This window comes from Callorhinchus milii, unplaced genomic scaffold (assembly GCF_018977255.1).
Source record: "Callorhinchus milii isolate IMCB2004 unplaced genomic scaffold, IMCB_Cmil_1.0 Scaffold17, whole genome shotgun sequence".
Taxonomy (NCBI): Eukaryota; Metazoa; Chordata; class Chondrichthyes; order Chimaeriformes; family Callorhinchidae; genus Callorhinchus; species Callorhinchus milii.
In genome coordinates, this window is record NW_024704758.1 from 11,790,724 (window position 1) to 11,902,030 (window position 111,307).

At 37.7% G+C, this 111,307-nt stretch overlaps 1 protein-coding gene across 1 annotated transcript; it reads right to left on the reverse strand.

The window, feature by feature from the left end:
* Positions 1–35,982: 35,982 nt before the first annotated feature.
* On the reverse strand, positions 35,983–103,530 carry luzp2 (leucine zipper protein 2). Its single transcript, XM_007887861.2, has 13 exons — positions 103,436–103,530; positions 102,883–102,972; positions 76,344–76,461; positions 72,441–72,511; positions 70,039–70,120; positions 69,782–69,844; positions 65,689–65,751; positions 65,515–65,577; positions 60,743–60,817; positions 57,518–57,685; positions 48,573–48,668; positions 41,814–41,894; positions 35,983–36,875 (listed from the first exon to the last, which is right to left on the reverse strand). The coding sequence occupies exons 1-13, from the start codon at positions 103,528–103,530 to the stop codon at positions 36,798–36,800; spliced, it is 1,143 nt and encodes a 380-aa protein (XP_007886052.1). The 3' UTR covers positions 35,983–36,797.
* Between the last annotated feature and the right edge of the window lie 7,777 nt (positions 103,531–111,307).

The following is a 111,307-nucleotide window of genomic DNA, read 5'->3' on the forward strand; positions in this document are numbered from 1 at the left end:
GAATGCTAACCGTGATCTGTCTCAAATGGTCAAAGTTGATCTGGGAAGGAAATGAACAATTATCAGCGGATATCACAGGTAAACCCGTTATCTCCTGAGTGTAGTTGTCTATCTTTGCTGTATATTTATAGTTGGCTACATCGCAATAGCTGAGTTCAAACTCAGCTAATCAGAATTCTAGGTGAGCGATGCAATGACTAAATAATTAAAAAGCCTTCATTAACAATGCAAATTGTGCTGTAGATAGTGAGCTAAACAGAGTAACGTGAGAGAAAGAGAACAATTAAACAGTCTTAAATTGAATCCATGCTATTTGGTTTCCATGTGGATTACCACAAAAGGTCTTGATCAACCTAAAATGCAACCAAAAATGTAATCAGCTATAATAGTGGCATTGAAAAATTTATATATAATGCTCCAACGTGAATGAACAGAATGTGTGGTTCACAATGTAAATTTTGTATTAATTTAGCCACTGCGCCCTGTGGAACATTCTTCCTCAATCTCCCTGCCTTGCCCCTCTCTCCCCTTTTTCAATTCCCGCCTGAAAACCTTCCTTTTTGACCGTGTTTACAGTCACCTCCCACTGCTCCCCCCACTACACCCCCACCGCCCCCCACACCCCCCACCCCCCCCCACCCCCCAGCTCGGAGTCAGGCTCCGCCACTTTTAAGCACTCTGAGACGCTACCCTATATAAGTGCAAGTTGTTGTAATAATTCAATCCACCCCTTGGAAAGCCGAAGCCTTTTTAATGATGAATATTGATGTGTTTGTACAACTTAGTTTGACAGATCTTAAGCAACATCTTCTGATCCTTTTATGGAGAATTATTATTTGCCATTATTCAATTGTGATTAATTCTGGTAGGTCAAGAGCAGTAATCATGTTTAGTGTATTAGCTGATATACATTTTCTTGACATTATGTTTAAAAGATTTATAAAATATTAATTATCTATAAATACACTCACATTTCATAAATTATTATGTCGGTTGAGCAAAAACATATTTGAAAATATTTCAATGGGACAACTTCTGAGCATTTTAATGAGGGGTTTGAAGTTGCAAGGTGCAAATTGTACTGCGTAGTTTCAGTGACAATTATAAAGTACAGTTTACCTAACCAAAAAGTCAGGTTCGTTAAAACATTGATGTTATGCATAGTATTTTGTTTGCAACTAATCGTGGACAGATTATGTTACTAAAAAAATCTGCTACAGAACACATATTATAAGCAAAATAAGAATTACAGCATCGTTAACTTATTGATTCCTCCACCTTTGCTGACATTGTCTGCACTAGATTTTAGAGGACTGAAGCCGAAAAATAGGCAACTGTTGAAACTGTCCAAATATTTGTTGCGTGAATTACTTAATTTATGGAGTAAAATGCTGCAATATATGTTAAAATGCTAGTGAATTGCCTTACTGTTGAATAGTTTAGAGAGGAGATTTGGATCTCAATTAGCAAGTGGAAAATTTTCTTAATTTTAATTTTTAGTGCTGGATTGTACTGATGGGTGGAAGTTAAAGATTCCATGGCATTATTCAGAAATAGAAGGGAGTTTCTAATCGTGTTCTGGCCAACAAACCCCAGATAAACTTGGTCATTCACTTTATGGCTGTTTGTGCAACATTGCTGAGTGCAAATTGGCTGCTGTGTTGCCTTGAAATACACAGTCACTGAAAAGTAATAAAAATCTGTGAAGCTCTTTGTCTTGACAACATGGTGAAGGTGAAGCACTATATCAAACGGGAAAATTATTAATATTTTATTTATTATGTCATGATTCCTTTTGATTTGAACCAGAAAATAGAATATTTATGATTAAAAAAAACTTCTTAATATCAGTACAGAAACCTTTTCTTAAATCAACAATTTCAACAATATTTTAAAGCACACCATAAGAGGCAAAACCTGTCCTGATGATTTGCGAGTGTATATAAATAAAAATACTGCAAAGAGTTTTTGATTGATGTTCAGAGCATCCAGTTTGAATACTTTGTGCGCAATCTCAAAGATTAGTGTAGTTGAGCTTTCATTTTTGTATTCGATTAGTTTACAATAAATTTGATGGACTGGTTCATTTTAATGTGCATTGAAAGATGTTTTCAAAACAGTTATATTCGTTTCTTAGGGTAGTTTTTGTGGCTCTGTACGCTACAATAATGTTAAAGAACTATAGCATAGCTGTGACAAGACAGAGAAGGGTTCAGGAACTATATTCTCTGTAACGGTTTTGCAATGAGAAACGATAACTCACCCGTCACTTTCCCTGTTTAGATATTCATTGACTTCATATAAGACTGTCTGCAGTTAAGGGTCCCATTGCATTCTCTCAGTGATTTACTCAGTGTTGATGTTAACAGGATTCAGCAGCAGTAACAGTTTGGCAAATAAACTGTCCTACGAGAAAGGCAGTTTTATGGCTCTCTCCATTGTGGATTTGTACACAGAAATACCAGCACTCTGTACACCCAGCCTGCAGATACCTGCCTGACTATCTAATTGAGTGAAACTGTGTTTAAACTGTCCAGTCTCTGATGGAACTGGACGTCTAGAGTTATCTCCTGAGACTTTTGTCAACGCTTGCTCCAATATATTCTAACCTTGACCACCACAGCCATCAACCCTCATCATTTCCAGACCCCTTGGACTCCCATGCTTTTTTGCAGACAGACTCTGACTCTGCCTATAAACTTTCAAGCAACTGAGCAGGTACAGTAACAGAAGATAAACAGTAATTCGTCATCTAGAGAAAGAACTTTCAATCCTTATCGTTCACTTAAAGGTTGGAGCACAATTTTATAAGAATTCTTCACCAATAATTGCTTGCCTGGAAAGGATAAATTTGTTAAATATGCAACAGGCTTAGGTCCCACATTGAACTTATGTATTCAATATAACCCACCCTGTAAATTAGATGGAGTGCAGGATCCAGTTGCGGAACATCAGAACAGAGTCAATAAGTTCAAGTTAATTTGCACCCAGTGTTCAACCTGGTTTGATAGGATAGACCCAGAGACAGGGACGGAGACAAATGGACCAAAGGCATGTGAGTACGTGTGTGGGGAAGTGAACGAAAGCTGAACATACATATACCATTTGAAGCATGACAAATGTCACTCTTCCTACAATTAGCTGATTGATACTGAGTTCATACTGATTTATATTTCCTTCTCTGTCCTTGCAGTGCAAACGATAGTGATAATTAATACAGCAACAGTGAAGCAGGAGCAGGATTGGTAACAATGTATCTTGAGACCACCAAACATTTACCCACAAAATATAGTCAATCCACTTTGCAATATATTCTGTGAAGCGCTTTGAGATGCCTTAACGACGTGATAAGGCGCTATGTCAAATGCATGGATTATTATTATCATTATTATTATAACGTGAGACTACCAAAAGCCTTCTTCGAATTGTCTTGTTGACATAATGATGGAAGTTAATATTCAGTTGAGTTTCACATTCCTAAGATAGCACATTGTAAAATTGTGGTATAAATACTGGTCCCATTGCAACAAGCTACAGACAAGAGTATAATATTCCCATCATCTCACATCCTGTGACTCAGATAGTTTCTGAGAAGCATTGTTGACCTTGGTAAATCATACCACCCCATGTGATTGGAGAAATAAGCAGAGTTTATTAACTCAAAGTGAGACAGTGCATCTTTAAAGAGCGGCAGCTACAAGCAACCTCATAGACTGCTCCCTCTCTCTCCCTGGAGAAAGACAAAACCAAACCAAAAGCCAAGTGGCACCAACATCTTTGCTGGCCTATTGTGTTCTAAAGTTTGGAGTAAATGCAGAAATATCTTAAAAATGTACATCATGTAGTATATCCAGATATATAAGCAAGCTTAAATATTAAAATGTCCAGGCTATAACTTGCTGAAGAAAGCTAAATGAATATCTAACAGGTTGCAATTATCTTTCCAAAGTGATAATACACATATTCCTAGATTCTAATCTTTACGAGGCTCAAAATTAAAATGGGCAGCTTCATTATGTTTTAGTCAATGTTCTTTATGCATTGAATTGTATTGTCTAATTTGCCTTAATATTGTTTTGTGTTGATTATTACATTCTCTCTATATGCTGCAGTATACTTTTTCCGTTCTGCATGGAACATTTGCTGCTAATGTTTCTCGCATTTTATTGGTTACTTAAATTCCTTCCCAGTCAATTTCATTCAGCGGATTACAAACAGGATAAGATATGCCTGGTATTGAGTTACAAGCTAGAGTAATTCTAATGGCTAGTTCCGATGACATCAAAAAACGTGAGAGCAGCCAGCAACAGAACCACGCAATTGAATTACATGCTCTTTAATTTAATATAGGATTCTGCTTTTGGGTTTCGAAGCGATCACCAAAAAGATAGCAACGTTACACTTAAGGGCAAAGACCTGGAACTTCACGAGACGCGCACTGTTTTAATGCTAATTGATTTTCAAAAGCATTTCTGAAAGAATTTGCCACAGAGTATAGAATAACACTTAATACTGTATCAGGAAATTCACTTATGTTTCTGTACCAAGTAAAACTACTTAGAGAAATAGAAAGGAGCATCATTAGAAAGTAGCTATATATAGATAAAGTGCATTCTTTGTTCAAAACTATGCTAAAGGCCTTGGTGCTAACTCATTATATTAGGGCACATCGAAAGCACTATTTGAAAGCTAATATTCCACATGGGATTATCCTCGAAATAGAAAATAGCCAGAATACTCCATGTGGGCATCTCAATAAAATTCTCCGCAATTTTTTTTCACTCCTGACAAGGCCAAGCAATGGTAGCAGCAATAAAATAAAACACGTGTGGTACTTGTATCAAATCACTCTTGTGATTTGTCTTCATGAAATTTGATTCCAATGCTATTATGACTTGGGTGGTGGTGCCCAAGTCTCTGTTCACACCTTTGGAATAGAAACTTTGCAACATCACATGGTTAAAAGGCTGGAACAACAGCTCTTCTAGCTATTGGTATGAAACCCCAAACTGCAGCAATGAAGACAGACTGGGAGACAAGAGTGCGCAAGGGTTCATTCACAACCTTGCCTGTATTATCTACGAGTCTGCTTTTAGCACAGTTGATGGCTGAGATTTGCAAACTCGTGAACAATCAAGTTGTACTGAATGAAGTGTTCATGGGGTCAATCAGAAGGTTGCTGGGGGCAGAGTGGCTGAAGGCCAGTCCGCCAATGGTGGGGCAGGCAAGACGGGGGATGCCAAGCAGGGCGGAGCCCGCTGAATGGAGGTAGCAGGCAGGATGGTAGATTAAGAGGTCGCAGAGATGGGGGGGGAGCAAGGCCAGGAGGGCTTTGAAAGTGAGGATTGTAAGTTTAAGATCGTAAATGTAAAAAAAAATTAAATCACTCAAACATTTACCCTGTTTAATATTCACCCTCTCAACCATGTGAGGTGGCACACTGAACACTGAATGGAAGTACAGGCAGAGTTCACACCTGTAGTTGTTAATTGATTCATTAGCCACTTTACTAGGTGCTGTTGAACAAGCTGAGCCAAGGATGGAAAGTTGTTGAAGTTGTATTCATGCTTGTATGAATTAAATACCACCTGGTAATTGTTCTTTCATTCAGTTGCATCAGGGCTGTGTTCCAGCTAACCAAAGATGAATACTTTAGTTGAAAGAAAAGGAAAGTGTGTTTAATTCTTCATACCTGCTCCTTTTTGGTTTCGATACTTTTAGTGGTTAATTGCTTTCCTACTTCCTTTGTAAACTCTTTACAAGACAAAGCCTTTGTTGTTTTATGATTCATATCCTCTGGCTGGAGTTCAAGTAATTAAGTATGGAGAGGTGACTGAATGCCAATGTAGGTGAGTTTAAATGAAGTTTGTACAATTGTTTGTCTGATCTTACATTACTAACTCTTAAGCTGTTTTCCCTCTGCCATTGCCACACATCTGACTCCACGTTTTGTGAGCTTGCAGAGAAAACAATTTGTCCTCAAGCTACCAATGCTTCTCCACCGCAAGATTTAAGTCATGGTTGGAAATTTTGTGGAGGAGATGTTTTTGTCCCTTAGTACTTACCCCAAGTTCTCATGACTTTTTAGGAATGGGATAAAAATTGTGAATTGTGATGTGTTTATCAACACAACATAAGTTGCATTTTGTGCCCATTCCACCTGTTCATCTTATGTCATATCTAAAGATCTATATGAGTGAATTACTTTCACAGTGTGCAGCAATGCAATCGGAAACACTTCACAATAAAATCCTGTGAGACATTTTGATGACGTAATAAATACAAGGATCATTATTAATATAACAAGTGATCACTATCCCTCAAACAGCTACAGTTGCACTTGTAGAAATGTATTTTATTATCTTTTTAAAAAAAAAAGTGATTGCAATGAACTTGGGACATAGATTCAGAGTATTGTAGCGTAAACATTATCATTACCAAAGGTGGGATGTGGAACTTTATTTGAAGCAAACTGAACACTTGCCTCATGTTCATAGAGAGGGTATTTTCTCCAGCATTTGAGTGAGAGATTTTTAAAATGTGTGTTTTGTATAAACTTGTCAACCATTTTATGCAGGTCATGTTGTGTTGTTAAGTTACTGTTTTGGTTTTACTTTTGAGAGTCTGAGTGTTGCATGTCTTTTCTGTGTTGCTCTGGTAATTCAGTGAGTAGCTCAGCCATACAGACTAGCAAAGTCCCAGACTGATGTAACAGATATCGGCCGAGATGGTGGGAAGGGGGTAAAATCCATGACTAATTGTGGGACACTGCTGTGTGCAATTGGCTGCCGAGTTTCGCCCACACAAGATACAGTCAATTCACTTTACAGTATATTCTGTGAAGCGCTTTGAGATGTCTCAAAGACATAAGGCCTTATATTAAACGCAAGGATTGTTATTATATTCCTGATCACTGTCCACTGGACTTCTGTTTATTGAAGTTGTGTTGATATCTAATTCATGCAGGTTGTCAAGGCATTGCTATGTATCTAACATTTTCGATTTTAATTTGAATGTGCAAGGCTGAGAGATGTAGTAAGTTAAAACCAGACTGACATCTCTCTACTCAATGATGTTATGCATCCTCTGCATGCTATCTATGGTAACGGAGTTGAAGCATTCTGGCATGATCACACACAGCTTGATCCCAATTAATACCTGGACACATCGTCTCAAGCTGCCTTGAATCGTGGCAGTGTAAAGGCTCATTAAAAATAGGAGTTCATAAATTCTAATAATTTTCCATGGATTGCTATTGCAACATCTTGTTTGATATTGAATTGTTATAGGTCATAACACAATCAGTGATTAGAAATACCGTAAAGCTTTCAGAAATAATGTCCAAGTCTAAACTCTGTTTGCATCACAGAGCTAAGGCTGGTCTGTTTTTTTTATCACTAAATTGTTTATTGGCTTCAATGGAGTGTACAGGAGACTTTTACACTTTTGTGTAGCCATAAATCCTATTTATAATTGTGTGAGAGTTGCCAACAGAATTGTTTACAGCTAATGTGGTGCCCCAAGGGAAGTGGTTGCTCAAAAGAACCCTTATCAATATAATAGATGCTGTCTTACAAGGAAATGATACTTTCCTTTAACGTGAAGACGAGCATTGTTGGCCTTAGTTCTGTTCTGCAACCCCTGTCAAAGCCAACGGACAATTGGGTGAATATAATCAAGCCAACATCAGTTTTTTGGTGGAAACAGGATTTGGATTTGGGCATTATTTCTGAAACATCCAAAGGATGGCACTTCCAACAATGGAGCACTCCGACAGCATTGTACTGAGGTGTCAGTCTAGACTGTGAGTTCAAAGTCTTGACATGTGGCTTCAATTCAAGGTGACGCAAAGGTGCCAACTGGGCCAAGCTGACACCGTGTCACTTTGACATCCTATCGACAAAAAGTGCAGCGTGATCTGTAATTCTGAAATGTGTAATTCTGAAATTGAGACAAATGGGTACAACTATGAGCTTGTACATAAAACTTCTCCTTATACCTTATTAGTCGAATCATCAGGTTTGCTTTTCTGCCATGAAACATTTCCCATCTAAATATTCATGGTAATTCATAAAGTCCTTTGGAATTTAATAGTTATTCTGCTTTGCCCATTAATGATACAAAGCACGAGAGATGAATGTTTTTCACATTCATGGGATATTATGTTTTTTCTATACAGTACTTCAATTTTCAATTGGAATTTCGAAATTTGCCATTTTAATATCAATTAAACTAAAACTATGAAAAAAAATGTTTTTTTTTCCAGGCAATGTTCTTTTTTTGGCCTGATATTTTAAATTGTTTGAATAAAAAAATACGAACTGATGGTGCATTAAAAACAGATGATTTAAATGACCCCGGTATTTGAATTGTTAATTGCTGGTAACGCTCAAGAGTCAGTTTCTTCTGATACTTTAGTGACACCTACTGTCAGTCTTGGCACATTGCTAAAATGCAAACCACAGTGCATTTTATTATTGACCACGAGATGGCATTTCCCCTTAGTGTTGCACACTCACTGTGAATAGCTGCAAGACTGGGTTGCTCTTTCCTAATGTTATTTTGGTGTCAAGCTGCTCAGTTGGTAGCGCTCTCATCCCTGAGTTAGAAGGTTTAGGGGTTCAAGCCCCAAGTCGGGAATTCAACTCACATAATCCATCCTGACACTGAGGGGTTTGCATTAGTGGAGGTGCCATCCTTTGGCTGAGATGTTAAACTGAGGCTGTTCAGAAAACTCTGCCTGGCGTTACTCAAGAAACAAGAAAGGAGTTTCTCCCAGTGTCCTGGCCAACAATTCCATCAAATGTAATTTGTTTCATGGGTGTTTGTGGGACCCTGCTGTGAGCAAAAGGGCTGCCTTTTCAGCCACAAATACACAGTCACTACACTTCCCAGTAAACCCTGTGAAGCCCTTTGAGAAATCCTCCTGACTTGAAAGGCATTATACCAAGTACACTGCTGACATCACTTTGCAAAATGAATTGACATCAGCGGTAACCCAATGACACCTCGAGGAACTTTATTGCATTGACTTTGACTACATTTGACTGTAAATGACAGGTTCTAAGAACTTATGAAGGTGATACAGAACAAGTTAAAACTGAAATGCTTCAAGCTGGTGAAAATGTAATTGAAGTAAGTGCTTTGATATGATAGTCTGCTCTGGATCACTCTTCAGTAATTAGTGGCACACTCTGAGATTAATGACAGTTGTTATAAACCATCAAATAAATCATAATTGTAATAATTGTATCTCTTAACTTTTTAAATTCTATCTTTTTGAAATCCCATTTCAACAATGGCAGTTAATCACTGCAGAACAAATGCTTTCTGAGGAAAAATGAAACAGAAGTGTCTTTTCCAAATTCCTAATCCCAGCTCACAATCTGCATTAAAATATTTGTGTATTAGCATTTGGGAGTTCTTTCGTCTTCACATTGCAATGGATGAATCATTAAACCTTGATCTCTTCAATGTCCTGTGAAAGAGCAATGAAAATTATGTTTACAAATTCTCAAGGACACAGTTTCTTAATGTCTCTTGCAAGTCAGACCGACTGCTATCAAATCTTGCCCTTGATGTCTGTGCCTTCGATGGAAGTCTCTTAATTATTCTGTCCCTCATGCAAGTATATCATCCCTCGTACTCTTGTCCTTCATTCTTCCCTCACTGTGTTGCATGACTTTCCATCTGATTTGTGCCAGAGTAAAAAAAGAGAACTTCTAACTGTTGCAAGTGCATCACTCTGCCCCCTGGTTAACTCTTTATTTCATTGGATGTCAAATTAGTGACTGACATTCCATCCTTTCCTCCTATAATCTGTTGGCTTTCAGAACCGCAAGTTTGGCATCACCTAAGCTTTTTCTTTTTGAATTAATCTTGTTTTTACTGCTTCTCTTTTTAACTTTAAGCTGTTGGAACGTGGAATGGATCTGAGGCTGAACTTCTGAATGTTTGTCCTTAACTCTTAAGGACGTCCTCCCAACATGATAGGCCTATACAAATATAATCTTGTTGTTGTCTATTCAGGGTTAAACGCAGGAGACAGTCCCAGACAGGATGCTATGAGCATCCTAAAGCAAGTTTTTAAACTCAGTTATGGTGATCCTTTTTCATGGTATAAAAATGACATTACCAACAACGTGATTGACACATAAGATGGAACATCAATTAGGAAAACTGAACGTTCAATGCTACTGAGTTCACTGCTTCTTACCGGAGAAGAGAATGTGAAAGGATTGTGGACTGTAAGACTAATGTCCTTGTAGAGGACAATTCCCAGGTTTAAAGTGTAATTTATGTTACATTCAATTCATTGAAACTGAATGCCTGGAGGGAGCGGCGATGACTTGCTCCTCCACTTGATCAAAATCTTAATGGGGCTGAAGAGAATGCAGACATTGCATAGAGAGTTTAGAAAAATATTAAATATATTTTAGTTATCAATCTGATCGGATCAAAGAATCATATTAAAATCTGCATAATGTTGCTTAGTCAGGACACTGGTTTATTTGCATGAGACACAGCACTTTTTGAGTATTAGATATTTTATGTTACTGACACAAATGCAGTAGAAGCAGTATTCAAGGCAGTTCATTTTTAACTGAAAAAGTAGGTCGAAATTATTCTATACAAGCCAGCAGGGAGCCCATCAATACCATGGGCTACCTACTCCAGTCAATGAGCTATGGCATCTTCAATCTCCCTAATCTCTCTTTGCCTTTTGTAATGACAAGTTATGTTCCTCCCGAGTCTCCGGACGGGGGCATATTTTGCTCGCGTGAGGGGTTGTCTTCAAATGCTAGAATTATTTTTGGTCTCAGTTGGATTAATAATTAAATTTCCATTTCAAAAGTAAATAGCAGAATAAAGTGGATTCCCTCCACTGTAGTAGCTTACCTAATAACCATACTCCCCCCTCTCTTATTGTTAGTCTGAAGCAGAGCTAAGTAAACTGCTCTTTCCTTCACATTTTCATTGTTTTGAGGATTAAATGACACAAATTCCGCATCTAATTTCTTCATTGAAAACCACAAGTTTCCCCTTGAGTGATGTTTCACCTGAACTGCATTTCTCTAATGATGTTGGGGATATCATTTATTAGAAATTGTTTGATTTATTCTTATGACTTGCAGTGTGCATTTTGAAAGTACCAAAGAACTTGCAATATTCACGTAACTTTATAATTCTGGTGGATTTATACAACTTGATGAAAGTTAATGTGAAGGTTAGTCTTAATATTCCATGACATCTTTTTGCTCTCTGGAAATAAAATCACTGATGTCCCTGCTTCTAGCTTATTCACTTCCAATTATCTGTATCTGTAATGATTTTGATTCAGTCAGTCATACCTTGCAAAAGAGTCTGAATAATTCAAATTTTCCACAAAAAGAGAACTTTGAAGGTAGATATATCAGCATTCTGTAGTTGATTTTAACTACTATACGTGGAATATAATCCCAGGATGAATATATTTAAGTGATTCTGAATCAAATTGATACAAATAATTATCCTTCAATCTGTTTCAATGGGTACATTCATTTGATAATTTATTTTTCACGGAAAACCTAGTTGAAAGGTAAGGCATGTAGCGCAAGATACAATCAGAGTTGAAAAGAGTGATTTAGAAGAGAAAAGGTAAGCCAAGTATACTGTTTTTTAGAACTCAAAGCCAGTATAAAACAACAAATTACAGTATAGCTCCAGTTGTCCTGATATTTTGGTAAAGAACGAGATAATGTAGGAAGCAACTTGATGAATATTTGATTACAAAATGGGAGGGAACGATTGAGGAGGAAGTGTTTGTGGGACAATATATGTTGAGCTTTGAAAGGAACAGGAGAAAAGGTCATGGAAGCAAATGACCATAGCAGTATTTTTTTAAGAATTCAATGGATATTAGATGTGGGAGAGGGAGGGGGATATTGTCCAAGGCAAGAAACCAAACATCTACCAGATGATTGATCTCTCTAAAGCTTTGGGGATAAGGATCTGAAAATTCCAGATATTCACAATATCCCAAAAGGTTTGGATGAAGACACTTTGGCCTGTTTGATCTCATCCTTCCAAAACACCCACCTCTCTGTCATGCCATTACAGCATCAAGTTGTTTCTTAAATGAGTCCAGTGTACGACTGGCCTCAATCACCCTTCTTGATATCGCATTCCATTCCATTTATGCTCTGGTAAAGAAATACTTCCTGATGTTTGTCCTGAAATTGCTCTTTTCAACTCTAAACCTATGCCTTTGCATGTTGTTGTCAACGCAAAGTAGCTTACATAAACAATGAGGACTAAAGTTTGAGTGGAAATTGAAAGGGCCACTGGATCCAGCAGATGGCATCATCCTCTTCTTTCCAATACTGAACAAAGAAAAGTTTTACATTTGATATACTCACTTTGTACTACATAAAATGCATTTTTTTTATTGTTGTTTGAATTGACAAATTGACATTTGTTTATGTCAGGAGTGACTTCAGAGTTATTGTTAATTAAAGCTCTGTTTGACTGCTGTTCTTCAAACTTAAAATAATTCTAAATTCTTAGACTTTAAGGGGCAATCTGTGGTTATGGTATCACAGACCCCAAACGTTGCTTGCTCTTTCTTGTTCCCTCCCCTCCTCCCCTCATTCTTGGATTTTTTTTTTTAAAAATCACAAAGTAATCACTTAATAATAATAATAATCCTTGCATTTAATATAGCGCTTTTCACATCTTCTAGACGTATCAAAGGGCTTCACAGAATATGCTGTAAAGTGAATTGACTGTATATTTGTGGGCGAAACTCAGCAGCCAATTGTTCACAGCAGTGTCCCACAAACAGTCGTGGATTGAAAATGACCAATTTATTATTGTTTTTTGGAGGGATTATTATTAGGTGTGTGGAGTAAGGAAACTTGCCCAAGGTTTCGCCCTCTGCCCGGAATTGAACCCAGGTCTCTCGCTTGCAAGGCGAGTGCTCTAACCACTGAGCTTCAGGGCTCCACACTTCAGCCCTAGTTGGCATTCTTGAAGCTTGTCAGCAAGTACGAGCGATGGTGTGTTGATTCCGAGGCCCTCAATTGTGATGTGCATTCAATCAATGCTGCTGTTGCCTTCTGGACAATGAATTTTCTGGTACTGAAACAGAATTGTCAAATTATCTTAATAAGAATCTGCACATTGTACTGCGCCTAACAAACCTGCCAGTCTCATTTACTTCCCTTTAATCCAACAAGGTAGAGCATGCTCATTAAATTTAAATCTTATTGTGTTCTTCAATCAATAATGCAATTGTGATCTTTAAGCTAAAGGATTATTTTCCAAAGGGAATAATGGGTGCAATGAACAAGTGTGCTAATTTCAAATTCTTAATCGGAGAAGGCACTATAATTTAATGTTTTGAATGTCAATCTAATTAACATTATAACAATAAAGGAGTATCCTGATGGCCAACAGAAGTTTGAAGAGCCATTAACTCTTAATTGTGAATCCATCTTTAGAATACATTAGCTATCAGGCAACCAGATCAACGTTCAGCTCTCAGGTGACCAGAACAATGCTTTTATTTAATTGAGGATATTCTCTTCCCAATGAGCTGTGTTTCTGTGATGGCGTCCTCATTTCTCCTGTGGAAGCAATAAACTAGTCCAAGTGTGGCTTTCATCAAAAGGCAGTGCTCAACCTGCATCATTACCTGAACTTTAAAGGACATGAACTCCCAGATGGGCAAACATCTCTTTGATGGTTATACTCTCACTTTTGTGTAATGCAGTGTTACTTCTATAAAACAAAAAATATGTAAGCAGTTTCAAAATCGCCACACTCCCCTCTCTCTTGCAATCCCATTTCTAATGCTCAGAATACATTTTAGGTAATTCAGTATGTGCTGGACATGTATCCAGGTCTGTTATTTATCTCTTACTAATTTGCTTATGAGCCAAAGTAGATATGAGGAATACTGAAGCTCAACACACCTTCTTGGTTGTACTTTGTGTTCTACAACCACATCCGTTTGACTTCTGAGATTAAACACTTCATGGAATTGCATGTCCAAGCTATACTACCAATTTATAGTGTGCTCCAGTATCTATCATCGCTCTTCAATGCCAATACTCAGATTCTCTCCTTAGGACAACAGGTCCAATGTTTGTGAAATATTGATGTGTGCAAAGTGGCTTCTGTGTTGCCTATAAAATACACAGTAACTTTGCAGTAAAATCTTGTGAAGCTATTTGAAGCATTATGAAAGGCACTAAATCAAATGCAAGGATTATTATTAATTTTACTGCTTTAATTGGGACATTGCTCCATCTGCATTGCATTTAATTGTATACTAACCTATTTGACCATGAAGATCAAATGTGATTATGCATAACCATCTGAGTGCAGAATTTCTGCATGGACTGTGGAGAAAAGTTTAAATCAATAAATAAGCTTACCAAAACTCAATTATTCAAGAAGCCAAGGCAATTACTGTTTATCCAGGATGTAAATAATAAATGCACGATTCTGAACCATTATCAAGAAAATAAAATAAAGATCTTAGTGCATGGTTTTTAATGTCGAACTGCATGAACATATCAAAATAATTGGTTTAACATCTTTTGTGCAACTTGCTGTTCAGTTGGAGTTGATGTTAGATCGCGTGCTGAATATCAAGTGGAAACTTCTCCCCATTGGGTTAGCAAGTTTGTCTCCAGCTTTGATCCCTGCTCTGTGCTGATCTCAGCTTGCATTTTACTGGAGGATATACAATTGGTCTCAGTGCACAGGTAAGGGAGCGAGGGGAAATTGCCCTAGGGTTCCTACTATTATTGACAACTTACTGAGGATGATCCATGGGTTCTAACCCTTTGCACATCCTTTATAGATTCTTGTTCCTTTCAAGAAGAAGCTAACCTATAGGGTTACCTGGAACAGAGCGTCGACTGGGGGCTTCAATGTGAGGCTGGAACGGGCAGGGGTATATCGTGAGGGGTGAACATCTTACTGCAGAATGAGTGACCATATGATTTTACAGATCTATTATGGTGGGTCCTGTCCTTGCTCCAACAGTGTACCCAGTGATGGCTAATTTCCGTGTACTCGTGAGGTATGTTTTTCTGATGTCCTGGAAGTCAGTTGTTTGTAGTCCGGAGATCTAATGAAGATTGGGTGGGCAGATAACTCATGGCAGATAATATGCTTTAATCATATAATATGAAGTGTATATATAAAATGCTTTATTGCTCAGTTCTGGACCCACTGCAGCCTCTTGATTTGGGGTTGAATCACAGTGCACCACACTATGTGGCCAAACTGCAGGGATGGATGTTATCCTGTGGGCTATCCAGTGATATCTGCCAACACTTAGCTCATTCATGAATAATTATCACTTGGTTGAACTAGCCAGAGGATTGCCAATATCCACGCTTCAGCTGCAAGAATGGGAGTCACAACATGGGAGAGAATGGGAGGAAAATGGTGAGAAGAACAAACTATACCCTGCTGATGTTTTCTACAGCACTAAATAAGTTATTGATTTGTGGATGTGAATTTACTAGTAAACCGTAGATAATCACCTCAGAATAGATTGTTTAAATGCCAAGAATGCACTCAATCTTGGAACCAGTAATAGTTTCCACAAGTTGTCCAAAATGATAACCATGTTTGTTTCTCTGCAACAGTTCCTAAACTCCCAATAGATTACAGCAGTATCATTGCCATTCAGCAGGTATGGACCTCTCTGCTCTCTGATTTGTACATTGAACAATCTGTAGGGGAATTACAAGGGAGCAAACCTGCACAACATGCAAAAGAAAACTAGGACATTTTTCCAGTTTAAAAAAAACACTGAAACAATATTGATAAAGCACCATGAAAATGCAATAAGGATAGCAGTATTCTGAGGAATATTTTTGAGAACATAGATGTTTCAGAGGAGATTTTGGTTAAAAAGAATTACAATTGCACGTAGTGTTCAAGATATACAAAAATGAAAATTAACCCACGTTCAGCTTGACTCGTACATAATTCAGGTTGGAAACACAATTTGGATTACTTCCAGAAAGCCGTTGACAATAGATAGTAACCCGGTGGTTGTAAAAACCTGCAACTTCCAAATTATAAGTCATAAATTCCACTGACATCCCTACTTGCCAGGCTTTGTTGGGTCATTTTCATTAATTCACACCCTGTAGATCACTGGAAAGGAACTGAACACTTTCAGATATCTGCAAGGGAAATCAGCCTTTACTGCAAAGATATCTTTTAGCGTAAGAATACACAAATGCCAAATGGAGTTTAAAATTAGTAGGAACAAGCATACTGATTGAATAGTATATCTTCGTACAATGTATAAGTTTGTGTTTAACAGGTACAAAAACTGGTCTCTTTTGTCTGAAGCTTTATCACATGAATGCCGAGCAAATTGAGCATTAAATAATTAAAAAAACAGGATATTCCATTCATAAAGTCAATTGAGAAATGCTTAAAAGAAAGACATGGATGTCACTTTCTGTAATAGTATTGGGTCATGTTAAAATTTCCAACAAATAGATATAAAACAACCCAAAAGTGAATTGATCTGAGAGCATAATGTCAGGAGACTCTATTAATGGGATGTTTCCTAGGAAACCCACAGCATCGAGATACCTTAGTTCACAATTGGATTAGTTTCTACTAACCATTAGTTAGATTGGATTGATAGTTCTCAGGCACCTGTACAGAATAAAAAGCTGTTCTTTTCAATCTTCAGTTCAGGAAAACTTCCTCTAAAATGAATTTATTGAAAAATTTCCAAATTTAGATAAGCCTAGAATGTGTCTTGTGGTTTTTTGAATTTTTTAATTATGTTGTAATCTTGTTGTAGCTGAGGCTGGCTTCATTTTGTAAAGCTCCCAGAGGCAGACCAGAATTGTGTGTCGGATATGTTTTCTGATCATAGATTATTTTAGAGCATCAAACATAATTGTAACCCCATTATTTCAGCAGCTTGTTGTGAATTCTGTTATTTTGGTGCCTCTGGCTGCAGGGAGAGTGCGGTGGAAAAGTTGAATGAGCCACAATGAGTAAACTATACAGTCCATTTGTTTGCTAAGATGACCAAAGACAAACATAACTGCAGGCAGGCAATGGAAACTTTTCATGTGCTTCAAATACTATAAGGATCAAAATTGGAAGGGGACAAAATTCAGACCGAGTACAATACATTTGTTACTACTTGTTAGATTGGTTGCGTAGGTACGGAAGCAAGATGTATCTGTCTGTTTCTGCTCAACTTAATCATTATAAAGCTTTTAGCAGCTATTAGGCATTACTAAGACATGTACTATATCCTACGGATCAATATGCAGTTGCATTTTGCAATTAATTTAAGGTCATTTCCTGAAAATGATTAAATCCATTTACTTGGTATCTTCCTTTTCAATGGAAGAGCAATTTCAACCACTAAATTCATGGCAACGTATACAGATGTGTAAGGTTTTGAAGTCATAAATCTAGGACACCAAGAGTTTTTTCATAATTGGATGGATACATTGGCTATCTCAGTGCAAATAAACTATCCTGCAATGTCTTTTGAAATCTAAAGTAAAGTGAAATGCTGGAAATTCGCAATAGGTAAATGATCTAGAAGAGGATTTGGTTGAGAGCATAACCCTTCACCAAGGCTAATTGATCTCCTATGAATTTCTGTTTGTTTCAGATCTCAATATCTAAAGGTTTTATTTTCTTTGTGTAGAAGATCGGAGAACTTTTTCTATTCTGAGCTTGTCGAGACCCCTTTGATGGATACTAAGTAAGGGGGCACTTCTTCTATGTTGTACATTAGTCATTCATGCAAAAGGTCTATTCTGTGCCATACAGATAGAGACTACATTGCTGTCTCTGCAGTTCTGTTCATCTTCTCAGTAAATCAGAAATTAATTGTGCATCTTTGATACTATTTACATTAGCCGTTTCTCACGTAGCGCCAAATAGTTTTAAAATAAGATCGATGACCGCAATCATCTGCAACTGATTTTATAAAGCAACTCTGAAGTGTCTGATAAGGATAGAGAATCCTCTTGAATCAGCAGCACTATTTATTTTACTCCAAAGGTATTTTAAAAAATTCTGAGCATTTTTGTTTCTGATACTAAAAGTGCTGTACTTGATACCAGTGTTTTCAATATCCATATTGATATTAATCGGTTTCACACACAGTATATTCTTTGAAGCGCTTTGAGATGGCTTGGAGATGTGATAAGGCACTATATCAAATGCAAGGATTATTATTATTATTTATTATCATTTATTTTCTTGTAAAATATAATTAGTGTACTGTATAGAGTCGTATTTATTATCTGTAGTTATGAGTCCATCGCATATGACTCGTTCTGTTTGCTTCCCAACGAGGAAGGACTTGCTGCAAGTACCAGATGAATTGACTTGTAATTGTCTTTTAGACTTGAATAAGAAACATGATGTGTCCTCAGACGACACCAATTTACATTTATATAATGCTTTTCGTGTCAGGAGGAGATCTTAAAGTCCTTCACAGCTGCCCTGTGTCCCAGATGTATCTTGCCCATATGCTAATCAAAACCTTCAACATTAAAAGCATTTCATTTATTCACCCTTCTCTAAACTGTTACATTAAAACAGCTTTCTCTTGAGCTATTTTTTTAAAGTTTAACCCCATTGCTCCGCTGACCCGATTTCACTGTCACATCACATTTCGTCTTTCTAATTTGGACACTAATTATAGCTTTGTCTTTCCAAGAATTTGTGATGTGACTGAGACTCGGTACTTGAGATTTAAATTTTCTGTCATAAGGGATTCCAAAAACTATCACCAACCCATTAACTCAAGTGAGTGGGTAATGTGTAGAATATAAACTACTTGTTTGAATATTTCCATTCTCATCATTTCTATATTGATAGACCCATTTGACAGAAGCTCAAAAAAAAAGGTTAACATCTTCCCAAAAGCTAACGAACAGCATTTCTCTGGGTCCAGAAGTAACAACGTAAAATTATTAAGAACTGACCTCACACCTCTCTGCACTATATTTGCAGAGGGAATTACGGATGTCCTTATTCTATAATAGATTATGGTGAAAAAAGGTTATTGATTACATAATGAAGGGATCTGTAATTCTGCCCATGCACGTGTTTACACATGATGCAAAATAGGCCCCTCTTTTCTCCGAGAATGTCTGCAGAGAATATTAAAAACTAATCCAGCCATACCTTAGTTATTTGCCAAATTGATTTCTAATGCATGCAGACAGAATAGATTAGGAAACCTGATATAATTTGCACCTTAGCTATAGGAGTCGCCTGCAATTGACTTGTGACTTTGTTACTTGTGACTTATCCAATCCCTCATTTGTAGATGCCAATTACATCTGCTGAGTCTCAATGCTTTATCATTCTCACTTTCTTCATTTCTGAGGAATCCAAGATCGCTTATGGATGATTGAAACATTTTCATCCATGTAGCTTAGCAATTATCACATGTCATATGTACCTTTCCTCAAGTTTGGTCGCTGTAAGATTGGTAACCACTACATGGTAAGATTGGCAACCACTTAGAGGAAAAGATTTTCTTTTACCCTTGTGTTTTTGCCAGTCAATTTTATGCTCAATTCTCTTAGTTCTGAACTTTTATTCTGCATTCAATAGGCAGCTGGAATTTTGCATCCACATTGTCTGTGCCTCTCAACATTTTGCTCTCACCCCTCAATAACAATAATAATAATTCTTGCATTTGATATAGCGACTTATCATGTCTTCGAGATTATCAAAGCGCATCATAAAATATACTGTAAAATGAATTCACTGTATATTTTGTGGGCGAAATCGCTTAGTCTTGCAGTAAAGTGAATGGTTACTCTCCCCATTCTCCCAATCAGATTAGTAAATCTTCCTTTTATTTTCTTCTTAAACTTCAACTCCCTGTATGAAAGAAATTAATTATGTCTGCATGTTACGTAAAGCGTGATTGGTATTATTTGTTTTCCTTAACCAAGGTACTTGTTTGCTATGTAAAAGCTTCTGAAACGTATCCCTTGAAAAGAATTGAGTTTAGACAACCTTTGAGACTCATATTCAGACTTGGGTCTTCTGAATGAAACTTTTGTCACTTTAGCTCCAGATTTAAATGTATTAAATAAATAAATTACATTTATAGGATTAAAATTAAGCACATTAAACATAAAATTAAAATGGTTATGAGTCTGTAAACGCATGGTGCAGTGAATGTATCATTAATCTGTATTCTTTGGATGACGTTCATCCTGTTCCCTGGTCCATTGATTTGTAAACCTCCAAATTCGAGTTGCAATATTGCATCCTCATTGTGCAAAAGAGCATTTTTTTCCAGTTTGTTCTTTCACATCATTTTAATTAAACCTAATAACTTCCCTAATTATAAGTGAAAGGTGAAGCATAATGATCCATGAATTAAACTGTGACCATCCAATTGTGGAGGTTTCCATTTATAGATCCAATCGGAGATAGAACATGCTTTTTCTTTTCATGGGTTCAGCTGTTGTATGGTTTGGTCCTGCATAATAGCTTATCCAATGCTGCATGAAAAATGATCAACACAGATGGAAATATTGCAAAAAGGGTTGTATAAGAGTCATCAAAGAAACGAGGCAGCATTGCTTGAAATAACCTTCCAGTCTGATAAATCTGCTGAATCAGCTCAGGAAAAGGTTGAAACTTCACACGAAATGAATCTCTTGCTTGCAGACCAAGCAGTAAAAGGAGGATCAAAGAGAATTCTGCCAATATTAAAAGATGGATGGCAACAGCAGAATGGTGGGAAGGTACTTCAAGCTAACTGCAGCATTGCACCAGGATGAATAGCTGTGGAAGTTAATCAGAAAGAAGTGAGAGATGTTGATGGAACCAATTTTCATTCTGCCCCTGAAATGAGAGATTTTTATAGAAGCCCTGAACCATATTCAATCCACCAGTTAGAACAATGAGGTGCTGCTAAGCGAATTCAGAAGAAACTTGCTTTCCGAAATCGAACTTTTAAATCTTTCATTACCGTGCTTTCAAAGCATTCTAATTTAAGTGTAAAACTACTGAGCCTTGCATTCTGTTCGGTCATTAATAACTGTCTGTAAAAGGGTTTTACCTTGATTAATGGGCTCCTGGATTCTCAGTGAGAGAGAAGGTGGAGGAATAGCCAACAGAGCTTTACATGTCAGGAAATCACAAAGACGATTGTTAAAATTAAAAGAAGTGATAGCATAAGCCACGCAATAACGTACGACCGCAAAAGGATCAGTTTAATATGAGTGATCGGGCATGTAAAGTTCAATGTTTGCCAGGATGCTGGAACAAGCGGGCAATGCTAAAGAGCATCTGTTTGTCCCCAACTGTCACTGCTTTACAGGCAAGGAAACAAAATGACCTCCTTCTCTTGATAAAAGCAAACACCCTATAGGCTTGCTGACATCAAAGCCTGACAGATGCCTGCAGTTGGTCCTGCTGGGGCTAAACAAAATGGAAGTGCACGAGTAAATAAATGCACTTACATCGCAAATTTCTTGGCAACTTGACATTCCAAGTGTCACTGAAGAACGTCTTTTTTTAATTCTTTCAAAAAATAATAATAATAATTTGGTCACTCAATCCACGAATGTTTGTGGGGACGCTGCTGTGCACAATTGGCTGCTGTGTTTCGCCCACAAAATATACAGTCAATTCACTTTACAATATATTTTGTGAAGAGCTTTGAGACATCTCGATCCTATCACACGGGAAGATCCCCCTAGCAGCCATAAAATGAAAGGCCAATTAATAAAACAATAAATTACATTTACACAGCGTCTTTCATGTCGGGAGGAAGTCCCAAGGCACTGGACAGTCAAGGATTTCCCAGTACTGCATTGGAGCATCAACCAGGACTAAGGCCCAACAAAGAGCTTGAACCCCACAGCCATCTAACCGAAGACAAGAGAGCTGACACCTGAGCATTTCTGACACCGCAAAAGCTAATTTATAAATTGGAAACAAAGAACTTTAAATTCTGTTGCCATTTAAGAGTAAATAACATTTTTGGGAGTAGGACTGTAGCTTCAGTGCACATATTGTGGCATGGTCTAGGTTGTTCTGGGATTTTCTTTTTTGTCTTTCGAATGAAACCTGAGCCAAGCTAAAATCTCAGATAATATAGCTGCTTCACACACTGCAGTATGGTTACAAAGATGTAGAAATAATGAACTGCGCAGCCATAAGTCATTTTATAGCTTCAATTAAAGTACAATGTGTTAAAAGAGATAAGACTAACTTGGAAGTGAGTGCAATGTTTTTAAAATGGGTTGGTAAGAGAAAGGATGGAACTTAAAATGGCTGAAAGCTTTTTAGTCTTGTGCTTAATCTTCAGAGAGGAAGAATTGGGAGCAACAGAAACACATGGCTAAGGATATGCAAACCTTCATTTAATTTTCCAGCTTCAATAGATGTAGTATTATTATTTGATCTATGCCATTGCCTTGAAGGGGATTACAGAATATATTCAATGTGTTCATAGAACTTACAGTCAATTGTATTGATTGCAGTGCTCAGCTTCTATAGTGCTGGTACATCTTATAATATAAATAATCCTTGCAGTTGATACAGCGCTTTCTATATCAGGAGGATGTCTCAAAGCATTTCACACATTATTATAAATGAATGACTCTGTAATATGTGGGCAAACACCAATTGGTGCACAGCAATATCCCACAACGGCCACGTAAGGAATGATCAATTTTATCTGGGGATTGCTGGTCAGACACCGGGAGAACCTCCATTCTTTAAGGGATCTCGAACGTCTACCTGAATAGGCCAGATGGGACCTCAATTTAATGTTTTGTCATAAGGATGGCACCTACCAACAATGCAGCCACCCCAGCATTGCATTGGAATGTCAGGCTAGACTTGTGAGTTCAAGGTCTGGATGTGGGGCTTGAACCCACAGCTTTCTGATTGCGAGGTGAGAGTGTCCCACATCTTCTGATTATGTCCAGTGCATATATTTTTGTAAATTGCTTAAAAATGTGGATTGTGCAATATTATCTATAAAATGTTGTCCTATTGAGAACTGCTTCCAGACTAATCAACTGGCTTTGTACAAATACACCAATCCTTGACTGCAGATCACACCACAATTCTGACCATTTGCCACTCAGTAACAAACTGCAGCCTCGTTAAATTTATCTTCTTGACAATTCAGAGCTATTAAGCGCATTTGCACTGATAACTGCAATGTTTCATTACCATAATTCTGAACGTTTAGGTTGACTGTGATGTCTGTAATCAAGACTGATGACCACATACTCTGACATTTCTCCTAAATCAATGAAATGTGAAGCGTTAACAGACCATGGGGATAGCAGAATTGAATTTTCAGACTGTTCCAAAGTTCATTTAGCTGNTTTTTTTCCAAATAAATCAATTTTAAACGTTTTCTTCACAAACAAATGGATAGAACTTGCAACTGGACTGTGTGTGTGATAATGCAGGTACAAGCCTCATTTCTGAGTGTCGATTCGCTGGTTAAAATCCAATCCCCCGAGGTCAACAACAACAACTCGCATTTATATAGCGCTTAACAGGGGTGGAGCCTGACTCCAAGCCGGGGGGAGGGAGGAAGTGACCTTAAACAATCAACTAATGAGTGAGTCAGAACGCTTTGCTGTGAATCTAGATTGGTCAACAAACCTGCAACACTCCCCCAGAAGCTGTTTCCGTACATTCTTGTGCTCCCATATAAAGTACTGTGCTACTTTTGAAGGTTCTGCGACTGGTCCCGATCAATCACACAAAGTCTTTACTGGATTTGTACTTTCCTATGTTCCCAACGCAAGCTCAAAACCAGCTCAATGTATGCTCCAGAGAAGGATCAGAAGTGCTCGCCCCAAGTCCCAAAACATCTGTTTTGGACACATTTCTTCCTTCTGCATCACGACATGTGTTGCTTAGGATTACAGGAGCAATATTTCAAAGGTGTATTTTCAAGAGATCAGGAAACACCACACACCGTATTTCAGTAGCATATTTCACTGAAATGCATTTCAGCAGAAAAATGTTGACTTCGAAGATTTCTTGAAAGAGTATGAAACTGAAATTATTGAAGGCACATTCAACCTATCCCTATTTTACCAAACCTGCCTTATATTCTAGTTCTGTTTTCGTTCATCAAGAATCATATTTGTATGACTAGCGTGACTAATTGAAATCTCTGGCTAGACATTATGTTATCTTTCATGTCAATGAAATCTGAATAGATGCATTAAACATTTACAAAAATAGGTACTGATCAAATATGAATTGAAATGAAGATTGTTAGCATTGGACATATGCAAATGTTGATAAAGTAAAAAAAAATTAAACTAGTCTTTTACACTGGAATGAAAATATAATCTTTATATGTGATATAAAGCCTGAGAGGTAATCTCAACGATCTTCACAGGATTGACTGTAAAGTGTAGTGACTGTTTTTGTAGCAAACGTGGATATTTTTACAGAGGAACTCATTGAAGGAATGCACAATCCTAGCCCTACTTGAACAAACATTCCTTATAATGATGAACTCTGTTCTCTTCGTTAATATTTCTAACGCCAGTGTGTATTTGCAACAATGTTAACCCATTTTGTAGAAAAATAATTAACGACTTTCTCTCCACCACCCGCCCCCCCATTCCCCTTACCAGTATATTTAATGTAATTCACCAATAATTTGTGGGTGGAAATTCTGTTAACCACAATAGAATTATGTCACCGTCTCATTAAAAAACGTGTACTTTTAAGATAAAGGTTCAGTGATTCCAAAGTGAATTTCACCATCGGTGACTTGTGACCCGATTCTATCATTCAGTGTTACGGGTAAAGATTTCCTGAGTTGACTTCGCTTCAGGGGAATCTTTATCAACCGTTAACAGCTGGAATTCGTGACACATCAGGCAAGCTTGTTTCAGAAAAGAGCTGAAAAGCAGAAAGTATTATGCGTATTCTTTCCTGCTTGTTACATTTATAGAAGTTGGCAACACAAAGGTATTGGATGGGTCAGCCCAGTTAAAAACATCCATTGCCAAACTTGGTTCACTTCAGAAAAGAAGTTCCACGGTTTCATTTTGCAACTTAATAAAAATGTTTTTTTTCAAATACAAGAAGGAAACTCAAGTCAATTTATTTATTTTAACCCAGAGACTCGATTAGAATGCTTTCTTAGTTTCAACAAGCACGCATTTCATAGAAAAAGAGATTCAGTTTTCAGTCTCATTGCCTACTGTACCCAAACAATATAAAAATTCCCATTGAGGTCTTAATGTGGTAACTGTAAAGGGAATTTCTAAGTGTATAATCCAGTATACACCTACATGCATGTCAAGCCAAATTAGCCCTATCACTGGTATAATTTCTGTCCATTGTGGTCGGCTGAAGAAGATTGCCAGCAAGATACTAGCTGAGATTTGTGTCCAAGCAAAGTTCAAGCAGGTTGCCGTGAGAACTATCTACAACATGCAGGGTCCTAGGTTTAGAAACGCTCTTCCATACCCTCGCATGCTAGACCCCAATATTCATCTGTTAATTGACTAGTAAGCACAGTGAAAACAATATTGTATATGATAATGCAAAGTATTTTGGAAATAGTTTAACCAAATTGCTTTACTAGGGGTAGGGGAAAGGGCAGGTAAATGGCTGATCTTTCAAAAAAAAGCCAGCACAGGCACGTTGGGTCAAATGGCCTTCTTCTGTGCTGCAACTTTCTATGGTTCTAAATAATGAAAGGTAGAGGAAGAGTTAACAGGATTAGCTGTAGAAGGATCGCCAGAACCCCTTGTGCAGTAAATTGAGGAACAATGGGATATGCTCCAGGGAATCTTATTATATAAACTGTATTGTCAGGTATACTTTCAATTAAGAAGCAATAACTTGCAGGAAACAAATTGAGAAGGAGTTGACTTCAGCGATTGTTGAGCACTGCTTTTATTGTTGCTGTAATGTGAAATGTTGCGAATGGTCGCTTTCTGAAGTTGTGAAAAGCAAAGTGCAATGTACTGTCATTTAAAAAAACGAGTTCCTATGTGTTCTTTGACTGCTTATACTATTGGTTACTGCTGCTTTTAAGAATTATGAAAGATATAATACTTCAATAGTTTGCACATGAAAATTAACACGCATCCAATTGGAATTACGTGTTCTATATGTATATTAAAAAAGTTGCATTATTGTCCCCATCTCCTGCAGTATCCATCTATTTGTATTGGCCACAAATACTGGAATCAACTTGTGGTGTTCTGCAGTTAACAAAGGGATACCTGAATAGTTTAACAGCCAAAGGAATATGTCTCCCACAGTGCAGCATCTGCTACCCCTCCACTGATATCAGCATTAGAGAGCTCAACATCTCAGTGTGGCTTGAAATCTATCCTTCTAATCAGGAGACTGGAATATGTTTAGAATGCGACATCTAACTATGCATGAATTCTTTTAAAGAAAGTATTGAAATATGTGCTTTAGCATAGATCCGTTTGTATCCACCAGTACGTCTTTTATAATTGGATATCTGATCATGTTTCATTTTGTCACCATGCATTTGCTACACAAGTTGGCACGAGCAGAGAAAAAGATTAAAGAACTGTCATTCAAATCTGTAGAACCTAATTAATTTATCGGTAAAAATGATTGAAGTACCCCAATTATAATGTACCCATATTTGAGGTCTATGAAATATGTCTGTTTGCATTGGGATTCAGTAATCAGAACTTGGATGCTAACTGGAATTTCAGCAGGTAACTGATCGTATATTATTGCTGACTCATTGGAGCAGTTGAATTGGAGGTTACAAAATTAATTTGGATGAAGAATGGCCCTTCATCTCATGTGATCTGATCTTTCAAGAATACTCAGCCCCACCATCCTCCCATCACAGCATCAAACTATTTTTTACACAGTTCCAGTGTCCTGGCCTTAATCCACCCCTGTGAATTAATCATGATATGTCGTTGGTTTCCAACAGGATTCCCTGTTGGCGAGTCCCACGTGAATATCAATGCATCCTTTTCCAGAACTTGTCATCACTGGATGACATGAATTGAAGCCACATCTGCCTGCAATGGTTTCTTGCACAATGAGAATGATTTGGCTTTGGTTCCCCTCGGTTCTGTCAGCGCCTGCATTAAGCCAACTGGATAATATGTGAGGGTCACTTAAAATTCACATTTTGGAAGAGAAATAATGGATCTCCTGCAGGAGGGAGCTGAACCAAACCACAGAAGCTGTTTTGCAACCTGTCTGTAGGATAATGCCAGCGGGCACTGCATTTGTGGGGAGGTGCAATCCTTTAGAATATGTTTGAGACAAATTCTGACTTTATTTTTACTGGTACCAAGAGAATAATGCAACTTGTATCCAACTGCGTTCTATTTGCATCACTTGCATATTTTGATCATTTGTCATCTATGACCTAGTTGTAAAAAAAATTTATTTCTGATATTAAGGACCCAATTTCTTCCCTCCTCTTTCTCTTCCCCCACCCACCAGCCCTCCCGCACCCTGAGTGATGCATCAGCACAATTCTGTGTATTAATCATTTACATCTTTTTAATTAAATACCAATCCAGATGCAAAACATTCAGCAAAGAAGTGTTGTATATAGGAGGCATCACATTAGTTTAGCATAGTGCAGCAGGTGTCTTCTATGCTCTGCGTTAATAAGGGATTAACTTTTATGCAGCGGATTATAATTGTAGCTTTGTACATGGAATCCTGCCTGCCCAGTATCCTGAAGTATCCGGAAAGGTTTTAGCTTAACATTACTTACTACTCTAATTATTTTGCAGTTTTAAATCACGGATGACTGAAGAATATAGGTTAAAGAGAATAAAATCAAGTGCTATGGGCTGCATGTCCCAGTGATTTGGGATGCATTTATTATAGTAACAAGACCCAGAATCAACTAAGCTGTATTCTGAGGCTAAAAGAGGCTGAACTAACCACGAGGCAGGCTACCAGCTAATTACCGAAGTGAAATTCTGCCAACAATAAAATAATTGCCTCCACACAGCAGTTTTTTTTAACAAGATATTTTGGATGTGTTTGACCTCAAACAGGCAGTGACCAGTTATGAATGAACATTCCTGCCCATCAAGTTCCAGATATATCTTTCTAATTACTTTAATTGAGTGGAGGAGTATAAGGGAGCATTTACCAGTATTAACGGGTTCACTACTTTGTATTGTGGAGGCGAAAACAGAAAAATGTGGTGGCCACCTTCTTGGGGATAATTAGCACTTCTCATCTCACTTCTCTCCTGCTTTCCCCTTTCCCAGTCCATTACTTCATTTGCTTGTGATTTGAATCTAAAACGCTAGGTTAGGCACCCATGATTTAACTGGCATTTTGAATGTTGTGTACATTTTCCGTGGTAGGGACTGCTCAGTGACCTGTCATTAATTTCAAATAATGGAACTTTTTTTTTGCGCCTTTCCTGGTCCTTCATGGCTGTCATCCTCATCAATGATATGGTTACCCGGAGAAAGGTCTGAATTTTTAATTACCTTCTTCAAACATTTCATCTCTTGTACAGGAATGCTCACATTTTATTGAAGATTATTTGTTATTTGTTCCCATTAAGCTTGGTTCCAACTAATAGCCTTTGTGTGTTCATGAATTAATGAAGATGTATTTAAAATTGGTATAAACTCTGCCATCCTGGAATAAACAGCCTTACGACTTAAGAAACCTGGATGTGTCAATTTTTGTTTGCTACCTATGTTGTGACTGGAGTAACTCACTCTCATGAAGAAGCACTTAGTATAAAAGATTAATTGCAAATTTGGAATTCCTGTCCTCGGTAGGAACTGCAATGGAGCATGCCCTGTCTGTAAGTAAAATGAACACTTGAGATAATATGTGACACCATTTATCATGACAGTATTTACTCCTGTGAGGGACATATAATGTTGCTTGTTATGAAAACATTGCAGGAACCTTCAGCTCACCTTCGAAAGTGCACAAGAACATATGGTTTGGTCAACGGGGTACAAGAGCACATGATTTTAATCACGTTGGCAAAGTGGATTATGATTTTTTTCTGATGACTCAAATGTATTTACAGTGATCCAGATTGTTGCAGCTCATTGCATATTCCAATACAGTTAAATATTTATTTTAGCAATGTTGACTGAAAAGCTATAAGGGTTGTAAAGTGGAGAACATCAACTGTAATGTACGTTAGGAAAAATATTGAGTAATGAATCACACTTTACCCTGGCATCTAATTAGAGAGGCACTTCCAATAGTCAATTGCAATCACTGAAAATGGACATGCAGATGAAAATCATTTGCCAATGTTCAGTTTAGAAAGCAGCGTGATGCTGTGGTGGGATGGGGACAAAAATTAGTCCAGTGCTCTTGCCTCAACAACCCTTCCTGGCAACCTGTTTCAGTCATTAACTAGCCTCAGGGTAAAGAACAATTCCTAGTATGTGTCCTGAAAATGCCCTTTACAACTCTAAACCTATTTCCTCTTGGTCTATCTGTTAATCCGATGTGAGCTATTCCACAGCTTTAACATGGACTATACACATGCCACTATGTTTTATTAAGTTTTTAGACTATACAGTGTATACTTATTGGACTTATTGGACACCAGGTATCCAGAATTGAAACCTAAGTGAACTGGAACCAAAATGGAAATTTTTAAAAAAATTCCGCAGGCCCGTATGTAACTCCCGCCAGCCCACATTTCCTAGTGCGAGTTTATGTGCTATCTTCTGTTCAGGGGATTTAAACTATTACAATGCCAGTACTGGCATTTACTGGCATTTTTCCTGCTTAGGCGCAAATTGCTTGAAGAAGTATAGGGGAATGGTTTTGTTTCCAGGTTTTCTCAGTTCTGTGCGTACAGAAATTCTGGGCGATGACTATTTGAAGTGCAAGTACTGTTAAAGAAGAAAATATCCTCAGGATACAGTTAATAATGGTATAAGAAGAGTGATTGAGCTTGTATGGGTTTTTCTATATACAAAGCAATTGGATTCAGATCACTTTGGTTAACCATTTCAGATTTGGCCTGTGATCATGATTAGCTTTCACCTGTAAGTAATCCAATATGTGTTAAAATGTGACCATTGTATCCCAAAAGGCCCAGGAATTATTAGTTGGATTCCAATTGTTATCCTTGCATAGTAAGCGTTGCACTCTTTAGAAAGGTGACGTTTTCCTGAGTGTACATACTTCCCAATAATTGCTTTATTCACTTCAACTTCCCATCTACATACACAACTCATTTTCTTTGTACCAGTAGCTGAGGTGAGCTTTGACTTGTCTTTGTTATTGTTTGCATGTTACTTAAATAAGGTTGCAATGTACTGCATCTTGATATAAGAAGCAGCTGTTATTTTTTTAACAACCTGACCCTATTTTTTATAAAGGTGTCAGCTGAGTTGAAGATATCGCATGCTGTGAGATGAAAAGGGCAAGATAAAGGTAAGAAAAATATCTTGGGAATCCTGTTGATAAGTAAAATCTTGAATCTATAAGAGGTTCATCAACAAATTTGTTGGTTATGACAACAACATAAAATCCTAGCTTTAAGAAGCAACTTGGCCACTTGGTTGTAATAGTTGACATGATCTCTATCTCGATTGTTAGAAAAGCAATTCGAAGCCAGTGCTGTCGACTACTTGAATTATATTGGATTCTTTTTCACGGGTGCACATTCAGAACATTGTGATGTTGTTTGATATCAGATCCATGATATTTTATTATTCTGTCTCACTTTCAGGGTGGATTGTAAAAGTTACGATTTTGTTCTGCTTTCCTCTCTGCTAATGTTGATTTGAAAATATTCTGCTTTGCAATAATCCATTTAAGTTTAATTTTTTTTAGCGTAAATGACACCTCATTGCTGGACCTTGATAAATAAAGCAGTTGTTATCTTTTTAACAACCTGTCCCTATTTTATATCAGCTGAGTTGAAGATATCACATGGTGTGAGATGAAAAGGATAAGATAAATGTAAGATACATATCTCACATGCATTATTTTGTTTTAAAAAATGTCTACATAAGCAATGAGAATTAAATATAGTTTCAAGCAAAACATCCACAGTTTGTGGTTTGGAGCGTTTTTCTGGATGAACTTTCTCAATCATTTTGTTAATCTGAAAAAAATTCTATGGAGATGTCTAAAATCTGTCTTTCAAAGATGTGTCATTGGAGGATGGTATGGAGGAGTTCTGGAAGGATATCTGATGGGCCAAAAGGAGGCAAGTAGATGATGGCTGTCATCTTAATTGACTGTAGTAAGTCTGTGTATGGCCTCCAGCAGATTAAACTGAACTCCCTTTTAGTTAATATGCAAACACTGGCAGGAATAATAAGAGGCGAACCCACCTTTTGCTGTGATGTGCCACCTGCTTTTCGGGACTGGAAGTTAATTTATTCATTAATGATTCATAATTACTCATCAAAACAAAACATTTTCTATGTATATTTTCTCTTTATTTAGTTGGTAAACAGGAGTCTTGTTTCCATATTGTGGAAATAACTGGAGAACTATATTATTCATGAATAGACTTTGATGCTCAGCATTGCCTGAAGAATAAATTATTTACCATTTTAATCAACTACGGTATTCTTGAACAACCAATCTATTTGTGAAGTCCATGAACCAGTGGTGAATGTACTGAAATGTCATTTAAAGAAAAATATTTTCCTGCAAGCCACCATTACATTTTGCAGTAGAGGCAGTTTATGCTGGAATATGTGTTTTCTTAATCACATGGCCTTATTAAACATTAATATTTCACCTTATATTCGTGTAAGTCCGTTAATGATTAATGATCTAACCAGTAATAATACACAACCCGTCTACTTCTGTTTGTTCTGTGGTCAACAATAACTTGTGTTTTATTATAGTACCTTTCATGTAGGATAATGTCTCGGAACATTTCATAATGACAAGGTGGAATGCCATTCAGTCATTAATAGCCATTAATTCATTTTTCATTAACGGTTTGCAATTATGCTTCAAAACAAAACAATTTTATTCAGTTTATTGGGTAATCATGGTGTGAATCGTTCTCCAAATGCTATAATTTTCACCTCATTGCTTTAGGATCGAGAATATTCCACGGTCAAGGAGTTCTGATTGAGTGATTACAGTTCAGGGATGAAACAGAAAGGTGTACTATATTTCCTGAAAACACATTTAAACAGTTGGCATTGAGCACAGTTTTTCCCAGGTAAGAATCATCCTCCTTGATCCATATTCTTCTCTCAACTCTATACTCAAGTCAACTCTTGTTTATTCTTAACCGCACACTTAACATAATTAATAGCTGTACATCTATATACATCTATGTATTTAAAAATTGATCTCTATTTATAACTGTTTATCTGATAGCTAAGACTTCTTCATGTTGATATACCTATTCGTTGTATACCTGTTCAGGTATTCAGCTCCATACCTTGCTTCTGACTTCTACTGGTTATGGTTATAAGAAACCTGTAGCTGCCGGGTTTCTCTCCCAAGTGGCCATTCTTCATATGTGAGTTTGGGCAGTGGGTGTCAGTGGGTCATTCAACCATGGGGTCACAACTGCACCTAATGCTGTTCTCAGCCAGCATTTGCACTTTAAATGTCCATCTAGCATTGCTGGATGAAGAAAAGGGTCAAAAACTGTGGGCAGAGATGTTGAATCTAGCCATGGCAAAAAACAAACAACACTGGCTTCTCTGGATTGATTCAATAAAGTTGTGACTGTGTATTTGTAAGTGAACAGCACAGCCAATTTGCTCACAGCAATGTCCCATAAACGGTCTTGAATTGGGTGACTGACTTTATCCGGGGATTTGTTGGCCAGGTCACAGGGAGAAACTCCCTTCTCTGTTTTCAGAGAGTGCCACAGGTATTAATTTTTTAACATTGAACTGAACAGGCAGGTGGGAACTTGGTTCAATGTCTTATCTGAAGGATGGCACCACTGACAAAGCACCACTCCCCCCAGGATTGCATTTGAATGCCAGAGTAGCCTATGAGCTCAAGTTTCATATTTTCCCCCCAATCTTGCCTGCTCCATGAGACAGTCCTAACATTCCATGTTCCTATGCAGTTTAAATCAAACTTGCTCACACACTGAACTATCAAGGCATCCACCTATGTAGTATATAATGTGTTACAATTTCATATAAATGTATGCCTGTTGATGTATGCTACGTTAATTACCCCTAACCTACATTGTGAAAGGTTGTTGTATTTTTTGATTCAAGCACACATTGCAATGAATGTACATAGACCAACCAAGTAGATGCTTTAACTGAATATTTAAAGGCTCCAGTTTTCACATTTGTAAATTGTAGTGTTCATTTACGGGTAGGTTATTGCACCGCATTATTCTCTAACTGCCAGATTGAGCCATTGCATCAACCTAAATTCCTGTAGATGTTGTAATTGTTTCTATTATTATGGATTATATTTTTGGAAATGCATTGTTTTGTGCTGCAATTTGTTTCATGTGCACTGCAGTTAGGTGTGACATATTTTGGTTGCTTTTATTACAGCCACAATTTGAAGTGCGTGAATAAAATTTATAATGAAAAGAGTAAGCTTTGCATTTGATATAGCACTTTTCACGTCTTCGAGACGTCTCAAAGCGCTTCACAGAATATACTACAAAGTGAATTGATTATATTTTGTGCGCGAAACGATAGCAGTGTCCCACAGACAGTTGTGGATTGAAGTGTCCAATTTTATTATTGTTTTTTTCTTGAGGGTTAATTATCAGGCATGTGGAGTAAGGAAACTTGCCCAAGGTTTTGCCCTGCCAGGAATCGAACCCAGGTAATTTGTTTGCAAGGTGAGTGCTCTAACCACTGAGATACAGGACGCCTTGATAAGCACCTCCTTAAATAATTAATATTGAAACACGATATATGTTAGTCGTTGGCACACTTCTAAATTATTCATGGAATCTGACATGAAAACGATTTCCAGTGGAATGATCTGCAATGCCAATTACAGTGTTTGCTCGCAGTATTGAAATGAAAAGAGTTTAAAGTGACAAACTTGGGCAAAATTAATGCATCCCAACCAGTGTACTGAAATATAAGGGCACACGTTTAATTAAAATGTATATTTTCACATTAATTAAATGGCAACATGACATTATCAGAATTGACTTGTGCTATTTATTTTCGTACAGTGCAAGAGATTTAAAAGTCATTTTAAGTACAGAAAATTGAGACCAAGACACGCAGTATTTCTTTGTAACCTATGAAAACATACAGAACATGTAGAATTTTTAGATTCTGTTTCAAGCAGTTGCATTCTCAACTTGGCAAGAAAATTCACAAATTCAATTAAGGCTCAGCTCTTGTTACTGAGTTATTTTCAATGTCCGAACCAAGGGAGACTTAATAGAAATCTTAACAGGGCTTTTACAATGGACTTTAACTCCTGAATTTCTGCTGTTCAGAAAGCTGACTGATTTTATTTGAAGAACCTTGCTGAAAACAGTTTTCTTTTTTGTAAAACAATGTTTAGCTGGTACATTTGTTTTCCATTTCCCTTCCTGAAGATATTACAGTTCCTCTCAATTGGGCAGATCATGATGGATATGCATTTATCTTACATAAAAACAATGAAAGAATGCTTTGAGGTGGCGCTTACTTTTAGTAATAAAGTGCCCTGAAAATGTACGATATTTTGACCGTAATGAAGAAATCTATTTTGAACGGAATTTGTATTGATTTAAACATTCATTGCTTGAGAGTTTCAACGTATTCCACTATTTCAGAAATTTTGCTTTCCTGATAATGCTTGAAAACAGGACTTTCTCTAACACTGAAATATCTCTTAATTTAGATGTTTGATAAATTATCTTAGATATTTGATAAATTGTTTTAGATGTTTGATAAATTATCTTACCCCCAGATCGACACCTAAAGTGTTTGAAAAGGTTGCTTTTAATTGTAAAGATTGTTATCAGCACGGTGCAAATCCTTCCAACGGTTAGAATGTTTGAACCAAGTCCAGGGATTCGAGATTAAGTCTTGAATGCAGTTTTTTTTAGGAAAAATGTTAGTCTTGCTGCTCCAGCTCGTGGGGATTGACAACATGATTGATAGACTGGAGTGAACCGCATCGCTATGTGAACTAATTGATTTCAAATCCAGCAAGCTTTCCACTTGTTTTATACCTTAAGAAAAACAAACAAGTTGTACTTTGGGCTTTTATTGGAGCTACCGGTATCTACTTTTGTATTGTATTGTACTTTGGCAATATTTATTCCAGCCGACAAATCTGGTAGGTAAATCATCCAGCTTTTGCTTGATAACGATTCTGAGCCTTGAAAATCTGTCTGTAGCTTTTAAAATATTTATTTTGAGTTGTACATAAAAAAAACTGCGGGCAGTATTCTGTATACATCTGGAATATTAGAAAGCGATGTACAAATCGCAGCCCATTCCTCATTTCGCAACCCAGTGATGGGGATCTCAGTGTCGAGTTAAATTACATTTTAAATGGATCCCACTAAATACTCAAATTAAGATGTTTTTTAAATTCCACCCAAATATTTTCAAAAATTGGAAAATAACTTTCTCAAACGATTTTGATATTTGAAAAATTATACATAAAATATTGTCCAACTATTACGCTCTTGTACAGCGAATTCTTTTTTTAAAAAAAAGATAAATTCCTACAAATAGAAAGGTGAGACAGATTATAATTGTAGGTCTGTCAAATACATTTCTTCCATTTATTCGCAGCACTAAGTCAGAGATTTTCAAAATGCTGTGGTTGTTGATCTGTTTATCTCTCAATAATTCTCCATTTGTTTCGATGGGAGATTTTTTCCCCCCCAAATGAGACCATGGCTAGAAAGCAGAAGATAGTGACTGAGAAGCTGGAGTTTTTTTCACGTGCTTAACATACAACATGGCAAATATTTCACACAAGACAAAGTTGGGAGATAATTCACAGAATAACAAACATTCAAGATTCACGACAAATACAACTGGGTCGCTTGTAAAATAAAATGTTTAGTTCTACAAATTTGTATGAGAAGGTTAAAAACTGTTGACACTTGACCTAGATAAAACAGAGAGCAAAGCCATTGGTCTATTTTGGAATATACTGTACAGCAATAACAGCAAAATGAGCTAAGAGTCTTGGCAAATAGGCAGTGTCTTTTGTGAGCTTGTGATGGTAACTTTATGTGGTATAAATTAACTCTCAACATTCATTATTGCTTTAAGGTAATATCTACTTTGGATGATCTTTTGTAATCCACTTCAGTTGGAAACATTAATTAAATGGGGCATATTATTTTTATTAATGTTTGTTCTTGGCTCCTTGCTGCAGAACCATTCAGCATCAAACTAACTGTTGCAACATTACTCTTGATTTTGTTAACCCGATGAAGTGCTTCTTCGATATTTGACTTACTTCTTTCGTCAACCAGAGATCAACAAAATTGCAGCTGCCTTCTGTGTTGAACACATGCCAAACTCCTCTCATATCTGTTCAGGAAATGGATAGTAACATTGAGTGTGAAGAAAATTCATTGGACCCTTGTTGCACTGTGGTCATTAATTCTAAAGACTAGCTTCCTAAAAAGCTTCCTAACTTCCTACTGTTTTTCTTTCAAAAAGACTAACTTGTTTGTATATGAAGCATGTACTCTCCTGCAGGGAACACAAAGGTTCTGACCTTTGAACTAAAACCGCTGATGTGATCAGCAAAGGGGAATGATTTCAACTCAAATTATTTCAGCGTGTTACTGGAATGCTTCCATCGTGAAGGATTTATTCCTCTTCCACATAGAGCAATAATCATCACATCCCCTCAATTTTCCCATTTTCTTCTGATGTTCTTAATCCACTTGTATATCTTGAAGAATTATAGGTTTTCATCTACGGGGGGATACAAAAAAACAAGGAGCATCTGAAATCTTTTAACTCTTAAGACGTCCTGGTCAGCACTCTTTCATTTGTTCGTTTAAGCTGCCCCGCATGACGAATGCTATATAATAATAATAATCCTTGCATTTGATATAGCACCTTATCACGTCTTCAAGACGTCTCAAAGCGTTTCACAGAATATACAGTAAAGTGAAGTGACTGTATATTTTGTGGGCGAAACGCAGCAGTCAATTGTGCACAGCAGTATCTCACAAACAGTCATGGATTGAGTGACCAAATTGTTATTTTTTTTAAGCAATTATTACTCCTGGAAACCGATCCACCAATATATGCATGTTGTTGTTGTTGTTGCTTGCAAACATGACACGGACTGTGTCAAAATGTATTGAAATGCAGCACAAGAGATACATGATGTTTTGAGGGCAGAGATGAACATGGTTTGGTTATTTGGTTTGTTTCCTTTCTAAAGTTTCAACAAATCTGCCAACTTTTTTTTATCTTTGAAAGGTGCCACCTGTAAATCACGTAAAGTCTCTCTTCTCAAAATTGCACAACATGCATAAACACAAGAGCCCAACTGTCCTGTATCATTGGCCTATATTCTGGTATTCTCATGCAGTAGATGAATGTTGTGTTTCAAATGCTGAGTCAATAAAAATGCATTTTTAATACTCAACTCCCAATTCTTAATTTATTGTTCTCAGATTTCACATTCTCTTCAGGAAAGAACCTCTTTACTAATTATTTCTCGTCCTGCCCTTTTGCGGTTTAATGTACAAGAATTAAATTGTTGCTATTCTATTCCCAAAGGTGTATCCGTATTTACTTGTTCTGGCTTTTTTCTGATTAAATTTATATGGCTTAATTACCTATGTTTTAACCCCAACTCTAGACTCTGGATCATTTTGCAGTGAGATGTTCCATGTAACAGTATGTTTCATTCCAAAGCTAAATCTTTCCAATTTTTTACACCCATCTAACAGTGATAAAAAAAAGACTTTGATCTACATCCATATAAATAGAGTAAAGGAAATATGTGATACTTTACTTTAGAAACAGTTGTGCTATTGCATCCTTTGTTCTGTATGAGTACCACTAAAAATGGGTGGGAAAAAGGCATCCTTTGCAGCCATCAAAATAATAAATAAATAATCCTTGCATTTGATATAGCGCTTTTCACGTCGGGAGGATGTCCCAAAGCGCTTCACAGAACACACTGTAAAGTGAATTGACTGTATATTTGTGGGCGAACACGTCCTTGAATTAGTTCTGAAAACCTATTGGACTGGGTTATAAAAAAGGACATTCTACCAGTGATAGGAGAGAAGTGAGAGGCCTATACTTGACACTAAAGGGGATGAACATTTTCCACACCTGATATTCCATGGATAAGTGGGTGGAGGGGAAAAGTTCTAAAGGAATATGACTAAAGGGATGGACTGTGTGCACAAGAGAACATAGCAGATGGAATTCAGTGGTAGTAGCAGCTGCCAAAAGATTGCTGAGAGAAATGAGGAGAGTACATCATCTGCTGCTGAAACCAATGCAGCACAGAGAAATTTCTCTCATCGCCATGGTAATTAGGATGAGCGATCATGAAAGTTGTTTATTATATTTCTTACAGCGTAATTCAATTGATTCTAAAAGAATCAACCGTTTACTGCCTGTTGCGTTATTTAGCACGTATTAAAAATATTTGTTAGAATATAATTATGACTCAATTACTTGGCACTGACCCAAGCGTACCTGAAAACTATCCACAGATCTCTCAGAAATGTCACAAGTAGCTGACGTGTCAACACTCCTATGAATAATCGGATGAATCAGTTTGATTAAATTATCATATTAATAAGACACCGAGTAGCCCCTGATTCTAGTAATTAAGCCTATGAATAAAGGGTCATTAGAGTTAGTTGAATACACTCCCAAGTAATCTGCTAAATCCTTTAATTCCTTTTTAACCCACACGTTTCATTTAGCTCTCATGCAGCTGAGTTTTATCAGTTCTGACACGCTAATTTGAAAACAATCTCGCACAATTCAAATCATATAAAATGTATTTCTTAATTATCGGTTGGGTTGGCGACTACTCTGCTGTCACAACCCACCTAACCCACCAGCCATTGTTGTTTTCCTGGGAAACTGGCTTCGACGGCTCGTGCATTCCTCTGTTTTATCACGTCATTGGTTTATAGGCATGTATTTATCTGCAGTGGGCTCAGGTATCATACAGTATTACATTTAACTGGTGCAAACAAATAACTATTGTTACATTTGAGAAATAAATGTTTACCCCTTTCTAACTGGTTAACCTTTAAGCAGCAGTTTGTGGTTTAAGCTGTCTTATTGTATTTCATCCTCCGACTATTTTGATGATTTTGCTGAAACAAAATCATTTTACTGTTAAGAGGTTTGAAGATAATTGCCAAATCCTGCAGTTGATTGAATTATTTCCTATATTGCTTGATGTCATTTCAACGTTGGAAAAGCAAAAAGGTTAACGAAGGAGAAATGGACTTTATTTGAAACTTGAGTTGCCTGACACTTTCACTCAGTACCGGCTGATCCTCCTTTGAGGTACTAGGAAAGTGTTGCACTGTATTGCCCTTTATCATGTTGAAATGTCTCAAAGTGCTTCCCAAGGAATTACTCTCGAGAGTACTGATAGGTTTTGTCGGCAAAAACAAAAGTGCTAGCAATTTGCAAGGTCCGAAAAATCCATGAGACGAATGACCAATTGGTGGCCAAGAAACTGCCTTTCTTTCTTAAACAGTTAGCTTCGATGTCCACCTGGACAGGTAAACCTTGGTTAAAAATCTCCTCAACAATGATTATTTTTCCTCCAGAGTTCTACTGCAGTGTCTGCTTATGGGTTCAAGTCCCAGAGTAGAGCTGGACTTGAAAACAACCTTCTCACTCAGATGTGAGAACGCTATTCACTTAGCTAAGCTGACGCATGATTTCCAGATTTCACACAGCATTTAAGTCTCTGTGAAAAAGCGTTACTGTTTTTTAAAAGAAAAGAAACTAACCTGGCGATGTGGATGATGGCAAATTGGTAAAAATGTAACCTGCGCCACCATTTTTTGTAACACAAAAGAGGCCACTGCAAGCTATCTAAACCTATTTTGAAATATTCTAAAGAGTCTATTTAGGATTTTGCAATAACTCTTGCTTGTCGCGAACATTGCAGAGGAGAGAGGTTTTCCAGGATGAAGGCTTTGGGCCAAGTTTAATCAAGGCACACACCACAGACGTTTGCTGCCCGAAATTGAAAGCTTCAATTCATAACGTCGCTAAATCCAGTTAAGTTGAAAATTAAATTCCATTGATTATAGAAGCCTGATGTTCAAACACCACAAATCATTCTCTCACAGTTTTTCACATGGTGTTTGGATAATGTAAACTTTCACTGACCGATCGAAGCAGGGAGAGTGGCAGGGAGTTGAGCTTTCATGCACTATGTGCTGCTGCTCTCTGGAACTCCCTTCCTAAATTCCTCCACTTCACCCCCTCCATCTCTGCTATGAAAACTCTTCTAAAACCAAGTGCCTTCATTACATCGAGGCTCGACTATGCAAACTCATTGCTTATCGGCCTCTCCAACTCCTCCTTCCACAAGCAGCAGATCATCCAGAACTCTGCAGCCCGTGTCCTCTCCCACATTAGGCTCCGTGACCCTATCACCCCCATCCTTGCCCAACTCCACTGGCTTCCCATCCCACAGAGGATTCAGTTCAAGATCCTGGTTCTCATTATCAAGACTCTTCATGGTTGTGCTCCCCCCTATCTCTTCAAACTCCTAACCCCCTACCGCCCTGTTCGCTCCATCCGTTCAGTGGGCTCCGGCTTGCTTCACATCCCCCGCCTCGCTCGCCCCACTATCGGCGGGCGGGCCTTCTGCCACTCTGCACCCACCCTCTGGAACTCCATCCCGCAGGCCCTCCATCTCGCCCCCTCACTCGCCACCTTCAAGACCCACCTCAAGACCCTCCTCTTTGACCATGCTTTCATTCTCCCTGCTTGCCCCCCTGCCCTCCCCTCTCCCCCACCATGACCCTCAGCTCGTGTCTGAAATTCTGTCTGCCCAGCACCTTGGGACATCCTTATGATGTGAAAGGCGCTATACAAATGTAATTTTGTTGTTGCTTTGTCCATGTTTTGGTTATCACTCTCATACCCCCCCACCCCCTCCTCTTTCTCCCATATACCTTAGGGCCCCAAAGGTGCTTGAGATGTTCTCTTAAGTGAAAGGCATTATATAAATGAAAGTTATTGTAAATAAGAAGACAGAGATCTGTGCTTTTCATTTTGTGTGTGATCCCTTCCTTGGATTAATATGTACAATCCCAAATTTAAAGGGGGGGTGGGGGGGAAGAGGGGGAGAATAGTCATTGCCATGGTTGCAGCGTGAAAGCACTCTGCAGACTTGACTTGAATGCGTGAGGTTACAGTCAGCGTAGCCTTGTCTTCACAACCACTGGTGACGGTGTATTGAGAGCCACTAACTAGAAGATCAGCGTAGGTTGCAGTTACATAATCTAACTCCCTCAGAAACGATACAGTGCTGTGGAGCTGTCTTCAAACCCCAAGTGTGTTGCATGCAATCGCTTACAGCAGGGCCATTATTCAATTGGACACAAACGATAGCTAACCATGACAGCACACGACCTTTCGTTTGACAGTTGTAACTTTGCTTAAGTTGATCTCTGGGCATAATAACAAATGAAATTCCCCAGTGACTGAGCAATAATGGTTAAGCATATACAAGCGCTGGCTGATTTGTTTGCTAATGAGTGACATTTTTCATTCTCGGTGTCATTTACTCTCCCCAGCAACTCTGATCCCTGTATAGAGGTGATTGGTTGCCCTTTAAAGACTAGGCTAGTTTAGCCCTTTATTTCCTATGTGAGTTACAACAAATGGTACCTGTAATGGAGAGCCTGGTTCCACTGTATCGCTGCTTAGTGGGGCCTTATTGTCTTCAGTTCTTGGACACATCTTGCCAGCCTGCAGGTTAGATTCATAACTGTGGTCAATACACTACAGGCAGTGCAGGCAGAAGAAGGTCGCCAGTGCATAGAGTAAAGAATACAAGAAAGTGTCACATGTACAGCAAATGGATAGAGGGGAATGTATGGTATCTGTGGACGAGAAACTTTGATTTATTCAAGATGTGCGACAAAAATTAAATCTGTTTGGTCCTGCTCTCAAAATCCAACAGCTCTTGTGACCATACAATTTATTCAGTTTACAGAAGGTGCTTCCTGTTTACCCAGAGAGGTTAGGCTCTTCAACTAACATTAGGAACCTATTGATGATGGACCTGGGTTTCAAACCCTTTTCACATCCTTCAGCTTGTTCCGTTCGAGAAGGAGCTATAAGAAATTAGAGATTGACACTGACTGTCTGGTATTGTGTGCGCGCAAAAGTTTTCCTCTGCACTGAATGTGGTGCGGGACCTCCACAAAGTTTCTGATTTACACCATTTTAAAAGTCGCAATCTCCATTTTTGATGTGCTAAAGAAGTCAATTGTAAAGTTGTTTGAAAATGTTTTTTACAATTCTCAGGATTAATATCAGCAGGGCAATTCTGATTTATTACCAGTGCTATAAATAAAAATGTCTTATGATGTGTGAACCAGCACCTTTGCAAGGATGAATAAAATAATGCACAATTATATCTGATTTATAAAAATATTCTTGCTTATCTTCTAATGGGGGGGGAATGCAAGTCACAGATTCATTTACATAATAAGAACAATAATTCATAATGATCATTGCATTTGATATAGCACCTTTCACAGTGGACGGACATCTCAAAAAGCTTCATAGTGTAGTGACTGTGTATTTTGTAGGTGACCATGTGCTGTAGGTATATTTGGAGTTTTCTTTGTTTTGTAGAAAGTAATTCAGTTGTAGTATTCTGTTAAGCTATTCAGCTCTCAATGAATCCCTGCAATGACTGGAGCATCAATCCTCCAGGCATGTGTGTGATAGGATTTGCTCATTCTTGGGCAACATGGTGTGGAGGTGTCTTTGTTGCAGTGGTGTGTTCATTAGCAGTGTTCATTGTTTAATGAACAATTTTCAGGATAATCGGATAGCCACTGTTTGATGATATTAAATTTCTTGGCGTTAATAAAGCCATTTTGAGTCTATATTGGAGTGTACCCTAAGTTATTCCAGGACTAGCAAACCACTGAGAACTTTCGTAGCAATATGGCAACATTTCTTAGCTATAAACAAATGTAAGGTTTCTGTTTACTTGGAGGATTCAGGTGGCTGGCATTCAGTAAGGAGGCAGCAATTCAACTGAGCGCCACTGGCTTCATTGCGCAATAAATTAATGCCTTAAACTCATTACAACCTGTTATTCTACAATATAATACGTTCAATCATATTTTGTTTTTAGTAGTGTTTTGCTTTTGACATTTTGTTTGTTTTGTGGGTAGATTGAGCAGAGTAGGAACAGAATAATTTTGATATGAGGGCAATAAATGTGATGGTACCTTAGAACTTGATGGTGGACATAAAGCTTCATGTGAAAGCTACTGTGGTGGTGGCAAGTTTACGTTTTTTTTTACCATTTTCATACTGTAATTTATAGTTAGTCACCTCTTAGTGGATCAGAGATATATTGTTGTTTAAAGGTGATTCTTGGAGTTGCTGGAGCAACATCATTCTCTCGCTGACCTGTGAGCTTTAGCAGCTGAATGATTTGCAATAAGGAAGGCTCATGTTTAATCTCAACATTCACTGATGGTCAAACTCATTTCCCAAGCCTCAGTCAGGCTGCTCAACCGATCAGTTCATTTCAGATGGCTGATGTGCCAGAGCTGAGGATTTTATTGCAAGACATACGATGCTGACCTTTTTACCGGATTCAAAAATTATTACCAGCTCCCCAAACGCTATGCTTTTTTTTATCAGCACCGTAGTTTTGAAATGTCATCAAAATACCATAAGTTTTAATGGGTTGTGGTTGGCATTCTTTGCGGTTCTCTTGGGTCATCATGCAGTGGTGTCCCTCTATAGTTAGCTGTAGTTCCACATTAATATATCCTGAAATTTACCATCTTGAGAATTCAGATATGTTCTCCAGGGTTAATTGTCAAGGTGTCGAATGCTGACTGAGCACTTTATGCAATGCGCAATTTACAGAACTGATTTTCTTTGAGATTATGTTGGGAGGAAATTAAACCATGGGTGCAGGCATTCGGGACTGATGCCAACTAAACAGAACCAAGCATTCAATACTGAGATATTTGCTACATCCTGAAACAAATAGCAGCAAAAAACAACAGTGTGAAAATTCCAGTATAGAACTGCTGAATTCAAGGTGGCTTCAACTGAGTTGACTCCACAGAGACTCGGCCAACAGAGCAATTCATGACTCAACCTGTAGTCGGGGACGGACTGGCTATTGGGACAATTTCACGAGTGCCCTCACGAATGGTTCCCAAGCTCCCCCATGAAAATGGCTCTCGTTTTTCTTTTAAAATATGTGGGGCGGCGTGTGGCTAAGGCTAGAGGGAGATTCTCTTCTCCCCCACCCCCCACCCCAGCCCCCTCCCCCTCAATAAATCCTATGAAGTTTGAAATGGCCTCCCAATTTGAAAGGCACTATGCCAGATGCAAGAATTATTATGGTTATTATTATTATTTAGTGCTATTATTATGATTTCCTGGCTTGACACACAATGGGTTCTATGGCTTCCTATGAATCTCAGAAAACCAATGTACACCAATGCTCCCCTTGGGAGTAAGCAAAGTGGTGTTCTGAGCTATTGTGTGCAGTCACTGTAACATAGCTGACACGAGTCAATGCACCATTATTCAATGCACTTCACTTTGCAGCAGTTAAGGTGAGGTCAATATCTGTTTTGAATTGGGACAAGCAATTTTTTTTGGAGAGGAATAATAGGATAATCAGAAAACATGTAAATGAAGGTTGATCTCCAACCTATTGAGACTTAAATAATATTGTAATCCAATAATCCTGTTTAACAATCAGGATACGATGCACTAAATATGGGTAGCAGTGTATTTAATGGACTATACCTAGTGTTTTACACCATTCTAAATACCCAAACGTGGTGGCTGTTAATTGTTTTACCAAAACTATGTTGTATTTCTTCCGCAGCTCAGTAAAGATTAGACCGTATTTATATAACAATGATTTTTATTTCCCCTCAAAAGAGTTGTAAGAATTAAAAACTCTTTATATCAGGAATAACATTATCTGCTTAAGTCATAAGTGTTGCACATTTCCCAGCCAATTGCTTTGATACTGAACTCAGCAACAGCCTTTGCCCTACTCTCGTGTACGTTTTTTTAACAGCTTGCATTGAATTGATTTTAATTCTCAGACCAATATTGAATTAAACTGCTGGGAAATGGGTGCCTTAATAATTCAATTTGTATTCTGCTCAAGAAACATTCATTTCCATTAAGCCAGTCATTGGAAAGAGAAACCTAAAAGACAATTAGAAGCACCCTTGTACCTCCTTGCTTCACTATTCTAATGAGCTCTAAGAAGCAGCTTTATTTGCTAGCAAACAATACGAATTAACCTGGAATGCAAAAATTGCTGATGGTGTGTGAGGCTTTGTGGCTCACCGGATAACCTTTGGTTTAGGTGTACTGGATCTTGAGTGATCATTTCTGAGAAGGGGGTGGTTGGGGAAGGTTAGGAAATTGAGGGTAGAGAATAGCCCTCCATTTCTATCATTTTAGATAGGCTGGTGATAGTACAAGCAATGGGGAAATTTAAATGCAGAGACCATTACCTGAAGCCCGAACACAATAAAAACATATGAAATCTTGTGAAAAGATGAGCAAAATAACTTTTTTCTATTGCATATAGTAAATCTTGAATTAAAAAAGTAAGATTTTTCAACTAGTGTAATGATTTTAAACTCCTTTTAAAACCCGTGTCATTCTGATCTCCATTACGCTGGAGCTTTTATTGTGAATATCAGTACTTCTGCCAGTGTACATTTGATGGCTAGAAACTAGCCAGGAGGAACAATTCAACTTAATGTGCTAACTTGTAAGTACTTTGCAGACTCGCTTGTCAACCTTTTGCCACACTGTACATTTGTGAGTACTGGGGTACGGTTCATTAGATAATCATTCCCGTCTAATTGTTCTTGCTGTCATTTAAATCTAATATTACATGAAATGTGCTTGCTTGAAAGAGGCGCAAGTATTACTGCAATGTCAGGTTGGTTACATGGGTTCAATATCTGTAGCTTCAATAACAAACAAAAACATCAACAGCTTTGTTGTTTTTGTTGTTTCAATCACACTATCGTGCATCCTGGAGGTTGACTAGCGCTATCAGTTCTTTGAGATCAATCCTGCTTTCACATTGCTCCACCACTTGAAGATGTGGCTCCACAGGTTTCCTCGGACTCCCACTGCTATGGTAACTGCCCCATTTACATTACGGTTTCCCCAGCAACCAAACAAGAGAGAAAAACATAGTTTTGCTGTTCTACCTCCAGAGAGCACTCTCTCTGCTCTGTGTGAGATAGCTGAGCTATGACCGCCTTTGACAGCAGCCCAGTTACTGTTAACACGAGATGTTTGTCCCAACACAACCTCAGAAACCAACAACAACAACAACTTGGATTTATATAGTGCCCTCCACGCCGGACGGCGTCTCTGAGTGCTTTACAGTAACGGATCCCGGGACTGAGCCAGTGGGGGGGGGGAAGGTGACCAAGGGCGCAGTCGAAAAGAAAGGTCTTCAGCAGAGACCTGAAAATGGGAAGGGAGGGACCGAGATGAGGGAGTGAAGAAGAGAGTTCCAGAGCCTTGGGACATAGTATATTTATAAAAAACATCGCTTTTGGTGTGTCTGGGACCCTCTGGTTTCAGCAGTGACTCAAAGAATGTTACACATGGAGTTGCAAAAAAACATTCAGACCAACTGGTCCATGCTAGTGCTGAGATGCCACATGAGACTCCATCTCTCCTATTTCCCTCTATTCCCTTCTCCTTTGTGTTTTCTTAAATAGCTGTAATGCTATTTGCTTCAACCACAGGTTCCAGCAGTGGACTACAGCTTGAGTGGTTATCCCCAATGGCAAGTGTGTTACCTCCCCAAGTTGAGATCCATCCTCAAATTATGCACTGACACTCTCTGTCAAGGACCAACAGTGCAAATAGCTACTCTGGCAGGAGGCAAAGAGAATCTTACTGTGACAACTCTCATATCTTAGCTGAAGTTCCAATTACTATCAACGGATGCTGATTGATTCCTGATCTGTCACTGCCACCATTTTAATCTCTCTGCTTGCTTACTGTCATTTATTCTTACAACACCGCCAGGCATTCAAACACCTTATAATCAGTTTGTCTCTTTAGGTTAACTGCAATTTGAAGGACGTGAAAATAAGTGCTGCACAAGGAGTGTTTTTTTCACACACCATTAATTCTGGCTGTTATGTCAGGGTTATAATCATATTAAATTGATTACTTTGAGGCTTATGATTTCTCTTCAGTAAACATGTACAAATGGAATGCTGTGGAGTCCTGTAGCTCAGTGAATAGAGCACTCGCCTCGCAAGCGAGAGATCAGGGTTCAGTTCCTGGCAGGGCGAAACGTTGGGCAAGATTCCTTACTCCACACACCTCTGTTTACCTAGCAGTAAGTAGGAACCCAGTTGTTAGTCGATTGGCAGATCACTTTTCTGAGGGTAATAATTTTTTCAAAAAAATATTATAATAAATTGGTCACTCAATCTATGACTGTTTGTGGGACTCTGCTGTGTGCAATTGGCTGCCGCATTTCGCCCGCAAAGTATACAGTTAATTCACTTTACAGTTTATTCTGTGAAGCGCTTTGAGACGTCTCGAAGATGTGATAAGGCGCTATATCAAATGCAAGGATTATTATTTATTTTATTATTATAGAGGTGTATTTGGATCACATCATTCAGTAAAATTAATCATAAATTATCATTTTCACACCTCCTTCGGTTAAGTTTCATCATTTCTACGTGCAGCAAACCTGAACAATTTTCACTGTCTAGAACTGAGTCAAACTGGTGGCCTGGGAGCCAGCTCTGGATTGAAACAATAAAAACTTCAATTGCAGTAGAAAGAGGTGGGGTAGGGTGGCACCAAATGAGATACTGACAGAGCTGGAGTTTTGATGATGTGATATCACTGGGAATAATTAGCACAACACAGGTCTAATTTTTCACCCTGTGGATTTGATGCCAATTTAGGAAAACACTGGCTGGGCTTTTTATAGTAAAACAAATCTGACACTAATGCTTGATCATTATAACCAGCTAATCTCCAATCCTGTTCACACAAGATACACCCTTGGGCTAGTTATGCCATACAAAACCTAGGAAAATGCAAATTGCATTTCTGTTCCTTTATTACTTCTGGAACTCATTCCATCAAGCTCCCCTCTCTCTCTTTCTTTAAATCCTACCTTAAAACCTCCCTCTCCCCCTTCCCCTCTACCTTGCTCAGGACCCAACCCTGTCCTTGTAAACCACTCCGACGTTCACCTACATGAAGTTCACTTTATAAATGCAAGTCGTCATTATTGTCGTTATTGTTATTTCACTGAATGATTAAAAAAAATATGATCTGTAAACATAACTCGGAGTTAAACGGTAGTGCCATTCTGGAATCGAAATTCCAGTGTGTTGATCTTACATTTTGAGAATCACATTCCATTAAGTTGTGATCATTCTTCTTCTGATCCTCATTAAGGGTACTTCCTTTCTTTCCAGTCTGGGAGATGTCCTGGAGCTGAAAGATATGATGTGAAGAAAGCAAAGTTTGTCTTTCATAGTGATACACTAACATCAAGCGACCTATTTGTGGTGGGGAAAATGAGAGATTAGAATGAGTTTTGTAGAAAGACAAAATATTTGTATTTGTGTTTTTATAGACTTTATAGTATCGCACGTTCTGCCAAAAAATGTGATTAAGCTGCCTCGCTCCAAACATTTCAGCAACACGATCATTTGCTTTGAACCAGTTGCTAAGCAAACCAATTTTTTTTGAAAAAATGTTAAGGTTTATGCACACGTACAACAGCGAAGCAGATGAGACCTGCATTTATATGAGAAACCTGCAGGAAAACTTTGCAGAACTTGTAACTGAGCGCCACGAGCAACAAAATGCTCATTTAAAAAATGATGCCACCTTACCAGATGCTATTATTTATGCTGCCATGAAATTGAAAAACGGACAGAAATGGATCATTTGTCAGGAATTACTGTTCTGTGATCAAACCAGTTTCCACATTTAAAGGTTAGAGCTATAAAACCAACAGCTGCCAGGCCTTTATAAAGCTGCAGTATTGCTTTATGCTGCCTGGACTAATGTGTGAGACGAAACCATCAAATATGAAATGTACAAGATTTATTCCTCTTGATAAGATCCAGCCTTTGAGCACTACCAGTTCAGTCGATGGCCTCTCTAAATTCTCTGGAGATAAAATGGTTTGCAATAGAGTTATTGTTTTATAGGTAGGTAGATGGCAGGAGCACAGAAAGTGATGTCCATCAACGCAGGAGAACATTATTTGCTGAAAAAAAGTTGAGATAATTATCATCTTTGCATTTGACATTTCACCTATATATTTTGCCCACAAATATACAGTCAATTCACTTTGCAGTCTATTCTGTGAAGCGCTTTGAGACATCTGGAAGACGTGAAAAGCACTATATCAATTGTAAGGATTATTATTACTATTATAATGTTTAAAACATCAGAATGCACTTTGCAGGTAATTGCCGTCAAGTGTATTGACTGTTTTGCACAGTGTAAGTTCCCACAATACGAAGTGAATGATCTATGATACGGTATGATGAATGATATTAAGCGAAATCATTTTTTATTTTAGAGGACTGTTGGGCTGGACACTGGAGAAACTCCCTTCTTTTTGTGTAAAAATAGTAATGATCCTTGCATTTGGTAAAGTGCCTTAACGTGTTTTGAGCTGTCTCAAAGGGCTTCACAGGATATACTGTAAAGTGGATTGTCTGTGTATTTTGGGGGTGAAAAGTGGCAGCCAGTTGCAACAGTGTCCCACAAATAGCCATGGAGTGAGTGGCCAATTTTATTTTGGTGATTGTTGGCCAGAACATCAGGAGAAACTCCCTTTTTTTTTGAATATTGCCATGGGATCTTTAACATCCATCTGAACAGGCAGACTGGACCTCGACTTAACGTCTCATTCAAAGGATGGATAGTGTTGTAAGGTCTTCAATACCCATCGAAACAGATGCCTGGGTCTTTGGCTTAATGTCTCACCTGAAGGACAGCCCCTTTATCAATGCAGCAGCAAACCAGTTACTGGAGTGTCAGTCTGGATTATAAATTCAAACCGAGACTGGGAATCCAGAATTTTCTCTTCCAGAGGTGAACGTTTTGTTAACTGAGCCACCTGGTTTATTTTCTATTACTTAGAGACACTATTACACCAAGGTATCTGAAGCAAGAGGAACTAAAACGGAAACCAAGATGAATGTTTTTAAGTACTAACCTCTAGTCTTTCAGTGACTTAATAAATCATGTGCCTTTTCCTAATGAAAATGCAAGTGACACTGAAGCTCTAAGAACCGCATGATGTGATTAAAAATAATTGCTTGAAGCCCTAATTCCAAATGCAGTGCTGAAAATATTTAGAAGACATCCGCTCAATAAAATTGATTTTTTTTAAAAAGAGAAGTCTTATAAATAGTTTTTAATATACATCGAAGGCAGGGCTGGGTACCAGATCGATGAGGTTTAGTGATCTCTCATTATGGTGGGTATATCTGAATTTTGTTTCTGGGTTGAGATGATTATGTTACGAATAATAATGATGTATAGTGGTGTTAAATGTGGAAATATATACACTGTATATATGTATTTTCACATTTAATATATTTTTTAAAATAGTTACATATAGTAGTTTTACATTCATGGTTAAAAAGAAGACAAGCGGTATAATAATTACAAAGCTTCACCATTTGATCTCTTGCATTTTGATGGAGTCATTATTCCACACTGCAAACTGCTGCTCCCATTGCCAGGATAATATGCGGTGGGCGTGTGAGTCACAAGAAGCAACAACCAGAATTTTGTTCCAGCAATTCCTCAGAAAGGCAGACAGGACAGGTAAGCTGCTATTAGCTTGAGGGAGACAAAACCCATTCAACCAGGCAAGTTACTCGAATGATAAAGTTGCACTGGCACTATATTTTCATGCCTGGAAAACAATGCTTTTCAGTGCTATTTATTCAAGTGCAATTCACATTTTTACACTGCTATTTTTCATTAAACACTTGCTTGGATGAAAGGATTATTTAATTCCTTTGGGTATAGTCAGTCCTGGAACAATTCTACCAAGGTGGACTATTCATTTTCATATTNAAAAAAAAGTGGTTTATTTCAAGAATATGTGTGCCTGACTAAATGTATGCCCACGATTCTGTCATGTTTGATAAGATATAGTTTAACCTTCAGGGAGATGCAGCTGCTTCAGTGGCTAGGTTTCAAACCTCTGATTTAATACTTTTTCATAACGCACAAATTAAAACGCTCCAGTAAAATGTCACATTTGCATTGCATGAAACCTTGAACAAAAAAACAAGAATTTGAGGTTTCATTTACTTTCTGGTGATTTTTGCCAGAGTTGAGGGTTTCAGTTGTTAATGGTTCAGTCACACGACACCAGTATATGAGAATTCTTGGGAATTGGTTAACTTGAGCGTTGTTTCAGAAGGCTTTATTTCAAAAGGGAATTGGATGTGTGCGAAGTAATGACAAGAGAAAAATGGGAAAAGTTATACCTGACTATGTTCTAGGCTGGGTTTTAAATTTCGAAATGTCCTGTGTTTCAGTGAGCCAAGTAAATGTTAACCCCCTAACTCCCCACCACCCCAGAATTCACCACAGAGTCGGTCGTGACCCTGAATTTTCATTTCTCCCGCCCTCCCACTTCCTGTAGCTGCTCGCTATCTTTCAGATGAGGTGTTATAATAATAATAATAACCCTTGCATTTGATATAGCGCTTTACACGTCGGGAGGACGTCCCAAAGCGCTTCACAGAACACACTGTAAAGTGAATTGACTGTATATTTTTTGTGGGCGACCGCGGCAGCAATTGCGCACAGCAATGTCCCACAAACAGTCGTAGATTGAAAATGACCAACTTATTATTGTTTTTGGTTTTGGAGGGATTATTATTAGGCATGTGGACTAAGGAAACTTGCCCAAGGTCTCGCCCTGCCTGGAATTGAACTCAGGTCTCTTGCTTGCAAAGCGAGTGCTCTAACCATTGAGCTACAGGACTCCACATTAAGCCAATGTCTGTATGTCTGTTCGGAGACATTATATTCCATGGCACTATTTGAAAAGGAAAGCGAGTTACACAATAAAATTTATATTTATATAGTGCCTTTCATGTCGGGAGGACATCTCAATGCGCTTGATCAACTGGCCAACAATCTCCAACTGGTCACGCAAGCAATCACAGGCTGTTTGTGGGATATTGCTGTGTGCAAATTGGCTGCTGTGTTTTGGCGTATGAATATATAGTCAATTCACTGTACAGAACATTTGTGAAACACTTTGAGTTGTTCTCATCATTAGATTTGCTGTACCAAATCCAAGGATTATTCTTATGACCTGTATCATTATAAATAAATACACTAGTATTTCCATTTGTGCCAACGAGGCAATCTGTAGTCACTTCAGAATAATGGTGCTTCTGCACCTGCAATACTTGTTCAAAATACTTCAGCAATTGAAATGAGTTTGAGTGATTCTTCACACGAGCATTCAAATCAGGAACTAATACATTATGCACATGTTAAATTACAAACATTTTGTGTCTTATTTAAATGCAGAAAATTTTGTGCTGCAAAAAAGAATCACGACCCATTTCATAGAATCATAGAATCTTACAGCACGGAAGGAGGCCATTCGACCCATCGTGCCTGTGCTGACTCTTTGGAAGAGTTATCCAACTAGTTTGACTCCCCCGCTCTTGCCCCAGAGCAAGAAACTCTGGCCCCAAAAAATTAAAATACATTTTTTGAAAGAGTAAGTTTACAAAATATCAACATTTAAACAACAACTAAAATTACCTTCTCTTTCAAGCACAGCACAGTGGTGTGTCTCGCAATGATATACATTTGATGACTTTTACATGAACCCTTTTCTGTCTTTCGAGAATTCCTTTATTGTAAATTGCTAGTTCTCTAAATTGCTAGGTGCGTTTGCAGCAGAATTTCCTTTAAAAAAAACAACTCACTTTAAAGATTTTAAACCATTAACTTCAACCCAAAGCATTAATTTCGGGCTGCCTTTTGTAAGCAGGAACTCTGCCAAAAAAATAGCCGAGTCCTATGTGTAGTGAAATGAACTTGATAAAGAAAATGCGGTCCTGAACAGGTGGTTTTCATTAGATAAAGGCTCATTCCCCCGCTTCAGATAACAGGGCAAAGTGTGCTATGTGCCTTTACTTTCTTCTCTGAAACAATTATTTTGAGCGTCAGCTACAGTTACATTGTCAGCTAGAGAGGTGCCTTGCACTCCAGTATAGTGAGCAGAGATTCAAACCAACCATTCTAACCTTTATCAAGATGATGGAACAGCCATATTGTTTTGGTTGTGTTGGGTGGGGGGTTGGGCTGGGGCTCTCCAGTGGAAGCAATGCTATTTTTACTTGAGACACAAAATATTCAATTATACTTTTAAAAACCTGCAACGTTCACAAGTTGTGATTGAGGACGTGTAAGCTGAATGATCACCTACAGGACAGCTGGGGGTTTCTGAGGTACCTTGGTTGGTTGTTCAATGCAATGCAATGCAACAACAGCCAGAGCCTCGGTCATTAGGTTTTTTAAACCAGTTCTGTAGAAATGTCAAAATCACTAAAGTAGCAGAAACCCTATCTAAATCTGTCTCGTTTTGATCTTGGTTTAACACTGGCTTCTTCTTATTTAATTTTTTTTATTATTTGCTGGATTGTAACATTGCTTGACATTGGGTTAATGCTGTGGAAAAGTTGACCTGACTGCATCTAGTTGAAACCTAACTCCTGTTATTATATGTCCGTGCTGGTGAAAAGGTTAATACAGCAACATTTTCTACATCGTGGCCTCTTAAACTGCAACGCTGATCTGAAATAAAGTAGTTGTCAAATTTCAGTCCTGAAAAAAAATGTAAGCAAATGGAGGTAATCATTTGTTACTCCTCAATTGATTGGAACTGAGGACATACAGTTTGATTGAAAGACTCAACTGGCCAAATTCAGTTAGTGTGATGACTAATTTCTTGACAATTTATACGAGTGGTGAGAAGGAAGCCTGAGTATAATGAGGGACGATACAATGATCTGTATGTGGGTGAGTTTGATCTGCAGTGACCTACTACTTGGAAATTAGTGCTGAGTTTGAGCCACTCAAAATGCCACTAGTGTAGCTGACACCTTGGCTCAGCTCCAGATCTGTTTGGTGTGCGGTTCGGAATTCTCGTTCAACAGAGAAAATTGCCTTTTCACAGGAAATCTGAACCGAGGTGATTGAATTCTAGTTGCTTCTTGTCCTGACTGAGCCAACCATGCTCGGGTGGGTTTGACTCCCCACCCCCACCCCCAACTCCCACCCATGAGCAAATTGTTCCTTATAAAAGCAAATGGAGGTGACATTAAAGAAAGAAAAATTGAGGGAAAATTCAAATGTGCACATTTGGGAAAATGCATGAGTTCACGATTCCCTGTGCATTATTAATTGTGCCATTTCAGTATTATTATTAGATTCCTTGTCTTCACACAAAAAGATTTATAACTCCATTCTAGTGAATGATTTCAGGCACTGGAGCTGGGGGGAGTGGGAGAATCAGAAAGAAACTGCACAGTGCGTATCAAATCCAATTTTGTTTGTCATCCATTGCCACTAATTTGACATTTCGAACCAAACAAGAATATAATTGAATCTAACTTGGCATATAAACAGCACTACCATCCATTAATTATGTCACTGGAGTCCTCCATGGCTGTGTAGTTGGCACTGCCATTGACTTCTCACTCCCTCTTGAGATAGGTCACAGTTGCAGCATGCTAGGCTGCATGTTGTACTGGTAATACAACTTGTGAAAAGTATACAGCCAACATATTTTCGTGCAATAAAGTCAGCGGTCAGTGCAGTAAAAAAAAAGACATCCTTGAAGAAAACAATACAAGAGTCTCTTTTAACATCTCATCCATATATGCAACACATTTTTTTCTCTTTTCATTTAAAATGTCATATGCAGCTGCACACTCACTTTACCCTTGGGTGGTGAGGCTGTCATTTTATTATTTGATGAGGCAGAAATTGAGGATGTGCAAATTTGCTGCAGTCAATCACACTGAGGTGAATTCAAGCTAATGTCTCCCAATGAATCACTGAAGTAAATACTAAGACGTCACCACTTTATACACCTTAAAAAAAGCTGCCCAAAGGTGCTTTCTAGAGCATAAGCCAGACTTGTTTGTATATGAAATCCTAGAAATTAAACTATAGATCCTATTGGAAAGGCCCAAATCCCACTGAACGCAAATGTAGATTTGCCGAATTCCTACTGGATTTCTAACCGAAGCAAACTTCAGTGTGCTAACGCATTATAGTCAAAACCTCTATCATGTGCTCGTTTAGTTATTTGGTGTATCCCATTTATAGTTTAGCTCCAGTGTTGTGTTATTTATTATCCCAATAAAAAAAAGATGGAACTTAAACTGTTTGTCTGCTACAAAATAATTTCCCTCCCAAGCAGTAATGCTCCTTGAAACAAAGCCCTATGGACCTCCAGGCTGTGAAGTTTGCCGAGGTTTTGTAATATTGCTGAAGTGTCTGCATTTATTTTGTGCCTACAGCTGAGTTTACATTGCAGGAACAATAGCCCATCAAACAGATTCTAATGTTTGAAGTCCAATGAGGAAACCGTGGAATGAATGTGCCTTGATGCACCTCTGATTAGGCTGCAGCCAGTAACATTCTCACGGAAGAGGGGAGTGCGCAGTGTGAGAAGCATAGCTAGATCTGTGCTAAAGTTTGGCAAGCATCCAGCTCGCTGTAGTAATGAAATTCCCAGCCATTACTTTCTCACTGAAATTATGTTCCATCAAAATTAATTAAACTTTTAACAAATAAAAAAAACCTGCACTTTACACCAAATGAGGTTGAGAGTGCAGACAAAATGAGAACAGATTTCTCTTTATGCCCTCCAAAAATTAGTCAAAGCTGATGTTACGTTGACATTTTTGGAAGCCTGATATATCCAAGGTGACAGTTTTCAATGGGTGGCTCAGTGAGCCACATGATTTCCTTTTTGTTGTGTAAAATATATTCTCCTTAGGTCCACATAAAATGTCTGAATGTTAATGGTTTCCACAGGAGGTTTAGTACACCATTATTTTTCAAGTGGTTGCTTTGGTTTTAAATTGAAACAATTTCTGCTTAATCTCAGGAGCCAAGTTCTGGATTGAAGGGAGTGCAGGGAACTGATTCAGTTACTGCACATGGTACAGGGCAGAAAGAAAATTATTCTGGATGCTGTATTGGAAAATCATGTTGAGTAAGCATATTGCCCCCATATTGAATATGTAAGACTCTAGTGGCAAAACCAGAGGGAACAGGAATGCACAAGAATTATGACGAGCAAGCAATATCAGCTCACTTTAAGAAAATACTGCAGTTTCAATTTTTTAAATTGCCTAAGACTGCCAATGCGATCAACAAAATCTCTTTACTGAGTTCATTGCTCCCACTCCCCACCCCAGACAGGAGCAAACATCAGACAGATTCAGTCCATAAGCCAACCAAGAACACCATTTGCTGGGCTGAGACGTACAGATTTATCCCTTTTGTTTTGCTTGTGCTGTTCCAATTTACTCCATTTAGTAGTGAAGACAGTGTCCCACCTTTGCCGGTGAGGGCTGCATCTCATAGTGAGAGACCTTGATCTAACTGACGCAGGAAAAAGGAAAGGTTAAAAAAAGTTAACCTGTCACGACCAAAGCTTTTAATAGAAAGTGAACAAAGAAATGCCCAGCTCGATTTCATTCTGTTTTTCACGACAGCTTCAAAATTGGTGCAATAAACAGAAAGGGGGCAATATGTTTCTCGAGCTGAAGTGTTTGTTTGTTCGATATTGGCAAACAGCTCTGGTGAAATAAGACAAATACTGACCACTCCACTGATTATTATGATTATCAACCCCGTCAGCTTGAAGGGGATGCATCACCCATTTATAACCCCAAATATCAATACAATTGATTCTTTTGACTATTCGAAAAAGGAAGCTTGACCTTATTCTGAAGATGGATGTTTTTTCAATTAGTTTTATATCGCTTTAGTGAGCACTGTTTTTTTTTATTAATGATCTAAAATGTAGATTCATGATGCACCTTTCCTTTCTCTTTCCTCCCCTGCCTCCCTATTTTGTTAAATAACGCGATTCATTGAATCGACGAAACCAAGGAATTAAAGTCCAGCATTGTAGCTATCTGCAATATACTGTTGAAAGACATGCAGTCACTGCATACTAACATTTCTACACATCAAAAACTTTCCAGCTGATACAGTCACCCACAGTGTGTGAGACTTAGATCACTTACTTTTCTGTCAGTTGGATAAAATGGAACCTTGGAGCTGTTTTTAGTGAGCAGTAGTTTTCTGTTCTCAGCAGCTTTGGGGGGAATGATGCTCGTGAAGGGAGTCTGGTTCTTCAGAACTCCAGACACGCAGAGCTGTGCCACTTCCTTCAATGCCTCCAGTTGTGACTCCTGAGACAATGAAGATCACATACTGATTAAATCCCATCAAACCATTTAATCTGATTCCTTTGATTATTACTGCCTATATTTGCAGACTAGGGCATGAAGCGAAACATCTTGACAGTATCGCAGTGATACAAAAACAAAGTCAACCCAACACGTGTCAGCACCTTAAGAACTTTTGGTGACATAGAGAAAATCTTTTGATACAAGCCATACATCACAGTGTGCAGAGATTGACTTCAGTTCAAACAGTGGGAGGTTGATACTTATTGAAGAAAGTCAGTGAACACTCTCACACAAAATGAAAGTGCTTAGTGGTGATCACTTTTTCTTTAAATCCCATATCTGCTGTCAAAGGAATGAGGTGGATGTCTAAACAACTCAATGCTATCAAAGAGATCAAAGGAAAGGATACGATGGTATTCAATAAATGTTGTTGGAAGTCAACCTAGTCGAGGACTACGATGTATTCACACCCAGAAGGAAAATCTCTATAGTTTTAAATTTGAAACTCTGTGAGTTTCATGCAGATGTAGAAATGGGAATTCCTTTTGAAGGCTTGGGTACATCGCATTCTGCTTTACCGTATTTAAATGGTGAAGCAGAATAAATGGAATAGATTTTGTTTTCCTGTTCTTTTTCATTTTTGCGTTGATATTTATTGTTTGTCTGGGTACATTTGTATTTCATTGTAATTTTGTAAGATTCTGAAAATGGAGTGACATCTTATTTACATTGTTCTTTTTTTTCTCTCTGCGGATACATTTCTGGCTTAGCCACAAGTCAAAAATCACATCTGCCGCTTCCATCACCTGCACCAAATTGCAATTCTGTTATGTTTGCAGTTTCATCACAAACATTGGTTAGGTCTCCTGTGAACGAGAGTGTAACCAGTCGATTGAGCACTTCCAAGTGAGGAAAGGACAGATCAATTTGAAGTTGCAGATACAATAAATATCCAGCATTCGAACAGGAGTTCTTATCTTAGAATTGAGATGATCAAGCATTGAATGTAAGCAAATGCATCCATAGGCAATTCATAAGACAGTGGAGCATTTGTACTGGAAAGGATATGAAGCGAATAACATCCTGAACTTTGGGAAAGTGGATGTAAAATTTCTGCTGCTTTGATAGTTGTGGACCTTCTCAGGAGATGTTGCATGTTGGATTCACATGAAAGCTTCAATTACCTCCTGTATATATTTATATATGGGGTTCTGTGTTAACTGGAAGTTTGTGGCCCTTTTTGTAATGCCATAGGTTGATTTTGCTGGATGGTATTTTATGGGGTCATGCTGTGTTTTTGTTTCACAACTGCTATCTTACAGTTAATTAGAATATAATGAGACATGATTTGATCATTAGATTATTAGTTGGAAAGTAGCCAAAAAGATAAGCCTGAGAGAAGCTAAGTCATTTGTCTGAAGGCTCTACCAGGGTTGATATGCTATTCCATTTTTACACTGGCTGTTTTTTCTGTCTTTTTGTTTTTAATGGACATAATGGCATGGTGAGGAGATCAGTTGTATCTCTTAGTTTAAATGCAACGCAACACAGGTTATAGCTCATGGAAATGGGATGGATGTGGATCAGATTTGACTGTTGTAAACCAATTCCACCCAACCCTATCTTTGAAGTTATGGGTGGAGAATAAGGTCACTGAATAGCTAGTTAATTATTCTCCAGTGAAACAAGATATAAGATGAGAGCTGTTTCATGCACATTATCGTGTTCATAACTGTGCAAAATTGCAGAGGAAATGTAGAAGAGAACATTATTTTAAGTGTTTATACAGTAGGTTGGATAATAAACCAGCTCTTTAGAAGTAGAATGGTAAAACAGGGCAAATCCAGAGGGAGGCTAGTCAGATAAATTGATGTTGCCACCACTGCAGCACCACTACCAGTGTGTGATTCATCAGTTGTTTGAAATGTACACAAGTCGTGTTGGATTCTTAATCTGGATGACTGATGTGATTGATACTGCCGGACAAAATGTCATTGTGCATCAGCAGCAATCTGCCGTTCCTTTGACAAATTGTAGATAAATGCCATTCATGTATTATCTTTATTTTATTCACAATGGGTTACCTCCACTGTAGTGCTATGGCATGTTAAGGAGTCTTTCTGATTAATGGTGTAGAGGTAATGATATCAGCAGCATTACTACTTGACTGGGAGTAGCTTTCTTAATGTTTCTTCATCAATGACTGATACTTTAGTATGAGGTACAGTCAAAAACCACCTCAGAATCTATCAAATACTGTGACTGATCAGAAACCTCTCTATTATAAATTATTCATCAAAATAAGATTTGGCAATGCCTTTTGGAAATAACCTCCCACCAAAATTGGTGTCAACAATGATTCACAAAGGAGGATTTATGCTAGAAGGTGAAAAAAAATTCTTGGATTGCATTTGCTGCTTGGTAGGTTTCTGACAGGGAGAGCAGCATAACCCTGTGCTTGTACAGAGCGACAGCCGTGAGCAACTGTCTACTGAACAAACTTTAGGTGTTTGTCATAGTCAGGGTTCAAGGTCAAAAACTTGCACCAGATAAAAATAAAGGGCGTTTTTCAAGACTGAAAAATATTTTTGCTCTCTTTCCTATGTGTAGTACTGTATAAGCTGGAATCCTGCCTCACTGAAGGTGGGATTTGTCTGATAAGAGAGACAAAAAAAATCCACAACTATACAATATAATATATGATAATCCTTGCATTTGATATAGTGCCTTATCACGTCTTTGAGATGTCTCAAAGCGCTTCACAGAATATACTCACAAAGTATACAAAATTGGTCTGTACCTTGAAACCAACGAAGCCTTAAAATTGTAGTAAAGTTCCTTTATTTCTCCTCCCCAAATCCGCTAAAATCTCTCTCTGCCTTAGATTTGGAGGAGCCTTAGATTCAAGTAAATATGGTAAATCAAGTAATTGGATGTTAGTTACAGCTTAGAAAAAGCGGAAATGTCATACAGTAGTGTCAGGGAGATAATAAAGGATGCACAACTGTCAGAGTTTGAAAACTTGACTCAGTGTCCTCATTCATAAACTTTTGTCACCTTATCTCCTGCTGTCTTTTCCAATTCCTGTTTCACTGCTAACAGTTTGCGTTCCAGATCAGTCAATTGCTGTGCCTGGAAAGGAAAAAAAAGCTTCAATAAATTGCACTTCAGTATACCAGCAACAACATATTCACTTCAGCCCAGAGTAGTTCAAAGTCTGTCTGCCTATTACAGCATGGTATAGTTTTTACGCACTGATAATCATTACATGGCCTTTGCTTACTGAATTTACTTATCCTCCTTGTAATGCACTGATTATTTATTATTTATTTATTATTATTATTGAATTTACAGGGCAGCCCCATTAGAAAGCAACATGATTGAGTGGGGCTTCCCTGATAGTGTGGGTCTGATGTGCACCCAAGCTATCAATGGAAGCACAGAGTCTTGACATCAACTAGCTGGCTTCCCGCACTAAAATAATTCCATCTTTCAAGTCGTTCGGTCAGCTATCCGTAAAAGTAAAACTTTGTCACCACAAAATGTTTAACATTTGTTAACTTCCCACTTGGTAAATAATATAGAGTGCAGTTTTCGTTTAGCTCTTTTTGTGGAGAAACGTTGATAATATCTTATGGATCAAATCTTGATCATAATTTTGTAGCTGCAATTAAACTCGTTAAGAGATAACACATGGAATTAAAAATGTATTTGAAATGTGCTGCATATAAAAAAACAAACTAGGAGATACTGATGAACCTAATGGTTTTGAAAACTGCCTATGTACCTCCGAGACTCGGGTTCGAATCCAGCACAGATTATTAGCGTGATGAAAGCTTGTTCTCTTTGCTGGTTGTAAGTACTGCACGGCATAATTTTGTGCAGTATCGTCCCAATCCCCATTGGACACGAGTTCATAGCGAAAAACCTAATGTGGTACTAATTGGTGCTAAATTGGCAATATTCTGAGATTAGAATCCAGGGACATTGCCAGAGCAGGGAGTGCATCTCTACTTCTGCTCGGTTGATTATTATACAGTCATATTATCAGTTTAATAAAAACGCAGCATTGCCAGTTAGTTGCCAGCCTTGAGCAAAGTAGAGGATCTGTTCTTGTACAACATTGCATTCATTGGCAGAATAAAGGCAATGTTGCTGAATCCCTTGATGTCTGCTTCATTTTGTTTGATAAACTCAGTATCTGTCATGCTATACCTGACGCTGAATGTCGAACAAATAATATTCCATTCTCCAGGACAAATAGCTCTCATAATTATGGAATGGTCCTACCTATTTTATCCCGTGAATGGCAAACAATCCTCCAAATTTGCACTATGGCTAATATGTAGTAATTATGAAATGTTATATTTGTATGTAAATGTACTTGTTTTGGCCCCAATAAGTGCAATGCCAATAGGGAAAAACAAATAGAAAATAATTGGACACACTAAAGATTTAAATGAAAACACAGAACTGAAGCAAATTATTCTCTGGTGCTTGATCTCTCCAAAGCTAATGTTTAGACAAACGGCTTATCTTTAACCTTTTCCCCAGGAGATTGTTTTTCCCGAAACCAGGAAAGTGTCACTGTGCACATTTAAGATGCGCTACTGTTTGAGCTGCTGGAGGTGCCAATTTAGGCTGCAGGAGGTTGGAGATGGAACTGATTGTGTTTTATGATAGAACCATTGATTTTTAAGCTGTTGCTACTTAACTCTAAATCGAGACACATCCCATAAGAAATAGCTTTGCTTTCCACCCGCGTACAGATGCATGCATTGAATGCTGAGGCTTTAATTTTTTTTGGTTGGGGGTGGGCAGGATTGACTTCTCTACTATCTAAAAAAGAAAAATACACGGTGTGATTGTCTGATTTACATTTTCTACAACTAGTGCATCCCTAGCTGGAATAATGGAATGAAACCTATAGAGTATCTTTGCAGCATTTCTAAGAGTGAATGTACCTGAGCAGTTTTGTTGTAGGAAATCTGCAGCTGAGCTTTAATAAATCTCCAAAGAAGAAATGCCCTTAATATTCTACTGTATTTACTTTTACCACGAGTGCTCAATCTACAATGATTGACCAGTCTAATTATTTCACAGGTAGTGGAGTCTATAGCATCACAGCCTCTATATTGTGTTCCTGTGAGTAACCATAACTAGACACGAACTTCAATTCTAGACAGTGACAAAAGAGAGAGACTGCAAAATATTGTTTTTGTATAATTGCCAGTCGAATGTAGCAGGTTCTGGTCGTAGATTGCATTTGCTCCCTCCATCCTCTCGATCAGGGTACATCTCAAGATCTGATTGTACTTTGAGTCATCTTTCCTGCTCCCACCCCCAGCTCGAGTCCCCTGCCAGTGCTGTTAAGTGTTTTGAGACATCCTTCTGATGTGAAATGCTCTGAGTGAATGTAAATTGTGCAAGTATAGTATTCAATTAAGGTGTAATATGCACTTGGAATTTTGATCTAAAGAGTTCTTTTTCCACGTTTGATTTAATATCGACTCATGATTTTTGCACTGAAGAAAACATTGGGAAAACTTGCTCCTTGGGAAATTTAATATCAAGCGTTGTCAACATATAATAATTAATAATAATTTAGGGGTTGCATAATCCATAAAATTTACCAATTTTCATATCTATTTTTGTAGCATTACAGTCAGGGGTAGAACAATCCAATTTAAAAATCAAAATGCCTTTGAATTTCAGCTGACTTACTATTAAAATTTAAAGAAAAAAAGATAATGCCTTATTCTTAATCCATTTGCTAATTCATTACTGTCTGCAGGATTAATGGGGCACAACTTCCTATTTCTTCTAAAATAATGTTTCAGCATTTCTGTCATCTGTTACATTTTAAGAGCAAGAAATGATGTGGTGAATTTCTAAGTGCCTCCTGAATTACTTTTTTTATCCAAATTGAATTAAACAAAAAAGCTTAAATTATAGTCTTTATAACCTGCAGCCACCTCTTGCCTAAAATTCTGCAGAAACTCACAATAATGTCATATACAGCCTCTGACCCTGATAGATAATTTCTCTATATGTTTTGAAAATCTTATGTTTTTAAATTCCCTCTTAAATTCTCTTTTTCTCATTGCTGTAAGTTTCTATTGTTTCTGAGACAGATACTCTTCAACAAACTTTGGCTCAGAGCAGCAGCAAATGAATGGCTCAGGGGAATGGAACAATCGTCAACACAATATTTTAGAAGAATCTATATAAAAAGGGTTTGGGGATACAATAGGCATTTGAGATTAGATTATATAGCTCTGGAGAAGGAGCTAACATCAACATTGGGCCATTAGGTCAAATGGTCCTGGCTGTACTGTAATTTTTATGAATCTATCCTAATCCTTGCCACAAATTGCCACTGGCAGATTCATATGCTGGGTGCAGTGGACAAGCTTTGAGACAGATCTGATGGACGTTTAGTAGAAACTAAGCTCAATGATGTTTGTGGCGCCACAGAGGAAGTGTCTATGTATCAGTGAAAATGTATCCCTGACAAAATCAAACAAGGTTTCCCATCAGTTCTATGACATTAAGATGCCCCCTGATGTGAAAAGGTAGGATGCAAATGCAAAGTTTAATATTTTGTATAAATTTGGTCATAAATTTCCTGCTGAATCAGTTGACTGTGAAATTGAAAAACAATATAAGTTTTGGAGTCTCGCAATTCCAGCATTTATCTTGTTTGCCTCTATAAGAAACATAAATCAAGGAATTAATCAATTCCAATTTTAATATTCTTGAGAAAGACGAACACAGTATAGGATGTGGTATTCTGTAGTCATGGAACACACAGTTGTTTAGTCAAAACCTTCTGTAATGAAATGCAGACTGGCGTTGACTATGGGATGCTAAGGTCATTTCATTTCCCCTGTATTTTAGCTTTATTTCCTCCCCTACGTTTAAAGAGGAGTAATCCACCAATCACTTCTGTTTCACTTAAATTATAATCCCTCAGATAAAATTTGGTCATTCACTTCATAGCTGTTTGTGGGACATTGCTGTGCGCAAATTGATTGTTGTATTTGCCTAAAAACTAGTCACTCAAGTGCACAGTAAATCCTGTGCAGAGCACTCAGATATTTTGATGATGTGATAAGGCACTATAATTAAATGCAAGGATTATTAATATCATTATTGTGATCTACTACTCTGCTCATGCTTTCCAGAGGCAAAATGTTCATCCCTTTACATCAATTATCAGTCTGGCTCAATGTATATCTGGGGTTTCTGATACTTATATGCATTTAGTATTTTCTACCTTTCTCCCTAAATTTCCTCATGTATGCAGTAACTTCACCCAAGAGGTAGATTATTCGCACTCAGGTTTGTTGCACTCAGTCTGAAACTTTAAAAAGTCTCCCTCTTATAATGTCTCTGTTACTGAAACATTTATAGCTAGTTCATCCCTTATGCCATCAGAGGCAACTATTCATAACTCTCAGTTCAATATTTACTGTTTTGATGCCTCCTAATCAGTTAATTGGATTTATTGTGAAGTACAACACCAGGGTTTGAACAAGTTAACTGGGGTTTTATAAGTAATGACTGTATTTAAAATAGAAGCTCTGTCTGGAGCATCAGCTGGCAAGCTGAATTCCTCCAGAAATGGCAGCCAGTTGATTTCATTATGATCAGTTGCAATTTGCTGCTATAACTCATAAGCATTCGTCCAGATTCCTGGAAAAGGATTGAATCTATCAGACTCTGCGGCGTTTCAGAGCATGTATGTAAAACTAATTGAGAAGTCTTATCATGGACTTGCACATTACCTATGCAAATCGTGCTTTCTGAAATAATCATAGTCTCACCTTAAATATCAAATCCTTTTTCCCATAGCGTAGCTCCTTAAGCTGCGACTGGATTTTTTTGGACTGCATGAGGAAGATAAGAAGGGATGGAAGGTATCAGCACTCATTAAAATGCCAAAAGATACTTTTAACTTATTCAAGTGTATCCAGAAAATCGTCTTAAATTAATCGTACCTCTTCTGCATGAATCCCACATTGCTTGTTTCCGGATAGCAGTTTGTTTTTCAGGCTTTTATTCTGCACAAGAGAATTGTTTCATTGGTTAAAAAAATTGAATTGTTCAAATATGCAAGGACAGATATTTCAACATCGCTTTGCTAACTTGGTGTTGCTCTGTGGCAAGCAAGATAGCGAATGCTAACCATTTGGTGAAGATATTGCTTAAAAGGTCTGCTTGACTTTAATTAATGGTTACATTAATAAACATTTGACTTTCTGACTGGCCCAGAGGCATCAATCATGTCCAATATTATTAATTGAGACCTCTTTCATAATTCTAGATGCATTGCCTCCTCATCTGAATCAATGGGTCAACAATTCTGAAAGGGATTTTTTGATTCCCCCAATAATGAAACGTTGACTTCCAAATGATCTTGATGTCTTTCATCTATCAAGTCTCTCACTCTTCCGCAAATTAAAACAATTTTTTTTTTGGGGGGAAGCATTAACTACTTCAAGAAGCAGTGAAATGTGATTGTCTGGGAATCTGGATGATTAAATGGAAAGTCGATGTGAAAATTAAATAATAGCTAGAATTTATATAGCTCCCTTCATATGGGATGGCATCTCGGATTGAAGAAAACACCTTGATGTGCTTTTCAAAATATAATAGATTGGAAATTAAGTGACTGTTATAAAGGTAAACACAGAAACTACTCGACTCTATGCCTGCAATGTCCCCTGCACAATGATGGGATAAGTAGCCTCATTATATCATTACGCGGGTAAATTTTGGATTTGGAAGGGAACAGAAACCAGGAAATGGACCCACGTTTCTCTGAAACAGCACCAACCATACAGTCCCTTTACGACCATCTGAATCACAAAGTAGATAGAAATAAAAATTCAAAACATAATCAAAGAGATGAGATGATCTGGTATTTGAATTAAATCTGAATTCAGGGGAGAGAGAGAGAGAGAGAGAGAGAGGTCCTGTTTACTGTCAGTGGCAACTCCCCTGAAAACCTGCACGTGCCCATTGCTATGTTGTTTGCGTACGACATCTTCCTTTACGACGATGTCACTATGGTAACGAGGAGACTGACTCCAGTAGGAATTTGCTGCTGACTTACACATTGTTGCCTCGTAATTTGTTTAACCTCGAAATCTACCCTGAAGTGGTGGTCCTTCAGAATGGCTTTGAAGGGCAAAATTTATGGAGTTTGTAAAATGCAAAAGCTTTGATTTGTGGTGGCAGTGCATTAATTTCTCCATCAAATCAAGTGTAAATGGGTAATAAAGGAAACGTGTGTTGGCAGTGCAGATTAAAGGTGATTCTCTACCTCACGCGCTTTGACCTGTTTGAATATTCAGAATTACTCACTAGTCGGTTGGGTCATATTTCAAATTATAAGTGAAGTTCATTTACTTGATGGGTTAGTTATGATTTTGTTGAAATGCAGCCTTTAATTTAAATCGTTTACTCCAGTAAAAATGTTTTATTTATGAACGCAACTTTAGCTAAACACAGGAAAACATTATTGTGATATTGAAATGAGATCGTTGACCTGCATTTGAATTCATATTTACATTTTCACTGTCAATTCGTAAGATTTTGATTTTAATAATAATAAAATAATAATAATAATCCTTGCATTTGATATAGCGCTTTTCACGTCGGGAGGACGTCCCAAAACGCTTCACAGAACACACTGTAAAGTGAATTGACTGTATATTTGTGGGCGAACGCGGCAGCCAATTGCGCACAGCAATGTCCCACAAACAGTCGTGGATTGAAAATGACCAATTCATTATTGTTTTTGGTTTTTGGAGGGATTTTAATTAGGCTCTGTGTGGAGTAAGGAAACTTGCCCAAGGTTTCGCCCTCTGCCTGGAATTGAACTCAGGTCTCTCGCTTGCAAAGCGAGTGCTCTAACCACTGAGCTACAGGACTCCACAAAGTATTTTAGGTGTATTTGCATTGCAACTTTTCATTCCCGACCCCCCCACCCCCCACCAGCCAAAAAAAAAAAATTGTTCCTTAAAATCTCAAAGCAGAAGTAAATTTGTTGAAGAAGAAGAAAGCAAAATATATCCAAGGTGTAGAAATGAAGTGCTGATCAGCGAGGCAGAAAAAGAGGTTCAATCGACTGAAATGGGTCAAACGTAACGGGAACATGAAGAAAACAGTCTAATCTGAACAATCTTAAAACCTGATGGAGTGAATGAACGATGGACAGATCCTTAGCCAGAGTGCAGGCGATCACGGCACAATAGCAACACTTTGCTGACACAACCAACCAGAACATGCGGGGTGAGTGAACGGAAAACGAGAATTTCAGAGCAAGAGAAGTTTCAAGCAAACCGTACGATTATCACCTCGTATAAAGTATTCCAGGAAAAGAGTCAACATGCAACATCTAGTGAGAGAAGAGTCAGGAAGTAGAGACTGAGGACCAATCTCCAAAATCAAGCCCAAGGCTCATAGATATAGAACCAATCTAATAGGAGATAATAGCTAAATAAGTGAAGTTTGAGAATAGCTTTGAAAGCGAATTACCACTTTTAAAACTTATACCTCGACTGACTCTGACAGACTCACTTGGGGCGTTGATTCAACCAAAGGGTTGCAGATTTTTGTGTGGAGTTGGGCTTTTTTGGATACACTTACTCTATGTATGTAACATTTTAGAGCTTTGGAGAATTTGACAAATTGTTGACTTCAGTCTCTGCAGCTGGCTTTCTGTATTTATAAGCTCTCACCATAAAATTAACTGTGACAATGATTTATTTGATTAAGACATATTTTGTTCTCTGTAGAAGGTGGCACGGGTACAGCATTAATCTGAAATATCTACTGCATCAATACTCATAAACCGTGACCGGTTCCGAACATTAGGATAGTGTTTTTTATCATTAAGCTGAAAGTGCTATTCATTACGAGTTTAGCAGATGGTAAAATGCCTGTTTTAAGTACTCAAAGACTTCAGTGTTCCAAAATGTCCTCTAAGTTGTCTTTTTTAGTGGCATCAATCACAAGTGAACAGTTGAGTCATTGCATAGTTGTAATATGGAGCAATTATCTTCCACATTTAACATTGAACGTCAAGCAACTCCTTTTTATCATTGGAGTTAATTTAAAGAATGAGTATCCCCGTGGGACATAGGTTCGAATCCAGTCAGGTAGGACACTTCTCCAATCTCTAAAGGCTCTTAATGGCCAATGAGGAAATTTAATTTAGGGAATTGTAAGCTGGTTTCCGTGGACATATCTGCATCCGCAGACAGCCTATAATTCAACTCTAATTAAAGCAACCTTGCTCAGAAAGGTTCTGTGGAAAATATATTATCGTTGTTGTGGCTAAGGCCCTGCAAGAGATATGTTAGCGAGTTCCACTTGTATTCACACCTAACAGGGAAGGTTTATCTGGAGTGCCTTTTCTTCAATTTGGTCATTCCTTCCTCTGACTACCTTAAACAATTCATTCTCCAAATAATGCTGAAATGTGTGTTTTTATCATCGTGGTAAGTGTATGACCTTAATTTACATAATTAATGTACTACACTGAACTTCGATCCCTAAATGGTTTTTAAAAAATGTTGTCAGCACCAAACAGCCATGATTTGAGTAATTCATTTTATTTGGGAGATTGTTGACCAGGAAACCAGGAGAAACTCCCTCCTCTTTTTGAACAGTGTCATAGGATCTTCCTGAACATCCACCTGCTCAGGAGGATATCTTGACTTAATGCTTCATCTTAAGGACTGCTACTCCAATAATGCAATTAATCCCTCGTATACAGGTGTGTGTCAGCCTAGACTTGTGAGTTCAAAGTCCTGACAAGGGGCTGAAGCTCACAGCCTTCTGATTCAGGGGTGAGAGTGCCACCGACTGAGCCAGGCTGATGACAACTAAATGACACTTTGCGATGCAACACTAGAGAAGGCACAGCATGATTTGTTCTAAATTCATCACAATACGAGCTCCAATCGTGGCACACAACATGGGAATCCACACTTATATGACATTCTAAAGGCTTATCTGTCGAGTGCTTATCTTTTTTGCCTAAACCCTCAGGTAGTCTCGCAGAGATAATCACATTCTTACCTCTTGCTGTAAATCTTTTATCAGTTTGCTCTTCCTTTCCACTTCTGCTTTCAAGAAGTTTATCTGTAATGGGACCAGACCAATAACACTGAGGTTACATAGCAAAACAACACTGCAGCATTGAGCAGAACAAACAAGTTGATTTTTTTTCTTTTTAAAAAAAGCCTGAAAGCAAGTTTTACGATGCTGCAGTTTTTATCTCTTTAGTGCAACGGAGCCAGAAAATGAATATAAGCATTATGTCTTGGATAGCTTACCCCGGCCTGCTGCTTTTCTGCTTTCAACGCCGCTTCATTGACCTGCTTTTGAAGGGCTTCCTGCAGAGATTTCATTTCGTCCCTGATTGAAAAGAAGGAACTGATGTCTCTAAATATTGTCTGCAATGCAGAAAACCTTCAGAAATACCAGTCCATTTTGCAAATCAAGCACTAAATTTGCTTCAAACCATTTAGTGTTGCGATTGCTTTGCTATTTACAGCACCATCCTAACCCACCAAACTTTATCGTATCTTGTAGCACAGTATATTATGTATTGAATATGTAACATCAATCGGGATCCTCGAGGACAAAGTGTTGATTTCACAGGCATTTTAACTCTCATCAAGGAATTCCATTTATTTTTATTAATATTTAATATTCTAAATATGATCTGGAGTAAGTCCATGCAGAACAAGAACCAAATGCCCGTGATTTTTAGTGATTTTTTGAATATAAAAATAAGTTTAAATTTTCTAATTTCATACACACGGAATAACAAGAAAAATAAGTGAAACGGACTGCAGAATTAGCACAGTACTGTATTTTGTTCATTTCCTGGATTGATCTGAAGTAACTGTGGTCTAAAGTATGGTTCATCTGGTATAGCTTAAATTCTATGAAACTGTGTATATTAACTGATTAGGTTATGGTTTCTCTTGTGACCAAAATGCAAATGGCTTAATAATGAACAAGTCCAATTTGCTTATGATCCTTGTTGTCATTCTGCAAGATGTAGCATAGCTTTTGAGCAAAGTAAATGAGGAAATCAGTCCAACAAAGTGTAAAATTCAATGGTTTGCTTTACATTGCCTTTGTGACTGGACTAGGATAACCACTAGATAAAAAAAAAACTGTAGTTTATTCACTTTCTCCTCGTTCCTAATTTTCCTATGCAACTTACTCATATGCCTTGCAGCCTCATGCACAATTAACTCATTTCACGAACCAATCTGAACCATGCAGCAGGAACCTTCTCCTCCAAGGTAAGGTTGCTGCTACAACTGAAAGGTTTGGATATTCGGGAGGGATTTGTTTTGTATAAAAATATCCTGATTATAGCCAACTTGTGTCCCAGATGTCTTGCTACAACAGATGTATCTGCATCTGATGCAAATTTAGAAACCTTTTGCAATTTCCATGATAAGCTCTGTCAAACAAAATTCTTATTCTTAATATATCTTGATGATCCCTCAATAGCGATACGGGGAGTGGGTATGTCCTCAAGTTGTGAAGAAATGTTGTGAGCCTCTGCATATCAAGAAACCCAATTCAGCTCTAGCTAAACCCCACTGCTATGTGAACCTAACAAGACATTAGTTTGGCCTCTTTACAAATAACAAAATGATCTTCAGAACTGGAAAATCAGAACCAGACCATGGTAACGAAAAATATCCAATAGCTAGATCCTGCCTCAGCCTTGAAAAGCTTATTACATTTTCTCATAAGAACTACGACAGCTCTCTGATAATTCACTTTCAGTGACATCAATAAGCTTTGGAGGGTTGCAATACAAGAGCCATAGACAAGTCTTTTCAACCAATGTTTTTTGCTTCAGCTATTGAAACACAGAGAAATGTTTCACCTTCCCCTGCATTTATTGCAACTCACACAAGATAAGAGTTTTGCTAACTATATGTAATCCTTTACTTAGGAAGATGCATTTTATCCTCAAATCATGTATATAATCCAGATATGAGTTGATTTTTTTTACCATTTGTGAATGTACTGTACAGTAGAGATGTTCTGGTGTTGTCTCTTGTCATATTGAACATAACATTACTAATGTAATAAGGATGTAGGCGAAGAGAAGACTTCAACCAGCAGTGTCAGTTAGACCCTGTATCACCAAACAAAACAATATTTTAAGGCTAGTGGAAGCTTCATTCACAAGCTACAAAGGGGTATACTGTACTTCCTCACTTCAGGGCACATTTAACATAACTTAAAACCAATATTCCTGTTGTCAAGGGTAACACATAGCTATATTTGGCTTCATTCACGACATAAGGTGACATGACATAACAACTTGACATGACTTAAATTAGTCTTTACTAATGCATAGAATCACAGAATTTTTTGTACTGACGGAAGCTATTGTGCTTGGTCTTTACTAAATTTATCTACTCTATTCCCATTTCCGTTCTCTTTTCGCACACTGTTTATAAATGTCTACACTTCAATGATTTATTTAATTCCCTTTTAAATGTCATAATTGATTCTTCTACAATAACCACTTTCAGTAATGTGTCGCACATCCTAAACCTTTCCCCTAAGGCTTCAAGTAATCTTGAATGTTATGCCTCCTTGCTGCATTTTCACCAACCAGCAGAAATAATCTAACTAACCTTACAGACTCTTTCAGAATTCTGACGTAAAGGCAGGAAATAAAATTGGGACTTACTTCTGTTTCTGGCTTATTTCCAAAAGTTTCTGAACATCATTTTTGGCAACGGTTTCATAACTTTTCAAGGACTGATTGGGTTTCACATAGGAATAAAAACAATGAAGAGAGATCACATAAATGAGATTTTACACAACAGAACAACTTGCACAGTACTAAGAAAGTTAATGTTCTATAACAAATAACAAAAATGTAATCATGTTTTAAAAAAGAAGACATTTATTTAACAGTACTTCATTCATATTGAATACCCCAGTGCAACTCTATCTAGATAATGTAAAATTTGGATTGGCTTCTTGAAAGCAAAGATGTCTCTCATTCTATCATGAAGTCGACATCCGGAATATTGTTCTGCTCAATCACTATGAAAAAAATATTGGGGAAATGTTCCAGTCTGAAAAACAAAGGATGTTTATGCTGACAATAGTCTCCTTAAATTAGAATCTTCTGCAAATCATGTATGATTTTATTGTTTCATAACACTGATGTTAAAAGGAATACGACCAAATAATTTAGCATTTTAATGATGCTGACTTCCAGCGATTTAGTGAATGCAATTTTTTTCTAATTAACTTCCTAATTTCTGGAATAACTACAGAAGATCTACACATCAATGAGACCTGTAAGGCAATATACCATTCTGAGATTAAATGGATATTCAGTCAGACTACCAACAGCAACAAATTACATTTGTATGGTCCTTTCATGTCGGGAGGATGTCCCAAGACACTGACTTAAACAAAGCCAATAAAATATATTTTATATATATATATTGTGTTAAAAGACCAGGGCATAGAGCGTCACAGATCCAAGTAACGCCTTGGTGTTCTTAAAACAAATGATCTTGCAAATTTGATATTGTAAATTGTCTTTAAAAACAATTTCCACACAAACTATCTTGATTGTGAACTAATCTTCATCCAGTTAATTATAGAAAAAAAAGGAAAGCAAAAAGGGTACAGTTAGGTTTCACAATCTAATGCAGTTTTGTAAAGATATAATCACTTGCAAATATATACAAATCACTTTAAATGATAACTAAAAACAGAAACTTAAGCACATCTCAAATCCATTTGCAATCTCACCATACTTACTGCCTGGTTGCAGATGTAAATTGTTGAAAGTGGAATACAATAACAAGTCTTATTAAATGTAAGCCTTATTGCTTTAAAAGTGAATCAGTACTTTACAACAGGATGTTTCACTGTATATTTTGTTGTATGAAATTGGGACTCAATGCTTCCTATAATGCATGTGCACCTAGACAATATAAATAGCATTTACAGTATAAGTCGGAGAAGGAAAAGGCTGAACTATAAATTATTCATTACTTCTCTTGTTATGTCTCATTATAGCTGAAATCCCATTACAAAGTATGCTGAAGCCTACTGTCAGATTGCTTTAATACTTCAGGCAGAACTGCACTGCATTCATTCTCGTCCATTTGAAAGAGAATGTTGGATGCTTCTTACAGGAATTGTGTTGGAAAAAAATCTAATAATTCTATTTAATATTTTATCAGATTTGCTTAAATCAAAAACAATCATTTTTACTGATTTCCTTTTTTTTAGTCGCACATCAATACAATATGAATTCTGTCAAGCACAAGTCAAAATCAGGGAGACATGTCTGTTCTTATTTTTCTTACGAGGAACCTGAGAGCGCCTACCGAAACAATATATCGCCTCATATTGTGCATGCGACTAAATTTAGTTGTGAATATTTGGATGATGCATACTTATGTGGGCATCATGCAGTTGACACCCACAACACATGATAATGGGCAAACAAGATAACAGTGACACGGTTGCACAGTAATGATGAATCTCAGAGTGGGATAAGGGGTGGACAATACTATTCTAGTCAGCATAATGAAAACTAAACCACTGATTCAGCCCACAGTATAGTGGGGGAGTTGTTTTCAGAATTCATCTGAAAGAGGTTTATTGGAACAGATGGGCTTGTCAACATTACCAAAAGAAAGTGAATTATCCAACTGTATTTTTTTTTCTGCTGTCCAAAATATTCTACTTGACAATTTTTTAAGCAGTGTTAAGTGCTTTTTAAGCACTTTTTTATTGTGTAAAGATATGAATAGTGACTGGGACAGGTTGCCAAAAAGGGTGGTTGAGGCCAGGACATATCCTAAAAAGGATATTGCGGCGATTGAGGGGAAAAGATGTTGCAATGATTGAGAGGATACAGGGGAGGGCAACCAAAATGATCAAGGGGATGGAGGAGTGGACTATGAGGAGCGATTGGGTAAACTGGGAATGTTCCCGCTAGAGAAGGTTGAGGGGCGATATGATTACGGTCTTTAAGATTCTGAAGGGACTAGATAATGTACACCATAATAAACTGTTTTATCCTGTACTGAACAGTAAAACCAGAGGATAGGGCCTGCGATTGAAGAGAGCTGAATTCAGAACAAATGTGCGGAAACACTACTTCAGTGAGCGAGTAGTAAACTTATGGAACAGGCTCCCTAGGGAGATGGTGGAAGCAGAAAATGTAATTTGTTTCAAGAACAAATTAGATAGATTTCTACTAGATAATAATATCTCAGGATACAGTATATAGTTTGGGACACAACCTGTCGCTTGAAGCGACTGCCAGGATAGTCAGAAGCAAACTAGGTGAACCTTTATCTTGTTTCGGCTAGCAAATTCTAGTTCTTATGTTCTTAAAAAAAAAGGTTGAAGCTGTGGTGGGAAGATAGTAGGAGTGAGTGTCCTGGAAAGAGGGATCAGATGGGACAAAGGACCTTCTGCATCCAAACCAATCTCATGATTGAAATTGCAGTAGCCCAAGCTGGATTGCTGACTGCACTTACTAAGTAGTTTTATAGTTACTTTACTTAGTGTATTTACTGCATGTCTCCAGTGGAATACAAAGAGGCCAAATCGTTCCAGGAAGATTATGGAAAAGAAGAATCAAAATGATTATAGCTTCATTTCTTCTGCCTTTAGTAGATAGTAGAGAATAACTTCAAGGTCTGTAAAGTGGCAGCTAACTTAAATGCCCAAAGGTTTTGAGGTAATTACGTTAAATAATATCGTTTCACTTCATGCGGTAATGCCAGCTTCAATTTTGCCATTATTTCTTATGAAAATCTAGCGTGAAGCACAAAGGTATCATAATAGCATGCAGTGGAATAGAACACAATACTCTGACTCATGAAAACCAGGGTTTGAATCCTACCTGGGCAGAATAATTTCAGTTATGATCATCAAGAGCTGCTAGTGAAGTGGATAGGAACAACCTCCACCTCATTAGTAAAAGCAATCAATTCACAGCAGAACTAATTGCCAGTAATTGGGCAACGTGATTCAGATAGGGTAGATGGAGGTTATTGTGTAAAAGTGAAAGGGGTTGCACGTACCAGGATATGGGAATATTGGGATGGAACTAAGTGCTTGCAGCTCTATCCATGCAGTGCCTGGATGTGTTTTATTTTGTGCTCAAAGGAAGGATTCTCTATTCCCAGACACATGCACTCCCTGCCTTAAGAGATGCAAAATCCGAACAGAACATCAAAGAAATATATTAGTCTGATGTTCGATTAGAGAAATGTATCAGACTTGGTCTCAGCAGCTCTCTAGTTTGAAGCAAGTTTTGTTTGGAAATAAACCCATTAGTTCACCACAATTTCCCTTTAAAGCAGTGCCAAATCCCTCTGTGAATGAGCTGAACATTATTAATCTGGAAATGTTTTTTGAGGATAATTCCTTCAATGTTTCCCTTTTCCACTATATCCATTATGCTAATTTTACCCAGTGTGGTATTCAATGATATTTATGTAGTGTGAAAACTTATTGCCAAGCTGTAGGCTAAGAACTGGAATCTGCAGATGCTGTGCAGTGCTTAATGAGTTGAAAGATTTTGTAACTCCAAGTGTCTTACCTGAAGATTCCCTTTAATTCCTTCCAGTTCGATTGCTGTTTTTGAAAGCTGATGGAGAAGGTTACTTTTTTCCATAGAAATCTGCTTAAGCTTTCTTTCCAAATCTTCATACCCCCGCCTAATGAAGAAGGAATAAAAAAAACTAGAAGTTAAAGATCAAACAATAGCAACAATGTCCTGTTTGTGTTATCTTTAGCAGCTCTTTGTACTTCAACTGGTATTAAAACCAAACAAAGAAATTTAATGACATAGACTAAAAATGAACATTTATACTCAGAAGGGCAATTGCAGTCTGTTTAATTTTTTCTGGCTGAATCTACTCTGATTCAGTAAATTGTGAATGGATGAATGAATGACTCCAGATGGAAAGGCCCGACAATCCTCCAGATTAATTGGTCATTCACCCTATAGATGTTTATGGGACTTTGTTGGGTGTAAAATGTCTACTGCGTTTGCCTACAAATAACAATCACTCAACAGTGATTACCAGTGAAGTATGAAGGGATAGGAGTGTAATTCTCTTAATACTGGGGTACAGGGTATAATATTTACTATGGGTAGGTGGTTTACAAATATGGGAAGAGAAATTGGACTATTTTAAGATCATATTGTCCACTTCTGTATGTCTATTATTATGCTGTATGTCTATTTTTAAAATTGTTGGATATCTTCCTCTACTGGGCTCTATTTTCTCTACTCAGATCTGCTAAGGGATCGATTGTCAGTNAAAAAAAGAGTATTGCTATTCAATGAAATTCTTTTTTTCTAATCACTATCTGGATCATACATTGATCCCACTGTCTGATCTCCCAGCAAATGTAAAGCAATCAGAAAATGTGACCGAACAGAAATAGACCATTTGTCCCATTTAATCTGCTCTAATCTTTTTCTGCATATGAGCCTCCTCGTCTAATTCCGCTCTCTCGCTTGCTCCCATAATCTTTAATGTACTTCTTTTTCAAGCATTCAGTTCCTTTTTAAAAGAATTTATGGACCCTGCCTCAACAAAATTGCTTTGACGAGGTAGATGCTAATTTTATTAGCGCTTGCACTCACTGAACAATTACTTCTCTATTCTGGTCAGGTTTTTGAGATGAAAGTCACAGTCATACCGATCGCATGACCAGCATCATTCTGGCCATCCAGATAATGTATCCCACTCACAATATTGCTATACATGAGTCATTTTTGTTTCCCCAATTAGAGGTTTAATTTACCGTGATTCTGGTGCGTTGTCTGTATGGCTGGCTGTGCTTTGTGATGCGGATCATGAGATTTGTAATACTGTGACTCAAGCTTCTCATGAAATTAGTCATGGTTTAAAAAAAAATACTGAATTAACTACTGAAAGTGGAGCAATGATATCAACTTAAATATTTAAAGCTAAACCTTCCTTCTTAAAAGACGTCTATGCAGTCGAGGGAAAATCCACTGTGAACATCCAGAAATGGTTGTTTTACTTTGCATTTCATGATAAAAACAAACTGTTGTCTCTACAGAAGTAAACAAGTCACTTGTGCAGCCTATTGTATCAATTAAATGTGATTTAAGACCAGCTCAAGCTTCCCTGTTCATTTGATACAATATTAAAATGAGTTATGCAAGATTGAACTAAATTAAACTTTGATGAACAGACTTGGACTACTGTGGAATGAATTCATTTAGTTGAGAATACTGGTATATTTGGCAAGCAGTACATTCACTTGGTAAAGGAAAATAATAAATTTAAACTCCAGTAGAACGTCAAGAGATAACAAGGGATTTGACAGTAATTGTATTTCTAGCATGGGTTCCGTTAAAATTATATGCATTTCATTTTTTTATTATTGCGGAGAAATTAATCAGGCCAGTTTTCAGATGGGAAAAAAAGTGCCATTTTGATTGTAACATTCAAATCAAAGGCGAAGTGAATTAATATAAATAGAGGTGAAATGTAGTAGCATTTGCCTTCTTGTCAATTTATGGAGGTCATTTTCTACATGAATCTTGTAATTGCCTAGCTTGCCTCTGTGCTTCATAAAGTAAAAGTCAATTTTATTGTCGTACTTTTCAGCACTTACGTTTTTTCGCAATTAGACTTAGCTTTTTCATTCTCCGTGAGTTAATAGGGACATGCCATATCGCATCAGGCTGAAACCCCTCAAACCTGACAATGATCTGCCACTGAGAGGACAGCGTAGTTAATATTACTGTCCCAAATGTCTGAGTGATTGCCTCAGTCTTGGAATATTAAATGTCACTCCTCTCTTATGAAGTTAAGTCAGAAAAAATTCCTATTTTTAGCCGATCTAATAAGTTTGATCAATCCTTTAATCCCCAGCTACAAGGCGAGGTCAAATTAACTTGAATTGACATAACCAAAGAAATATGAACAATTTCCATCATATTTCATCTATACCACATGCAAATGCTACCTTGAATAATTAAATGCATCTGCTAAGTGCTGAAGCTTAATGTGAGAAACAATGATGGGCAATGTTAACAAACCTAGCAGTAAGTACGAACCTGGTTGTTAGTCGATTGGCGGATCGCTTTTCCAGGGGTAATAATTCCTTCAGNAAAAAATAATTTGGTCACTTAATCCATGACTGTTTGCGAGACACTGCTGTGTGTAATTGGCTGCCGCGTTTCGCCCACTCAATTCACTTTACAGTATATCCTGTGAAACCTCTTTGAGACGTCTCGAAGACATGATAAGACGCAATATCAAATGCAAGAGTTATCATTATTACTATTATAGAGACTGAGATGGTTCTAGCTCCTCCTAACTAGGGGTCCAGTGGTCATTTACTGTATAACATTAGCCTTTAGGTAGGTGTTATTGCTGAACTCTACAGCAATAGAATATCGTATAATTCGAATCATAATGCAAACTTCACTTTCTTGCTGGACCTAAAATCTATTATGATTTTCTGGCACAGCTGTGGCCTTGATGTGGAAAACACTAAGTGTACTCAATTCAGCATTGAGAGTGCTTTCATGAGAGGGAGGCATTAAAGCAACCACCAGTGCCAGAGTGAGTGCAATTCTATTATTTTTATAAATCTACCAACAAACAAATTGGCTGGAATAAATATTTCAAAAGGGATGCAAGAAATAGCATGAAACGCACAGCGTCTACCATTTTAAGAATGATTAATATGTTTTAAAACATGCTCATCGGCATTTTGTAACATGTGCACAATTTATTGTCGTGGCAAATAACAATTTGAGGCATCACTCTGTAGCCTGGATGTGCCAAAATATCTTTGTACACGTTGGAAACTATGGGGACAATTTTGCTGCGTTTCTTAATGGAATTTCTTAATTAAAAAATCTGGAAATATGTTACACTAACTCTTGGGTACAACACTCCAACCTAATCAACTTTTAGAGCAGGTTCTCCTTGAGTAGGAGTGAAGTGTGTGATACACTTTCAGCTGCCAGAAGGAGTTCCCCTTTGGATCTCTCAATCAAGAAATCTGTTAAGAAGTACCACAAAATTTATCCCAGTGCAATATTGGTTGAAAGTTAGAGCTGTCATAATGAATCCCAGAAATGATATTCCTTGAGCATTACTTCCTGGCAATAGGCCACACATTATCAAGTGTGTTAGAAGTCCTGTGGTATATTAACTTTAATATTTTATATGGCATCACAAATATGCCAAGCAATTTACAATACAAAGCTCTTGCACTTACGCAAAGAAATCAAGGCATATTGGCCTACAAAATCAGCAACAGTCTTTGATTTCTGCTAGTCCCCAGCTCAGTGCAGACTGTAGGCTCTTAATACTGTACCACAGGTTATTACTCATTCTGCACAGTACTGCAGTGTTTGAATCTGTCCTCTGAGAAACGTGCATCTTGACTGATGTGCAACTTGAATGACAATCCAGTTCCCAGAATATGCATATCATAATTTTATCTAACATTGAGAATTTAATAAGGTTTGGACTTCACAAGGTAATGCAATTACCTCAACAGTACGATACATATGAATGGGCACATCCTGTACACGGGCAATAAATTAACAAATATTTTGATATTGGACTCTAAATAATATTATACAGTAACTTACATCCATCCTTAGGAATGTTGACTTATTTAGCTCTCTCTCCCTCTCCAGATCATGCATAAACTACTTCATATTTGTTTACCTTCTCATACTCTTTTCCAAAAAGAAAACATTTGTTGGTCTGTTACTTAAAAGGAACATGTTTGAATGTGTGTGTATATGTGAGCTGTGCCGTCACTTTCAATAGAGGTACATGTCTGCCTCAGGCTATTCTGAATCTAGTAAGCAGACATCTTAATTCTTACACAGAGTTGTCACAAGGCAGTACTATCGGCTTCTCTGTGGGTTTTATACTCTAGTTGTTTCATAGAATCATAGGCTTATACATAGGCTCTTTGCAAAGAGCTACCCAAATCAATCCCATTCCCCCGCGCTCTCCCCATAGCCCTGCAAACTTGTCCTCCCCAAATAATTATCTGACACAGAAACTGTGTTGCACAGTTTTGCTGCATTTGATAATATTTCTGCATTGAATCAATGCAATTGGTAAATCTAATGGTTACTAAAGGTGCAATGAAACCTACACGTGTTATGGGAGGGGGTAGGGAGAGGGCATTACATGGAGTAAAAGCACTGACGCAGACAGGTTGAGCTGAATGAACTTTTTTGGTGCTGTTCAGTTTGTATAACACTATGAATTTACCGTGCAATGTTTCATAAATTGAGGTTTCTCAGCCATTTCCATCAAATGAATATTTTCGAAGGATCAGACGCTGTGACGGCTTTAAACCTATAGATAGGAAAACCATAGGACATAAAGTGGGTGGCAGACTCAAGATGTAATGGCTGGGCTGGGACACACTGAAATTGCAGTGATATCAGCTGAAATTGTAGGAGCACAGACCGGGAATTGGTGAGAAATATCTGCAGTGTGAGTAGCTGTAAACCACAGATTACGGCATATAATGATTTGACTCTTTTTGTTGAGAAATAAGCTTAACCAGATTCAAAACTTCTGCCTCCAGGCACTACCGAATGAATGAAGTAACCTTTGTATGAATCGATACCCTACCCATGGAAGTTTCTGCTGCTTTCATAGAATAACACTCTTCGTAGTCAACAACAACTGAGTCATTTTGAGTCATCCTCCCAATGTGAAATGTGCAACACCAAATGCAAGGACTATTGTTATAAAAATAACTAATACAGTATACAAAGCACGTTCCATTCCAGATGCAGAGAGATGTTTACATGTAGGTGGCATACATCTGTGGAACTCTCGGTCTGTGTGGGATATTTTCAGCTTGGTGATGGATTGCCACATGTGTGAGATATCCGACTGACCCAAAAAAGACATGAGTCTATTGGCTTCACCAATTTCACAATATTGTGAGCAGGTAAGGTGAACATTGCTCCAATCCTACATTGCTGTTAAAAATTGTGTCCTTGGCATCACTTAATACAGTGCAAAAGCAGCACAATATTCTCTGTGCACTTAAATAGCCTCTAAAACAAACATCCAATGGTATCAGCTATGAATGCTTCAGATCTGACACATTATTTTTCAGGAGGGATCTGGTACATTTTAGGAGTGCAGTAATGTGTGAGCAAGAGCACAGTAAAATTATAACTGTTTTATACTTAGATATTCACAAACAAATGTGTTCCATAATTGTGTTTGAAGTTCAGTGAGGTCTAATGGGACAATGTATAAATGAACTGAATAGTGAATCTCCATTGACCAATTTCAATGCTATCAGCCACTTTTCATCCATAAAACATGATCCCTGAACTCTGCAACAGCTGTATACAAGCTTAATTCACATTAATGGGCGGTTTGAAGAGATTTGAAGTAACTTTAGATGTGCTATTTAGAGATGCACAAATATATTTAGGGTCTATAAATGCCATGGTTTTAGGAGAGCAAGACAGTGCATCAATTTACTGTCTGGAGATCATTGCAAATTGAATTTAAGAAATGACAGGGCTACATTTGGCAAATTAAACTTCATTCAGTAGGTCTCCAAGGACTGCAAATTGGATGGATTATTAATGGGATCATTACTAAGCATTGTAATAAAATTTTGAAGATCAATCAGCAACTTTTTAGTGCAATATTTTAAAAATGAATCAGATTAAACGAAGGTTTAACACAGCTGCTCCATTAATACCAAACCCAATCATACAGCTACCATCCTTATAACAAAGGTGCTCTTTAGAAATCTCTCAATGACTTACTGTATGAGTGATTTTTGTTCTGTATTAACATTACTCCAATCATATTTGTGAAGCACAGCTTTTTAATACATATATACATATATAGATTTCCACGTACTGCCACCCAAAAATGATTGTAACAGAAATTGATCAAAATATATTAATGTGAAAAGGATTTAGTTCATTGTTCAAAACTCAAATAAATCTATGAAATTATGAAAAGAGGGCCATGCTCTACACCAACTGACATTGACAAGCTGTCAATGGCCAGCTGCACTACTTTCCCCTCACCACAGTTAGCTTAAGCATTAACCTAACAACGCTGTGATAATGCCACTCATGTTAATAAAGGGTATTGTAAAATACCATGAAAAGAAGCTGGAGACACTTTGTAATCTGTAAATTTGCGACTTTGCGTTTCTAACGATGGTACTTTACTTGGTACAGCAATGGTATGGTTGTACCAGTTCAGCTGTTAGGTTTGGGCACTCAATTGGATTGATACTGTTCAGTGCTGTTACAGTTCTGGCTGTTTCTCTCCCTCTTTAAAGAGCTGTAACATCATGGCAGTATTTTCCTTGTATGATGGTATCATGGTGTGTGCCAAACTAGAACATCCTAAACTTATGTAGGTAAATGTAGATCTTCTGGGGCCATTCCCACAAGAAAGTCTTCACATAAAAGTTTCTTTTAATATTCTGATTCTGATGGTTACAATTGATACAGGAAAGCTTTGTGAAATTAGTTTGCATCATTGATTATAATAGAAAGAACAAGGATTTGGGATTAGATAACATTAGTAGTGCTGGGGAGCACTGCATTCTCAGAAGCGATGTCCCTCACATAAGACACTAAACCAAGGTCCCATCTACCTTTTCGGATGGATGTGAAAGATCCTATAATCCTGCTCGAAAAGAGAAGGAAGTATCTCCTGGTGTCCTGGCCATCAATCCCCCAGATAAAAATGATCATTCACTCCATGGCTCTTTGCAGAACATCGCTGCATGCAAATTGGCTACTGCATTTGCCAACAAATCTGCAAATCCTGTGAACCATTTTGAAATGCCGTGATGTTGTGATAAAACACTGTATCAAATGTATCAAAGGATTAGTTTTCTTACGATCACCTTGATGGAGAATCCCAGGATATTTGTCCATATACATACATCCCACTATTCCCTTCTGAGATTCATGTTGCTCTGCACCCCCCCACCCTTATCCTGCCAGACATGTGCCTTTGTGCTCCATTACACTCTCATAGTCAGGGAGTGATTTAGGGAACACAGACACGATGTATGTCTTCCTCAAATTCTGGAATCTGTCTATTATTGTCACTGGTAACAGATTGTGTTTTGTGATCCATGCACTTTCCATCATCAATTGCAGCATGCAATATGATTCCACATCATCAACATTGAAAATTCAATGGTTTCCTCTTGTCACAAGCTCACTGAAAAAATTATAATTTTTTTACCACACACACGCACACGCAGGCTTCTCTTGATTAAAATCTGGTTACTTGAATTCAGGGATGAACATTCATTTGAATGAATATCACATCATTTACATATTCACCACAACATGTCTGTAAGGCTTCTAAAGGTCCTCCAAACCGTTTTGTTCCTTAGCACGTTTGCTGATTGCTATCCTGGATACAGTTAACAAAGATTGACAGGTTGTAGCATTTCTCTCTGGAGGTGAGACTATTGAAAGGAAACCTAACGGGTGTTCCAAATAAGTAAAGGATTTGATAAGGTGGATGTTAATAAGCTGTTTCCACTTGTTGGTGAGTTCAAAAATGAAGGGCCATAAATGCATGACAGCCAGGAGCAGAACTAAAAGGGTGTTTAGCAGGAACTTCTTCATGCAGAGGGTCCTGAGAAAATGGAACTCATTGGCTAATGCTGTAGTTGAAGCAAAAAGCATCAAAGTATTTAAAGAAGAAACTTGGTGCCTACATGCGAGAGAACAGAATAGAGAGGTGTAGGAGAGCGGATTCGGAGGAGTAGAGGCTCACGTGGAATATAAACACTGGCATGGATTAGTTGGCCGAATGACCTGTTGCTGTGCTGTATCATTCTACTGTATCTACTGCTGAGTGGGGTTGGAGTGAGCTGGGCTTTTGGAGTAGGGAGAACATGTCCTAGTTGCCAGTCCTGATCCTTATGACTGTTCCTTTAGCTGTGCTATGTAAGTGACCACCCACGGTCACACACTGCACTGGTTCGCTGGTTCAGTGTGTGACAGAAGCTGAGAAGTTGCAACATTTTCTCTTTCTCTGCTTCAATACATTCTGATCGAAATCCAATGTTTTCATTAGTGGAATTCCAATTAGATTTCACTCCAAGCTTTTTGGCGAGATGTTTCATTAAAAATAGTCAATTGCACCTTGAGGGCATTTGACTGTTTAGAAGACTGTATAATAACCTCATGTGGATTACTAGTCACATTTGGGAGGTTGCACAGTTGCAACATGCCCAGTCTTCAAAAGGACGCAATAATAATAATCATCATAACAATTAGCATGACATTTGATACTGTGTCTTGCATGGCCAGAGGACATCTCAAAGCATTCCGCAGCATACACTGTAAGGTTTATTGGGTGTGTATTTGGAGACAATACAAATGCAGCAGAATGTTAGTCTAAAGAAATTCTGTTTTGTGGGATCACAGAGGTGTGAAAAATAGATCAGGGCCTGGTTGAAACTATTTACCCCCCCTTTGATTTTACTTAACTTTCAACGACTCAAGACTTCTAACAAATTGTTTGCTTTTCCACATGACTACTAGCATCCTGTGAGTGGGACATTAATGCTTTACGTGGAGAAAGGTTGTGAAAGCTGCAAGGCTCATTTTAATTGCACTCACATTAGACCGTTGTTTTTGCAATTAAAAATGTGCTGGCACTGTCAGGAATTATATTGTGCCATTATTATAGATATTGCACATATGGTGGAAAGCCCATTTAAATTGCACAAGGCAACATTGCGGTCAACAGTTGCAATACTATCACATCATTGTAACAATCCGGGGGAAAATATTTACAAGGGACCAGCCAAGTAATGAAGCAATAAAGTAGCCTCCTTATATTTGCATGATAATGTACTTCAGGCACTGTTTACATGGTTTCAGCCCATTTGATTTGAGTGTTGCAAGACTGTTTTTTTAATGAAACATATTGTAACCCTTAAAATGCTTAGCCATAACCTCTAGGTGTATATGGCAGTGAAAATATCTAGGGGGGTGGGGGGGTGTGGTGGGGGAATGGAGGGAGGATGGCAGTAACAGCAACAACAAAATTACATTAGAGTCTCTTTCGGGGTGGACTTGCCCTCATGTGACATGCTTGGCAGGAAATGTCAGAATTGGGTTGATCTACTGTGGTGGGTTCAGTTGTCTGGTTCATGAGGCACATGGGCCAATAGTATTCCAACGTACTGTTGATGATAGACCAGTCAGTCTGGCTCGCTGACATGACTTGGAGGAACAGACAAGTCACTGGAAACTCTTCCTACGTTGGTAACCTTGCAAGTCAAAGTCCTAATTTGTGGACTTGCTGGACAAGCAATGGGAAGCTTGCCAAGCAGTGTTTGCCATGACATGCAAAGTAAATTTAGCTGGTTAAACTGCAGTGTTTAACCAATACAAGTCTTGGCTCTTGCCAGCCTGTGCCTAATATTTCTGGGATTAGGTAAGCAAGACATGTCCCTCTGGGGAAACAATATACACTCCATGCCGGACACAGGAGCATTTCTACACTAATGTGGAACTCTATCAAGTTTGGATACTCCTTCGCATGGCTAAGCAATGATCTGGATACTCAGAAGGAAACTGTATCAACATTGAGCTCCAGATATTGCCAAGTATTCTTTTATGTAACCAGTCTTTATTGATTCCTTTCAGAGTTTGGACACTATCTCTGTTGTACTCTTAATGTGTTTCTGGAGAGGGTCTGAGAGATTGATAGAATTACCATAACAATAAACATTTATTTAAGGCGAGCACTGTTCAAAAGATTGTGTGTGGGAGGTGATGATATCAGAATTTTGGGGATAAATTATTTTATATTGAAATGGACATTCTGTTTGTGCAATATCTGAAAACTGCCAAATCTCTTGCTGTTTTCATGCTAGAACACACACACATACTGCTGAATTGTCCTTCTCTTTTACATGACTGAATACGCCCTTTCAAAGTGTATAGCACTAAATAGGTCTTGGAGCAAATCTTTAAATTGAAGGCTGTCTAGATGTTGAAAGATTAAGTAAATGATCAGTAACCAATGCTGAGTTCATCTCTTATTTGACTGATGAACTCACAATTCAGAGAAGAGTTGTTGAGAAGAGCTCAGTTCAAATTTACCCCAAATTCAAAACAGGAGGAAAGCCAGGGACAATCTTTATACACAAATATCTCCTTTCTCTCCTACACTTCATAATGAGAACAAGTGTTCAGTATTGTAGTGCTATAGTTCTAAGCCTGAAAGTTTTTGATCAGTAACTGTTCAGAAAATGATGAGAGTATTCTGACATAACATAACTTTTCTGCTTGTTTAAACTCCTAAGGAACTACTCAAGGGGAGATGATCCACAATCTGACAATTATTTGAAAAGGGCACCACAAGAGTTTTGCGCTAAATCCTTTGAGAGATGCAGTGCAGAAATCTTTCCACATATTTCTCATCTTTTTGAGCAGAATATCTTGGCTGAACCAACATAAGGATGAAGCCTTCTGACCCAGAGACAAATATGTCATCTACTGAGCCAAACTATTACATAGACCACAACCTAATGCAATATAACTGTTAAGTGACCGCACCTATAGTAAGAAATCTAAACAGAATTGGANTTTTTTTTACCTCAGCAGAGAATTCATAGTAGGAAAGATACATAACTGTTCAGATTCAGCCTTGATCAAGACACACACAACTTGCACTTAAACAGTGCAAGTACCTTTCACCTAGTGTGAAAGTGCTTCACCATAAAGATATGGTGATAATCTTCTCTTTGACCGTGCCTTCAGCTCCCCTCTCAACTCTCTACCCCCTCCTCGCTCCCTCCCTTCCCTCACCCTGACCATTTACCCCCTGCTCGGGTCCCGACCCAACTGTCCAGCGCCTTGGGACGTCCTCCCGATGTGAAAGGCGCTCTATAAATGAAATCTTGTTATTGTTGTTGTTGTAGATGTTTCCCAAAGCCTCAAGGTCAACCTTTGATGACATTTGTGATGAATGGTGGAAATGCCATGATAGAGATGTGTTAAAAAGATCACTACTTTTAATGATCAACATGCAAGAGACAAAAATGCACTAATTTATCCCAGCAGAATAATTTGGATACGATTGAATATTTTGTATTAATTGCAAAATGTGAAGCAAATGTGGAAAATAGAGTTGGTAAAAGAATATCTTGTTTTACTGGAAAAATTGGAAAAGTTGAAAACTTCAGTTATATTCTAAAATCCTGTAGCTCAGTCGTTAGAGCACTCAAGGGTAATAATTCCTTCAAAATAATAATAGTCATAATAATAAATTGGTCACTCAATCCAGGGCTATGTGTGGGACACTGCTGTGTGCAATTGGCTGTCACATTTCGCCCACAAAATATACAGTCAATTCACTTTACAGTATATTCTGTGAAGCACTTTGAGACCTCTCAAAGACGTTATATCAAATGCAAGTATTATTATTTGATGGAAACTCTGTGGTAGCAAGGTGAGGAGAAAGAAGGAAGGGATAGAAAGAAGGGATATTGATGATTGAACAGAATGGTTTTGATAGTGATATCACACAGGAGGTTTATGGCAGACACTGTTATTTCCAACAAAATGGGAATTGTCTGAAACACTTTACATCATTTCTGTGAAAATTCTGCTGATGTATTTAGAATTTTTTAAACCACTGGTAAGACCATTGGCACCAGTACACCAGTGGTGAAATGAGGTAAATGGCAGACATTGAGGCAGCAGTCTCGGAAGTGAAGAGAATGAGAGTGAGAGGCTCCATACAGTACAGCAGTGAGTAGACAAAGTGGTACAATATTTTGTCTGTGACAACAATACTGTTACTAACCAGACTTGTCAGGCCTTATTTCTTTGCAGTCAGAAGTCATGGCCTATTCTGCTGTATTTCACTCTAAAAGTAGCTCCAAATTTTTAAATTGGTTTCTGATGTGCCTCATTCTTTTTGATCATAACCTTCCAAATATATCTGTGATGTTGATGGTTCTTTGTGTTACGAGGGCTGTCTCTTTCTGGCGTGTGCAGTTCAGGCTGCAAAAGCAGGACTACTGATTTTGGTAGACTCAAAATTCAGAGAGAGGGTTTTCTTACAGAAGGAGTGGCAGAGTGGCCAGGAAATGTCGCAGACTGAAATTGTGTAGAAATTGAATCACCCTGAAGCATCTTTCTGACTGGTTGCCGGGGTGCAGCAATTATGTAAACGATGGGTACCAGAGCATATGCTGTAATTGACAAATGAGAATATTTGTAATTTGTAAACCATACCAATCATTTTGAATAATAATTAATAGGATTCTGTAGGAAGAAGATGTCCTTGATGATTCGCAAGTTGACTAATAAATATTGTTTGAATCATAAATATTGCAATTATCTGGAATGGAAGCAATGCTGTCCAGATATGAAATGTGGAAAATAAAACAAAATCTCATTCATTCGTGTTCAAGTTGAAACGTGCTATTGATAAACATGGAACTTTTCCACAAGGGAAATACTTTCAGCCCATATATACTGTGAATAAGAGGCAGAATAAAACACAGTATATGTATCCTTGCCAGAATATTTGCTGCCCCACCAATCAAGATTAATAGTTTAATCCAGCGAGTTGGGGCTCCCTTCTGATCTAAAGGTGCTATACAAATGTAATTTGTTGCTGTTGTTGTTATCCTAACAAATGGGAAATTTTGTACTGTGGATCTGTGGCCACTAAAAAATGGGATTAAAATGGCCCAAATCATTTCATATGGAGCCATGGCACTGTTGTTTCATTCCTTTGGGCTGGATTCAATACTTAATCCCAGAAGTGGAAAGGAGCTGATTTGAGCTACCAATTCCCTACTGAACTGGGCCAACGGAAAATTGGATCCGATCCAAATTACACTAACTCCAGAACTATTTGAGTTAAATATCAAGGATGAAATGTTTGAATTTTAATTTGAATCATCAAACATCCATGCACACTCAATCCTTTCCTGCCTCAGGCAAGCACATGTCTTGTGCCAACTCAACTCTCTAAGCAGGGTTGATTGAGAACTTGACTTGCCCACTGGCTTCTCACAATGCGAAAAATAAAAGAGCTTTAGATAAGACAAGATAGTTATTAAAATGAACAAGTAATTTTATTACACTCTAACCTTGTAGTTTTCAAAATTGAACATCATACTGAGCCATAAATAAGCACGTTGCAGGTATTATGTAAACACACATAGACATACACATAAAAATGTAATAAACTTTTACTATTTCCCTACTGAATATTGTCTTAATTGACACTTGATTCAATGTTTGCTGCATAAAGCAAGTCTACCGGGATTTGAACATTGTCTTTCTAAACTTGAATTATTTATGAACTACATTAGAATATTAGAATTTAACAAATTACAATTTGTAATATTTGATGGATGCACTTTAAAAATGTTGATGCTTTATGCACTTGATATCAAATGATTAAATACAATTCACAATGAAAGCAGTATAATAATGTTAGGATTGTTGCTTTGAGTTGATAATATGCCAAATTTCAGGACCAGCTGATTTATACATACATTTGGCAGCTGCATATGAGATGAGTAGAGTTCTCTTAGCTTTCAGACAAATTATAAGTGTATCGTTGTCTGCTTACGTAACGAGCAAAATATTGGTGTCTTTGAAAAAATATAACTTGTTTGCTGAAATGTGTTTTATTCACCGTTAAGGATTACATTTATTTCCATGTACAAAAATCTAGCCAGAAGGTTAATATGTGCTTCAGTGTAGTTTCCATTGTGACTTGATGGGGTTGCGATTGTGTGGAGATCCAAAATAAAATTTATGAGACGAGTCATTGTACACACTTGTGTTTCTTTTAAAAAAAAGAAATGGAAACTGATGTAGGTTAAAATTTAAATTAAACAGGAACTGTGATTCCTCATCGATGGTTGACAAATGTAAGGATCAGTTATCAACTTAAATCAAGAAATTTGGCATTTGCCCTCAGTACATCCGAGCAAACCCTCGAGAATGAATAATTAAATGCTTGGGTTGTAATTAGGGTCTTACATTTGTACCATGTACAGAAGAATTGTTAATTGTTTCCTGTTTTGGCATCAGGAGTGAATACATTATAGCTTCATCTGTGCTGAATTTTCAGTTGAAGGGCTAGATGACCGGCTGTGATGGGAGAGCTCTTGGATGCACATTCAGTGTATCACTGGCCAGCATCCAATGCAAGAAAATAAATAATAATCAGCCATCCCTCCAATTATTCAATAACATTTTAATGATGGTATTGATCTTCTTTGGACCATAAGTATAATTTGATTTCCATGAGCTGATACTATGTGTGTGTGGAGGGAAGATAGAATAAGAGAGAGAAAGAAATACTATCTACCCACCCTTACATAATAATTATAATAATAATCCTTACATTTGATATAGCGCCTTACCAAGTCTTCGAGACGTCTCAAAGCGCTTCACAAAATATACTCTTGAGTGATTTGACTGTATATTTTGTGGGCAAAATGCGGCAGCTAATTGCATGCAGCAGTGCACAGCCATCCTCCAGTGGATATTTTTTTAAATTTAGGTCTCGAAAGCAAATTGTCTTGTTAAACACACAATCAGCCTCAATAAATCAGATGTAAATTAGCACACAAGTATATATACGTTCACAGAGAGCAAATGATTTGCCATTGCTTCCAGTGTAATGATCGGGTTGAATTTCTTCCTATTGAATTTCTTTCTATTAGGAGATTCGAATGTAGCTTTCTCCAAAAATGCTGTGAAATGTACCCTATCTTTGACCTCATGCCTTGGCTTCATAGGTACAAAAGGTTCCAAACTACATTAAGGTGGAATGTGTGGGTTTCTTTGTATGAATATCTTCTATCCTTCCTTGAAAAAACACTTATTGATTTTCAAACGGTTCAGTGAATAGAAGCAGGCAGGAAAAGTAAAGCTGTGGATCTTTAAATTGATTCAGCATTCTCCATACGTTTTATGATCAGGTCGTCCAGAATGGCAAATATTTTTTCCATATCAATCGTTTTTTTTTTTTTTACGCTTCTCTCTAAAACCTGACTGAAATTTGGCATTGTGTAACACAGTCAGGTATTCAATCCCCCAAAGAGATGGTTTCTCCTTATCGCATGAGTCTGAGATTTAGGCTATTGCTTTATGATTCTGGTCTCAGGCTTTTTTTTATATATTTATCAACATTTTTGGCCTTACTATCTGCTCCGATCTCAAATGGAATTCTCGCATTTCCATTGTAGATGGAGCCCCCAAGATGTACAATTTTCTCTTCCAAGCCAACGTTTCATTTCCCACTCAGAAACTTTCATAAGAACATAAACCACGGAACGAGAAAAGGTCATTCAGTCGTTCCACGGAGCCCACTCCTTCAACAGCCACACAAAACATTCTCCTTCTTTCTCCATTCAGACTCTCTCTGCTCTCGTACCAGATGCAGACAAAACATTGTGTGTCCTGTGGAGTATTTGCTTATTTCAATCTGTGCATAATCCATACACCCTCCAGTGCTATTCTCAGAGATACAAGCAGTTCTTTTTAATCAGCGTTAATCGATGTAGCATCAGTTGCTTCTGATGGGCATTTGTTTCAAATATCCGCTACTCTGTACTCTCAAGAGAAGGATTGTCATCTGAAAGGTGATGCTTTCCTCAGGTGTGTGCTACATTGTCTATTTCCTCACTGCAGTGTTTCCTCTCTCACATTCTGTTTCATCGATAATACAACAATGGTTTTTGAATCTTCTGAACTTTATTCTCCTCCCAGGCTCCAAATCTCCTGCTCTAAACCCGCCCTGCTTTCTGTGTTCATCCTAATTAAAACTTCTAACAACGTCTCCTACACAAACAGTTTCTTTACCTTACTCAGTCGTCATCCCGACTTGAAAGGCGCTATACAAATGTAATCATGTTGTACTCAGTCTTTCCTGCCCTCTGTTATCTTAGGGTTCTGTTAACTGCTGTCCTGTGTAGTGGGGGTTTGCTGTTATTTCAAGTCTTGATGGTGCTTTGCATTGGGACCTCAGCTTTCACCCAGGTTCTCAATTAAATAAGTCTGCATATACAACGCTGCTAAACAATACTTTCCCTACATTTTTTGTCACAAACCCTTAGGTGGTTCACATTTATAAACCACATTATTGACATCATCAAGAAACGAAACACTATCGTGAGACCAATAAAAAAAAGCAATGAGATTTATTTCTAATTAACTAAAGTGTTTACTTTTAAATGAAGTATTCACTTGTTCATAGTCTGTATTGTATCTATTGTAAAGTGAGATTAGTAGACTGGAAGCCCACTTTAAATCACTGGCAGCTTGGAAAATGTATTTGCTATTTTGCAATTCATTTTTGTCTTGGGGAGAAGGAAATCACTTTAAATTGCTTCTTTCTAGGTGGAAAACTCTAGTTTTCATGTCGTGATGAAAAATGATGGGATTCAATGATAAATTGCTAAAATTCCTGTTCAGGTTTCTCTTCTTTGGGAATAATCATCTGCATTTTCTTTAAACTCTTTATTCTCTTTTTCATCTTTAGTATGAAGATGCTTGGAGCTGGATTGTTCCTTTGAGGATTGTTCCTTGTGCAAATGTCTCTTTACAATAGTAAGGCAACTATGCCAACTGTTCAGAGTTCAGAGCTACGCCTCTTCTGTCTTAGGAATTGATTTCTTTCTTCTTTCTTGTTGTTCCAAATTGCTTTCAAATTGCTTTCATTACAATGGTTCAAATCTTTATTATCTTAAATCTTCTTTCTTATTTAATTTGTATTTTTTTGGGCTGCTACCCATCTTTTTTTTTAAATAATTTTCTTTGTTCTGTCACTCTTGTTGCAATCCCCTTCCATATGTTATTTTGCATGGCGTTGGTGTATTATAATGGTTCCTTCAGTGTTCTTTCGATCACACCTCCCTAAAGGATCCTAAATGCCTTTGTCTAAAATGCAATTCTTCAACTAAACTAATGAGACTGGATTTGAAAAGTGGATTTGAAAGCTAGGAATGCCCGCAATTCAATCCTATGTAGGGTCAAAGCCATTTATAGCTGTATTCGTCTTTGAACCTCAATCTAAAACCTCAATAAAGTACCTGAATATTTTATAGTGCCTCTTGTTTATTTTACAATGGAGTACAAACTTTTATATGAACTGAATACCTGTTATGATTATAATAAAGGGGAGATATTCTCCCTCCTAGGTCAGTAATAGCAGTGGAGCCAATATGCGGGTGTTTTTCTCACCTATTGAAGCCAAAGAGGTCTAAGACAAATAGGGTAGGTTTTGTGTGCAAGCAAAAGAGCATTTTCTCAATTCATACTTTTTAAATGTTGGCTGTGGAGCATTAGAGCAATGTCTGATGCTTTATTATTCATAAAAAAGCACTCAAGTGTATTGGTGCATATAAAGTTGATGCTAATGAATGTGATACTGAAATTGAAATGCGAATTATCAATCACAGAAACCGTGGACTTGGCATGTTCTCGCTTTTAACATGCTATGAGTGGACCTTACCGGAACTACCAAACTAAGCAATTCAGTTCAGTATTGGACATAATGGCCTTCCAAGTCAACATTACTGCATGTTATAGCTTTCCAGTCCTTCAAAGTAATTTACAAGTTGACCCAGATAGTTTTTCCATGTACTGATGAAAACGACATCTAACTTGGTTTGCTACTAGTGCAGTTTTAACATGACTAACGATACTATATGGCTTGACATGGATTTGTAAAACAAAATCCTATTTTAGTACTAATAGTGCGAAATACTTTCCCGATAGTACTTTTCCTCCTGTCCCCCCTTCCTCCATGGTTTCTCACAAGACAAGTGTCTGATCCTGGCCAGAAGAAACAGTGAACAAATAATAATAATAATCCATGCATTTGATATAGGCCTTATCGCGTCTTCAAGACATCTCAAAGCACTTCAAATAATGGAGCATGGGGGTCAATCAGATGATAAATACTAAAGAGGATGAGCAACTTGGAAAATATCCTGATATTTTTTCTCCAGGTGAAGCTACAATTGTGTCAAACAAGAGGTTCAAATAGGTAGGTTCCAATAGCAACACTTGCATTCCTAGGTTAGAGTAATGAATCTGTACATTCAAATGCACAAAGTAGTTGAATTCAAAGATAGTTAAAAATAGCGTTTAATATAAAATAATTTTGCATAAATATTGTACTGATGAAATGATGATGTGTGTGAGTGGAGGGGGAGCAATTAGTTGAGAATCATCCTTATCATAGTCTAAGATGTTGATCTCAGTTGATATTTTTGACTGAATGACATTTCGTGTTAATTTCATTTAAAATTACAAATCAGCAGGTGTGCCATAAAATGCTTGCAAATAATAACTTCCATTTTCCTATCAAAGCTGCTCTAATCAAATTGATAGGTGACCCAGACAGAAATAATAATAATCCTTGCATTTGATGTAGCACTTTTTATGTCTTCTAGTCGTCTCAAAGCGCTTCACAGAATATACTGTAAAGTGAATTGACTGTATATTTGTGGGCGAAACACGGCAGCCAATTGTGCACAGCAGTGTCCCACAAACAATCGTAGACTGAAGTAACCTTTTATTATTGTTTTTCTCTTGAGGGATTATCATCAAATGTATGGAGTAAGGAAACTTGCCCAAGGTTTTGCCCTGCTACTATACGGTGTGTTAAGTCAGTTTATATTATTATAGTAATTCAAATGACAGAGGTACTTTCATTTCAAGCGTTCTTTTAAAAAAAAATTATTCTATTTCTAAAGTGAAGGCCAGTGAACAGAACGTTGCATAATATATCAGAGTCATTGTTATGCAAATACAAAATAATTATAAAGTGGCTGACTTAACTCTGGATTTTCATTTTCCATTCCTTTACATTCCTACCTGCTTGTCTTCGTTAAAGGTTAACGTTTCAAAATGATATTTGCTGTTTGAATTTTTGTTACATTGCTCCTGGATTTGTGCACTCATTCCCCTTTGATTACTCATACCACCTTCATGCAATTCAATATTCCCCCAACTGTTCACCATTGTAAATGCCACTCGTTCTTGTTTAGCTGTGTCAGTGACTAAATCCAGCAAGTACCAATAGATTGAAAAAGTATTTTCCCATCATACTGGATCTGTCTGTTCTCCAAGAATCCTAGCCGATAGCCAATCTTCTTTTACTCTTGAATTCCGAGTCCGTTAGTAAGTGGTGAACTCCTGGACTGACTTCTATGGGGTCTGAGATTTCATAAGCACCTTGTAGATTTGCTTATCTGAAATTCTTTACTCAGATTCACTCAGCCTGCTTTCCAAATTATAACAATCCTTGCAATTGGGATAGTGGCTTATCACTTTGTCGAGATGTCTCAAAGGATATACTGTAGAATGGTGTCACTGGTTATTTTATTTTCTTCTCTTTCTGTCTCATTAGAACCAAACTGAGCTCCAACCACTGGCAGAATTCTATTCCCATTTCTCTCACTCTGCAGCAACCCCCGTGAATGGGTGCAAACTTTGTTTTATTTGCCCAGGAGACACATTGAATGAGGAGGCTGCTTCCATCTTGTGTCCTAATGACATTTTATGTTAGTAAAAAAATCCAACTTCCCAAACATAGCTCTGCAATTAAGTGATTTATTCTATGAACGGGAGGAACAACATGAGCTTGAGCTTCATGCTGCTACTCCCACTGATGTAATGAATCGTGTGATGTCCGTCCTCCATTTATCTCATGATAATGAACTTTCACCTGCTTAACACACTGCAACTGCCATCGATCTGTACCCATTTCAACAACTTTGCCATTTTACATCTTAAAAGATCAAGTTTCACAAAAGTCATCACAAAAACAAGTCTTGAATTAGATTCAGTGCCGAACAGATGTTGCCACAAATTTCCAATTAAATTGTGTGTAGCGTTGCTTATTCCACACCTAGAATGCTAACCCCGGCTGCTGGGTAAACTTGTGCACTTCTGACAGGCTGGTTAAAAGGAATGAATTGCAGGAATGAAACAAACCAATGAGTAAGCAGGTGGGAAATTTAGTGTGGAAATGATAAACTATCCAGGAGAAAAACAGTGGTAAAAAAAATTTTGTTGTTGAAAACAATTTGCACCTTAGGGAAAGTTGTTGTTTTGGAATAATTGTGTCAATTTCAGTTTTTAAGAATTTACAGCTGCACAGTAGTTGCCAATATACTAGAGTTCCCTGATGTTATTGTTGATACATAGCACTATATCTTCTTCANTTTTTTTAAACCATAAAGTGTCAGTATGATTGATGAAACCGTCAAATGCATATGAACACGTTAAGGATATTCCCATTGTACGTATATTTATAAGACGTGGTATCAATCCAAAACTAAGATCGACGACAAATACAAAACTTCAGATGGACAGTATCTACTCATTCTGAACTACGCAGGGAAAAGAATCCCAGCTTTTGTAAACGGACCACTTGTGGCAGTGGCTTCCTGCTTTGACAGAAAGATCATCAAAATGAAACATTTTGTTAATATTATGGTATTTCGTTGGGAGTTTACAGCTATTCTCTTTGAATATTGTTTAACCAAAAGTTCGCCACAGGTAATAAGAATGATGGATCGTGCAAACATCTGGCTTCTGGGACACTGGCATGATGTGCTGTAAAAAGCTGGAAGATCCAATGGAACTCGAGTCTAAGAAAATTGCTGGCATGCATACTTTAGGCTTTTAGGTTCATCTTTTCCTAGGACTTCACTCAATGCATAATAAAAGCTTCACAATGGCTTTGAACTGTCCAACAACTTTAGCTGGAGGCATAAGATATATGCTGGAATCTGAAGTTATGTGTTAATGACTTCTCCGAATCACAGATCACAGGAGACAGTGGAGAGATGAGCTATAGACACCCATAAAAGATACTCTAACTGACTCAGCATAGCACAGGAACATTAATCCATTTTACTCTATTTTTACATAAACCTGATTTTTTCTATGGTAAGGGAATTCTAATGGGTCATTTATTCAAATTTATATTTTTGGGGAAAAAAATGGGGTGTAATTTGCAGCATTTCAAATCGTGTTTCGCTCGTTATGAAATTTAAACCCAATGAATTTTTCCCTGAGAAAAAGGTTTTTTGACATTTTCGAAACTGATCTGTTATTTGCGCATTACTTTTTTCCAATAGAAAAAACATGATTTCATATAACTGCTTTTTTTCTTTGTCTTTTTATATGTATTGAGTGCTGCATCAATGGAAATTGTTATTTTATGTGAAAGGTATTAAACGTGGAAGTTATTATTTTCAGTTTCTCACCATGTAACTACTTGCTAAGGTCGGCAGACATGAAAATACAAGTCCAGGTTAAGAAAGGCATCAAGAATTATTCATCTACACATAGCCAAATCAACAGCCAGAAAGGTGGTTAAGGCCAGGACATTGAACGCATTTAAAAAACTGACACAATGTAAAGACAATAGGACTGATATTCTGCAAGTAATTTAAGCATTTAAATGGCTTAAGGGTCTGTTTCATCCAAAGCTGCTTGATCTTGGTCAACTGGCTAAATCCGATGTATAGCGCACACATGGAAAGGAAGATCAAATCCACTCTCTGGAACGCCTTCCCTCTTATTCACTTGTTCCCCTCCTCATGTTCAAAGTCTGCCTCAGTCTGAGCACTTTGACCGGGATTTCAGTCATCTTTCACCTCCCCAAACTCTTTGGCTCCCACCCACCATCCCTCCCCAAGCTGGACGTCCCAAGGCTCTGAACAGTCAGCGGCAGCTAATTGTGCATTGAGAGGACTGGATTGTTCAGTGTAAAAAAAATTTAGTAGTTTTAGTAACAACATGTTTGTGCCTCATTATTTTAAAAGGATTGTGTTCACACCATCATATACATTAATCATGTAATCATTGTGGAGTAGTGGTTATGTGATTCGCACCTGAGGGTTTAGAATGCTGAGCAGCACAGAAGCTCGGGAAGTTCTGTTGACTAAAATTATCCTGTGTGTAATTGGATAGTGATTAGATTTGGTTCAGTGTGTAGCCTCTGTACATTTCTAGTCATTCAAATCACTTTCATTTGGTCACATTGTTTTTTTTTGCTTCAAGTTATTTTGAAGTGGTTTCAATTTCATTTTAACATTTCCACTGGGTCAGCATATTCTTTTTGTCCCCTTTTTGTATATTTACAGGAGAGATAGTTATTATATTTGCCAGAAAATTGATTTGTTTCAGATTGCCCTGTCTTCCCTTTGCTCACAATCTTGCTGTCCTCGAGTTTTTGCTAATGATTCAATTTAAAGGTGCATTGTCATCAGAAATTCCACTTAGGGAGAACAGAAATTCTTGCTTGTAAGCACTGAGCTAATTTAGATTTCCAAACTGGCAGCACCAATAAAGCCTGCCATAATGTTCACACTAGGGTTTGGATACATACTGCCATACAATCTGGTTTAAAGTTGTGATGCTGTTAAAGTGCCCATATCTTCACGCCACTGTTTGATACAGTTGCACTGCCCACAGGCTTCATGCCTGAATTTCTTTTCTCTTACCAGCAATTTCTAACAAAGCAACTCTAATTTTTCTTGTAAAGTTCTTATTGCTATTGATTCAATTTACTTGAATTCATTGGTAAATGTCTTCCATCTCTGCAGTTCGATATGAATAAATTGGTGTCCGTGGTCCAGTGAGGTATTATGCAGTATTGTTTCCAATTAAAATTGCAATTCAATTAACTATCTCAGTGCTTTTGTAGATAGTATTGTAGATGCCTGTTCAATTGGATGTTAAAAGTTCCAGTGGCACTATTCAAAAAGAGAAGGGAGATTCTCCCAATGTTATAGGTAACAATCTCCCAAATAAAATTGCTCGTGGCTGTTTGTGGAGCATTGTTGTGTGCAAGCAAGCTAATATGATTGGAGCTGGGGTTTTCATAGATCCACGTTAAGTTTGAGATGTTTGCAGTTTAAACTTTGATGGAATTGTTAACAATGTCCTTTTTTGGTACTTTTTTTGTTCATACAGCAAATCATATTGACTGATCTATTATTTCAATTGGGTTGCACTGCAGCTAGACTTTGCTCTTCATTAAGGTGTCCATTGAGTTTCTGTGGATCTGGTATTTTCCCATCTCTTATTTCCCTCTTCGGGTGCCTTCCACTCTGTTTGTCAAGTGGTTTGAGACATTCATTTGCATGAATGACACTGTATCAATGCAAGTTGTTGCTGATATTTCTATTCTATGAGTTATTAAATTGTGGTTAATTCAGTCTCCGTTTAACTGGTTCTTGACAGAAAGGCAACACTGCTTCTGTTGGTTGGAACTTATTTATTATTCATCATTGTTAATTTTTTGTGTATTTTTTTTGATTTTCTCTGTCTTGAAGGTGTTCAACATTTTCCTTTCTGCTGGGTATTGGTACCACGGGAGACAATCGGCTTCTGGTATCTCGTTCAATTGCCTATCATTTCATGCATTAGCTTTGACATGGAGTGGCAGCAGACAATTCAGCTTTGGGAGTATCAAGCCAAGAGAATGTAATTCCAGCTTTATTGAACAGCCATGAGCAGCACAAACCCTCTCTGAACTGAGCACTGAGGCCATTTTTACCATTGCCATCTCTGACGAAGGTCGTGGACCTGAAACGTTGACTTACTTTCCTTTCTCCATAAATGCTGAATGTTCCAGTGACTTCTGTTTTTCTGCTTCAGATTTCCAGCATCTGCAGTATTTTGTGCTTTAATTATTGCTAAATGTGCTTTTGAGATTGCATCCTAAATGTTGCATGATATGACATTATTTAATTCATGCAACTTGTGGTCAATTCATCTCTAACAGACTACCTCTGACAGAACATCTGAGACAACACTCATTACCACCTGCTGGCATACGGAAATAAAGATTAGCACACATAAATCAATTAGAAAGCTTAGCACTCTGCCCAATGCAAATCCTTTGCAGTTCAGAGTACATTTCACAATTAAATTATATTTAATTGAAATCAATATTAGTTGAATTCAGATTGGAGCTCAGATGTTTTCCAAAAGTTCAAAAATGAATATAACCACTAGAGTCCCTGTTCATTACAAAGACACACTGAAACCATTTGCAGGACAAAGTACAAAATATACTTTTTGCAGTTGTGGCATTATTGTAGCAAAAAATGATTCAGAAAAATAAATTGTCCTGCTAAACATTTTCTGCATTATGATTGAAAGACATTAGTTTGTGAATCTAAACTGCTGGTGATTAAGTCAGATGAAGGTGATGCGTGGCAGCAGAAATTTAACTATACAATTGGAGGAAATACCTTCTCTTAAGTGTGTTTCATATGTGTTTCACCCATAAGTACCAACAGATTGCTTGCTTGATTTCACAAACCAGCTAAAACGTGAATAAAAATTAACAAGGAATTGTGCCATTAGTTCCAACAGATAATCTTTAGTGGATAATCTTTCAGTGGAAATATTTTTTTAAAAAAAGAATAGTTTTTGCAGATGCAATTACTTCTTCCCAAAATCTATCTATGTTAAATATTTAGTAAGTGCAGTTCAGTTCGGTTCGAGTTACCATCATTTCCTCCAAGGCATGAGGGGGCATTTTAATATCAGGGATTCGTTTTCTGGAAATGTCATATAATCTGTTCCTCCCATTACTGCTGCAATACATTGGTTCTAAGCCACAGATTTTAAATGGGAATACTTAGAAATGACAGTAGAATAATCAGAAGTCTGGTAAAATCTATGAGATAGTGAGTTAGTCAGCTCACTGAGAGACCAACCTTAGCTCCTTATCACATCCATTCATTAGATTTAAAGGAAATGCTTACTTTGTCAGAGAAACAGTTTGCTCTTATGAGAAATAAGGCAGCTTTGGATTTTATTGGGTAAAATCCATACTCGCAGCAAACATATCAGAAAGGATAGATACAAGCAAAACTGTGAATCTTGGCAATAAAATGAGATAAAACAGATGATGAAAATCCACTACAAGTCAATACTAACACAGTCCGTTGGCCATCATCAGCATTGTTTAGTCCAGCAGCCTTTACACATCTTTAATAACATTCTTAGTGTTTTCACTGAATGTAGAACATATTTCAATACCTAAAGGACACTATAGTGACTTATAATTCCGTGAAGTACAAGTGCTGTTCAACTCTGGAAGTTGCATTTCTATTACCTATAATGACATGCAGCGTAAAGAAGTTTCCTACTGTACCTTTACATTATTGCTTCTCTTATTACTTATTTATGATCTGCTTCCTGGTTTTGTCCATCTGTTTTGGAGATGGAGCAAGTTTTAAAGAACTGTCTGGATACTCCCTTTTGACTAGATTTCAGCTAGCAAAATCTAATGATCAAGATGGTTGTACCATGGAAGTTTGGGCGAGAGAGTAATAGTACACTCTGATAAGTAATCTTATCCACAGCCCGTTAAGGGTTAATTAACATATTGATAAACAGCTTTGTTGATAAATGTTTATTCCAGATGCTTTTAGTCAAAGTCTGATTTGTATTTCATTGGATAGATATTAATCACTCCCTATTATAGTAATTCAATAAAATCTTTGCAAACTTGTTATACGTGGGAGCAGAAAATCCTTGCTGAGATTTTTGTGCTTGTGAAAGTTTTTTTTATATAAATCCAAACCAAGTTAGCACTTTGCCGGAGTTTAATTGTGCTTCTGTGACAAGAGGGAAAAATGACTATAAATTGTAAACACTTGATTCTTGTCAATTTTGCACTCAGTTTGACATCTCATCTCAATCATGTTCTCACAGTATTCCAAGATGTTTCTCAAACCTCTAAACCCTTTGTGACAGGAAATCAGTGCAGAAAATCCTGTGTAACCAAGCTCCAAACTAGCACCCAGTGCAGGTCTGGATCAGGCTGCTGTGCACAAGCAGAATAGTTAGAATACAAGTTGCCTACACTTCCTTTTGACTATAGAGGAATTTCCCTATTGGTCGCAAAGGCAAATTGAGTTATAGTAATAACACCTTCAAACACATCCACAATTCTGATTTGGTTTCACTTATTTTCTGAAACATTCAATTCATGTGAATGTCATTGTGGATTTGTGCCCAGGGATTGAGTGACAGTTACATTTTCCAGCCAGATATTTGATGAGTTTCATCTGATTCCTGTTGGGCTATCAGTTGAGGTACCTCATAGACATGAAGCCTTGACATGAGCCTATAGGGAGTAAAATAAAGACACTTCATCTGTCTTGACTCACAACGACTTCTCTTATGGGCCAAATGTGGACCTGTGTCAAAGGTTGTGAACAAGATAGTGACTGAGACCTCCCAGCTGAAAGAGGTTGTGTGGAATTGGATGGCTGTAATGAGGGAGGAATTTCGTGATAAGAATGTAAAAGGTTTCAGCATTACGTTTCCTGAATCTCTCAATATATCTTTTCTTTGAGAATTCAATAAGATTTGATAGCGATTGGGAACTGCAATTCAGCACTGGCATAACTGCATGATTATTAATACCGTTCGGTAGTGGAAGGAAAAAAAAAATCAATGCAGTTTAGTTACTACACACAGAAAGAAATTCATCAAACAGTAATTGTTTGAAGGTTTGCTGATAACCAGCAAGCGAAAAAATAAATAATTACAATGGTTATTGCTGTTCGTCTAACTTGTACACTTACATTGCACTATGTCTATATTCCAACCCTTGTGGGTAGTCATAATTAGAATGCTCTCTGCATTGTTCTGGTGCACCAGAAGGCAGAGCTCCATGCATGCGTATTCAAACACATGAATAATCCTGCTCACTGCCCTCTCTGCCAGTGATATACTTAGTTACCGAGAGCAGTTTGCAGGACGTTCTCTTTTGTCTGTTCAATTGTTGCCGATAACAACAATAAATCCTTGAAACTGATGTAGCGCCTTATCACGTCCTTCGCAACGACTCAAAGCGCTTCACAGAATATACCGTAAAGTGAATTGGCTGTGTATTTGTAATGGTGCTGGAGCTTAAACATTAAAAAAAATGTCATATTTGAAAAAGTATTAGTCTGGCCTAGTATAATTAAAGCCATTGGAAGACAAACGAAAAGCAGGGTAAAATGGTACTGCAATATTCGGATTTGGGGAAAATTACTGATTGAACCAATACATTCTAACTTATTATCATTCTATGTAATATTAATGTGAAACCTGGAGGAAGCAACCTTTGCTTTATGATCACAATCAATCCATTATTTTTATGTAAACATTTACTCACAGGGTCCACTTCCTTGAAGTTGGTGTGCCAGTAATCACTGCTGGGAGGTGTTTGGCTTCTCTTGTCGCTGTGAGTGACACGATCATTGCTCATTGCTGTGATTTTGCTTTCTGACAGGCTCGTTGCTAAGACATACAACTTATCTGATGTGAAAGGTATTTGTGTCAATTATTAGGGAATCTACTGGCATTGAAAACTACAGAATTGTCCATTATTGAACACATTATTGATCATCTTGAACCTAGCTCAGTTGACGGCACTCTCACATTTGGGTCGGATGACTGAATTCCGATCCCAATCTAGAATGGATCTCCAGCTGAATTGTCATTTACATCTTGGCTGTTTATGGGATCTTACTGAGCAAATTATTGCATTTGCCTACAAAATTCTGCAGCATTTAAGAATGTGTTAAACATATAACTTTAATAACCCTTACATTGTCACATCTTTTCATTAATGACTATTGGAACATATTGATTCATTTCCCTGACTAAAGTTGTTCATAGGAATTAATCTGGTATTTCTGCTTTCTTTAACTGTTAATCTATATTTCCCTATTGCTGCTAGTAATTGAATTGATTTCAACCCCGAGAAGAAAGTGGAGATCACGCTTTTACTGATGACCTGTGTTGGTTTCATCTCCAGTTCATGCTAATTGTGTTGTTGCTCTTATTTGACATTTTTATTATTCTGAATGCATTTGTTTCAACCTCATCAAAAATTAATTTATACACTGATTTGTGAAAATATCAGAAACAGAAATATGCAACATTCATTTGTGCAGTATATATTTGTAACTTGAATAACTGAGATTCTGAAAGATACTGATTGGATTGATTATGTTGGCCTGTCTCACTGTGCTGATGATCAAACAAATGCCTCCTGAATTGTTTTACTCCCATTGAGTGTTTGATCCATATGTTGGTGAGTGTGCCTCCATCACAGTGAATACAATCTAGCTTAGAAAAAACAGTAAAATGTTTGACATTGCAAAGGAAACAAGGGACATGCATTATCATTGGAGAAACTTCTGAAAACAAACTGGACAATAGTAGAACTGGTATGTGATAATCCTTGCATTTGATATAGTGGCTTATCATGTCACTGAGATAATAATAATCCTTGAATTTGATATAGTGCCTTATCGCGTCTTCGAGACATCTTAAAGTGCTCCACAGAGTACACTGTAAAATGAATTGACCCTATATTTTGTGGGCGAAATGTAGCTTTGTTAAGGCACTCCCGACGTGAAAGGCTTTATTGCAGTCTAAATTATATTGTGTCCCTTTGATTACCAAAATAATACAGAAGCAAAATAACCTTATCTCGTGCTTCCTAGGGTTGCTGAATTAGAAGATTTCAGCACAGTGGCGATTACAACAATCAATCACACATTGAGAACCACACGTTTAGAACAAGCTATTGGACCAAGAACATGCTGATAACAGTTTATCTCTTTCTCTTGCCTTGCACTCTGGGTCACTGCTGGGCATCCGTTAAGGATAATGTAAGTAGCAGAATCAATCAGCAACGGTTACCTTTTCTGTTCTTCCACGTCCAGCAGGTCCACTCCCCGCCCCCCCCACCACCAAAACAAAAATGAAACAAGAAAGAGAGTCTTTGTTCCAGAGGGGGCAAGATACAGGGATCTGTGCTATGCGTTCAGAACTTGTCCCTCCTGGCTAATTTACTGGTGCATCACATTGGGCGAATGCTCTGCTGAAAACTGATCCACTTTCCAGGAACTACGATTCGCCCTCAGTCCAGCACTCAAGAGGCTAAAAACTAACAACTATTGCACAGACCTCTTTTTTTGACGCAAATAAGAAACCGGAATCGTGCGGAGAGGAGAGAGAGAGAGAGAAAGAGCTTTACTTATCTCACTTTACTTATTTCCGTTCCCCTAAAGTGTCACTTACAAAAACAGCAGCAATTATTTTTGCATGTAACACAGAAGAAAATGAATACAGCACTTTAGGTCCATGGAGCTTGATGATTGATGACACATGGCACACTGATTTCCTTTTGGAGTTCTGCTTCCAAACAAAGTGACTTTAATCAATTATTCCTTCATTGGAGTGATTTGCACTTTCAGGTTAAAAAGAGAGAGAGAATTCTAACAAAAGATGACTGACCCATCTGCACATACCACCCAGCTGCTCCATCGACAGTCTGTGAAGTCAAGCCACCAAGAACCGATTCATCAAAGACCTGTCTCGACGCAATAACATCATCTAATCGACTGTGTGGAGCCCAATTGGCCAGAGCCAGACATTCATCTACTGATAATTCCTAATTAATTGGAACACTGTCTAAGGTATCGCACAAAGATTTTGCTACACATGTAGGACAGTTTGACAGGAGCATCACATTCACACCCGAACATCTCAAGTTAAGGAACTTGGAAGTCACTTACACCTGCAAACAGATCTGTTTGGTGCAGCACAGGGGGGAAAATAGGTTACCATGTGTTGAGCCTGCTTTGTTTGGACCGGTGAGTATGCATTGCATGCACACTTTTCATCGTTAAGTACCAGTATCCATCCAGGAACAGACCTGCAGTTAAAGCGAATCCTCACATTGAAACAGCCAGGATGGGTTGAAACTAAGTTGGTGATCAATAAGACAACCGATTGCAAATGTGGAAGTCTCACCAGTTGCAGCAAAGCAAAGCAAATCACAGATATACTGCATTTAAATATTGTCTCAGACCATAAATAACACCAGCATTGATTGATCTGTCTCTCAGAGCTTTGTCCCTGGGAATCCCCAACAAAAAAAACATTCAGTGCAAATATATCTATATATATATTCAGAGTAGTCACTTATTAATGCTGTTTTTAGAGTGAGAAATAAGAGAACGATGATATCTTACCCACCTTGTGCTGACAGCCAGAGCAGGAACCAGGAGTAGAGAGTAGCACGCGTAGAGAAGGTTCATAGCTGCCTTTCCCCCTCAGCAGACACAGGCTTCTGAGTAAGAGGAGAGGTTGCTGCTTTAACCAGTAGAAATCTGCAGAGACAGACTGACAGATGGAGAAAGCTTGGAGTGCGATTTGTTCCCAGTGTTTGATACGTGATGTCACGAGCAATCGGGCTGCACTGCAACTGCAAGCAGTCAGCCACACAGCTTGTGATTATTCAATGCAGCGACTCCTGATACCCCCCAGGGATTTGTTATTACAGCAGTTTTAAGTCCGAGTCAAGCAAGAATGGGACTTTTCAGCACCCCCTCTCTGCAGGACAGCAACTGGCCTTCAGATAATTAAGCACAGTGTTGAACAAACTACAGGATGACCAAAAAGTCCTGATACCATTACAATGTCTAATCAGTCTTCAAGATATAATGATATATATATATATATCTACATTATATATATATATTCTTTTAGATAATAGGGTAGATACCATGACTTTTTGGTCACCCTGTAGAGAGGCTGGAGGTAATGGGTATCTAGAAATGCTCGCTGATTAGTCAAAGGATGTCTTGAGTACTGAAGTGTAAGTGGTACCATCGTTCACAGTCTTATTTTTCCATAATCAATCAGTACTTCAATTTTTGTTGTTGTTGGCCACAATTAAATGCAGCAAACAGTTAGCAACAGGAGACGTGACATGTTGCTGTCATTGAACCGTGACTGTAAAGCTATTATTTTGGCTTTTAAAAAAAATGAACACCTAGTACATTCCTGTCCGTCTGCTGGGTGCCATTTAAATGTAAATCTTCAGATAAATGTGAACCTTTGAAGTCACTTAATGAGCATGTGGGGAAAATGCTATTAGTATGTGAATTCAAATGTGGAATTAACTGTAAGTAATTTTTAAAACATGTCACCATGTAAACTATGGTTTATAGCTTTTCATTTTTAAATCAGTTCAAATCAATTGCAGTTTGAACATTTATCATAACTGGCAGCAGAGGGTAAAATCACATAGCTTCACTGAACAATGCAATAATAAGGAAACCTAATTAATATCTTATCAAAATGTACACAGAATCCCCCTAATGTAGAAATGTGCTAAGTCTGTTTTACCTTCTTACTTCTGAAGTAAGCACTTTCCAAAGTTTATAGAGAAAGAGGAACAATAAATGACCAGGTTATTTATATACGACTGACTTGGCTTGTCAGATTGATGTCATCTCAGTTGCTCTTCTTGGATACCAAAAATAAATAATTCTGTCCAATTATTCAATGGCATTGTATCATTTAGAAGGATTGTGTGACATATGTGGTGAATTTGACATTGACATATAATTTCCTATAAAGAATATGACACTCCTGTCTCCTGAGAGAATCAAATTATCTCACCTGATTTATCAAGTTATGCTTTCCTGAAGGCAGTGTACAGATAAATTACCACCCACCTTCCAGTGTCTACATTTTCATTCTACCTTTGTTTCACTCAATATGTTAGTTATGTATCTGTTTAGTTAAGGTTTGTTAAGAAATTGGAGCATATTCTCATGGGCAAGGTAACATTTACAGCTCGTTTAATAGATTATTGATATTTGAAGTCTTTGGGTTTTCTATTGTAAATTTATTTTCATATATAAAAAAAATGCTACTTTAATGACTGCCTCTCCAGCATATGTAGGATTCCCTGTAGGAAAGTGTCAGAGATGATAGCTATTGAACCACTACCAATGTTGCTCAGAGTTGTGTTGGAGTGATCCAGGGTGATTGGCTGTTCAATTATTTTCCAAGGAAACCACTTAACCTTTTCTCATCACCTACCCTGATGGTATGGCTAATAGATGCAGCTTGCTGTGTGGGATACTAAAGTTTAAGTGCGCACCAAAAATGAACTCATGGGGAGAAACATCGTGTGGATCTAGATTTACTCTACATAATATTTTAGAAGTCCCAGAATTTTAGCAAATTGTTGAATGTAAGTCTTAACTTTGAAGTCAATTTTCAGTAGTTCTTAAAAGAACTTGGGCAGGAGGGGGGAGGAAACTAGCTTCAAAATTAAGACTATATATAAATACCTGCCAATTCTGGACAGTCTTAAAAGTTACACAAATAAGATAAATCTATACCCTGTTGATTGTGTTTGCCTACAAATACACAATCACAATACTTTACAGTAAACCCTGTGAAGCACATTGAGAGGTTTCAGTGATGTGGTGAAGCCCTAAATCAAATAGAAGGTTTATTAATATTATAATTTGTCACCATCAATACTTCAGTGGTTAACTAAGCATAGGATGGGCAAAAGCATTGGAAACCTTACTTTTAAGATGGTACTGTACGCCTATTGCTGAAGTTAATTGCTTTCCTGTCCAAAAACGGTGCCCTTTTAATAAAAGTAAATCAAACTAGGTTTTCAAAAATAAATTTCACACTTCTTTGAATGCATCGGTTGAACTGAACAATATCGATCCTGCTTTGCCATCTTTCTATGGGTGTCCACAAAGAGATACTGTATGGTGTGGGATGGAAGTTAGACCTTCACATGAGAGAGGGGGGATTAGAAGGATATGGAAGAGAGTAAGAAATGGATGTAGCCTCATGTGGAGTATAAACACTGGCAAGGACTGGTTGGTCCAAGTGACCTCTTTCCGTACTGTATATTCTTTGTAACCTTTGCAATCTATATACCATCTTCTGTGTTCTCCTGTTTTGTCGATTAAGATTCCACAGCAGTGGGAGATGGAGCAGTGGATTATCTCCCGTCTTTCCACAGAGTAGTTTGCTCTCGGACATCATCCAGATAAGAAGACAAAGATGACCTGAGCAATATTTTTTTTCATGGCAGATAGAATTCAACCCCATTACTCCAAGTCCTTCTACGTCCGTGTGTGTTGTTCATCATGTTGGCACTAACTCTGGCCCCACAGCTCTCGATTCCTGCACAAGGCTCTCATCTAAAACACAACATCCATCTGGAGCAAAACTCAACTGTTCCAAAGAATCAAAAGCTTCCACGCTCTGATAGAATAGATGATGATAATAATAATCCTTGCATGCATTTGGTACCTTATCACGTTGTTGAGATGTCTCAAAGTGCTTCACAGAATATATTGAATATATGATGGTCTGGAAGCTATAGGTAGAACAGAAGCACAGAGTTTTTCTACAATATATATGTTTGTGGAAGAACGCAAATTCAACCTTCACATTCAAACAGAAAGTAACTTTAACATTCATTAAAATATTCATTAGCCTTATGGTGATCTTTGGAATTATCAGGGTTGTTTTGTCGGCACTCTAGTAGAAACATTATTTATTAAAGTTCAATACCTTTAGAGATAATCTAATCGATCCTATCGTTTTCCCAGTTTCTCTTCCCCTTGAAAGTGAAATTACCCCCAATGCAAATTAATTAACTACCAGTCTCGTTGTTTATGGGATGTTGCTGGTGCAAACTTGCTGCTGGTTTTGTCTATCTCACGAACACCTTCATTTTTAATCAATTGTGTTGTCCAAAGTGCTTTCAGTTGTTTATTTTTGCATGAAAGGCAACATAGAAATGCAATTCATTACAATATTGTTATTCTATGCCCTCAAGGCAATTGCTAAGCACATTGATTGTCAAAGGGAAAGAGAAATAACATATGAATGTGTCCCATGTCTCTGTAGTTTCAAAACACAGTGGAAACTTGGAGCAATGGGCCTCCAACAAATTCTTTTCAATCAGATCAGAGAGTGGGAGATCTTTATGCCATAAAGGCTCATTGTAGGAACTTACCTGCCTTGTACAGTGTAGATTCAGAGTATCAAATGCATGAGTGAAAACTCATCATAGATGGTTAACAGCAAAACTTATTCATGGAAAGGTAAATAAAATAATCTTCTCCTTTGTCTTCTTTTCTTCTTTCCAATTTTGCAAGGAGTGGTCTCTTCCTGTACCGTGCCAGATTCTTCAAGTTGCAGTTCAACAGCTGCTCCAATATCCAAGTAATGTAATAAATTTACAGCCAACACTGTGACTCTCTTTAGCTTTCTACACTACTGATCTCCCTTTCAGCACCCCTGCGGTTACAGAAGCTCTGCATTTCCTAAAATTGATGTCTCCTTTGCAAACTTGATTAAATCATCATTTGGGTTTCCAGTGCCATTGAATAACAGCTGTTGGTGCAATTTTTGCAGACGCTTGTAACTCCACTTTAACTGAGCTCATAAAAGTTGTTTTGATGCCATGAGTCTTTCCAGCTCAGTCTGTCACACAAAGCACATCCTCCCCATGTTACCATAACAATGACACTCATTGGATGCACAGAAGAATGGGTAGATGTGGGACAGGGAACAATGTTCTGTTCACTCGCTTGAAATCCTCCACCAAACATAAG

Bases quoted from the DNA above. Each gene is read 5' to 3' on its own strand.
- luzp2 (XM_007887861.2), bottom strand. From the start codon at position 103,530: ATGCATGGAGCTCTGCCTTCTGGTGCACCAGAACAATGCAGAGAGCAT. The intron at 69,845-70,038 runs GTAAGCTATCCA...GTCCCATTACAG, and splicing joins CAGAAAAGCAGCAGGCCGGG to ATAAACTTCTTGAAAGCAGA. The intron at 48,669-57,517 runs GTAAGTGATCTA...CATATCTTTCAG, and splicing joins TTTATCCAACTGACAGAAAA to CTCCAGGACATCTCCCAGAC.